This window comes from Gopherus evgoodei, chromosome 1, assembly GCF_007399415.2.
Source record: "Gopherus evgoodei ecotype Sinaloan lineage chromosome 1, rGopEvg1_v1.p, whole genome shotgun sequence".
NCBI lineage: Eukaryota > Metazoa > Chordata > Testudines > Testudinidae > Gopherus > Gopherus evgoodei.
In genome coordinates, this window is record NC_044322.1 from 94,438,902 (window position 1) to 94,583,080 (window position 144,179).

The 144,179-nt window shown below is 41.8% G+C and overlaps 2 protein-coding genes and 1 non-coding gene across 8 annotated transcripts; 1 reads left to right on the top strand and 2 right to left on the bottom strand.

Moving 5' to 3' along the window:
- Nucleotides 1-28,271: 28,271 nt before the first annotated feature.
- Nucleotides 28,272-28,344, bottom strand: TRNAF-GAA. Its single transcript has one exon. It is a non-coding gene; the product is annotated as a tRNA-Phe (tRNA).
- Nucleotides 28,345-41,796: 13,452 nt separating this feature from the next.
- TGDS (TDP-glucose 4,6-dehydratase) lies at nucleotides 41,797-73,512 on the bottom strand. 3 transcript variants are annotated; one of them, XM_030567398.1, is made up of 12 exons: nucleotides 73,379-73,512; nucleotides 67,774-67,840; nucleotides 66,135-66,203; nucleotides 63,149-63,239; nucleotides 57,434-57,576; nucleotides 54,375-54,473; nucleotides 50,594-50,653; nucleotides 48,635-48,678; nucleotides 48,102-48,267; nucleotides 47,010-47,068; nucleotides 43,533-43,630; nucleotides 41,797-43,060 (listed from the first exon to the last, which is right to left on the bottom strand). In XM_030567398.1, the coding sequence occupies exons 1-12, from the start codon at nucleotides 73,462-73,464 to the stop codon at nucleotides 42,960-42,962; spliced, it is 1,083 nt and encodes a 360-aa protein (XP_030423258.1). In that variant the 5' UTR covers nucleotides 73,465-73,512; the 3' UTR covers nucleotides 41,797-42,959. The 3 variants fall into 3 exon arrangements, with proteins under 3 accessions (XP_030423258.1, XP_030423276.1, XP_030423267.1); XM_030567416.1 differs by lacking the exons at nucleotides 66,135-66,203; nucleotides 67,774-67,840; nucleotides 73,379-73,512 and adding an exon at nucleotides 61,852-61,990 and having other exon boundaries at nucleotides 63,153-63,241; XM_030567407.1 differs by lacking the exons at nucleotides 66,135-66,203; nucleotides 67,774-67,840; nucleotides 73,379-73,512 and adding an exon at nucleotides 61,852-61,990 and having other exon boundaries at nucleotides 63,149-63,237.
- A 498-nt stretch (nucleotides 73,513-74,010) lies between these two features.
- Nucleotides 74,011-105,356, top strand: GPR180 (G protein-coupled receptor 180). 4 transcript variants are annotated; one of them, XM_030567429.1, is made up of 9 exons: nucleotides 74,011-74,181; nucleotides 78,445-78,603; nucleotides 84,273-84,473; nucleotides 91,317-91,497; nucleotides 94,074-94,123; nucleotides 99,236-99,393; nucleotides 100,679-100,870; nucleotides 101,189-101,266; nucleotides 103,799-105,356. In XM_030567429.1, the coding sequence occupies exons 1-9, from the start codon at nucleotides 74,040-74,042 to the stop codon at nucleotides 103,955-103,957; spliced, it is 1,320 nt and encodes a 439-aa protein (XP_030423289.1). In that variant the 5' UTR covers nucleotides 74,011-74,039; the 3' UTR covers nucleotides 103,958-105,356. The 4 variants fall into 4 exon arrangements, with proteins under 4 accessions (XP_030423289.1, XP_030423298.1, XP_030423307.1 ...); XM_030567438.1 differs by having other exon boundaries at nucleotides 91,350-91,497; XM_030567447.1 differs by lacking the exon at nucleotides 84,273-84,473.
- The last annotated feature ends 38,823 nt before the right edge of the window (nucleotides 105,357-144,179 follow it).

The following is a 144,179-nucleotide window of genomic DNA, read 5'->3' on the forward strand; positions in this document are numbered from 1 at the left end:
CCATATACCCTCTGCCCATATCCCAAATTAACCCACTATATCAAGCTTTTCACCTTGCCCCTTCCTCAACTGTCAGCAAATAAACACATCAGTAAGTGCGGATGCCCACCCATGCATGGAAACTAACTGGCATGTATCATGTTCATCAGCTGTGGCATTTGAGTGCCTGTGCTTTTCTGGTATGTTTTGGTCCATTTTTGCAAACTGGTTGGACAGTGACAGTCAGGGTTTGGGGACAGAATCTCCCATAAGGATGAAATGAACTTGCGAGGGTATCAGTTGAGACAAACTCCTTTCATAGCAGTGTCACAACATGCCTGCTAATACTGAATCTAGGTCACAGAGATGAAATGTGATTTATTTTTTTTAATCACTACACCATGTAGCTCAGTTTTATATCTGCTGCCACATTACAGACCCAGAACTAACTGAAAGGCTGTCTCTCTAAATGTGGGAACTACAGTGTTTGTGAAGTTGTCTCATTGATTAGTTGTCTGTTTCCAGTTCTGCCAGTACCACATCCATTTCAAATGGAAAGGCTTGGACACACAGTCTTTCATAGGACCTTTAACAATAAAAAAAATACTTGTGATGACATTTTTAGCAGAAAAAACCCAAAAAGAACAGTGCTGATATTGTGCCAGTGCCGGTGTAACCACTAGGCAAACTCGGCTGCCACCTAGGACACCAAGATTTGGGGGTGCCAAAAAGCAGTGCCCCAAATTTTTTTTACACTACAGTGGAGTCACATCTTAGGTGGGGGTTAGGTTCTAAGGTCACCGCGTAAGAGTAAAATTGCATATAGTGAAAATTATCATAAAGTACGGTACACACAGTATACACAAGAACAGGGTTCCTCAACTGAAGGTCCTCAACCTCACCCAAAGGTGGCACTCAAGCTGGGTTTTGTTTTGTTTTGTAATGGCAGACTGCGGGTCCTGGCTGCCGTTGAGCCCGCTGCTGGCCTAGGGTTCCATTCACTCAGCCGGCAGGATGCTTAACAGAGCCAGCAGCTGGGACCCCGGCTGGCAGCAGGCTGGCAGCCCCGCTCAGCCCACTGCCGGCCCAGCTCAGCCCGCTGCCAGCTGAGTGAATAGAACCCCAGGCCAGCAGCGGCAGCTGGGACCCGCAGCCTGCCATTAAAAAAAAAAAATCACATTGCATGCCATCTTTGGCATTCATGCCGTAGTTAAGGATCCCTGTTGTAGTGTATACTGTGTGTACTGTACTATATGATAATTTTCACTATATGCGATTTTACTCTTACACGCTGACCTTAGAACCTAATCCCTGCCTAAGATGTGACTCCACTGTATTCGTTTTTGAAAGTTTATAATAAGCAATGCTCCAAGGGGAGGGAAAGGAGAAGGGGGGACGCAAGGTGGAAGTTTTGCCTAGGGAGCAAAATATCCTTGTACCGGCCCTGTATTTGCTAGGGATGGAAGGAGGGGGCCTTTCATCCTCACAGTGAGGAAAACACCAGTATAAAAAATAGAATAAGTTAAACACACTGGATTAAATACCATTTTAGCAAGGTGAGGAAGGATACAGAATTCTTGGCAGGGGCAGGCAAAGTATCAGTGATCAGGATTCACAGGGGAACCATAGAATTCCTGCATCTGAAATCCTCCTGAAGGTATGTTGAGAAGCAAGAAGACAGCAAGGTCAAGAGGAGTTTTTCAAAGGCAATATCATTTTATATATTCCCACTACGATACTCAAGGACAGATAAATACTAAGCTGGAAAAGTGGTTCATATGGGATGTATTTAGGTTTTTGGACAAGTGGAATATACAGACAGGATATTCCAGGCATACATTTAAATGGAAATCAACATATAAATAGAAGACAAGACCAGGTGATGGGGCAGAATTTAAAGCAATAATTATGGATGAAAATAAAAGAAGAAAGATGCTCCCACATGCAAAAGAAGAGGGGAGTGCAGGGAGAATAGAGGTTAAAATTCAAGGAAACAGACAAGCAGAGACAACTGTGTGCACTAGAGACAAAAGATAAAGGTTTTGAAAACACCAAGAGAAAACAAGGCAAGAGGAGTTAATATTATGGGAAATAAACTCGCTCACTACAATCAGGGCAGAGGCGTCTCAAATTGGGCACACAGAAATGATGGATCCTTCTGGAAATTTGAGCCATTGTTTAAAATGAAAATTGAGCCTGCTTCTCCATTCTGTTACAACTGTTTTCAACCCTAGGTATCCAGTGGCTTAAGTGTCATCACATCAGGGTCGGAGAGAATGGAGAATCTAGCCATGTGTAGTAATATTTTAAGACTGGCCAGACAGGATCTTATCCATTAATAACAAACTCAAATTTATTCTAATTTGGTGCATTTTTCATTATCACTCTGTTTATTATAATAAAAATATTATACTGTACCCCTTCCAAATACATAACAAGAAATTAGAATTATGCAGAATGAGTCAAATGAAAGAGAACCAGTGCAAACTTTCATCCACAATTCACACAGAACCCAAATTTTTACTGAGGTTCAAAATGACTGGTAAACTATTTTCATGCACTTCTGAGCTTCCTGGTTTCATCTAGGTCAGAGAGTGGAAAGACCCTGAGGATAGCTTTTTCCATATTTCCAACCCGTCTGAAAGCAAGAACTACTAGAATTCTCCTGAAAAAGCCTGCTCTTGAGAGATGTTCAGAACAAAATGAGTCATATATTATATATTTAGACAAGTGTGAAGTCAGTGGGGTTCAACAGAGTGTAATATTGTTGGGGGTTTAGCCATTTTGTTTTGTCACTGTCTTTGCTCCTCCATTTTGGTGCACTGTCTTTATGTTTGGTCTGGCGTTCTTTTTGTGGTGTCTAATTTTTTGATTGATTAATGTTTATGTAATCCTGCCCAGCAACTGAGCAAAGGCAGGAATCTCAAACAAAAGAGTGGGAAAGGGTCACATGATCCTAAGTAATCTGCTTGGTAACAAGACGTGATATAAGGCAGGGGTTCTCAAACTGGGGATCGGGACCCCTAAGGGGTCGGGAGCTTATTACATGGAGGGTTGTGAGCTGTTAGCCTCCACCCCAAACCCTGCTTTGCCTCCAGCATTTATAATGGTGTTAAATATATAAACAAGTGTTTTTAATATACGAGGGGGGGGGTCGCACTCAGAGGCTTGCTATGTGAAAGGGGTCACCAGTACAAAAGTTTGAGAATTACTAATATAAGAGACTGATGCAGCCTGACAAATTGCTGTCCACCCAAGAGGCCACCTGTGTTCCTGCGTTCAGGTCAAGTGGTTCTTCGAAAGAACATCAGCCACCTACCTGCAATCCATATGGTGATGTTACCTGCTCCAGATATCTGCGGTTCCTGATCCCTGGTGTCATGGTCCTTGGAATTCCCTGGTCCTAGTTCCCTTTGCCTGCAAGAGAGACAGAAGTGAGCTGAGTCCATCCAGCTTATGGTCATCTAACTATAATGTTAAGATCATTTGTTTGTTAGCCCATTTATTCTAGTTGGGTCTGGGCTTCCTGCTCATTGTGTTTCGTAAAACTACCAAGCTGTTTTATATCTGTTTACCTTAATACCCTTTCTTGGTGTATCCTTTAAAGGTGCTTAAGTTTTCCTTTACTGCAACTAATAGGTGATAGACCCTAATTTAGGGAAATCTAGCTTGATTTGGAAATAGAGGTCTTTAAACATCTCCCTTTAGTTTCTTCTGGTACCAGTTGTGGCGACCGCAGCAGGAGTCCGAGTGGTTGCAGTATTCTTTCCTGCTTTGATTGTATTATCTGCTCCGTTTAAGGTTTGTTGAAAGGTCCACTGACCTTGTGGGTGGGAAACACTGATAGTGTTTGTTGTCAGACACCACCGATGTGGTGCTCTGCTCTATCCAATGTTGATAACAGTCGGCTGCATGCGTGTGTTCCCTCTGCGTGCTTCCCCAGCTCTTCAGATCGCCGACAAAGTAGACCCCAAGAGAACCCCCAATGACCACAGACTCCAATAAGAAACCAAGGCACCTGGCCATGTTTATTGCCAAATGAAACACAGTCTTTAGCTCCCCAGATCAGAGATCTACAGTTCTGCCAGTACATATGTGCTTCCTGACAATGGACACAGCTCAGTCAATGGCGGGACACTCCACTACCCCCTAGGCTGGACAAAGACAACTTCTCAGGTGTGCATTCTTATACACAGGTACAAACAAATTACACATCACTCTTGACGTATTGAGATACAACACCTCTATGTAGCAAAGCACAACCCCTCTGCATGTTGGGGTGCTGCCTCTCTCCTGATACATGTTGGTTTGAACAAACAAGTCTATCCATCGTATTATCCTTTTGACCTTAACTTTTAAGATGGGTCAGCCTGTTCCTCATTGTCTCTGTGGAATGTGTTCATACCAGACTGTTCTGGTGCCATCCTGGTCCATGTTTATCATATTAGCACTTGATACCCTTTAGATATGTTTATACATCCAATTAGCAGCCTTCTTCTTGTCAATTTTTGTGAGCAGGGCCTGTCTCTTGCTCACAACTTAACTTTGCTTTATGTTAGCAAAGTCTTGACCGTTACTTTAGTTCAGGCCTCAGGCCTCATACCAGGTCTCTGTGACCAAGGGTTTATGTTTCAGGACCTCATCTTACTACCGTGTTCAGTTGATTTCTCTACTGAGACCCAAGCTAGATCAGTGGCAGACACCAAAGAGATGTGCTACTTGAGCTGTGGAGAAGTGTCTCTGTGTTCTGGCTCCGGCTGAAAGGCACAGTGGGCACAGAAAACACTGGCTTAACAGACCCAGTGAGCATCGGCAAGCTCTGGGCCTGCAGATCCAGTAAGTGTTGTCAATTCCAGTCTCTAGGAAAGCCCAGTGGATACAGCAGGCCAGCACTAACACTGAGCACTGCTGTATTAGCACTCCAGCTGTGACTGTCTGGTGAGTGCAAGTAGGCTCCGGCTTTAAAGGCATTGGGGTGCTGCCTGAGATTAAGGGAACTTTAAATAGCTCTGTGGCAGGCCGGCACACCTTGTTGAGTACTGTCAGTCCCGACTTTTTTTAAAAAAAAAAGGTCTGGTGGGCACTGCTGCAAGTACTGCAAAGCGGTTGTGTGTCTATGTGGGCCAGGCACCTACAACTTAAGGAAAAGATGGCTGTTAGGACATTTGGAATCAATGGATAGGATGAGCAGATCAATAAAAATTCATTGGAACACATATGAATTTATTTGGTAAAGGCAAAAATCCATGGGCCTATGATGGAGTATACCAGGCCCTCTGAGGCCTCCCACTGGAGGCCTCATGGCCCTGTGACACCCCACCCCCAAAAAGGACAGTGGAGAGGGTCCTCCAAGCTGCCTAGAGTGGCTGTGTGGGACACACCCAATCAGGGCCCAGCAGCCTAGTATAAAAAGAGCTGCAAGGCCAGAGGGAGTTCACTTCCTTGCTGGAGCTGTAGTAGTGTGGATGGTGTGTGGCTGGCTGATGGAGCTACAGAACTCTGGACAGGGCAGCCATGCCAGACGCCAGGGGGAGCAAGAAGGAGCCCTGAGCCATTTGCTGGGACTCCATTAGGACAAGGCCTTCAGGTAAGGGTGAAGTTGGCATGGGGAAGTGGCACAGAGAATTAAGAGAAGCTGTGTGACATAGTTAAAGTGACACAGCAGGTGGCTGCAATCTACAGGGTCCCTGGGCTGGGACCAGGAGTAATGGGTGGGTCTGGGTCACTCCCAGTCCCCCATTAGCCACTGGGGGGAAGTGGCCTGGATGTTGAGGCACCCCAGAAGGGAAACTGAACTACAGTGGCCCGGCTGGAGAGCTGAAGCCAGAAAGCCCAAGAGGGAAAAGACATTGTCTCCGAGGGGGAAGCCCTGGGGCACAGCCCTATCCCGGAGCAGGAATAAACTGAGAAAGAGACTACAGGCACACACACTTGGCCAAGGGCATGCTCACAAGATGTGAGTGTTCCCCATTATGGGACTGATTATTTGTTTTAGGGACAAAATGCTTTGGAAAAACTGAGCAGTAGTTGGAAAAACTTTGACAGCTAAGCCTACCCCAAATAAAAGATGAGAAAGCAAGCTCTCCTCTAAGGCCTAGTAATGGTTTCTAGGGAACTCAATGAAAATGTAAAATGAAAACAGAAAACCATTTCCCAAGTAAAAGAGTGGGTAGGTAGCAGAGAGGCTGAAACGGAGAAATTATCAGCCCATGTATTAAACCAGTCCCTACAGATAAATCAATTAGAGCAGCAAATTAAAGAATTGAATATGGATTTAACAAAGAGATAAATAAAACTTTATTTTGGTAAAGAAAATGGAAGATTCCCAGATTGCTGTTAGGGAACTGGTCAAAGAGGTTAAAAATACAAATGAAGAGTCTGGGAATCACTCTTCTGTTAATTATAAAATCAATTTCTACAAGAAAAGCTACAAAAAGTCCAAGGGATAGTTAGTGGCCTGAACATGGACCCCTTAAGGATGTATGAATCTAAAGGTTCTGATTCTGAAGGAGAAGAATTAGATGATGGTTTGAATCTATGAGAAGACACAATGCTAAAGACTCAACGTTCTGTTCCTCCAGCGTTAGTGGGCTCTGATGTAAGGAAGGAGAGGATACAGCAACACATCCCAGTGGCACCAATTACCACAACTGTGGTGAACTTCGGCCCTAATAGGCCGACAGAGACACAGTACAAGACCAGACCATGTGGGCCTGACCAGGCCAGGACAATAAGGAAAAATCTGGCACCCCTCAATAAAGAGACGGCCTTGGATTGGCTAGCCAAGATCAGGAGCATGGCTGCAGTTAGTAAGGGAGACGCTGGCTCTCCTAAGAGTGTATGAATGGGAAGACTTTGGGGGTCTGCTGGGTGAGTAGCCAATATGGGAGAGATGACAGAGATATATGGTACAATATTTAAGATTTACTTCCCACTTGAAAATATTTGGGAAAAATTCTATTCCAAAAGACAGAGGTCAGGAGAAAGGCCTGACAGGTTCTTAGCTAGAAAGAGACTATATACTGTATGTCCCCAAGTCCCTGACCATCCATGGGATGGCAACCTGCAAGACACAGGAATTTAAAGAACCTTTTGTGCAAGGACTATCACCCACTTTGAAAATCACCTTCCGTCCAGTCAGACCTAAAACTGTCACACTTCAGGAGCTGGAGGACAGGATCCGAGATGCATTTGAGCTGCAGTGTGAGGCTTTCCCAAGCCGCTGGAACAAGAAGAAAATTGCTACTGCGAAGTATGCAAACTGTGTGAAGCCAGTGAGCTGAAGGGAAAAGGAAGCTGCTTTGAAAACAAAAAAATCAAGCAGCAGCAGCTGAAAGGAGCCTTCCTCGCCAGCAAGGAATCGGGAGTACAATGGTACTGCAGTTGAACTGAGGGGATTTCAATCAGTATTATGGAAAAGACTGCTCAAATACAAGAAAAGAGATCAGATTGATCATCTTCCTACAGAGGAACTGTTTAGAATGCTGGCTAGGTACAAAGGTGGACATGGCAGTTCTTCAGCTGCAGCTTCATCGAGACAGCCAGAGCTGCAAGAGCAACGAGAGAGCCTGTTCTGAGGATGCCAAGCTCTCCCATCTCCCTCCTTTGTGGCACCCATTGAGAACGCGGCCAGTACGGGGGAGGCCAGCAACTGAAACCATCCTAAGGGGAGTGTTGTGTATTTGGTTGTCATGGTTTTTGTTCCTATGGCAACTGAGTTAGATTATTAGGGGATAGCCCAGCCAGCTTCAGCTGGTTAGGCAAGCTCTGTGTCCATAAATAAATGGTAGCTTTGTTAGCTATCTGCTCTCTGGCCTGAAGTGATTTCTTCCTAAACCAGATGCCCCCAAGGATATAACAAGTGGCGACGAGGATGGGATCCCAGTGCTGCCCCAGCAACGGAAGGAAATAGAAGTCAAGGTAAAGAACAAATAAACAAACAAAAACTGCTTGTTTGCACTGACTGTGAAAGTGAAACTAAAAATCATGACTACTCTGACCGGGCCACTGGAACCTTTTGATGAGAATATAGTGCAATGGCATGTGCCTACTGAGCGTTTTGAGCTTTTTGTTATTGCAAATGACATTACAGAAGGAAGAAGGTGCCAATATTCTTCAGTGTTGTAGGGGGTAAAACCTACTCCCTGCTACGCAGCTTACTACACCCTGTCAAGCCTGAGACTAAATCTTACAGTAACATTGTGGAAATCCTGGGGTCCCATTTTTCCCCAAAACCACTGGTAATTGCTGAAAGATATAGGTTCCACAAAAGAGACCAAAAAGAAGATGAAACAGTTGTACAATTTGTAGCAATTTTAAAAAAGCTAGCAGAACAGTGTGAATTGAAAGAGGTGTTAAATGATGCCCTGCATGACAGGTTAGTGTGTGGCCTGTATAGTGAAGCTATACGGAAGTGCCTACTGACAGAGGCTCAGCTTACCTTACAGAAGGCTGTTGATATTGCTGTCTCCATGGAACTGGGTACAAGGGAGGCACAATACAACGGTGCATCCCCTAGGGTGCAAAAAGTGTCACAAGAACCTACCCACAAAACTGTGCAGAGTCAGGAATGTTACCGCTGTGGTAAGCCAGGTCACCAGGCATCAGAATGCTAGTGTAAGGACCTGGTGTGTTGACACTGTGGCAAAAAGGGTTTTGTTGTTTTTTGAGTGTGCCTGTAAACAAAAGAAAAAAAGGCCTGTGGTCTGGCTGACAAAAAGAGGAACCCTGCATACCCTAGAGCAGACCCAGGATGATCAAGGTGACATCCCATCGCAAGAGGAAGTGCCACTGCATGTTTTGTCTTTGGCAGTGGGCTCACATGAATACTGGGTAACCCCGTTGTTGGGTGGCAAACCTATACGCATGGAACTGGACACTGGTGCAGCCATCTCACTGGTCTCCGAGACTGTGTATAAAGAAAAGCTACAGCATCTTCCACTTAAGGTAACAAACTGTTCTGAAGATGTATATGGGAGAAGCTGTGCCCATGTTGGGAACTATTGATGTTAAGGTGGAGCTCAATGGACAGGCTACTAAATTGCCACTGTTTGTGGTGAGAGGTAATTACCCAGCCTGAATGGGTAGGTCTTGGCTTGAGAAGATTCAGCTGAACTGGGCATAAGTGCACCAGATAACTAAAGAAGAAACCAGTCTAACCCCTATACTAAGGAAACATGCTGCTGTTTTTGGAAAGGATCTAGGAATTATGAAGGGAATCACTATGACATTGAACATTAAACCTGACAGTCCACCAAAATATCTGAAAGTCCGAACTGTGCCATATGCCATCAGGCCAAAAGTTGAAGCAGACCTGGAGCACCTGGTCACCAATGGAGTCCTAATACCAGTTACCCATAGCCAATGGGCCACTCCTATCATTCCAATAGTGAAGAAAGATGGCTCTCTCCGGATTTGCGGTGATTTTAAAGTCACTGTCAACCCAGTGTTGTGTGCAGAGCAATACCCACTTCCCTGCATCGATGACCTCTTCACAGGCCTGGCTGGGGGACAAAAGTTCAGTAAGATCTGAGTCAAGCATATTTACAGATGCACATCGATGAAAAGTCCCAAGAGATGTTGACTATTGTGACCATAAGGGACTCGATACTGTCGCCTACCCTTCAGATAACGTCTGCTCCCGCCCTGTTCCAGAGGGCTATGGACCGGATCTTGTGTGGCTTGTCAGGAGTTCAGTGCTATCTGGATGATATCCTGGTCACTGGAAGGAATGAAGAGGATCACTTAAAGAATTTAGAGGTTATCCTACAAAGACTGGAAGAGATATGGCCTATGAGTTCGCAAAGACAAGTGTGAATTCTTCCAGCCCTCTGTTGAATATCTGAGACATATCATTGATGCTGTAGCTCTTCATAAGGCTCCTGCAAAAGTTAAGGCTATTATGGAGGTTCCCCCACCTTGAAATGTAAGCCAGCTGCTCTCGTTTCTAGGACTACTGAACTATTATGGAAAGTTCATCTCACAGTTAGCCACACTGCTAAAACCACTTCACGAGCTCCTGGGGCAGAACAAGGTCTGGAAGTGGACTGAAGTCTGTGATGTTGCATTTAACAAAGCTAAGGATGCATTGCTAAATTCTGAAGTTCTAACGCACTTTGATCCATTCTTACCCCTATAATTGGCCTGCGATGCCTCCCCTTATTGAGTGGGAGCAGTCGTGGCACACATTATGCCTTCGGGAGAAGAGAGACCTATTGCTTTTGCTTCACGCTCTCTAAGCAAAGCAGAAACTAACTACATCCAAATTGAAAGTGAGGCATTAGGAATTGTTTTTGGAATTCGGAAGTTTCATCAGTACCTGTTTGGGCGGAAGTTTCCTCTTCTCACAGACCATCGACCTCTGACATCAATTTTTGGACTCTACACAGGCATTCCCCCATTAGCTGCTAGTCGTATGCAACGTTGGGCATTGTTACTTTCAGCACACACATGAAATCAAATATCAGAAATCCACTCTGCACGGCAATGCAGATGGCCTCTCAAGGTTGCCTTTGCCGGTCAAACATCAAGATAGTGCCCAAAAGGAAATCTTCTACTATGAACAGGTAGAGAATACACCCATCACTGCTACTCAGAAAAGAAGGCAACTCGCGTTGACCCAGTATTGTCCCATATTATGGACCTGGTGATGCATGGAAAATCTCGACAAACCTCTCCAGTCTCACCCGACCTTGTTACCTACATGTCCAGGAGGACGGAGTTATCGGTCCAATCTGGTTGTTTGTTGTGGGGGAGACGTGTCATTATTCTATTCTACCACCACTGAGATCACAGATGTTAGAATAGCTACATTCTGGTCACTGTGGAATAGTGTGCATGAAGGAAATTGCACAAAGCTATTTTTGGTGGCCTGGATTGGACAGTGCTATTAAAGAGAAGGCAAAAGCTTGTATGTCATGTCAGGGTGTGAGGAATGCACCCCAGTGGGCACCCTTACACCCATGGGACTGGCCTGAAAACCCGTGGCAACGTATTCACGTTGACTTTGCTGGCCCCCTTGAAGGAAGCATGTTCTTGGTGGCAGTAGATGCCCATTCTAAATGGCCAGAAGTCTCTATAATGCAGTCCACTACTGCAGAGAGTACTATCCAAAAACTACAGAGACTCTTTAGTAGTTTCGGTCTGCCAGAACAACTTGTGAGCGACAACAGACCGCAGTTCATCTCTCAGGAGTTTCAAAATTTTATGAAGGCAAATGGGATACACCACATCACTTCAGCGCCATATCATCTATCCACCAATGGATTAGCTGAAAGATTTGTGCAGACAATGAAACACGCTTTGAAATCAGCAAGGGGACAACAAACTGATATGCCTTGCAACCCCAGTGACTCAGTGCTTTAGAGAGAGACAGTATGAACACCCACACAAAGCATGGAAAATGGCTCCTGAATTACTTTCAAAAGTACCTTTTCTGAGTGTTTCCTGGGGCTCCCCCTTTCTGCCTATCTGCATCCACTTATTGATTGTAAGTTCCTGGGTCAGGGACCATCTTTAAGTTCTATTTTTGTACAGTGCTTAGCACAATGAGGCCTTGGTCCATGATTAAGTTGTGTTAGGCTCTACTGCAGGCCTGCACAACATGCGGGCTGCATGCGGCCCGCGGAGGCTCACTGTGCGGCTCACGGGGGGATTCTAAATCCCGAGCACACGGCGCTCTGCAGGCAGCACAGAGCCCTTTGAATCCCAGCCGCGGCTCCAGCGGATGGGCTGGGATTTAAAGGACTCGGGCTCCCCTCAGCAGCAGGAGCTCTGGGCCCTTTAAATCCCTGTCCCAGCTGCAGGAGCCCCGGGGCCTTTAATTTGCCCCTGAGGGCTCCCAGCCACCTCTTCAGCTGGGAGCCCTGTCATAACATTTCTTCCCAGATCTGGACCTTAGCGTCCAAAATATGGGTGTTAGCATGAAACCCTTCAAGCTTAGTTACCAGCTTGGACCTGGTAAAGCTGCCACCAGCCAGGAATTATACAGTGCCTAGCTCACTGTGGTCTCCCCAAAATCTTCCCTGGGGGACCCCCAGACTCAGATTCCTTGAGTCCTACAACAAAGGGAAATAACCCCCTCCCCTTGTTTCCTGGTTACTTCCTCCCAGGCTCCCCTCCCTGGACGACCCTAGGAGATTCCCTGCTTCCAGTCCTGGAAACACAAGTACCAAGAGAGCTAATCTCTCTTCCCCCTTACCCAGAGGGTATGCAAAGTCAGGCTTAGTGAATCTAACACAAAGATTTTCCCCCTGACTTCTTCCTCCCACCAATTCCCTGGTGAGCTGCAGACTCACTTCCCTGGAGTCCCCACTAAAGAAAAACTCCAACAGGTCTTAAAAAGAAAGCTTTATATAAAAAAGAAAGAAAAAGACATTAAAATAATCTCTGTACAATGGTGAAAATATACAGGGTCAATTGCTTAAAGGGAAAAAATGACTAAACAGCCTTATCCAAAAAGAATACAATTCAAAACACTCCAGCAACTACACACATGTAAATACAAAAAAATATATAGACCTATTGTCTTACTATCTTTGTACTTACAACTTGGAAACAGAAGATTAGAAAGCCTGGAGGTAGGAAAATCACTCTCAGAGCCGAGAGGGCACAGACACAAGACAAAGAACAAAGAACTCGCACCCAAAACTTCCCTCCACCCAGATTTGAAAAAGTCTTGTTTCCTGATTGGTCCTCTGGTCAGGTGTTTCAGGTTCCCTGTGTAAACCCTTTACAGGTAAAAGAACATTAACCCTTAGCTATCTGTTTATGACAAGCCCCTAGCTGATTTAAAATCAAGTATCACCTCCCCACCCCCAACCTTCCTTTTTGGCCCACAGCTGTTTTGGTGGGGCGGCACTGGGGAAGGAGGGTTTGTTTCTCCAGGGCTGGGTGATGCTGGGGCAGGGTGTTTCCACGGTGCCAAGAGGTGCTGGAAGGGAGTGTTTCCATGGGGCCGGGGAGGTTTTGGCCCTCAGCTGTTTTGTTTGGAGTAATGTGGCCCTCGCCTCTTTACGAGTTGTGCAGGTCTGCTCTACTGCAATATAAATAATAAAACATTTTATAGCAGTAAGGAAGTCTAAGCCTTCGCGGCCTGGAGTTTATTACAACTCCAGCAACTTAAATTGTCCTCAAGAGCTTGTGATGCTGTCAGGATGCATACAGCAACATTTCAAATATACCATATGGATCACATCCTAGAAATGTAAATATGGTCAAGACTTTAATTCAGGAAACCGCTTTTCTTTAAGCAGCTAAAAAAAGGAAAAGACATTTATTCCCCCCTCACAGTTCAACATCCCAGAACAACATCTTGACCAAAAAACCACAAACCCTTCTCTAATATGTAGGTCTTAATTAACTGCTTCCAGTTCACAATATATCAAGAATTAAAATGCTGATGCCTGGCTGTCTTGAGAACTGGCATATAATTTACTTTTTTTTTTTTTTTCCCCTGATCAAAGAAGGAAAGTGAGACAGGGTAATGACAAAATTAATCCATTCCCATGGCAATGACTACAATGAAGTTTGAGAAACTATATGAGGCTAAGGAGGAGAACAGTCCTAAGTTTCATGAAAACAAAGATTTGTTTTGTCTAGGTCTAATAATTAAGCCTTATTATTTGGATAAATGTCAAATAACTTACTAGGGCAAATCAGCCTGCTTTCCTCCCATCATGCATTATTTTAATACAATAGTACATGAGAGCAGAGTGGTTTGTTTATGCTGTATTCATAGTGTCCTGCCCTAAAGGTGGTTTGAAGATGAGATCAAGTTTTATTTTCTCTGGTTTTGGCACTAAATAGATTATATTTGAATGAGACAACTCATAATTCTGCAAAATACATCACGAAGTTATGATCAGCAACGCTTACAAGGTCCAGTTAGGACAGGGATGGACAAACTACACCTGTGGGCCGGATCCGGCCCCTCAGGGCTTTGGATCCGGCCCACAGGATTGCCCCCTATGGGGGCCCATGCCCAGGGGCGACTCTAGACATTCTGCCGCCCCAAGCACGGAGGGTCCACTGGTCCCGTGGCTTCGGCAGACCTCCCGCAGGCGTGCCGCCGAAGGCACCCTGCCTGCCACCCTAGCGGTGACCGGCAGAGCGCCCCCCGCGGCTTGCCGCCCCAGGCACATGCTTGGAGCGCTGGTGCCTGGAGCTGCCCCTGCCCGTGCCACTCTCAGAAGCAGCCGGCACCACATCCCTGTGGCCCCTGGGCAGAGGGGAAGAGGGCTCTAGGCATTGCCCTTGTCTCCAGGCCCTGCCGCCCGCAGCTTCCATTTGCCGGGAATGGGGAACTGCGGCCAGTGGAAGCTTCCGGGGAGGTACCTGGAGGCGTGGCAAGGGCAGCGCACACGGAGCCCTCCGCCCCCCACTCCGAGGGGCCACAGTGCTTCTTGGAGTGGCATGGGGCTGGGAACAGGGCAGGCATGCAGGGAGCCTGCCTTGGCCCTGGTGCGCGCTGCTGCCATCCCAGAACCACTTTAAGTAAGCGGCAATGGGCTGGAGCCCGAACCCCTCCTGCACCCCATCCCCCAACTCCCTTCCCTAAGTCCCCTGCCTGCACCTCACACCCCTCCTGCACCCCAACCGCCTGCCCTGGGCCCCCTCCCATAGTCCACACCCCTACCCTGAGCCTCCTCCTGCACTCTGCACCTCTTCTGCACCCCAACCCCCTTCCCTGAGCTGCCTCATGCACCCCTCCTCTGCCTCAATCCCTTTCCCTGAGCCCCTTCCTGCACTCCACACTCCCTCCTGCATCCCAACCCCCTGCCCTGGACTTGCATACAGTTTCCTAACCCAGATGTGGTCCTTGGCCCAAAAAGTTTGCCACCCCTGGGTTAGGAGAACACAGTAGAGGGCCACTGAGTGGAAATTACTGTTCCTCTCAACCAACACACCCTGTATTGTAAAGTGTTCTGATTTTTCATTTTGTAGTTTAGGAGGGAATGGCAAGGGAGGAGAGAAGAAGAGAGAACATGGCTGGTAGTGTTGAGGGAGGGAGGAGTGTTTTTACCCCATGCCCCACTGATAAAGACATTCCAAACACACTCCTTCTCCATGCAATAATTTTCCTTTTTAAAATGTGATCACAGTAAGCATCTAAACTTTGAGGGGGAAGGAGAGAAGAGCAATGGTTGATCCTAACTCAGGGGTGGGCAAACCTTTTGGCCTGAGGGCCACATCTGGGTGGGGAAACTGCATGCAGGGCTATGAATGTAGGGCTGAGGCAGGGGGTTGGGATGCAGGGTGTGCGAGGGGGTGCAGTATGCAGGAAGGGGTTCCAGGCAAGGGACTGGGGCAGAGGAGGGGTGCAGGGTATACAAGGGGGCTCAGGGAAGGGGATTGAGGTGCATGAGGGGTGTGGGATGGGGCTCAGGGCAGGGAATTGGGGTTCAGGAGGGTTGTGGGGTGCAGCAGGGGGCTCAGGGCAGGCGGTTGGGGTGTGGGGTGTGGCAGGGGGTTGGAGAGCAGGCAGGGTGTGTCAGAGGGCTCGGGGAGGGGGCACAGGAAGGCGTTGGGGTGTGGCCTTCAGCCTGGCACCACTTACCTGGCTCAACTCCAGGGTGGCAGCGGCATGCAGCGGGGCCAGGGCAGGCTCCCTGCCTGCCTGTCCTGGCCCTGCACCACTCCTGGAAGCTGGCACCATGTCCTGGTGGCCCCTGGTGAAGAGAGGCAGAGGGCTCTGTGTGCTGCCCTCGCCTGTGGATACCTCCCCCAAAACTCCCATTGGCCAGGAACTGGGAACTGCGGCCAATGAGAGCTGTGGGGGGCAATGCCTGCAGGCAGGGGCAGTGCATGGAGCCCTCTGCTCCCCCTTCCATCTCCAGGGGCCGCAGGGACATGGTGCCAGCCACTTCTGAGAGTGGTGCAGGGCCCTCAGCACCACGGAGGTGGCAATCTTATGGGCCGATTCAAAGCCCTGATAGGCCAGATCTTGCCCACAGGTCATAGTTTGCCCACCCCTGCTCTATTTATTAAGGATTAGGATGAGACTTTTATGGGGCTCAGATTACTTCATATCTGCTTCCTGTGGAGTTTCTTATACCTTCCTTTTATGCAGCTGGTGTGAGTCATTTGGAGACAAACAACTGGACTAGATGGCTCTGACCCAGTGTGGCTGTTCCTATGTTTCTACTTTCATCCTGCAGTGACTTTAATAACTTGTAGCTGAACTAGAACATGTCTTTCAGGAAAACATCCAATCTTCATTGAAATATTCCAAGTGATGAGAAATATCTCAAATTGCTTGGTAAACTGTTAAATTACTATAATTGTTTTAAAAGTGTATTTTATTTCCAGTTTGAATTTTTCCAGTTTCAGTTTTCAGTCATTTAAATCTTATTCTGTATTTGCCTGCTAGATTAAAGAGCCCTTTAGTATCTTCTCCCTGTGCTTGTAGACCATGATCAAGTTGCCTCTTATGCCCCTTTTGACCAAAATTTTGTCAAGGGTTGAGGCCCAGTGAATGTTCCAGTTGGCAGTAGAAATTGGTGTCAGCCAGGTATTTCTTTGATGCAGTTTTGCTTATTTACAAAGAATGCACAGTCCTATATCTCTGAATGCAGAAGTACTCAAATAGCAGGAAACAGCTTCTTTAGCTCCCAGCACCAGCATGCCAAGCACGTGCCTGGGGCAGCAAGCCATGGGGGGCGCTCTGCCGGTCGCTGCAAGGGTGGCAGGCAGGTTGCCTTCGGCGGCATGCATGCGGAGGGTCCGCTGGTCCCGCAACTTCGGTGGACCGCCCACAGGCATGCCGCCGAATCCATGGGACCGGGGACCTCCCTCAGGCAAGCTGCCAAAGGCAGCCTGCCTGCCATGCTTGGGGCAGCAAAATACCTAGAGCCGCCCCTGGCATCAAGAACACCCTTTCAAGCCTGCACCCCAATCCATAAACCTCTCTAGGTTTCTTCCAGGGTCAGTCACTGTGCTTTCATCTGCTCCTTTTGGGTGTCTCTCACTCAGTCCTTCTTGTCTGTTTGCCACGCCACCCAAAATACTCACCTGTGGGGCATATTCACAAACTCCTTTTATCTTTAACGGAGCTTATGCTTACAGGTATGTTCATTGACCCTTGGCTAAGGTATACATGAGTTACACCCTTTCCAGGTATTAAAGTCCAAAAATAAGAATTACTATGAACTCAAAACTAGGGTCATCTAAAAGAAGTCTTCAGTAGGATCCCATGCACCTACTTAGGACTTGTCTTCATGTAGCTCATCCAGGCATCAAGCTGTCTCACACCATTGTCTGACAACAGGCTTCCTTCACCAAGGAAGAACCAGAGCTCTGATCTGCTGCCTGGTCAGCCCCAAACTCAACTGGGCCTCTTCCTTTCACCTCCTGTCGCCACACCTGACATTTGCTACAGGTGTGGCAGGGCAGAGCCAATTGAGTCCACAGGCTCTCATTAACCCCCTCCCTGCCAGTATGAGCCCTGTATGTCCCATCACAAACAGCATTATTTATTATTAACATAACCCTATTGGTATGTATGATTGATACTGGCAGACCATTAGGCTTCAGCTGACCACTGACAAATTCATTGCTGGAAATAAATGTTTCACCTGCGTGTTAGTATGGTTAAGATGGGTACTGGACTTATAACAATGAGTGTAGTGTTTAGATTTTATGAAATGCTTGTAAATTGCTGCATTCATTAATCTCACTTAGAATTTCTTTATCAGCTGCTATAAGGTAATATTTAATTTTTGCTTTGTAACTGGAAAAAATTGCTCTGAAACTGTGCACCCTGTCAGAAGGATCTGCCTATCAAGAAGGCCTGCCAAAACTAATTGGGCCATTGTGGGACATCACAATACAATAGTTTTTTAATTGCCCCCTTGCAGCCATGAAGAGCCTAGCGCAAAAGGGCTCATCCCATCAGCTTGCATTCTGAAAGAAGGAAATAAAAAATAGCCAACAAGAAAATTTTTCATTTTTTTGCTGTTTGGGCTCACACAAAACAGAAGACAAGATCCCCAGGGTCTGCCTGGATTGGCCGTAAAAGACATTCAGAGCTGACAGATTACTACAGTTCTGTCACCTTTTAAAATCATAGGCTGTAACTCATTTGTGTGTATATATGCTTCCCTGCTTTAACCTTGTAATAACTTTTCTTAGTTAATAAATCCTTACATAGTTTACTATAGAATTGACTACAAACATTGTCTTTGGTGTGATATCTAACATACAAGTTGACCTGGGGTAAGTGACTGGTCCTTTGGGGCTGGGAGTATCCTGAATATCTGGTGATCTTTGGTGTATAGCAACCATCTATCACTGGGTGGCAAGATAGACTGGAATGCCCCAGGGGACTGAAATCTAATTATAGTTTTGGGGTGTCATAAATATAGAGAAGGGTGGCATAAAATCCCTCCTTGGCAGCTGTATTAAATGTACTAAATTGCCTTACCTGTAAGGTGTTAAGTAGTTCAAATAACCTAGTTGGCATCTGACCAGAAGGACCAATGAGGAAAGAAGATACTTTCAAATCTTGGAGGGGGGGATTTTATTTGTGCGCTCTCTTTTTTGTTCCCTCTCCGGACAGAGGGAGAAACAAAGCAGGTACAACATCTCCTGAAAATATACCTGGAATAATCCATCTAAAGCCACAGAAATTGTAAGGAGGGCAAGGAAATGCATTAGGTTACCTTTTGTTTTGGCTTGTGAATTTTTCTATGCTACAGAGGCAGTTTTATTCTTGTTTTTATACTATGAAGCTGAGCCCAGAGGGGAATCCTCTGTGTTTTAAATCTTTTTATTACCCTGTAAAGTTGCCTTCCGTCCTGATTTTTCCTTCCCCCTCCCCACCACTGCAAGCAAAAGAATGCTCAGAAGACTGAAGACTCCAACAGAAGAGACTCACCCAAGTTTCAAGGGTGAAAGCTGTGTATTATGAACTGCAATATCCACTGGGGTGAGAACTGCTTAATCTAGTTGTTGCCCAGTCTAATAGAGTGAGTGTTTAGCCTGTGTGCTTATGTTTTATTTTCTTTTGATAACTAACACAGGCAAAAAGTCAATCACTTAAAATCTATATTTTTGTAATCAATGAACTTATTTTAATGTTTATCTTTACCAGTGAGTATGACTGAAGTGATTGGTAAATCTGCTTCGGTTACAAAGGCTGGTGCATATCCATTTTCCATTGATTAAGTGGTGAACTAATTAATAAACTTTCATTGCTCAAGAAATGGTCTTGAACAATTCAAGATGGTGTATTCCTAGAGTACAAGGCTGGGAGCTGGGGGGAATTTGGCTGGTGCCTTTCTCTGTGTGATTCATGAGTCGCTCTGGAAGCATTCCAGCAATCTAGCTGCGTGTGGGGCACCACATGCAGTTGAACTGAGTGGAAATAGCACCTGGAGGGGTTTGTTGCTTCCCACCAATCAGGCAGTGTGAGAGACAACCCAGGATAGTGAGAAAAGGGGCACAGTGGGTCCCCAGTCCCAGGTTTTACCTGGGGGATCCCGTCACAACAGCTATATAGTGATATTACTTAATGCACGCCTGGAAGGTGCTCAGATACTATGGTGATGAATGCTGTATAAGAAACTATATAGAATAGAATATGTCCACAAATGCTTTTCTGTTATAAACTACTCAAGTACACATGGCATATGGTTGTTAAATGCAAAATTATATGTGGGTCAGCTTTCTTATAAACTATGTCCTTTAAAGGAGCATTGCTAGCAGGCAAAGTTGTACTACTACCAAAAATATGATTCTTTTCATGGTCACACTTCTATACGTGAAACTGATGACATTTATAATCTTTTATTTCTGAAACAGATTTCTGTATAAACATGACTGTTAGTGTTCTAGGTTCTTTAGCTAAAGTTACAGCTTCCTCAGCAGACTGTCATATGATAATAGAGAAGAACCCAAATAAATCTTATTTATTCCCCCTGAAACTGTTGGGACCTTCTGTTTATTTCACTGTGAGGTAACAACTCTATATTCTCCAGTGACCATGTACTACATGGAAGGTAAAATTTTCAAAGTGCCCAAGTGACTTTGGAGGACTAGGTCACATTTCCAACAGTTATGTAGGCTCCACAAAGCCTAAATTTCATTGAAAACATTTTTTTAAAGTGTAATGTGGACATTCTGAGCTCAGGGAGGACCCAGTGCAGCACCATCCTTAGCTGTGGCCATGTCTGATTATATCAGCTGAGTGCAGGAACTATCAGGAGGGAAAGATCCTGAATTTCCTGGAAATTAAGAGTTATACATAATTACTGAATCAGTGTGGCCTTAATCACCTTACCCAAACTAATACGTGGGGGGGGGCTGTCTGCATACTGTAAATATTGCCTATGGCAGATAACTTCCAGGTGCTCCGAAATACTCAGTAAAGGAGGCCTTTCCAGGGCAGATATTAGTAAATGTTGTCTTCATTTAGTATCTTTCCTAAAACTAACATCTGTGGCATTGGATTCCTGCATTCAAGACATGGGCATTTGCCTACCTCACAGGGGTATGTCATAAACAGATAGCTAAGGGTTAATGTCTCTTACACCTGGAAAAAAGTACCTGAAACACCTGACCAGAGGACCAATCAGGAAACAAGACTTTTTCAAATCTGGGTGGAGGGAACTTTGTGTGTGAGTCCTTTGTTCTGGGGTCTTCTGCCTGTACTCTCTCGGCTATGAGGAGTAATTCCCTGCTTTCTAATCTTCTGTTTCCAAGTTGTGAGTACAAAGATGGTTTGTTGTTTTGTATTTACATGTCTATAGATGCTGGAGTGCTTTGAATTGTATTCTTTTTGAATAAGGCTGTTTATTCATATTTCTTTTAAGCAATTGACCCTGTATTTGTCACCTTAATACAGAGAGACCATTTTTATGTATTTTTCTTTCTTTTTTATATAAAGCTTTCTTTTAAGACCTGTTGGAGTTTTTCTTTAGTGGGGAACTCCAGGGAATTGAGTCTGCAGCTCACCAGGGAACTGGTGGGAGGAAGAAGTCAGGGGGAAATCTGTGTGTGTTAGATTTACTAGCCTGACTTTGCATTCCCTCTGGGTGAAGAGGGAAGTGCTTGTGTTTCCAGGACTGGAAATAGAGAGGGTGGACTCCCTCTGTTTAGATTCATGGAGTTTGCTTCTGTGTATCTCTCCAGGAACACCTGGAAGGGGGAAGGGAAAAGGTTTATTTCCCTTTGTTGTGAGACTCAAGGGATTTGGGTCTTGGGGTCCCCAGGGAAGGTTTTTTGGGGGGACCAGAGTGCCCCAAAACACTCTAATTTTTTGGGTGGTGGCAGCTTTACCAGGTCCAAGCTGGTAACTAAGCTTGGAGGTTTTCATGCTAACCCCCATATTTTGGATGCTAAGGTCCAAATCTGGGACTAGGTTTATGATAGGGTATTATGAAGACTACTTACATTACATACTAAGCACTTTGTGTTAAGTATTATTGATTATAGCAGTGACCGGCAAAGAAGGCAGGGTGGGGGAACTTGCAAGTACAAGGAAGCTCCAAATAAACTCAAGAAACATTTTCTACAGAGCATTCAGACAGAGTTAGTGCTGGAAAAGGCAAAGTATGTTGCTTTGTAGAGCTTTACCAAACTTCTAGATGACTGTGAGTAAAGTGCATAATGTTTAAAGTTCCCCAAATGTTATACTGCTATACTTTAAAATAAATACAACAGCTTTCCTTTTATCGCGTCTGGACTGAATGGGTCTGTTCTGTTGGAGAAAATACTGATTGTTGCCCTCTTGAAGAGTGAGAACTTTCTTTCTTCTAATTCTACAAGAAGGTAAAAGAGAAAACTATTGTGTTGACTGTCTGACAAAGAAGGGGAACTCAGATTTAGAGTATGTGTTGGCTGGAGAGTTAACACAAGCTCTTACTTGGGTGTTGCCACTAATCCGTCTCCTGGCCACACACAAAAACTCTCACCTGAGTTAAGGATGCTTTCAGCATGGTCTAGCTGGGGTGGGGGCATTTAGAACCCAGGTTCTGCTTTCACTTAGGCTGATATACCACACCCACTTTGCAACGGGGACACAGGCTCACTCAAGTGCTAATCTCATTCCACAATTCCCCCATATGCCCAGAAGAGCAGATAAATTCTCCCACATTTCAGCAGGGAAGAATCAGGGGGTAGCTCAGCACAAAGACCCGTGGCATGTGACTCCAGAAGTTCTAGTGACACACAGATGGGTGCAGCATCAGTGGAGACCCAATAACTTGGGGAGAGTTTTTGTAGTGTAGCTGCTCAGACCCAGGTTTTGATAACCCAGGTTAACTCTGTAGCAAAGATAGACCCTTAGAGGCCCACCCTTACTGGAATTGGCACTGTTTATAAGTAGGCTAGTCCCTGAAAGAGAAACAGACTGGGGGGGAATTTTTGTGCACAAACAAATTTGCACTAGATATAAACATAATGTTTCCCTTTTTGATTTAAGGGGTTATTTAGGGTCTTGCTGGCTGTTTCTCTTAGGAAGAGAAATGAATGATGGAGTCAGTAATTTGGAGCAATCAAATTTGTTTACGAAGAAATACACCAAGTCCTGTTTCCCTGAACACAGTAGGGCTCAAACAACAGGAGACAGTTTAGTTAACCAATCCTCCAAGCCTCTTTCTACAGCCAGCATTCTGTCCAAAAAACTCTCTCATTTAGCCTTCTCTCAGGGTGAAATTGCAAGTGCATCTCTGGCTGTCCTGGGCTTTCTGTCTGTGGTGCTTCTCACTGTGTCCACACAAACACACACACACTCCACTCTGCCAAAACAATACTCAGTCCCCTGCGTATGCATTCAGACCTCAGTGAAAGCACTTTGTCCACAAAGCTCAGCTACTGATAGGCTTTGCATGTGGGCTGTGTTTTGGGTGGTGGCTTCTATTGTCTCAGCTATGTTATTCCATAAAAAAGCTTAATTGCTTTTTACATGTTTCCTGAATAAAGGGCTGTTAGCATGCTCACCATCTTCAACATAGTCTCACCCAACCCCAGCAAAACAATACCATACTGTTTTTGGATCAGATATAGCACATTAGATTTTTATAAAAATCAAATATCCATTTCTAACAAAGATGAGCACATACCACATATGAATTTTTAACATAACAAAGTTTGAAAATGTTTAGATCTAGAATTTTGGTTTGGCTCATTATAGAGATTGGATCCAACTGCAAAATTCTGGGTTTGGCGCCATACCACTCACCCACAAAATTTCAGGTTGTTAAGATGAAGAATTCCGCTCAAAGCAGCTCTAAGCTTTCAAAATAAATGCTATTTTAAGACTTTGCCTAACTTTTGAATGTTCTTCCATGCTTCTAAAACTAAAATAAGCTTTTAAACAGAAATTTACAAGATATTAATCCATAATGATTAATATTTTGTAGGTTTTAAAATCATACGGTCCAGGTTATTAAAGTAGGAAAATGATCTGCTTGTACGTATGCTGTATAATACTCTTATTTGTTTAATATGCATCTTAATTTCAGAACAGCTTCTATATATGGATTTATATGAGAAATCATAATGGCTTCCAAACAGCCTCTTTGTGCCATACCATGTCAAATACTCATTTGAAGGCATCTCTGTACCACCAAACACAATTTTTTAAATGCTGTCAGAAACTTTTAGTAAAAAATTAACTCTGGCCTAATGCTAGCACTTCTAGAGACAATGCCAGGAGACATTATTTATTCATGCTACTACAATAAGTGCTAACCTGTGAAAAGCTGTGTCTCTTATATTCATTTAGATGGAGGATGTCAACATAATTCAGCCCAGGGGTTCTCAGAACCAATTATTTGGTGACCTCAGAGTACAGCTACCAACTCTTTCTGGTGGCCACTCTGACAATTTTTTTGTAAAATACTTAATTAACTTTGGGGAAAACAAATAAATATGCACCTACACATGTTCAAAGCATTGTAATTTGTTTATTGGTAGCTAGTAAATCTGCTGTGAAAAGTGATACTTGTATGTCTGTTAATATCACTTTTCACAGCAGACTTACTCAGCCCTGGCAAGTTTTGGGAAAATTAAGCCCTGGATGGAGGGTCAGGGGAGGTAGTAGGAGCCAGGGAGGCAATGGGGAGCTAGAGCCTGAAGCCACACAGCCAGAACCTGGGGCCTGCAGCCAGAGCCCAGGGCTAGAGCCTGAAGTCCCACAGTCAGAGCCTGCTGCCCCACAGCCAAAGCCTGGCACCCTGGTGCCTCGCCACCCCAGGACTGAAGCCCAAAGCCTGAGTCCCACTGCCCTTGGGAAGGCAGGGAACTCACCAGCTGCTCCTCTAGTGCTGTGCCCCAGGTGTCTCCAGAGGGGGCAGGACCCAACCCCTGCTGGCGGCCCAAGAAACCAACACTAAGGTGGTGTATCCAGGAGCACTAGAGAGGGGGAGTAGCCACTGCTTTCCCCTGCAGTCTTTTTTCTCCCTCAATCACAGCCCAGGAGGCTGTGGCCACAAGAAAAGCCCCTGGTGGCCACATGAGGCCACGGTGGCCACATTTGAGAAACACTGACCCAGTTGCTGTCCAACATTAAAGAAAGTTAAACAAGTCCAGGGCTTGGTTATAGAAAGGTCTCGGCCTGCTTAGACCCATTGCAAACACACCATTAAAAATCCTTTGAACCTTTTATTAAAGACACAGAAAAGAAGGCAAAACAGTGATAACCTTTGAAATGTAAAGTATTAAGTAAACCTCTCATTTTAACAATCTCCCTTACTCTTTAGCTGGAGAGAGTTTTTAGAAGGAAAAAGACCCCTTGTTTGACAGCCAGCTGGTACTGTTTCTATTGTATTATCATGTTGCACATCAATAGGTATTTGTTCTCTTGTCTGTGCAATATACACCTCTACCCCAATATAACGCTGTCCTCGGGAGCCAATGGCGCTGCTGTTGTCGCTACTGTTGTTAAAGTCTGATCCCATTTCATCTCAAATGGTGTTTGGGATTCAGCTGGAACTGATAGGGTTGGTGATGTCAGCTGGATCCCTCTCTCTGGTCCGATCTAGTCAGCATATCCCACAGGATTGGGACAAAGAAGGTTTGGGGTCCCAGAAGACAGCAGGCGTGCCAGCCATGATGGTGAAGCTCGCTCCAGTAGCCTCCCTCTGTTCTTCTATATACTTCCCCCTCTCCCACAGCGTCTTTTCTTTTAAGGACCCAAAAAGGGAGTGGTGGACGGAACAGTCCATCCCTCATTATTTTGTCCACCAAGTTGGCCTAATAGCTAACACACTAATTGTGGTTCATTAATTTCTGGTTCCACATCCTCTACTTTTAACCAAGCACTATTTCAGCATAGTCCTTGAATTATATCAACATGGCATTTTTCTGTTTGTTTGGGCTAATTTAAGCTCTTTGTCTGGTTCTCATCCATTATTGAAAATATCTTGACTTATTTTCCATCAGCATTTATTATTGGTTACTGTAATATCTTATAAACATTTACATACTTTTTGACAGTTAAGCTCAGCCCAATTATGTTCACGAGCAAATAGAAGGGGAAATAAAGAGGGATGAATAACAAAAAGCACCTTAGGCCAAAATGATGAATAGTTCATTTAGTGTAAGAAAGCAGCGTATGAATGGATATATGGAAATTAACGAGCATGCCCAGAAAAACAAACTCAGGCTGTTTCCTCTCAGAATCATCGATTAATAAAGATAACATTGATAAACAAATGGAGAGTGAAGTCTAAAGTTTCATAAATGGGCTGTTCCAAATCACACAACACACAAAAATAGGGTACATTGAAAACTACGTTTTCAAACAAAAAAAATTCAGTCATTATTTGAACTGTTTGAAAATACACTCTCAGTTTCTTAGGTGTGCCTGTGTGCTCTTCCCCCTCCAGCATCTTCAGTGTTGCAAGCTCTAGTGATACCCACTGTTTGCAAAGAATTATAGATTCCAAGGCCAGAAGGGACCAGTGTGAGATCATCTAGTCTGACCTCCTAGTCTAACACAGGCCATAGGACTTCCCTAGAGCATATTTTAGAAAAACATCCAGTCTTGATTTAAAAATGGTCAGTGATGGAGAACCCATCATAATTCTTGGTACGTTATTCCAATGGTTAATTACTCTCACCATTAAAAATTTTACACCTTATTTCCAGTCTGAATTTGTCTAGCTTCAGCTTCCAGTCACTGGATCCTGTTATATCTTTCCCTGCTAGATTGAAGCCCATTATTAAATATTGTTCCCCAGGCAGCTACTTATAGGCTGTAAGCAAATCACCCCTTAAACTTGTCTTTGTTAAGATAAATAGAATGAATGCTTTAAGTCTCTTGTTATACAGCATGTTTCTAATCTTTTAGTCATTTTTGTGGCTCTTCTCTGAACCCTCTTCAATTTATCAACATCTTTCTTGAATTGTAGGCACCAGAACTAGACACAGTATTCCAGTGCTGAATCGAAGTAAAATAACCTCTCTACACAGGTATCGATAAGAAAAAAATACAACCACGCTCACATAGACCAAGCTGGTCAGGGGTGCACCCCATGCTCTGGTTGTCCCTGGCAACTTGAGCCTGACTGCCAGAAGCTAAGAGTGGATGACAGGAAATGGCTCACTCAATGATTGCCTGTTCTGTTCATTCCCTCTGAAGCACCTGGCACTAACCACAGTTGGAAAACAGGGTACTGGGCTAGATGGATTACTAGTCTGCCCCAGTATGGACGTTCTTATGTTCATCATCAAAGGAGTTCCTCAGGTACAGAGAAAAAAACCTTTATGATTCTAAAAGTAGAAACTTCAGCTAGAGAAGATGTTCTGAATTTACTTCTTAGTAGATGATCCATCTTGAAAAAAGAAAAAGCAAACCAATTCATTTGGAGAAAAATAATGGAAATAGAGGTGGTTATTGGGAAAGAGAAACCTGGAAAATGGTAATTAGCATGAGTTTGAATGTGGTATGACACAAAGTAATAAGCAGAACAGTTAGGGTTTCTCTACACTGGAACAAAATTCCCAAATGGGCAAAATTAACCCAAGTACCCCACTTGGACTCCTGAGTCTTGGGTTGCAGGGCTAAAAATTGCAGTGTGAACGTTAAGGCTCAGGATTGAGGCAAAATAACAGCTGAGAAAGGTAATCCTCACTTGATCTTCATTGGAGGATGAAAGGCAACTGAAGAAAGAGTAAACTTGTGGTATAGGGGCGGGGATTAAAACTTTAGAAATAAATTAGTAAATTACAAACTTACTGTGACAACGCAAATGCTATACTACAACACAAAGATGTGATTGCTTAAGCTACCACAGTGCTCCCCAGACTTTTTACCTTGCTTCCCCCTGAGCCAGGGCCAGGATCAAGGCCATGGCTCTAAGAAGGGAGATGAGGCCAGGCATAAGAGGGCTAAGGGTGGAACCACGGACAAGGCCAGGAGCCGAGCAGGGTGAAGCTCTCTCCCTGCCCCTGTGAGGGCTGGAACAGGCATGCCCCCCTAAATGGTCCTCTGTGCCCCTTTGGGGGGGTGCACCCCAAAGTTTGGGGACCTCTGAGCTGCTATCATCAATTAGTATTTTCAGTGCTTGCTTGCTATTAAAAATGTAAATTAAATCGCACAATGACAACAACCTGCACAAAGCAGGGTAAATGTTAGCATGCACAGAACAATAAGGGAAGTTGGTTTTTTTTAATGGTAAGGGAAGAAAGTCCAATTAGGGCGAATTATAGCAGAAAAGGCAGGCCGAGGGCGGCAACGAGAAGACAAATGTGTGCAATGCTATGCGGGTCTCCCCTTGCCCCGCTGGAGACTGACAAACACAGCTCTGCGGCACTAACACCCAGGCTGTGTGCGACTGGGAGCGTCAAATACTCTTTGCTGCTTCAAATACTTCACTGGCTGGAGTCTCCTAGAGCCGCTCCCCTGCCTCAGACGTCTGGGGTTGCAATCTTGGGTCCATTGATCGCAATGGGCGTTAGGAGCCGAAATACCTTAGAGGATTAAAGGCCTTTAACCCCACAGCCCTGGGGAGGGGGCGCTAGCATGGCCCAGCCAGCGGGGAACACCCGCCCCGCGCCCACCCACAGGTGGCCCCGGTGCCAGCAACTTTCCTCCTCTCGGCCCCGGGACACGCGGAGCTCGGCGCTGCCGCTGGCTGCTGCCTCTGACACTGCAGCGCCCGCCGGGGGCCTGCCGCCACCCCCTTCTACCCCGACTCCAGCCCAGAAATGCCCTTTCCCCGGGCTAGGGGGAGTACCGCTCCCCAGCCTCTCTGCGCCTATAGCCGGGGCTAGTCCCCACCTCGGTTTCAGCTGCTGGGGGAGGGGAGAACAGTGAAGAGTCACTTCGCACAAAAGCAAAATTCATCTGCCGAAACCCGGGATCGAACCAGGGACCTTTAGATCTTCAGTCTAACGCTCTCCCAACTGAGCTATTTCGGCTCATGCTCAATTGATTTCTGGGACTCTGTGAAAAGTCATTTCACCGTGGTCAACATCTCCTTATAGCTGTTTTATATGTGTTAACAAAGAACAATTTATAAGTATTAAATACTCAGTGTGGGGAAAATACAAGGAACTATACAGTCTCTGCCCTTCAGCAGCTACTAAACTAGTTAGTGTTTCCCATGTATTAAATTACATAATGAAGTGTTTGTGTAGGCACCCCCCTCTCCACCATCAGCGTGACACACACGCAAGAAAGCCCCAGGAAAGACTTTTTTTTGCACATTCTCATTGTTTTTGAGATAGACACACTTTATGTAAATAAAACAGATCAGTGCTTGAAATAAAAAAGCCAGTTGCTGCTAAACACATCTATTACCTATCACATAGACTATAGCAAAGACAATATTCACCAAGAGATCCCTGCAAATACATTTTGCCTTACTATATATAGAAAATTATGATTAATAGCAATATAAAAATCCTTTCATTATACTCCTCTATATCCAGATGCATATAATTTGCTGGAGGAAAAAAAGGTCTTTAGCAATAAAATTTCTTGTATTGCTCCTGAGTCCCAAAATACTTGCTTTGATTTTTGGTGTTGTTTAAAGGCTGATCAGGTCTGTACGGCCATTTTGGGAGTTATCAAAACATGAATGAAGTGTGAAGTTTTTTCATAGCACAACGCTTTTAATGCCTTTATTTTTTTCCCTGATAACTCAAACAGTACCAGGTGCATGAGAAGTGGGGAGAGAGTTGGCCAGCTTGACAGTGCCCAGCCCCTGACCCTCTGGTCTTAGGAACATGTAGAGTACTTTTTCCTTCAATATCTCAAAGGGCTTGATTTATTACCTAATGCTCCAGCTACATGTATGTTTTGTATGTAGAGCTCTGCACCAGTTCCTAGGTTTATTTACAAGTCTAACTCCACATATTTGCAAAAACACAGCTTATTCTCAGTGTATACATTTATTTCAATATATATGATCATTCCAATAATATAAAGCTACAGGGCTTTATGCACGTGCATGTGGGAGTAGGTAGAGCTGGGGCAACTCATATCTGGATCTCACATCCCTGTGCATTTATTTGTGTCAGTGAAAAACATAGTCCTCACTCTCTGGCTGGGTCTAGCAATTGCATGGAGGGAGAGAGTGCACTAAAGACACAGGGTTTCCCCCACATGGGCAAGTCTCTCTAGAGGTAAACAATTACAGCAAGCATTTATACCTTTTGTTACATACAATAATGAGCAACAGCTGCATTTTGTTTATACATAGGTCATCCTGATATCTTATTTTTCTCACTTCTATTTAGACTATAGTCTTCACTCCACACTTTAACACAAGGTCGCAACAACTTCTCGCATAGTTTTTTCCCCACTCGCCTTGCACAATCCTCCCTTCTACAAGTCTCACGTTATTAGGGTTACAGCTAGCCTGACTCTTGCTCACAGAAGGGACTGTTTGCATTGAAATCCCCTTCCAATCCTGTCAGTTCTTGCTCTACTTCCACATTTGCAACTCACAGCATTCCAGAAGGATCAGACTGGGAGAGGTTGCACTGTTTATATTTCAGTTGGGTAAATCCCATCACTTTACTCAACCTTCTGTTTGGCTGCTTAGGTTGTTGATTAGCAGGGCCGGCACTCTGTCTGGTATCTGGGCGGCACGTCCGGGTCCTCGGCAGTAATTCGGTCCCTCATTCCCTCTCTTTCTCTTTGAGCTGCCGCCAAATTGCAGCCGATGAGGAAGGGAGGGAGGACCCACCACCAAACTGCCGCAGAGGAAGCGGCGTGACTGAGCTGCCGCCGAAGTGCTGCTTTTTTTTTTTCCACTTGGGGTGGCAGAAAAGCTGGAGCCGGCCCTGTTGATGAGCCCATCACTTTCTTCTTTCCAGGGATGGGTGGCGCGAAAGAGACCACTCCCAGACATGTCATCTCTGATAGAGATTGTCCAATGCGGGCACCATGCACGGTGACAAAGGTGGATGCTATCACAGGAAACCCACATAATGGACGAATGTAAGTACCAAGCAAGAAGAACCTGCATTGAAGATGGGATACTTCAGGGATGCAGGGTTGTTCCATCTTTCCGAGAACTAGGCAGCTCTAAGCATCCAAATAATTTTATTGAGGGTTGCCCTGTTCTCTTCCTCCACATTGCCCTGTTACTCCCCTCATTGCATCTGCAGTTAGCCTGTAAGTGCCTTAGGGGATGGGCGCGTGGCTTTGATTTGTACTAGAAGACAGCATGCTAGGCTTGGTTACAGATAACTTAAGTCAGTGGTCCCCAACCTTTTTCGTCTGGCAGGCGCCAGACAACGAGCCGTGGAGGACTGTGGAGGTGGATAAGCATCCGCCAAAATGCTACCGACAAACGGCATCATCCAGAGGCGTCGCCGCTGAAATACTGCCGAATTTTGGTGGAAGCTCATCTGCCAGCCAGTACGTGGGCGCACTTAGATGCCCCGGGGGGCACCATGGCACCCATGGGCACCACATTGGGGACCCCTGACTTAAGCTCTAGTCATGTCTTTGCCATTAGTCTGCTGGGTGACTTTGGGCAAGACATGTCATTTCTATGCCTCGGTTTCCCTCTTCATAAAAGAGATAATGATATTGACCTCCTCTGTAAAGTGCTTTGGGACCCACGGCTGAAAAGCAGTATGAAGCATAAGGTATTAATATTATTATTACTGCAATGGACCAAGCACATTGTTGAAGCATCAATGAAATAATTAAAAAGAATTGATATTTGTCTTACCAAGGGGGAAGGAATGTGTGCTTTTAGGGATGGCTCTTGCACTGAGTATAATTGTGCCTCAGAAATTGTGCCCATTGGTGAGTAGTTGTTTACTGAGGTTTGAGCAGAACTTGGTGAAGGTGCCTGAGAGATTTCTCTCTTTCTGAGAGTGAGTCCTCAAAAGCCTTACCGTCCTGATCCTGCTGTCGGCTGCGGGATAGAGGAAGCAATGCACCACAGCCTCCACCCAGGCAGCCTCTAGAGAAGAACATGGAGGCATATGTCATCTCATGTATATCTTTCTTTTAAGCTTTAGCCCAAGCATCAGCTTTCTCAAGCTATCCCACTACCCCTTGAGAGCTCTTTTGCTATCCACTGCTTTCCCTAGCATTCTGCATATAGCAGCGCTAGATGTGATATACACTTTCAGAACTAGAAATGCTGAGGACGTGATCAGTGGTTGCTCAAGACGACATCTCAAGAACAAAACAAAAGAAAAACAGGTGGAAGATTTCAATTGTGGAGAGGGAAAAAGACTCTCACTTTGCTTAGTAGAAAGGTGCTCTAAAGCAGCAATTGCTTATGACAAAATACAAATCTTGACATCTCATATTCTTTTCATAATTTTCCATTGCCCTGGTTATGACTGGCTTGTTCAAAACCAGCTGGCATAATCTTGTAATCTTTAGAATCTTTTTAAACTCTAAAGCATATGTGACCGTACTCATAAAATTTGAAACACTATTTACGTGAGAGTTTTCACACCCATTACATTCAGAGCAAAAAAGGCCGATTGACTGGCTCTGACCTTTCTAAAATGTTTGTATTTGTTACAGTCAATAGCAGGTATATCAGCATTCTCTCTGCAGCCAACATCAGCAGTGTGGAAGCGCAGGTCATGAAACACCAACTCCGTACATATGCCTGGCACTCGCCTCCCAAAGCAAGTACTCTTCTCTCAGTGAAGTCAGGGAAGAAGGGCTTGTGAAGGGCAGAAAAAGCACTTCGAAGACATACTGAAAGTACACCTTAAAAGGGAGGCATCAACCCAACAAACTGGGAGGACCTGTCATGGAACAGAACACAGTGGCGCCACACCATACACTGACCCACAGCTCACTTTGAGAACAGACGTGCTCATGAGACAGAGAAGCAACAAAGGAGGAAAGTGCACAACAGTCCAGCCAACAACTATGTCTCCTCCAAGATTACAGCTGTGGGAAAATCTGCAGGGCACAAATAGGGCTCCTCAGCCACCTAAAAGCTCAGCAATGAACCCCCTTGGCAGACTTCACCCTTGTATCAAGGGATAGCCGAAGAAGGGGGAAGCTGACTTTGGGTAGTGTGTATGCAAAACTCACTTGAAAAGGTAAGCTCAGTTGATAGTATAATAGTGATGGGTACCCAGGACTCTGAGTACCTTCTTAACCCCAGCCTCAGTGAGAGGGAGTCTTACTTGTGCTAAACTGGGTATAAGTTCCCTGCCACCACCAGCCTGTTATAGCTAGCCAAGCACTCTCCTCTGGGCTATACCAGCCCTTACTTTCCCTTGCAGATTAACAATTAGTGCACCTGAGTCCCTCTGAAGCCATCTCCTGTAGTCTCTTATCCCTTATCCACTGGACACTCACAGAAATACCAGGTCTGTCGTGCACACACCATGCTTGTAAGATTCAGCTCAGGACCAGCAATTTGTTTAACAATACAGCACTGAGATAAACTTATTCCTGTTTTCACTACAAATATACCATTAAAAACTAGAGATTCAGACGATAATGATGAAGACTATTGGAAACAAATGGTTACATATAAAACATAGAATTGTAACTTGCTTTCTAAACTAAACAAACAGGTTAAGCGTCTTTAGACAGGAGGTTATCTAATCCCAAGTCCTTTGCAGTGTTTTCAACCAAGCTTGGCTGAAATCCCATGTTCATGAATGTAATTGCACTGCCCATTTTTTGTTTAGGTGCAGGATGAGGGAGTCTCTTCTTTCTTTCCTAAATATACACCCAATGTTCATTGTCTGTATTCAGAGAGACAGGATAACCATCCATGGCTTGTTTTTCCTGTGTGCTGCTTTCCTATTGACTTCATGTGTAAATAGGCATCTAGTGTATTAAGTGTTACAGCCTGACAGAGAGGTATACATTTTCTTATCTCCTGTCTGATGGAAAAACTGTCTTTCACCTTTGCTTGTGACTGATACCTTGATACAGACTTTAAAAACATATTTTCAGTATAAGTAAACATAACTTCTTACATAGTATCTGTACATACATTTCACAACAATATTAATGACTTAGCGTGACCTTGGCTTTCATTTAAGACCTCACAGACATTCTTAGGGGAACCAGAATGTAACACCAAAATCAGTTGGCATTAAAATTCCAACTGGTTGGCATTAAACCAATGCCAGTTGGCATTAAAATTTTCTTGGGTTACAATAATATATTTTACAGTTTATAGTGCAGGGTAATTAAGGTGGGCAAAGCCATTCCTGCTACTGTTATTTGCATTGTGATACCATGCAGAGGCACCAGCCAAGAATGGGGTCCCCTCATACTAGGTGTTGTACGAACAGAGAGAATCCCTATTCCCAAAGTGCATACAATCTAAATAAACAAGACAGACAAAGCATGGGAGAAAGGAAGAGTTATTATCCTCATTTTAAAGATGGGAAACAGAGGCAGAGAGAGACCTGGCAATGGAACCAACTCCCTCAAATCACACTCCATTTCTTTAATCACAAGACCAACCTTTTACTGCAAGGAGCATAATTCTGAACTGCTGTGCATAATTCCCTTGCTGTGTTCAGTATTCATTGCTATGATTTCAACTTGTCATGTAATATGTTACACTTCTCTACACCAGCAGGACACTAGAGGACCATTTATTCTCCTCCTTCCCTAGTAGAAGCAGGTGTGCTAAAGGTGAAACAAAATATTCTGAGGACATTTCCCTGACATGGCAACCTGACCTGCTGAATCTAACAAGCAGGTGACAGGGGAAGAGAAATGGGGAAACTGATGCTTGAGAACATTGAGACAAGGAGAGCAGGAAGTGGTTGAAAGGTGGGATTTTTAAAAGCACAACTTGGGTTAGGATTTTCAGAAGTGCCTAACTGACTTAGACTCACTGACCTTCAATAGAACTTTTGCTCATAAGTCACTTAGGCACTTTTGAAAATCCTATCCAACCTCATTTCAGTAATATTACTCACATGACAATTATACCACTTGGCTAAGTCGGTGGTTCTCAACCTTTCTAGATGACTATAACCCTTTCAGGTGTCTGATTTGTCTTGCATACTCCAAGTTTCACCTTGCTTAAAAAAGTTTCACTTGCTTACAAAATCAGACCTAAAAAACACAAAAGTCTCACAGCACACTATTACTGAATTGCTTACTTTCTCATTTTTACAAAATAGTTATCAAATAAATTGATTGGAATATAAATATTGTATGTATATTTGTGTGTTACTTGAGCCTGTCTTTCCATTTGTGAGCCTTGTCTGAAGCAGGGCTGAAACATGTAACTTAACTTCACGGGGCACCCTATAGCATGGAACACCAGACAATTACCCTGCTTGTCATTTCCTAATGCCAGCCCTGGATTTGCTACCCGCCCCAAACCCATCTCTCAACCTCCCTGGGGCTGCAATCCCCATGTTAAGAAATACTATCTAGATGAGTGGAGTACTCCCTGGAAGACCTCTGAGTACCCCCTGGGGTACACGTACCACTGGGCTAAGCTAACAGTTCAAGTTCAGATCTCTTTGTTTAGGACACCTTTCAACAGTGATAGAGATGAGTGGGATTTCTCCAACACATCCTTCCACCTCTAGCCATTTTTGATTTGGTGGCTGCTTCAGGAGTCACTTTTCTTGCAAAGTAAATTTTTAAACACATGATGGTTCCTGTCTCCCAAGGCTGACCGGATCCTTCTGCTACACCGAGGTGCAGTAACTGTAAATGTTTCCCATCTCAACTTATGGAGCTGCTGCAGTGAGAACAAATGAAGAAATACAATTTTGTAGGGCAGTTTACAAAAGCAGCCATTTGAAATATCTAAACTGCCTAAAATATATGGCTCCTGAAGATGATGAAGTAATTCTTCCTGAACATTTTTAAAAAATCCTTTTTTAAAGGATGAGATTTAACATGATTGTTTAGTGCTATTTTTAGTCTAATGTATTTAGCCCCATACACCTGCAAGAACTTTGTTAATGAGGTGTTAGGTTACTGGCACTGAATCCTGTGCTTCTTGTGTCCTTCTAGACTATGAGCTTAATTCCCAAAACACAAACATGGAAAAGTCATGAAATGCAGAGTTAAAGTGATACTTCCCACACAGCACAGCCATGCAACTTTAAATCTGCCTCCTTGGATTCCTACCCTATGGAGTCTTTTTTTTGTGGGGAGGGGGAGGCGGGGGGGGGAGAAGTTCTGTATATTTGATTGCCAGTTATTTCAAGTTAGCTAACATGCTAGCCTGGACACTTCACAAACACTTGTGCTTCATCCTAGGCTGAGTCACAATCATGTATCCTGGAACAAATGTTTGTGATGTGACCTGAATAGCATGCACAAATATGTTAGCTTACTCAGATTAACTGGTATTACCCCAAGGGGAGTAACGTAACCGAGATGGCTCCAGGCACCAGCGCAGCAAGCGCGTGCCTGGGGCAGCAAGCTGCGGGGGGAAGCGTGCCGGTTGCAGGGAGGGAGGTAGTAAGGCAGGCTTCAGCAGCATGCCTGCGGGAGGTCCTCCGGTCCCGTGGCTTTGGCAATGGGTATGCCAAAGGCACGGGACCAGTAGATCAACCGCAGAAATGCTGCCAAATCCACGCATGCTGCTGAAGGCCACCTGTCTGCCATGCTTGGGGTGGCAAAAAACATAGAGCTGCCCCTGAAGGTAATGCTTCAGAGAGAAAATACTAGAAAAATGGTAGGGGGAAATATAGAAAAGGAAAACCCCTTTTCTCAGAAGAGCAGTGTCATAAACAGATAGTAGGAGTTAATAGAACAGAAGTACTTTATATCTCTTTTGCCTGTGAAGGGTTAACAAGTTCTGTAAGCCTGGCTGTCACCTGACCAGAGAACCAGTCAGGGGACAGGAATACTGTCAAATCTTGAGGGACGGAAGTTTTTGCGTGTGCTGTTAGATTTTGGTTGTTGTTCACTCTGGGGGCTCAGAGGGACCAGATGTGCAACCAGGTTTCTCTCCAATCTCTCCGATACAGGCTCTTTAAGTTCAGAATAGTGAGTACTAGGTAGATAAAGCGAGTTAGGCTTATGGTTGTTTTCTTTATTTGCAAATGTGTATTTGGCTGGAAGGAGTTCAAATTGGTATTTTGCTGAAAAGATTTTAATTTGTACTTGTATACTTAAGCTGGGAGGGTATTCCCAGTGTCTATAGCTGAAAGACCCTGTACCTATTCCATTTTTTAAATTTACAAAGAATTTTTACTGTTTTTTTCTCTCTTTAATTAAAAGCTTTTCTTGTTTAAGAATCTGATTGTTTTTTATTCTGGTGAGACCCCAAGGGACTGGGTCTGGAGCCACCAGGGAATTGGTGGGGAGAAAGGAGGGAAGGGAGAGAGAAAGGTTAAATTTCTCTGTGTTAGGATTACTTTCTCTCTCAGGGAGAGGGAGAGAGAAGGAGGGGGGAAGGTGGATTTTCCTTTCTGTTTTAAGATTCAAGGAGTTTGAATCAGAGTGATCTTCCAGGGTAACCCAGGCAGGGGAAGCCTGGGAGAGGCAATGGTGAGGGAAAGGGTTTACTTCCCTTGTGTTAAGATCCAGAAGGACTGGGTCTTGGGGGTCCCTGGGCAAGGTTTTGGGGGGGACCAGAGTGTACCAGGCACTGGAATTCCTGGTTGGTGGCAGCGCTACAAGTACTAAGCTGGTAATTGAGCTTAGAGGAATTCATGCTGGTACCCCATCTTTTGGACGCTAAGGATCAGAGTGGGGAATTATACCATGACAAGCAGATTCGGCTCCCTTTCGTGTCTGTCACCAGTGTCTGTCTCCCTCCCCATATAAGCACTGCCCATGCCTTAGGAGGTTCTAATAGAGGGGTGGGATTGTAGTACTCTTCCTTGTCTATGTTCAAAGATATAATCTACAAGTGTTATGTCAAGCACAACACAGGCTGACAGGTCTGCAGCCTCCCCAAATATCTCCCATAAGTCTCCTCCTGAACTCCCACTCCTTGAAGTACCTTAACTTTAGAAGGTTCCTCAACCCCAAAAATCCAGCAAAACTGGATCCTAAACAGAGTAAGAACTGGGTAATTATAAGTGGTCATCGACCAAGGGGCTCTAGTAGGGTCCCATAGGGACCAATTCTTGGCCCTATGCTATTATCATTTTTATCATTTTACATTTTTATAAATGACCTGGAAACAAAAATAACTGATGAAGTTTGCACATGACAAAGACTGGAGGAGTGGTAAATAACGAGGACAGGTCATTGATACTGAGAAATCTAGATTACATGGTAAGTCTAGTGCAAGCAAACTGTGTGTGTTTTAATATGTGAAGTGTAAAGCTATATAACTAGGAAGAAGGTCTGTCATACTTACAGGATGGAGGATTCTATCCTAAAATGCAGTAATGCTGAAAAAGACTTGGAAGTCATAGTGGAAAAATCAACCACAAATGAGTTGTCATTGTCACACTGTGGTCAAAAGGACCAATGTGATCCTTGGATGTATAAACAGGGGAACCTCGAGTAGGAGTTGGGAGGCTGTATTACATCTGTATTTGGCACTGAGGCGACCGCTACTGGAATACCACATCCAGTACTGGTGTTCACAACTCAAGAAGGATGTTGATGAATTGAACAGAGCTCAGCTAAGAGCCATATCAATGATTAAAGGACTGGAAAACCCACCTTACGGTGATTGAGCTCCTTGAATCCATCTACTTAGCTTATGAAAGGGATGCTTAGAGGGTGACTTGATAACAGTTTATAAGTAACTGTGAGGAACAAAAATTTGAAGTTAGATAAATTCAGATAAAAAATAAGGCATCATTTTTAACAGAGAGGGTAATTAACCACAAACAATTTACTAAGGGAGGTGGTGGATTTTCCATCACTAGCATTTTTTCAATCAAGATTGGATGTTTTTCTAAAAGATATGCTCTAGTTCAAAGAGGAATTAACTGAAGGAAGTCCTTTGGCCCATGTTATACAGGTCAGACTAGACAAGCAAATTTTTGAGGTCAGAACCCATTTGTAAATCTTGTGGCCTGTTGTGACTCTGAGGCCTCCAAAAATCCAATGCCCCCCTCACCTTCAGGGGTCTAGCAGGGGGTTATAGGGTTCAAAGTTAAGATTCCAGATGCAACTGGTGGAGGGGCAAAGAGCCAAGACTACCCTTCCCCCAAATATACACATCCCACGAAGGGCAAAGGGAAAGGGAGGGTTTGGAGCCTGGAGGTAAAGTGGAGAGAGTAGGGGTCTGAGGGTGCACTAAGGAAGGAGCTGGGGATTCTGGGGAAGGATATGGAGGCTGGTAACCAAATAGCACCCCAGAAAACAGCCCCTACATGGGGATAAAATGGGGGGAAGATCTGGGAGGCTGGAGTCCAGGATGGGTAGCGTGATAGAGGGAGAGTTGCCCAGCTGCAGAGGAGGGCTACTTTTGAGGGGCCCAGACTGGGAAGACAGATAGGGGTTCAGAACACAGGGTGTCACCCAGCTGCAAGGTGGTACAACAGGGGGCCAGGACTGGAGAATAGGATAACAACTGCTTCCTCCCGGCTACTGTCCCAGAGGGGTGGCTGGACGTGGTTCCCCACTCTGGGCATTACAGCAAGCTAGGTTACATTGCTACTCAGGTTTGGCCTGGCTTCCTTCACAGGAGGCTGGCCAAGCTCAATTTGTGAGAATGGTGTTGCAATCTGGTACGTGGGGTTTTCGTTCCAGTAACTTGAATTTGGCCCAGTCAGCCCCGTCATCATGAGGGAGGGGTGACTGGACCAACCTTGAGTGACTTAACCTTGTGCAGCAGGTGGCAAGTCCCGGAGTGGAGGGCTGAGCCCAGCTTGTCCTGCAACCCTTTAACACATTCTGGTGATCCAGTTTTGAGTCCTGACCCAAAGGTAGAGAAACTCTGACCTACATGTTCACAGTGGTCACTTCTAGCCTTAAAAAAATTATGTCAGCTACCTATGCCTTAAGAGAAAGGAGATTTAATCCACTCCTGTTCCCAAGACTGAACTGCTTTCTAAGGACAAAATCATTTTAGAAACTCCCTACAGGAAAGACATGGGAGTTACCTGCCACAATCCCACAGAGAAAGACCAGAAACCAGCTACATCAAGCTTGTAAGGTTCAACATGTACCAGGCAATTTAACTGCCAAGGAAGTGTACCACAGAAAAAACAGTGACAGCAATAACAAGGGGAAGGAGACCAGACAAGCCCCTTCTCCTTGATGTTCTGCCCTTCAGATAGGTGGGATGTCTGCAATAACTATGAAAAACAAGATACCACCACCACCTCCTCAAAATCAAGTTAGAAGCACTAGGAAACCTCGTTTAGTAAAAGGGAGAAGCCTCCAATGATACAAATTTATCTGCGGGGTGAATCTCTATTTGTTCACACAAGCCCAACTGTGTGACTGGAGAAGCAGATCAACATCCAGCTGAAAATGAGAATTATAAATACCAAGCAGAATTCAATCAAGCCACAAGATCTCTACTCTTGCAAAAGTAATAGTTCTTTCACACAAAAAGTGGCCATGTACTCAATAACATCTCCTCTGCATTGCAGTACCCAGTCCTGCAGCATTATGACGTCAATACTGAACCAGTGCCCCGGCAGAAGGATGAATATCACCTACTTAATCAACATTAGGACTTCTCCTGGAGGCCTCTAGTCCAAAATCTGACCCAGGTAGATGATGCTGAGCTTGTGAGACATCACAGAACCATAGCACCAACTGGTAGCCTATTTGCCAAGGCAAACCATTTTGAATTGCATCTTGAAGTGATTAAAGAGGCAGTGAAACTGTTTGAGTACAAGTTGATGTGATCATAAGTCTGGGTGCAGACAAGTAAGTGCAGAATAGCAGCACGTGACAGAGGTGAGGGATCCAGAATTTATGGAGACTACAGATTAGGGAGCTGCAGTTTCCAAGATCAAGGATAACGAACTGACATTACTATTAAAAACTAGTTTGCAGTGTTGGTGCCTTGATATGAGAGAGACAAGGTAGGTGAGTTAATATCTTTTATTGGACAAGCTGCTGGTGGTGGAAGGGACAAGTTTTTGAGCTTCACAGAGCATTTCTTCAGGTCTGGGGAAGGTAACCAGAGTGTCCAAGCTAAATGCAAACTGGGACAGACTATTAAGCATAAGGGGTTCATACATGTTGTAGTGACCATTTAAAATGAAGTGGACAATTAATACCTCTGCAGTTTTTGCCTTCGCCAAACACAGACACTCCACCCAAGAAGTAGACTGCAGCATGGAATGAGCCACCCAAATATCCCAGGAGAGACTGCTTCAGTACAGAGGGGAAAAAAACACTTCCTGCACATCCCTAATTGTCACCTCCCAACCTCACAACAGAACCTATTTGGGGCAGCAAATAAGTACAACCCATATTTGATGGGGATCACATCCTGAAAGAAATCTTTCCCAAATCCCCTCTTCTGGCCTTCAAACAACCCAACCTCATCACCAGAAGCAAGGTCCTCACTGACCAGGACACATCAACTCAAAGCAGCACAAGACCCTGCCAGAACAGATGCAAAACCTGCAGTCATAGCTCCACTGCCATGATAACCAATAATCCCTGTCCCTCCCCCCAAAAAACACACACACTTTTTAAAATCCATAGGTCCTACATACACCTATCACAAAATGGGGTATACCTCACCCAATATATCAAATGCCCCAATGACTATGTGGAGGAAATCAGACAATCACTGTGCTCTCTAATGAACTCAAGCAGCACAATCAGACAAGACAAAAATATTGTATCACCCGTGGGTGAACACTTCACAATGCAATCACTCCATATCCAGCCTCCGAGTCCTCATCCTCAAAGGAAACCTCAAAAGATGAGTCTGAGACCTTAAATTCGTAACTCTGCAAGACACTACAAACCATGAACTTAACAAAGACACTGATTATAGTACTCATTACAATAATTTGTAACACACTCTGCTGCTTAACATTCCATCGTCCTACGACTGCAGAGCTATTCATTGCCGACTTAAAATTAAGTCATCTCCTACAACATGTGCAAACCTTATGCTTAACAATATGTCTCTCCTTGCATTTAGATCTGACACTGTGGTTACCCTCTACAGACCAGAGGAACAGCGCTGTGAAGCTCAAAAGCTTGTCCCTTCCACCAAACAGCAGTTGGTCCAATAAAATATATTATCTCACTATCTTGTTCTCTACAAAAACCTTGGCTTTTTCCATTCCTTATGTGTTTAGTGTTACAAGCAAGAGCCTGTATTAAAATAGTTTATGAAACAATTTCCCTGTTGACCATGTAATGCTCTCTCTACTTATTCACATCCTTGTTATCTCCAAGAGTCGGTAATGTCTTGCTCTTGACTTAGGGCTACTCTTCAAGGTCCCTGGAAGATTCAGTTAATATATAATGTCATCATTTAACTTTTTACCAAGAGAGGCACAAATTGAACCACCTCATGAATAACAGAAAAATAATTGAGTTAGACAAGCACTTTATATTCAAATGTTGACATTGAAAAATCCATATTAGCAGCTTTTCCATAATTACAGTTTTCTACTGAATTTTATGTGAAAATACAGGATATTTCTCCCTTCTATAAAAAAAAGGTAATTTACAAGGAAGTTTTACTTACAAGCAATGTTTCATTGATAAGATAATCTAAACTCTGATAATGCAAACCATCCCACAACTCAGTGAAACAAAACTATTTAGCTTTTATCCCTATGGCCAAAAATATTCTTCATATTATGGAACATTATAACATTTTAAATACTGTAACAAACTTAGTATTCAAGTTTTTCCAAACATTCCAATTGTAAACATTAAGGAGAAAGAAATTATTTGGGGTAATACAAGAGGTAATAACTGGATAATGATCACAGTGACAAAATCCTTTGAAAATAATGTAGACAGATAATGGAATGAACTTAAATACAAGCTTCATGAAAGATCTATTAGGTTGATGATAATTTCCCAAGACAGGTGATACATGCTATTTAAGACATTTAAAATTAGACTAGACAATGTTCTAAAATAGTTATCTATGGAGAACAAATACTGCAATGGTAGGGAAATAGACTAACCATTTAGATCTCATCTCTACCTTTTGGTGATTCTGTACACCTTTGGTAGAGCAAGAACATTTGGCTCCTTAATGATTAAACATCTGAACACAAAATATAATTTTGTAGCTAACGTGATGGAACAAGTATAAGAAGTGATGACCTGTCTTGTACATCTGATGCATTTCTGAACTTAAACACACCAACAACATATTTTCATCAAAAATACCAAGAGTTGTATTCAAAAATGTTTCTTAGTCAAAGTGAACAAAACAGGTTTAAAATCAAGTGTATCAATGTATAGTGTTATAAAAATCCTTCATACAGTTATTTAAAATAAATTTCTATAAAAAATTTAAGGATATTGCACTGAAAACTGATCTACAAAATCAAGTATTAAAAAGCTCTGAAAATCTTTCCCATTTTGTTCCTTATTTACAGCTGTGAATTCATAATTGTCCATGCATCTTGAAATATGAGAAGACTTTGTCTTGGTCACTTGACTGCAAGTTTCTGTACAGAAGACATGGTCACGAGGAGAGAGGATGAATTTCCTTTATGTTCTCTCTTCCTCCCTACGGCACATCAAGCTGTGCAAATAGTTCTGTCACAGGAAAGGGTTCCAAAGCTTTCTCCGCATTCTTCCAGTTGCGAAAATTGTCTCTGTACCATTCAACTAGCATAAACGAGAAGGTTGAATTTAAGACATAGATCAAATTAAACAGAGAAACTGATAGATAGGAATATTTGTACCCTTTTCCAGATACCACAAGGAAGCTAACACAGCAGTAGTATAGTTGTACATAAATTGCATTCTGTGACATATATAGCTAATAATATTTGGAATCTTCAGTGAAGTCCTTAACCAAGATACTATTGTATCATATCAAAATGTCTACTTTATTTTTGCCCCTGCTTTTAAATTAAGGTGACTTAATGGGTTTCTTTAAAAAAAAAAATACTAATAGGCACATAAGCTACTTAAAGAGGAATCAGTTCTACTGGCTAGTTTGAAAAAGTAAGCTCAGCAGCATTCTAATTTTAGCTGCTCATAAGGTAACACTAAATTTCAAAACCAAAATATTCTCTACTTCTTTACTCCCAAATCACCACCCTCAAGTGAGTTACAGATATTAAATGTAGCATACTTGTTTTCTTTATTCCTTCCTTCCAAGGAACTTTAGGTCTCCATCCTAAATTGTGCATTTTTTCTGAATTCATTGGATATCTTAGGTCATTGGTAGGTCTTAAAAATAAATACAAAAATACAAGTTTAAAGAAAAGTACAGTTCAAGCATGTACAACATTTTTGAAAACAATTCAGTGTACACCACTTTGCACAGTGCCCTCAAGCACTCGTATTAGGCGTTTTTTAATTAAAAATGATTTTCCCACTCAAACAGATCTGCTTTGTCACATTTTCAAAACATTTTTACCATGCATGTGATCTGCACAAAACTCATCATGTGCAGATGCTCAGGGAAAAAAATGAGTTCGGCCCTCACGGTAACTTAAACCCCACTGTGCTAGTGTGTTTATATTACTCCACTCCACCCATCCACCCACTCTGGAGGGCTTTAGAACCCAGATGGTGCTTCCCACCAATCTATGTGGCCTTTGGAGAAAACTGCAGAGAGAAGCTACCAGAGACTCCAGTTGATAGTGGCAGAAGCAGCCAAAGCTGAGACCTTTGGTCCTCCGGACATTCAGAGAACCTTATACAGTTTTAATTGGACTTTCTCTGCCCTGTGCTGGTTTGCTGTTTGATCCTCTCCTCCCCTCCCCCAAAGTCTTTTCACCTCAGTTTCACTCCACATCCGTCCCTCTTACCCTTTTCTCCCCTACCTTTTCTTTCTCCCTTCACCTCGTTTCCTGCAAGACCCTACTTGATATGTCTTCAGAGTTTGACAGCAAACCACTGATAAATATTCTTGAGTAGTTTTTCAACAAGTTATGCACCCACCTCAGAGTAATTTCATCTAAACTACATTTCCCCAGTTTGCTTACGAGAATATCATGTAGGATTATGTAAAAAGTCCAGATATATCATGTCTATTGCTTCCCCTCCAACCACTAGACCAGTTACCTTGTCAAAGAAAGCAATTAGATTTGACACAATTTTTCTTGAGAAATCCATATTAGCTATTAATTATCACCTTATTTTTCTATAGGTTTGAGCAAACTGATTATTTAAAAAATTTGTTTCAGTATCTCTACAGGTATCAGGCTGAGTGGTCTATAATTCCCCAGGTCCTGTTTTTTCCTCTTTTTGAAGTGAGGTACTACGTTTATCTTTTTATAGTCATCTGGGATGTCATTCATCCTCCATGAATTCTTGAAGACAAGAGTTAATAATTCACAGATTGCTTCAACTAATTCCTCAAATACACTAGGGTGAATTTCGTCATTGTCTGCTGTCATCACACCGTTCATTCTGTTTAAGTGTTATACCCTTCCAGAACTCTGTGTCTGTTTTATCTATTTAGATTTTAAGCTCTCTGGGACTGGGACCATATGCTACTCTTTGTACAATGCGTAGCACCATGGGGGTCCATTCTGAGTTGGCTCTTTGGTACAACCACACTAAACATTATTAGTAATAAATATTAATAATACACTGTTAGGAAGCATCAAATATTCACCTTGTTTGATGCTCTGAAGACTTGGCAATACTCTAGAAATCTACAACAGCAACGTCACCGTTAGTGAGAGCTCAGTGCTGCTCAATACATGGAACCTAAAAGTACCAATATCCACTGATGGAAAGTGAGTGAGGAGAATCCTACTTATGTATTTCACCTCTTATCTAAAGTGCTGCTTACTTGAGGAGAAAAGCTGCTGCATCACTACATCTGGGAGCTCAGGCACCTAGAGAGTAAGCCATAGCAACATTCCAGGAGCTGACAAAAGATGTAGATGCTGCTGAACTGTTTGGGTGCCAGTGGAAATATGGATAAACTATTTTCAACATTGTCCGAGTAACTGTAGTGATTAATGTCGCATAGACAAGACTTTTGTGTCTGTCAGTCTCCTCAACCAAATACCTTCCAGATATTGTACAACTGTTATTTAAATAAAATAGAATATAAAGTGTCTTGCGCTACATTTTAAGATGTTATACTATTGTCACCATAATTCTTTGCCAAGATGCAGCCTGCAGTTAGTCTTTCCAATTTCCTTTCTTTATGTTTGTTCACAGAAAGTGAGGCAGGGTTCATATTTTATAGAAAACTTAGTTTTCAGAGGACAATGTCCTATTTTTCAACAACACTTCAGGGCTAATCTGTTCCCATCTCTAAAGTTCATAACTCTCGATCTTATCAAGAGTACAATAAGAGCTTGTGTATTTTATGCTCTAGGAATTATTCTGGCAAAGTTCTATGGCTTGTGTTATACAGGTCACACTAGATGATCATAATGGTCCCCTCTGGCCTTGGACAAATCAATCAGTCTAAAATACAGCCAAAGGGCTGCATTTGGCCCATCTGACGTATTTATGCAGCCCGCATAATTACATTCAGATTGTCCAGAATCTAAGCTTTAATCTTTTTAAGTTAATAAATTTAAAGCCCTCCTGGTTGCCAAGATAACCTTCCAAATAGGAACATAATAACGGATAGTTAAGGGTAAGATTCTATCATGGAGGTCACAGATTCCACGACTTTCCGGGACCTCTCTGACTTCTGGGGTAGGACCAAACCAGGGGCTGGCCCCTGGCCTGTCAAAGCAGCTGCTGGTCCTCTGGAGCTGGAGCAGCAGTGGTCAACAGGGCTGGAGCAGCTGCAAGCCCCAACAGCACTCTGACAATGTCGTCCTCCCCACCTCCCAAGGTATTTTAATTAAAATCAGGGAAAGGACATGAGCAATTAACAAAAATTCACAGAAGCCCATGACCTGTCCCTGATTTTTATTAAAAATATCCATGACAGAATCTTAACCTGATAATCTTTCTAAGCCTGCAGATCACCTGAAACAATGGCTCAGGTGTGACCCCTCCTGCTCCGTACTAATCTCACTGGAGTATCAATTCTAAAGCCTGTTGATGCCATCTTAATGGCGATATTAACTATTCCATTACTGATCATTTCAGAATAGAGAATGGGGGTGCAAGTGAAGCTTACTGAAGGTGGGAAATTGGAAGTTGCTTCAGGGAAGGAAATGCAAACGGAGAACAGAGACAACACACAAAAACAGAAAGTTAAACAAATGACAGAAGTAAGAGTGGTTGTAAATGTCAGAGTTTCTTCCATCCTGCATGATGATGAATGTAACAAGAACTGAACAAACAAATTAAGAGAGTTTAGTTACTACATAAATGCCATACTTCTACACTTTATCTTTTTGCAAATCTCCTGACAATAGGCATTCCTCTGTGGATTAAGGGGAGGAAATACCACTGTACACACACAGCCTGGCCTATGACTAAAAATGGAATATGCCCTTCAGGTGAGTCTGACATCACTGATCTATGCAGGAACAGAAGATTGTCACAAAAGGGCATAATGAGAACTTTTTTTTTTTTTTTTTTTGCAGTGGTACAAAGAAAGTACAAAACAAAAACAAAAAAAAGATAAAACACATCTTTAAGATAAAATTCCCCAATAGACTCTTAACCAATTCCTCACCTGTCTTTTACATAATCCACCCAATGTTCCATTTCAGATTCTGAATTGGTCTTTTTTATCTGTCAACCAGAAAAGAATAAATTATTTTCTATATTACAAACCAGGTTACAATGCATAGAATTAAATCAATATTAAGGTTTGAATTTAACACTGGACTAAGAACCACCATTTCTGTATGTTTTTTGGTTTAAATTTTATGAGCTGTGGCTGGTAAAATTATTGCAAGGTAATTAGTTTTGACCATTTATAATGATTCCAAAGGCCACTCTTCTCCAGATACCTTCCAATACTTGGGGATTGGTCCTGCTTTGAGCAGGGGGTTGGACTAGATGACCTCCTGAGGTCCCTTCCAACCCTGACAGTCTATGATTCTATGATTAATAACTGGATTTTTGTATAATTCTAAATAATAATAAGTTTTTACTTTTGTCAATTCCACATTCCCTGACCAAAATGAAACAGAGTATCAAGAAGCAGTCGTCAATTGATGACTGGTCATTAGCCTGCGTGAAAAACAGGCGGAGAGCTCTCAATGCTGCCCCCTTTTTTAAAGAAGCACTTGTATCAGTGAGAAACAATAATACCACCACCACCTATTTTTTATTTTCATCAGTAGATCTCAAAATACTTCCAAGTCTTTCAATGTATTTATCCTCACACCATCCCATTTTACAGATGAGGAACTGAAGCACTTAGAGACTAAATTACAGGCCCAATGTCACCCAGGAAGTTTATGGAAGAGCAGGAAATTGAGCCCAGGTCTGATTGTATTAGTATGGAGACTGAGCTACCTTCAGAGTTATAGATCATTTCTTCCAGGTCAGGATCCCAGGAGGACTCAAAAAATACTGTAGCGGGGGGGGGTAGCTTGCATGGCTGTTTTGTGCATTATACCTGTGCTACCAGTTCTGTGTATCTATGGCACTTCTGTCTCCCTAGGGGATTGCCAAACCTCATCTTTCCCACCCTTTGAACATTAAACTCACATAAGCCCAAAGTAATTCAAATCCTCTGAAGTTTAATTGCAGATGTACCATTATTAAGAAGAAAAGAAACCACAAATACTCTGAACTATCTACATTGTTTACTTACTAGATGGATTAATTCTTTAGCAAGCTGTACAATGGACATTTCAAAACTGGTTCCAATGTTATAAATTTCACCTGGCTTCCCCTTCTTTAGAACAGTAAGGAATGCTTCTACTACATCAGTGGTGTAAAGAAAATTCCTTCTCTGAAGCCCAGAACCATGAATGCAGCTGAACAGGAAAAAGAAAGATACAGTGTTGTGTAACTTTAAAAACAGAAGTATCCAGTTATTCTATCAACTTTTAGATGTGTATTTTTAAATGGATACAACTATTAAAAATCAGACAAAGATGCTTTTTGGTTGAAAGAAGATTCTGTTTGAGTTAATTTTAAAATAGCTTTTTTTGGTTCCTGATTGCAGTGTACCTAAAATGCAAGTAAGTTATGGACATACTCAGATTACTAATGGGACTAATTTAAAAAACATTAAATTTATGAAGAATACTGCATTGATTACAATTATAACCAAGGCTTTTCCACCACATACTCCCTGCCACAAACCCAAAAAACACACTGTAGAAAATTCAAGTTACATACCATTTCCTGTTCTGATGCAACAAAGATATAAACTTTGGAATAACCTAAACAGCAATAAATAAATAAAGTCGGTTCATTTTGGAAAGCTGAAGCTCTACAAGGACTTACAAGGTAAAATTGTGGTCTCACCGAAGTAAATGGGCCCAGGATTTCACCCATAAAGAATATCAATTTAAAAATAAAGCAAAACACAATTGAAATTTAGATGGAAGAACTGAAATAATATATTCATTTGAATTTTAAAAGCTGTTTAATAGAAAAAAAGAAGTTTATAATTTTTTTTAAAGGAGCATTTGTGGGAATGCACGCCTTCCAACATTCATCCTAACAACCAAGCTAAAAGCTCCCTGGGCGTGGAAGTTACATGCATATTTATTATGTTGTTCAAAGTGAACATTTACATACATTTCAGAAGTCTGTTCAAAGGATTTTACTCAAGATAGGAAATATCATCACTATGATTCTGTGAAACAAACCAGTGTAATAGTAGAAAAGCAGAAGAAGAAATGGAATCCATGATCTCTTGCTCTAAAAATCACTGGAGATCACAGGATTAGTAGTTTTAAATCTTACCTTCTTTAGGGAGCCAGGGAGGCCCTGATCCTACAAACACAACATATGCTTAACTTTATGCATATGAGGAGTCCCACAGATATCAATGGGGCTGCTCAAATGCATAAAGTTACGCACACGTGAAAGCATTTGCAGGATCAAGGCAAATGGGGCTAAACACTTGAGCAAGCATGATCTTACCTTGCAAAGACAAGTCACAGCCAAATATCCCCACGTAGGCAAAAAATTACTCAAACATCTGTGAGCATGAGTTAAAATCCAGTGGTCTGGTACCTACCTATAACAAATCCATAGCTACAAACAATAGTTACTGCAGTTGCCAGCTAAAGAGCACAAATGTGCCACAAAAGTTAGAAAGATCTTGAGGTACTAATTTTTGAGTAAGAGTCCCAGGCTACCTGCGAGTACTTACACTAGCAATTGTGATATCCAGCTGTGGCCAAGGATTCATCAAAAACATATTGCATCCTACAGTTATTTTTGTCTAACTATAAAAGGCTATACATTTTAGAGCATTTTGACTCTTCAGTCAGTCCGTTAAGTCCCTAAATATTTTTTCTTTATTCTTCTATGAGTTACCACCAATCCGTCTAAATTTTTCCAGGATGGTCAGAACTAAAAGCAGTGCAGAGAGGCACAACCTCAAAAAAAATAGCACAAACATGCCTTTGCAAAATGCGGCATTTCTTTATCAAAATTTGCGGTAACTTTCATTGTCATTTATTCACTATCACCCCATATCTGGACAGTAGCAATACAAAACACAACTCCCTCCTATTTAATATCTATTTTGAATGATTCCTCTCCACAAGATAAGCCTAGACAAATGCATTCCACTTCAATTTCATTTTATTTGTGACCAGATTTCTCACTTTTTTAAGTTTCTTTTTATCTTTATTGATGCAACTCCACCTTCTTTCATATCTGAAGGATTTTCAAAAAAAAAACAAAAACCTTACTGTTTACCTCGCTTTCATATCATTGATGGAATTATTAATTAAGACCGGAATTAACACCAATCCTTGCGGCATGCTGATATCCTCTGAAAATCTAGAAGCACTGTAAAAATTTCTGACAACGCTTAAACAGATATTTGAGACATTCTAGCAAATGCTTTATTGGAGAAATGTAGTTCCCGCTTTCCCCTGCATCCACCAACATGAGTCACTTAGGTGGTTAGTCTGGTAGGTTATTAATATCAGACTAAGACAGATGGTGCTAATTGAGCTTGACCTACTTTGCCTGTGACACAAATTATTTTCTTTGGAAAACATTGTAAGTATATTCTGACACACACACAACACACAAAAAAACAGCAGTAAAACATCTAAATCACCTTTTTACAATGGTTTAGAGAGTTAAGATAGAAACAAACATCTTACTTACTTTTTCTGGATACTGATGTGGTCCATAAACATTGCTGCTTCGTGTGATAACAACTGGAAACTTTAAAATATTAAACATGCGAGTATTATCTGTCAAGGACTGTAGGCCCAAACTGCCTTCGCTTCTTCACTGAACAATTAATAATAGCAATTCGCAATTTTGTAGTGCCTATCCAAATATCGGGAAGCACTTCATGAATAAATGATGCCACAAGACGCACCCGCCAGTAGACAAATACCTCCAATTTAGAGATGGAAACATGCAGTCAGCAACAGAAGTTCCTGATCCCCATTCTCATTTGCATTCCTGTCTAGAGGACACTACAAACATGTATATGGTAGACAATATAAAGAGCCTTTATGTGACATTTCTTATTCAAAAGAAATGTTTCACTGTCACTAACAGAAATCTATCCATAAGTTTTCCCCATCCCAAAGACAGCACACTTATGAAGAGCCTTCAAAGGCCTGAAAAAAATAAGATGAAGAATGAAGCATACAGTTTACAATTGAAATGTTTAAACAAACAAGGATCTACATAGCAATTTAAAGCTTCAAATAAAAATAAATAAGGAAAGATGGAAGGCTGCTTTCCCCATGGGAGTAGACAACGCAATTTGGTTACCTTAACTTTGCACACCCCTACTTTGGAATATACGATTTCTTTTACGTTTAGCTGTAATTTAGAAACTAGGGAATTTAGTTAGTTTTGATAGACTGGTAGAAGAAAGATGAAAATTCAGAAGTTTACAATTGTGATGAAAAAATATCTGTTTGTTTTGAATGCCTTTAATAATAGGATAGGCAAGTGTCTTTTTGATCCAATTTAAACAGAACTGTGAATCAGATGGTACTGTGTCAGAAATAATTTCCCTAAACAGCTTATTAAGGTTTACCATGACTCAGTTTCCACATAAGCATTCTTTTATTGGTCTAAAAGCCACTTGCTGTTAATTACATTCGAAATATTACTCCTGGGGGGATTCTGCACTACTACATGCATGCATAATTAATGAGCCATGTGTATTTTTAATTTTTGAGCAGAAAAAAGCTTCTGCCTAAATGTTGCTGCAGTTCTGCCTTTTTCCCCACCAGAGGGCACTGTGATGCAAAAACAGTAGCAGCTCCCAGCAACCTAAGGAAGAGAAAGAGCCTGCCTTCTTCGCAGTGCATGCCAGGCCAGGTCAGGAGAGGGGAGCTATGGAGAGACAGACAGCGTGGGGTGCTGGCAGGGGTGGGGAGGTCAAATAGGAGCTCATAAGAGCTAGTGGAGAAAGACAGACTGGGCAGGGGCTGAACAGGGACACATAGGGACAGGGGTAATGGCTGCATGGGGGCACAGACACATGGGGAGGGGGTACAGGGACACACAGGGACATGGGAGTGGCTAGGTGAGGCACAGACATATAGGGACAGGGGAATGGCTGAGTGGGGGCACAGAAACACATGGAGATAGGGTACAGAGCCACATACGGACAGGGGAAGGGAGTGCAGGACCACATGGTGATGGGGAGAGTGGGTGTCTGAGTGGGAGTGGAGGGACACATGCACAGGGGATGAAAGGACACATGGGGGTGCAGGAACACATGGGGGACAGGGGCAAATGTGCCTGACTGAATGGGAGAGGCTAGGGGTCAGATAGGGTCTGCATGGGGGAAGCTCCCTAACAATCCTATCTATAAGGTAAGTAGAAAGCTGGCTAGATTGTCAGGCTAAGCGGGTAGTGATCAACGGCTTGATGTCTAGTTGGCAGCTGGTATCAGGCGGAGTGCCCCAGGGGTCGGTCCTGGAGCCGATTTTGTTCAACATCTTTATTAATGATCTGGACAATGGGATGAATTACACCCTCAGCAAATTCGCAGATGACACTAAGATGGGGGGACAGGTAGATACACTGGAGGTAGGGATAGCATCCAGAGTGACCTAGACAAATCGGAGGATTGGGCCAAAAGAAATCTGATGAGCTTCAACAAGGACAAGTGCAGAGTCCTGCATTTAGGAAGGAAGAATCCCATACCACGCTACAGGTTGGGGACCGACTGGCTAAGCAGCAGTTCTGCAGAAAAGGACCTCAGGATTACAGTGGACGAGAAGCTGGATATGAGTCATCAGTGTGCCTTTGTTTCAAAGAAGGCTAAGAGCATATTTGGCTGTATTAGTAGGAGAATAGCCAGCAGATCAAGGGAAGTGATTATTCCCCTCTATTCGGCGCTGGTAAGGCCACACCTGGAGTGTTGTGTCCAGTTTTGGTCCCCCCACTACAGAAGGGATGTGGACAAATTGGAAAGAATCCAGTGGAGGGCAACGAAAATGATCAGGGGTCTGGGGCACATGACTTACAAGGAGAGGCTGAGGGAACTGGGGTTATTTAGTCTGCAGAAGAAAAGAGTGACAGGGGATTTGATAACAGCCTTCAACTACCTGAACGGAGGTTCCAAAGAGGATGGAACTAGCCTGTTCTCAGTGGTGGCAGATGACAAAACAAGAAGCAACGGTCTCAAGTTGCAGAGGGGGAGGTCTAGGTTGGATATTAGGAAACACTATTTCATTTGGAGGGTAGTGAAGCACTGGAATGGGTTACCTCGGGGGGTGTGGAATCTCCATCCTTAGAGGTTTTTAAGGCCCAGCTTTAATAAAGCCCTGGCTGGGATTATTTAGCAGGTGCTGGTCCTGCTTTGGACTAGATGACCTCCTGAGGTCTCTTCCAACCTAATGTTCTATGATTCTATGAATCCCCTTCCACCCCACAAAAAACCCCTGTTCCATATTTTTCCTACCCATACCCAATAACTCTCCAAGTTCACACCCAGGCTCCTTCCCAGCAATTTACTTCCATCTCCCTCAGCTCCTCCGTTACCCCTGACTCTCCCAAGTCTTTGCACTGCTTCTGAGGGATGCCGAAAATATGGTTCTATATTGTAGTTTAAATGAATTATTACTCAGAGTTCTGTACTAATATGCCCAATAAGGAATCTATTTGTCAAAAAACATTTCCTGATACTTTTTGGTTGTCTGTATTGTTACAGACATACTTGCTGACAGGCATTTTGAAATAAATGACCAAAGATAATTGAAACTGGTATGATTATATTGTGTTCTTTTGACAAATAAAGTATGCAGAATTTTAAATTATGATGCATGGAACTTTTTTTGGCGTGGAATTCCCCCAGGAGTACATCATCAATGTACACACAATAGCCAAAATGTAACAGGTTCAGGCCCAGAAGGTACCTTTCTATCATGGCATGATTCCAAAAGAGTCAGTGCTTTTCTGTACCAAGAACTCCTAAAAAAATGTTGCTTTTTATATACTATAATAAACATACAATGTCATTACTGGTTATTGGACCTTACTGAAAGTTACCTGTAGCAGTTTAGGGCTGCACTTTGCTCTCTTCTTGGTTTTCTTATCTTATTTTGCTGTATTTTCCCCTAGCTACTGAACTCCACATGTCTTTCTAAACAAAGTTACATAATTAATCATTTACTGCGTCTAGCATCCAATCTATCATGTTTTCCTTATTTCTAATATTCAGCCCAAATCTTAAATATTTCCAGGGTTGCTAGAAGTTTAACATAAACAATCCCTCTTTCTCATAATCTCATTATTTTTGGTCATGTGCTTCATGCCTATTACTTATGTCAAAATCCAAACTCAGTTTAAAACTATAATTCACTCAAATCTAATGTGGGCTTATATTGTGGTAGATTTTACTTTGACACATATGGAAGGGATGCTATTGCAATAAACCTTATAGTTTCTGAAACCTGAATAAGCTTACCTGATACCTTTCCCAGTAAGACTGAACAAAGCATTCTGCAGCTGCTTTAGATGAGGCATAAGGATTCGTTGGTCGTTTGGGTGAAGCTTCATCAAATTCCTGAAATAAAAAGAATGATAACTTGCATTCTATAATAGCTTTCATCATAAAGAATCCTAGAATGTTTTTAAAGCTTCATCCTGAAGCTATTGTCAAAACATTTCTACTACAACTGGGGTAAAATACAGCAGTTGCTTGACAGTACTGGAAGTGAAGAATACATCATTCAGCTGAAAACAAAGGAGAAATTTAAGGCAGAGTATAAATGCCTATATGAAAACAAAAATACACCCCAGATGGACAAAAGCTTTACCGGCGAAAAGTGTTGGCCTGGATAACTCTTTTCTGGCAGAAGACTCTCTCCAGCCTACAAAGCTACCGCCCCTAGCTGGGGGTGGTTTTATTTTGTTGGCAGGAGAGCTCTCTCCTGCCAACAAAGAGGGGCTACACTGCCTAACTTACAGTGGAACTGCTGTAGTGGCATAGCTGTGCCCCTGTAAAGTGTGCATTGTAAACATAGCCTGGAACTGACTGAGGTTCTGTCTGACATGCTGATGAAGTCATACCACTTATCTTCGGGGAAACTTTAAAATCCACATGATCAATGGCACAAAACCTCCTAGCCAATCTCTCTACTTTCTTGAAGGTAACCTCCAGACTCTCACATAGCTATACCCTGGACTGGATGAGTTCTTTAGAGCAACATACCCCTGCCGTCCCAGTGGTGTCTGCCACAATTTCAGCAACTGGTACAGATAAAGACTTTCTTATCACTAATTTGCTATGATGCGTAACCTAACAAAGTGGTAGATCTGAGATGAGAAACTCTTAGTTAAATGGATATAGATGCAAAGTAGGCCATATAAAAATTCCTTAGTGGAAGAACATAAGAGCGGCCATACTGGGTCAGACCAAAGGTCCATCTAGCCCAGTATCATATCTTCCGATATTGACCAATGTCAGGTGCCCAGAGGGAACGAACAGAACAGGTAATCATCAAGTGATCCATCCTCTGTCACCCATTCCCAGCTTCTGACAAACAGAGGCTAGGGACACCATCCCTGCTCATCCTGGCTAATAGCCATTGATGGACCTATCGTTCATGAACTTATCTAGTTCTTTTTTGAACCCTGCTATAGTCTTGGACTTCACAACATCCTCTGGCAAAGAGTTCCACAGATTGACTGTGTGTTATGCGGAAAAAAATACTTCCTTTTGTTGTAAACCTGCAGCCTATTAATTTCATTTGGTGACCCCTAGTTCTTGCATTATGAAGAGTAAATAACACTTCCTTATTTACCTTCTCCATACCACACATGATTGTATGTACTTCAATCATATCCCCACTTAGTCATCTCTTTTCCAAGCTGAAAAGTTCCAGTTTTATTAATCTCGTCTCATACGGATGCCATTTCATACCCCTAATCATTTCTGTTGTCCTCTTCTGTACCTTTTGCAATTCCAATATATCTTTTTTGAGATGGGGCAACCACATCTGCACGCAGTATTCAAGATCTGGGCGTACCATGGATTTATATAGACGCAATATGATATTTTTTTGTCTTATTATCTATCTCTTTCTTCATGATCCCAACATTCTGTTTGCTTTTTTGACTGCCGCTGCACATTGAGAGGATGTTTTCAGAGAACTATCCACAATGACCCCAAGATCTCTTTCTTGAGTGGTAACAGCTAATTTATACTCCCTCATTTTATATGTATAGTTGGGATTATGTTTTCCAATGTGCATTACTTTGCATTTATCAACACTGAATTTCATCTGCCATTCTGTTGTCCAGTGACCCAGTGTTGCGAGATCCTTTTGTAGCTCTTTGCAGTCTGCCTATCCCTTTTTCCAGATCATTTATGAGAGGAACTTCCCTCTTATCCCATGACAGTTTACTTTGCTTAAGAGCCTTTGATAAGGGACCTTGTTAAAGGCTTTTTGAAAATCTAAGTACACTATATCCACTGGATCCCCCTTGTCCACATGCTTGTTGACCCCCTCAAAGAGTTCTAGTAGATGGGTGAGGCATAATTTCCCCTTACCAAAACCATGATGACCCTTCCCCAACGAATTATATCCATCTATGTGTCTGACAATTTTGGGATTCATCTATGAGAAATAGTATTCCTTTTCTCTTTCTTTTAATCAAAGTGGGCTTAAGTTGTACAATCCTCCCTGCTGATTAAAAAAGAAGTTGTGAATGGGTAGTAATCAGTAAGGTTTCTCCTCAATGCTGAGAAATAGTTACCACCATTACTTTTTGCACTGATGAAAGAATCACTGCCACAAAGTATCAAACAAGGCTATGTCTTTCCTTATTTACAAAATGCCCAAAAGTGTGTTAGGTATTTTAGGGCTTTTCTACATGGCAAGTTATTGTGCTGCAACCCAGGGTGTGAATCTACAGTGCGCTTGCTGCACAATAATATCCTCTGTCGTCACTGCTACAGCTCAGCGAATGTCCAGGAGCGTAGCTTGACATACTACGACTTGAAAGCGTAGCTCGCCAAACTATGCAGGTTCACACCAGGGCTTGCCACACAGTAACTTACCATGTACACAAGCCCTTAAATATATAGCAAAACAAGTTCCCTGTCACAAAGCTTACAATCTAAGTAGACAACACACAAAGAAGGGCAGAAAGAACAAAGTGTTCTTTAAATAAAGATAGGCTTAAAAGCACCCTGGGCAGAATTTGTGACAGGACATTCTTTCCATACCACATAAATTTTATTTCTTCAACTGTCTACCCATTGTTCTAGGCATTCTGTATTAAATGTACTACACAAATGATAAAAGATGATGAACAAGATACTGTTACTAACTAGTAACAATCAGTATTTGTTTATAAGTTTCATCATCTTCAGGAACAGCACATACAGTATATGATAGTTCATTCACAGAAGTCATGGGAAGTTATTAAAATCTTACTTTGTTCTGTTTAAAATCTTTAAAAATATGCATAAAACAAGCAGAGGTACAAAAAAAAGTACAGCTGTGTTTTCAAGCTCACCTCATCAATGCTACCTCCATAGACTTCATCTGTGCTGACATAAATGAACTTCTCCACACTGGCTTCATATGCAGCAGTGACCAGAACATGAGTGCCATAAACATTCACATAAGTGAATTCCAAGGTATGCCAAAATGAAAGATCTATAACAGAATGAGTTTGTCTTAAAATTTCATTTCACTAGAGTAGAGAACGAAAAAGAGTTTTCCTTTCAGGCCACTGAAGACTTTAAAAAGATGACTTGGCATGAAAAGATTAACAGGGAACCATATCATGAGGCACTGTAGAGATGAGAGTTTTCGGTAGTGTTTTAACTTGAGTTACTTGATTGCCAATTAACATGATTATGAAGACATATATAGACATTCCCAATATTTACTCCAAGACAAACATTTGTACCTGGTAACAAACCATGACCAATGCCAGGGTGAACTACAACCAGGAATAAAATGTTTGCAGAGGACCTATATTTGCCTTTACAGCAGTGATAGTTAACTAAGTTAAATGGCAGTCAATTCACTTGAGTTTACAAGAAACCAAACCCCTCTATGTAACAAAAGGCCTAACTCAAGTGTGGTTTAAGTATAGGTTGCAATACAATATCCAATCATTAATTTGTTATTACTGAAACATTAGTTTTAACAATTCTCATTAGATAAGACACTGAAACTAACTGAAAGGAGTTAAAGCCTTAATATATGCAAGTTTTACTTCCCAACATTGCAAAGTACGTAACTGTATTTTCTGGAGAGTTCTTAAGGAAAATTTGTTATTAATGCAATGTGTACACACCCCTAAAAAAAAACAACCCAGTAGTAAAATAGAAAAATTCAGAATTTAAGGAACAAACAAATAAACAAAAAAAGTGAGGTTGAATGCTGAACCTTAACTGCATCCTCTCTTCAATTTGCCTTATGCTGTATTCATATTTGGTAGTCTGGTAAATATAAGCTGGAAATCTCTTAAAAGCCCTGTGTGTGTGTGCGCTCTCTCTCTCTCTCTATATATATATATACACACACACATACCCACACCCATATGATCTACAGTGTTAAAGACTACTTCAAAACTGACATAACATCAGAACTTTCTATAATTGCACTGCTCCATCATTTCCACTTTGATACAATAATGTGTAATAGATAAATGGTCCCATTTTGGGGTGCAGGGTCCCAGAATGGTGGTTCCCTATAGTAGAGGAGGAAATGAGAAAGGAGTATTCATCAAGTTGCTTCCTCAAGAAAGAAACTATCAAAAGTTGGGATTTCATATAGGAGTCCTGAACCAACACTTTTCACATCTGACCTGAAAGCAAAAAGGGCATCACCCAGTCCAAAGTCTCACAAATGATTTACACTAAACCTGCTATTTGTAGATCGTGAAATACAATCCAAATGTCTTGGTTTGTGAAAAGGAGTTCAGAATGCAGAAAGCCAGGCTTTACTAATACAAGTACTACAGATGTTCAAGGTATTGTGCATGGGTGATGGGGCAAGGGAGAGGGGGGCACTGAAGTAACCTTTTAAGGCCCAGTCTCACTAACTGACAGCGCAAGAAACAAATCTGAAGGAAATTTCCTGTCTAATGGTCCCATTTTAGTCAGGATGGTCCTGTGATACTCAACCTTAAACCTATCCCTGGACCAGAAATGAACAGTGCCCTGCACCTAATACCAGTATAATTTCTGGGAGGAGAGGGAGAATGGTGTGGAAAGGAGTAAGAGAAAAAAAGAGTAAAGGAATATTTTCTCTAGCTGGTAGCTTTAAAGAAAATAATAGCTATCTGAAACTGCTCACAGTCTGGAATGTTAGTAGTATCATAGAATATCAGGGTTGGAAGGGACCTCAGGAGGTCATCTAGTCCAACTCTCTGCTCAAAGCAGGACCAATCCCCAACTAAATCATCCCAGCCAGGGCTTTGTCAAGCCTGGCCTTAAAAACATCTAAGAAAAGGAGATTCCACCACCTCCGTAGGTAAACCATTCCAGTGCTTCATCATCCTTCCTAGTGAAAAGGTTTTTCCTAATATCCAATCTAAACCTACTCCACTGCAACTTGAGACCATTACTGTCATCTGGTACCACTGAGAACAATTTAGATCCATCCTCTTTGGAAGCCCCTTTCAGGTAGTTGAAAGCAGCTATTAAATCCCCCCCTCCCCGCCCCCATTCTTCTCTTCTGCAGACTAAATAATCCCAGTTCCCTCAGCCTCTCCTCATAAATCATGTGTTCCAATTCCCTAATCATTTTTGTTGCCCTCTGCTGGACCCTTTCCAATTTTTCCACATCCTTCTTGTAGTATGGGGTCCAAAACTGGACACAGTACTCCAGATGAAGCCTCACCAACACCAAATAGAGGTGAATGATCATGTCCCTCGATCTGCAGGCAATGCTCCTACTTATACAGCCCAAAATACCGTTAGCCTTCTTGGCAACAAGGACACACTGTTTACTCATATCCAGCTTCTCGTCTACTATAACCCCTAGGTCTTTTCTGCAGAACTCCTGCCTAGCCACTCGGTCCTTAGTTTGCAGCAGTGCATGGGATGCTTCCGTACTAAGTGCAGGACTCCGCACTTGTCCTTACTGAACCTCATCAGCTTTATTTTGGCCCAATCCTCTAATTTGTCTAGGTCCCTCTGTATCCTATCCCTACCCTCCAGCATATCTACCACTCCTCCAAGTTTAATGTCATCTGCAAACTTGCTGAGGGTGCAGTCCATGCCATCCTCCAGATCATTAATGAAGATATTGAACAAAACCAGCCCCAGGACCAACCCTTGGGACACTCCGCTTGATATCGGCTGCCAACTAGACATGGAGCCATTGATCACTACCCATTGAGCCTGATGATCTAGACAGCTTTCTATCCACCTTACAGTCCATTCATCCAGCCTATATTTCTTTAACTTGCTTGCAAGAATACTGGGGAGACTGTATCAAAAGCTCTGCTAAAGTCAAGGAATAACATGTCCACTGCTTTCCTCTCATCCACAGAGCCACTTAGCTGGTCATAGAAGGCAATTAGGTTAGTCAGGCATGAATTGCCCTTGGTAAATCCATGCTGACTGTTCCTGATCATTTTCCTCTCCTCTAAGTGCTTCAAAATTGATTCCTTGAGGACCTGCGCCATGATTTTTCCAGGGACTGAGGTGAGGCTGACTGGCCTGTAGTTCCCCAGATCCTCCTTCTTCCCTTTTTAAAAGAAGGGCACATTAGCCTTTTTCCAGTCATCCGGGACCTCCCCCGATCACCATGAGTTTTCAGATATAACGGCCAATGGCTCTGCAATCACATTCGCCAACTCCTTTAGCATCCTTGGATGCAGTGCATCCGGCCCCATGGGATTGTGCTCGTCCAGCTTTTCTAAATAGTCCTGAACCACTTTTTTCTCCACAGAGGGCTGTTGACCTCGTCCCCATACTGTGCTGCCCAGTGCAGTAGTCTGGGAGCTGACTTTGTTCGTGAAGACAGAGACAAAAAAAGCATTGAGTACATTAGCAGTACCGTTGGAGATGAATTACTGTGCGGAGTGAAGGTAATGGCTGTCAAAAGGCATATGGAATTTACTATATTGATACCTTCTGTTGAATGTTAGTTCATAGTTGGGCACTTAAGTGTAGGGTTTTTTTAAATCCTTTGAGTCCTGCACTTTCCTGGATGTTTACATGACTCATCGATTTCAACGGCGATTGCACATATGTTTGTAAGAGAACAATTTGAACCTAAAAAGAAAAGAAGTGTAATGGCATACTACTCATCCAGCAGAGGGATGCAAAATCAATGATTGCCACCAGATGTTAGTAAGCTATATTTTGCACTCCTTTAGCTTAAGGATCAAACTTGTTTTTGAGACTTTGCAACATCTAGTTTCTGCTTGGAGCTTTTTTTTTTGGTTGCAAAGCTGTAAACCCCTGAAAATAGGTTTATAATGAAAATGCTGACAGACAGGGCTGGATAATGACATTTTGAGGCCCTAAGCTATGTCAAATGTAAGAGACCACCTACCATAAATTATTATATATATATATAAAAAAAATTTTCACAGGACACTGAATATATGAACATGAAAGCTTTATATATGCATATATACAAAGGCGAAGTTGTAAAATAGAATAATAATCTAACGAAAACATATGTCTTGCAATATGCCTGTTTGCATTATGAAATAGTTTCAAATTAACATATTTTCATTTATGATTTCTTAATTAGTAGATACGAAAACTTTATATCTACAGCAACACAAAAGCAGTTACACAGACCAGCTTACTTAATGGAAGCAGTACAACCTGCTGTATGTCTGTTTGCACATCACATTAATTTTAACACTTAAATTTAAAACGTTTTCCTTTGTGATTTTTGGAGAGCAAAGTCACTGATGATGTCCTCAAGTTACAGAGTTTGTCACTTTTGACGTACCATAATGCTTGGAGCAGATAGATGTCTGCCTAGAAAATGCTGCAAGAAAAGCTCTCTTCGTGTTCGCTTCTCTATCCGCTGTCTCCCCCAGGACCATTAATTAATCTTGAGTAAACACCTCGGACTCAGTGACAACAAGCTATATGCGTGAAAGAGAAAGAATTTACCAGAAAAGAGACTGGTAATCTCTAGACAGGCATTGAGAAAGTGAGAAAAATTAGCCTATATTCCAGCAAATATAATGAATATCATAGGCTATTAAAGCCTATAAATCAAATATGCACATAGTTTGAAATAACTTCCTCACCAAGTACTCAGAATATTTTGATAGGAAGTGAAGGAAGTATATATATATATACACACACACACACACACCTTCCTTCACTTCTCCCAAAACCCTCTATTTATCCTTTTGTCACCACTCTTGATATTTACTGCGAAGGTTCCTGAAACTGACAGAGGGAAGCCAACACAAATTTATCCTCAAGATCCATGCAATTCAAGTGCATAAAATGATCACCTGCAAATTCAATCATGTGAAGTATGGATAGTGCATAAAGCAGAAAGCGCCGTGCGCACTAACATACACAACAGTACGTATGTATAGATCAAAAGAAAAAGGAACACACTAACTCTTAAGAAAACTTAGAAAAACAGGAATGAAGCCACTACATGAAGGAGCGTCCTGGACATAAACAAAAGATGGCAGCCTTCCAGCTATTACCAGCCAAGGGGGATGCTAAACTAGAAGCAGCTGGCCAATGAAATGCTTCCTTAGGAGACGGAGACCAGACTTACTTGTAGAAAGAATAATTTTACAAGTGCAATTATCATTTTTTTTCCCCTCAGCCTGGCCTCTCACCTGTCAATAATGAACAATTAGTGAAGGGTAACAGGTAATAGAATAAGGGTATTTGTGTAGCCAGATGTGTATATTTTTGTCATATTTGAACTAAAGTGTCTATATTTAGAGAGACTCTTCTTTTTCCCATATCTCCTTTGTTTATCAACCGATTTTGATAAAATTTAAAATGGAGTTAGTTTTTTCTTTTTTAGAGGCCCCTCATATTGTGAGGCCCTAAACTGTAGCTTAGTTATCTTATGCCTTAATCCGGCCTTGCTGACAGACCCTGAGTCTTAACAGAGCTACTTGGTGTTGCTATAATAAATAGACAATTATGGTCCTTTAGTTTAATATGAAAGCGACAGGAATGAAAACAGCAACAACATGAATAGGTTAGTTGTTTCAAACAAAACACCTAGTAGATTTATTACAACGACATGCAACAATGCTCACCTACGTGGGTTTGTGCTGCAAAATGTAGTACTATATCAATTTTCTCAGTTTCAAAAAGGAGTTTTATAAAATGGGGTTCACAGATGTCACCCTAAGAGAGAAAAACAATTAGATTAAAAACAAAGATAGCAATCCAAGTCAGTTTTTAACAATGGGGTCTTGACTCTTAACTGTACCAAGTTTTATCTATAGTGTATAAACAGCAAGTAGTCTGTTTTGTTAATTTTATCCATGACTTTATGCAGGACTGCTTTCTACTGATTACTTGTATACTATCATGTCAGTCCAAATTTATTGAACAGCTTATTTTAAAAAACACAGTATACAAGAATCAAAAAGGGCTAAGCACTTACATACAAGTGGGACTACCTCAATGAGTAAATGCGGGGGAAGTACTCTTGTTGATACTTACAATAAACTATTACATAAAGTAAATTCCCAAATCATGTCCAAAAGTCATTCAGTTCCCTTAACACATTTTACAGCTAAAGAAATAAAATTCTGTGTAACCCTCATACTTGCAGTCAAACTAGCCATACTCTTAAAATAGCAGAAATGTTACTTTAAACATAAAAGGACCAGTTACTTTAACCTATTTATATAAATACTCATTAACTGAATAAAGTTCATATTAAAAAGTCACAATCACATGGAGGGTGGGGGGGTTCAAACTAACCACCACTCTGTCAGAATCTGTTAGTGATGATAGAGGAAGGATATTTTTAAATTCTAGAACTAGGTGCTGTCAATATTAAAATAGTTTTTAAATTACACAGAATAGTGAATTAGCAATGGCAAGAGCCACTGTAAGTTTATTAGAGAAAATTACATCTTTGAAATTATCTAATTAGTTTACTTTAGCACTTACACTCTGAAGTTAATATGCATTTTCACGAATTGAAACATGAACTATCACAGAAAGAGCAAGTGAAAAATACCCTCTGTCCTAAAACAATCTTCATGAAGCCAGAATTTTTAGGCTAAGCCACAGAGTCAAAAGTTCTGTTATTTGAAAGAATAAGAAAATCAGTTCATAGAAAATAAAGACTGCCCATAGGAAAAAGCAAGTAAAGTGTTCAAAGAGCAAGCAAAAGCACTGCTAACAACAAAAAAAAAGAATCACATATCCAATTTTTTAAAGTGATTCAAAAACTGCTTTCCTGTAGTTTATGCATTAATAGAAAACAAACTACAGTTACCTCTAAATATAAGGAAATAGAAATGTACTTCATGCTTTTCAAGCAAGACTCTCCAATGTATTCAGACTCATATTATTGATGTACATTACCCATTAAATATGGAGCTAAATTACCACCACTAGAAATTTAGGAAACATCTCCAATACTAGTACTCAAGCTACTTACGAGTTTTAGCTATACTGTACATCAGGGATCGGCAACCTCTGGCACACGGCTCACCAAGGTAAGTACCCTGGTGGGCCAGGTCAGTTTGTTTATCTGCCGCATCTGCAGGTTTGGCTGATTGCAGCTCCCACTGGCCACAGTTCACTGCTCCAGGCCAATGTGGGCTGCAGGGAGCAGCTGCCAACATATCCTTCGGCCCACACAGCTTCCTGCAGCCCCAATTGGCCTGTAGCGGCGACCCGCGGCCAGTGGAGCCGCAATCGACCGAATCTGCGGACCCAGCTTTTAAACAAATCAGCTCAGCCTGCCAGGATGCTTACCCTGGAGGGTCGTGGGCCAAAGGTTGCCGATCCCTGCTATACCTAAACCATAAAGATGTTATGAATAATTGTTGAATGAACAGCGACACCTAGTGGCTTTAAAAAAAATGGAAGATGAACTGAAGATCATTCTAGGATCTACTTCAGAGTTTTCAGAAGCAAGGCAACTAACTGGCTGGCAATAGTTCCAAATATATAACTATTTGGTTTAACTACACAGGCAAAAAAGTGTTAGTTTACCTTCGCTCAAAATGCTACACACCAAAAAACACACTAGGAAAATATTAGGTTGACATTTTCCCATTCCTTCACCTCAGAGATAAAACACACTAGTAAATGTTCTTTAAACACCATCAGCATTACTCAGTCTTTGCTACAGAAACCAACGTGTTTGCAAAAAGTCAATGAAGGATTTAAAATAATGTGTTTCTTACTGTACCTCTAGAGAAATACACCCTTCAGAGAGTCATCAACATTCCAGTAATTTTCAGTGGGGAATGCTGAACAATGCTAATACTCTTATAATTATACACAATTAGAACCTGCAGGCTTTTAGTTTTGGCCCTTGCAATGCATAGCACATAGTACTTGGTACAGCTATATACTTTGTAGTATGCTCTCATAATCTTAAAATATATAACCAGTCCATTTTTACATTAACATTCTGCACTTATACTAGGCTTCCCAGTTTCAGAAGCACCTTACAAACATCAACTAATTAAACCATGCAGCACCCTTGTGAGGTGTGTAATGAAGTATTATCTCCATTTTACAAACGAGGAAGCTGAGGCACGTAAGATTTAAATAGAACAATCCACCTCATCTGTCAGTGAAATGAAACTCTTTACCACACCAGTTTTTAAAAGAAGAGAGGACACCATCTAATCTAATTTTATCTAGAGCAGCATAACCCTAATGGTAGGGTCTCTCTATATATAGGAAAGTTAGGTATAAATTGGGAACCGCGGTTGGCCGAACCTGCCAATGCGGCAGGTAAACAAACTGGCCCAGCCCGCCAGGGGGCTTACTCTGGTGAGCCGCGTGCCAGAGGTTGCCGACCCCTGTTATAGACACTGTATCAGAAGTATGCAGTAATAAGCCATGTCGATACCTATAAATACATGGTCAAAAGTGGAAGTTATACAGTGTAACCAAAAGCAGAAGCTATAGTTCCATGAGAAGAAAAAGATGGAGATTCCCAAACCAGGTCTTAGTTCTGCAGAAGCCAAGATACAAAAGCCTGTCCAACCTCAGATTTTACAACCATAACTTGCTAGCTCGATACTAAAAAATCTGCCATACCTGGATAAACTTGTAGTTTTGCTTCTCAGAAATGGTTTCAAGATTCTTCAAGCTTGCGCAATAGTCCAGCTTAAGAAAAAAAAAACAGAATATTACTAAGACGATGAGTTTTCTTTAAGATTCTCTACTAGATCCTGCTTATTTACTAACTGAGCAAGTCTCTAATTAACAAGCTTGAGGAGAAGGTGCTAAAACTATTGTTTAAAATAGATCTGCAGGAAGGTCAACTTCTCTGTTTAAAAGGTGTATTATGTGCCATTACATGGTGATTGAAAAATCTAGCAATAATCAATTAAATAGAATCTTAGAATTCCTAGTCCCCTAGAATTGATCCATCTGCCCACACTTTGTTGACAACACAATTCTCTGATATCATTTGGCAGCCAAAACAGATGATTGTGAGATGGGAAAATAAAAATGAGAAACAGTTGAAGTCTTCCAAAACAGAGCCATTTTCATATGAAAGCTCTCTAATAAAGAGAGCGGAAGGAATGTATGAAAGTAAAATATTAAATTTTGGCAGAGGAAACATTTGAAAGTGATCCTCTTTTTAAAATTCCCAGACTCATTAACATTGTAGACCTTGATTCTAAAAATACACATATGATTAAGCATTTACTTCAGTGATATTACTCACATGAGTAAAGTTAAGTTTCTGTAGCAGTATTTTCAGGACTGGGCCAGACTTTGCTATGACACATGCTATTGTGGTTGGTTATATTATGGAAGTGCAGAAGAGTTTGTTGTGAAGGTGAAGCGTCTTTGAAAGCTTTGCCCTGAAAATTACCTTACCTGGAGGTTTTCAGTGATTGTGTTTAATGGGATCTGCAGTTGAGCAATCTTTACTCTAATCCAATAGCTTGCAACTTCCCATCCAATAGCTTGCAACTTCCCAGAATACTGTTTCCCTTTCAGGAGTCTGATCTGTCTTGCATACCCCCAATTTACACCTCACTTAAAAACAACTTGCTTACAAAATCAGACATAAAAATACAAGTGTCATAGCACACTATTACTGAAAAATTGCTTACTTTCTCATTGTTACCATAAATTTATAAAATAAATCAATTTCTACATAATGCCTAATTGAGAACCTCTGTCTAATGAAATAAGTCACCTGGGGTAGAAGTTTCAAACCCACTGTAGAAAGCATGACATGGCTGAGAAGCAGATTTGAAACTCATGGCTACTCCAAATAAAAATACTTCATTTGATCAGAGTTAAGGTACAGTATGTGAAACAAACATGTTAGCAGAATTGAGGGGGGCTCTGAGAACTGGGCTTTAGATCAGGCCCTAAATTAGCACATAAAACATGCCAACTCTGAATTTTAAGTAATTCAAGGTCTAATGTAAAACTTTCCACCTCAAGCAAACTTTCATCATATTGTATATTAACGGATTCATATTACACTTTTACCCCATTATAACACCACCCGATATAACACGAATTTGCATATAACGCGGTAAAGCAGCGCTCCAGGTGGGCTGGGCTGCGCGCTCCAGCAGATCAAATCAAGTTCGATATAATGTGATTTTAGCTATAACACAGTAAGATTTTTTGGCTCCCCAGGGCAGCGTTATATCGAGGTAGAGGTGTATTTCACATTTCTTTAGAGAGAAAAAACACAAAAACTTACCTTATCTAGATTGATAATCAGATAGTTTGGATAGTTTTCTACAAGAGACACAACCACATGTGATGCACTGCAGGTTTAAAAAAAGAATAATCCTGTTTTAAATGATGATTACATAGATAACTTTAGGATACCAGATCCCTAGAGACAAAACCCTAATTGACACAAAAACACACTGATTTTTAAAAATTTGCTAATGTTGCTTTTTGTTACCCTTTTAATAAGCATGTAATGCTAGTGAATAAAAGCTAGAGAAATAATTTTATTGTATAATTAAAGTTTTGTTGTTCTAGCCACTCCCCCCCAAAAATCAGTAAGATCTCATTTGTTCAAATGTCATAGTTTCTAATAAACTGTATAACCTACATATCAGCATATCTTTGGCCTCAATTCTTCATATACTTACACATGGCTTTAAAATTTATAGGTGTGTAGTTCCACTGCATAGAGTTAAGCACATGACTGTTTGTAAGATTAGCATCTGTGTAACCTTAAACATTTTTTTAAGAGCTGCAATACCAATAGTCTCAATGATCTGTGCTTCAATACTGAGCCGTGGGGTCTGCTCATATATCAACGTGGTTCTGTCCATACATTACATTAGTTTCTACACCTAAGCACATTCCAGAATTTATTTTTGTCAATTTCTATCTGCACCTTAATTGACCAATTAAGGTAGAGAGAGAAAAGTATAACACATGGAGCCCATGCATTTGGTTAGCAAACCTAGGAGCTGCAGACACTTCTGGGAAAAGGGGAAAATGGAGGGAGGGGGGCCACAAAGAGCACCGACATGGGGAGAAGAGGGAAATGGGCACCTTGCATACCATTTCTCCCCCCAAGCTCGCTGTGGACCATCCTCACATCCCCTCTATTTCAGGGACTCTTGCCAACTCTGCTCACCCACCCCTCATCAAGGGGCTTTGTATGCTACTCCCATATCCCCCTCCACCATACTATTGTCCTCCATTCTCTCTCCAAGCCAGGGGCCCGTGTGCCCCTCCTTGCCCTATGTGCTCACATTACAGTACTCCATTCTCCACCCAATCCCCTTTACCAGGAGGTCCATGTGCCTCCCATTCTTTCCATACAGGGGTCCCTCGTTCTCTTTGCCATGCCCTTTCTTCCCCATGGCTCTCCACCATTCTTATTTCTTTTGTTTCTGTCCTAGAAATAAGTCACTGAGGTTGTCAACACTTTTAAACTATTAGGACGACGAGCAGAACTGAGATGAGGTATATTATGCTGGAAGGTGTTCGTGGCTTTGATTAACCAGTTCTTTGATCTCTGTTGTAACTAAAACTTCAGGAATGGAGTTGTTCATAACTCAAATGTTCATAACTGAACAAACACCATAGTGTTATTTCAAAAGTTTACAACTGAACCTTAATGACTTAATACAAATTTGAAACTTTACTATGCAAAATAAAAAAGCTGCTTTTATCCATCTTAATTTAAATGAAACAAGTACTGATGCAGTTTCCTTACCTTGTCCAATTTTTTTAAACTTTCCTTTTTTCAAATAATTTATGTTTAACATAGTACTGTACTGCATTTCCTTTTTTTCCTGTCTCTGCTGCTGCCTGATTGTATACTTCTGGTTCCAAATGAGCTGTGTGCTTGGCCAATCAGTTTTAACACTGAACTGTAAACACTGTATTGAAATTGACAATTTTGCTATCCAGACACAAGGAGTGCTTACGTGTCCTCCATTTCTCCCTTCCAATTTTCTGATTTTCACCAAAAAGCAAAGGATTCTGCCCATTGATACTTAAAAATTCCTTGAAATTTTGGAATTGATTGACTACAGCATTTTAAAGTATCACACATGTGACAGGCTGGAACTTACTACCTCCTAAGAGCCCTGTGTACCAATGTTCAAGACCCAGGGTCCCTGGCGCACAGTCCTTACTCACGTTTGCAGGGAAATGATGAGAAATAAACTCCACTTCCTCTCTTTTATGAGGCAAGATTAAAAAGACAGGGACTTTTAAGTTTGGAAGACATAAGTAAGGAGGGGATACAATAGAGGTCTATAAAATCATGACTGGTGCCAAGAAAGTGAATAAGGAAGCGTTATTTCCTCCTTCACATAAGGAATACGTTTAAAACAAACAAAATGAAGTTCTTCACATAACACATAGTCAACCTGTGGAACTTGTTGCCAGGAGATGTTGTGATTGCCAAAATTATAACTGAGTTCAAAACAGAATTAGATAAATTCATGGAGGATAGGTTCATCAATGGCTATTAGTCAAGACAGTCAGAGATACAACCCATGCCCGAGATGTCCCTAAGCCTCTGAATGCTAGAAGCTGGGAGTGGATGACAGCTAATGGATCATTTAGTAATTGCCCTGTTCTGTTCATTCTCTCTGAAACATCTAATATTGGCCACTACCAGAAGAAAATATACTGGGCTAGATGGACTATTGATTTGACCCAGTATGGCCACTCCTATACACAAAGAAACAGAGAAATGTCCCAGAATGTATCTTGCTCTGCTCGGCCAATCAGCTTAGCTTTACAGATGTAAAACACTGTGAGAATGCACATTCTCAAATTAATAAAAACCTGTTCTTACATTGCTTCAGCTGAAGTCAGTCAGGAAAAGGTTTAAGCTCAATCAGTATAAACTAGTCTTTTGCCCTGCTTTAACCAATCAATTTTCAAACCAATTTAAGTTTTCCTGATGCAAATGCTGTATTTAAGACAATGTTTTTTTTGTTTCTTTCTTTCTTTTTAAAAAAAGGAATAAAGAAAAAAATCCTAGATATTTCCCTTGTCTATACTAGGCTTTGCCAGTACATCTCTACCGGCAAACCCTTCTAGTGTACACTCCACCTTCCCCAACAACATTTTTGCCAGTATAACTGCATCTACATTAGGGTCTTTGAATTGTTATGTAGTTTTGAGGAGTGATACCCCTCCTCCCAGTTGAGACTGACATAGCTATGCCAGCAAAACTTTTTAAGCGTAGACCACATATCAGTCTTCCACAGACAGCTAACTTGACGTATCTCCGATGTTCATTATATGCTAACTTGCATGCGAGTGAGAAATATTTAATTTATAAGATTATTAGTATAAACCGGGGTCGGCAACCTCTGGTATGCGGCTCACCGGGTAAGCACCCTGGCGGGCCAGGTCAGTTTGTTTACCTGCCGCGTCAACAGGTTCAGTAGACCGCGGCTCCCACCAGCTGTGGTTCACTGTCCCAGGCCAATGGGCGCTGCGGGAAGCGCCAAGGGATGTGCTGGCCGTGGCGTCCTGCCTCGGCCTGGGATAGCGAACCACGGCTAGTGAGAGCTGCTGTACGCCAAACCTGCCGATGCGGCAGATAAACAAACTGGCCTGGCCCGCCAGGGTGCTAACCCCTGATATAAACTGTTGTCCCTTCAACCTGGTAAAGAAAGCAAAATTCAGCTTTTGCCATAAAGGGCCACTGAACTGAACAGATAACTACTTCTGTCTGAAATTGTTTGCTTACTGCTGATAATTAAAGCTAAGATTATGTCACGCAAGATCACAGAAGTCATGGATTCCATGACTTCCAGAGACCTCTGTGATATTTTCCACTTCAGCCCTGGGTGCGACAACCCCGAAACTCCAAGCCGCAGCAAGGGGCAATCCCAGAGCTATGAGCCACCATGGGCAGCAGGTGCTAGACAATCCTCCCTGCCCCCACAGCAGGGTTTAGGCAAGCATCGTTAGCCCCGTTGTGTCATAGTTATTTTTAGTAAAAGTCAGGGACAGATCACAGGACTCTGTGAATTTTTGTTTATTACCTGTGACCTGTCCCTGATTTTTACTAAACAGTGACAAAATCTTAGCCTTACGGATAACATCCAGGAGCACTATAATAAAAAGGTGGTGGAAGTTTCCCACCTACCATTTACTTACTGCATTTGACATGCTATTTCTCTATATCCCCTGTATTGCCACTGCAGCCCATTTCTGCACAGCTATCTGCCAGGGCAGAGCTGCCAGTTTCCAGGGTCAGGGTTATCACCAACTCTGCCTCTTTGCAAAAGTCTTTCAAACAGCAACCAGCAAAAGAAAGACAACTCTGGGCATGGGAACATGCGGAAGCTGGCGCGGTGACTCAGCGGCACACACAGTCTCTGAAGCAGTGCTGTAACAAGGGTGAGGTGAGTGAGGCACTTGCCTTGGGCGCACAAAGTTGAGGGGCACAGAAAAATATGACATGAGCGTGTTTTTCTGCAGACACAACAACCGTCATTTGAGTAATCAAGTTCTAATATTCCCAGTGAGCACACCCTTATTATATATTAGGACTTCTCGAATTTGCTTAAGACCCACCAAACGGTGAGCACCTTTGTTTATCATTCCTTATGCAGATCACATATTGGGAATCTGTGATCTCTATAATATATTAATTTTGTTTACTGCCTCAGAAATGTCATCAGAGATTCAGAGTTTTAAACATCAGGCGTTAGCATTGTTTCCAAACGTTTCATGTACAACTACTTTGGACCTTTTCCAGTTAATTCATGAATATAATTTGGCCAAATCTTATCCACATTTAGAAATTGCATTAAGAATATTTCTCTGCTTGTAACTGTGGATTCTTGTGAAAGAAGCTTCGGTAAGTTCAAATTAATTAAAAACTACCTTCCAGCAACCATGGGTCAGGAGAGATTAACAAATAAGTCCATCTTGTCAATATAACATGAAGTAACAAACAACATTAATTTTGATGCAATTATCAATGAATTTGCCTCATTAAAAGCGTGAAGAGTACAATTTTGAAAAATTGTTAATCATATCTGATATGGTTCTACAGCTAAATTTTACTTGTGACTATTTAAATAGTATGTTACGTGCACTATGATGCATTTCTTATATGTATTAGTTGATTTTCTATGCGGAACTTATGATTAAAATAAATAAACGTTCTATTATCATTATTCTTCTTGCTTACGGTATTTTTCTTTTCCTTTTGTTTTTTGTTTTTTTACAAAGTAACTACTATGAAATTATATGGAGGAGGGAGGGCGCAATTTTATATTCTTGCCTCCGCACAAAAATAACTACCTATGGTTCTGCTCTGAAGCGGCTTTTAGCGTTGTGCTGGTGCTAACCGCCCCAGTGTGCGGTTACCTGCCCCCCGTCAATATGGGACTCCGGCTCTCCGGGCAGGAGCAGGCAAGGGAAGAACCCTCACCCCCCACTGTCCCGGGGGGGCAGGGGCTGCGCTCGCATCGCACCCGCCCCCCTGCTCCAGCCAAGCGGGCCTCCAGACAGCCGCACACACACCGAGGGGGCCCCCAGCCGCTGCAAGGGGATCAGGGTCGGCAGCCGGGTGCCACCTTGGCCCAGCCCCGGGAGGCGGAGTCAGGAGTGCGGATGGCAGCGGCGGGACAGCGGGAGGGAGACTCACCCCGCCCCCCTCCCAAATAGAGTGACCACATGAGAAGAACAAAATATCAGGACACGTGGGGGGGGGGGAGACACTGACGGAGCAAAAAACAAACCATCAGGGAGAAGCGCGAAACGCCGGGACAAACTGCGCCGCCCGCACATCGGTCGGGACGCGGCACAAGCGCCTGGATCTCGGGACCCTTCCCCCAAGCGCCGCTACTCACATGAACCCGGCGCCGCCCGTCACCAGGAGCCGCTTGGCAAAGCCCGAAGCCGCCACAGCAGCCCCAGGACCCCCAGCGCCCGACATCACCCGCGCTTTACGTCACTACAGCTGCTCGCCGCCTGCCGTCACTTCCCGGCGTTGTGCCTCATCGCCCCCCCCCGTTTTCCGCCAGTGCGCATGGGCGAAGCGGTGCCTCCGTCCTCGCGCGTGCACAGCGACACCCCCTGCTACTGCCCTCGTCCGCGTTCACGCCGGGAGCGCGGGGCTGAGCGGGGTGCGCTGGCGGCGGCGCGGGTCCCTGGATTGGGCAGGGGCAGGGCCGCAGCAGAGGGCGGGCGGGCGGACGCTGTAGAGGGTCCCCTGAAACGTGCCCACCCTCACCCGCTCCCTCCATGGCAGCCGTAAAATACGGTTTCACGACATTTGGCTGCTGTATAGCCAAGCTAAGCACCGGACACGTAGCGGCCTGGCAGCGAGCCAAGCCTCGAGCTTTCGCTGCAGGAGGGCGGGGAATAACACTGGGGAGGCGGGGCAGGCGTTGGCTCCGCCCCGTAGCTCGTTCTCTGTTCCTATTGGTTCTCCCTCCGCCGGTTCCAGCTGTGCACGGGGGGGCTGTCACGTGATACTGAGCGGGCCGGGGGCCCGTGCCGCTGCCGGGGATGGGGCGACTGCTGTGGCTGCTCTGCGTGGCCGTGGGCAGCAGCCGCTGGTGGCTGCGGGGCGCCCAGGGGAAGACGCTGCGGGGCCGCTTCCCTAGCGCGGGGGGCGGAGCGCGGCCGGCGGCGCGGTTCCAGTTCCACGGTAGGTGCCCACCGCGGGCGGCCCCCACGTCGCTCCGGGCGCGGGTGGGAGCCGGCGACTCCAGCCCGTGGGGGCCTCGGGACCCGTTTGCAGCGTGAGACCCCGCCCCGTCACTGCAGCTAGGCTGGGTGGCGCGCCGAGCCCAGGGCTGCCCGCGGGTGGAGCCGGGCGCACACGCGTGCCCGGAGCCTGCCGACAGCCGGAGGGGCCCTGCACCGGGTTTGGAAGGGAGACTGGGGCATGTCCGCGCTATAGTGGCTGCAGCCCGAGGGGTGGGCGCTCCCCACAGCCGGGGAAGGTGGGTTCCATCGGTGTAGTTAATCCCCAGCCCCCTCCCTTGAGAGGCAGCAGGTGGATCAAAGGAAATATTCTTCCATTGACCAGCCTGTGTTGACAGTGTGGGTTAAGTCGCGGTAACTATGTAGCACAGGGCATGACATTTTTAATAGCCCTGAGCATTGTAGCTAGAGATCAACCTAAGTTTTAGGTAAAGACTCAGACCTGTCTACACTGTAAATAAAAACTTGCTGACTCGAGCTTGCTGGATTTGGGCTAAGGAACTGTTTAATTGCAGTATAGATGTTTGGGCTTGGGGGTTGGCTACACTCACACTTTACAGCGCTGCAACTGGGGTGTGAAAAAACACCCCCCTGAGCGCTGCAAGATACAGCGCTGTAAAGCGTCAGTGTAATCAGGACAGCAGCTCCCAGCGCTGCACGCTACACCCGTAAGGAATGTGGTTTACATGCAGCGCTGGGAGAGCTCTCTCCCAGCGCTGCCGCTCTGACTACACTCACACTTCAAAGTGCTGCCGCTGCAGCCATTTGAAATTCCAAATGTAGCCATTGGACTGCAGCCGGAACTCTGGGATCCTCCCACCTTGCAGGTCCTAGAGCCTGAGCCCAAATGTCTACACCACAGTTAAACAGCCCTTTAGTCTGTAAACCTGGTGAGTTGGCAAGAGTTTTTGATGTCAGTGTACCCATTCCTGAAGAGGCCTTTCAGCAATCCCAAACCATCTAGTTTGCCTCTACCGGTGCCCAAATATCCTAATAGATTATATAGTGATGAAAGTACATTAAGAACTAGATACTGTTATCGGTCTGTCTCAGTGACTTTGCACAGGAGATCACTATCAAGATCCATTTTACAGATGGGGAAAGTGGGATGCACAGAGGGGTAGCAACTTGTCCAAAGCCACATAGCAAGCCAGTGGCAGAGCCAAGAGCTTTATGAGGTTGGCTATAAAAGAGTTGCCATGTAATAATACTTTAAAAAAATAAAAAGTAGTAGTATCTTGAGGGGATTTTGCATTATGTTTGCTTAATTTTAATAATAACTCAGATTATATGTTAAATCGCTAAATAGTAACTAGAATGATGCTCAGTACTCTGCGTTCCTCAATCAGAAAGTTTCAAGGAACCTTGTAGCTTTCTCCACTTCCTATAAGTACATGCCCTTAACATGTCAGGATGTTTGCAGAAGATGCATTTTCTGGGAAACACCTCTATACAGGTTGTCAGTTAATAATAATAATAATGTTATAAAACAATTTGTATGTCTTTTATTCAGACACATGTTTATGAAAGGTCTAATTATGCAGATGAAGAAGTATTAGCCTGTACCATAGACATGCATAGTGCTTTTCGGACATCTAAGACATTGTCTCTGTCACCAAGTTCATACCATCTGAGACCTCTGTCCTGCAACTGATTCTATATGGTGAACCCCTGCTCCTATGTGGAGCCCCATTGAATTCAATGGGAGTCCACTTGCTCAGAGCCGGTTGCTGGATTAGTGCCTTAATTAGATACGAGTGTGAGAGATAATAAATATACAAAAGGTGGAGAAGAGGTGGGAGTCTTTAGAGTTTAAAAGCAAAACAATGCTGACATAATTTATATCTTCGCCTATTGTATTGACTTACTCTGACTAGAATTCTCAATTCTATGAATTTTTTCTTTTAAGAATAGTGTATGTGTATTGTATTTAATGTAAAGACCATATGCTGGTGCGGAATAAATGGATTTATTGGCATGAGTTGGGGATTTCTGATTTATTCACAAGTGATGAATTATTGAGTGATGCAAGTTATCCTCAAATAAAACTTTTTCACTAGGTCATATATTTGCCAGGTATGTCTACACACACCCCATGTTACTGACTAACTTCTAGAAGTTCTTAAAAAAAAAAAATTGGTGCTGTCTTGTATTCCTCCATCTTATATTTAAGTATCTTAGTTCTCATCAGTTCTACTTTACAGCAGATGATAAAGTAATTGTGATTTTAAAGGTTAGTATGTCAAGCCCTTCCAGTTTTAGAATCAAGTGCTACATTCCATAGGGAAGACTGGAATCTGTTCTTTCTAGCCCAAAGGATCTTTAACCAGTCACTGGTGCAAATCTGAATAGAACAATTCCTGGACCTTGGACAGATGTAAATTGAGAGGAAAGGGGGAGACAACTATCTGGAAGGCTTTTTTTTTTTTTTTTTAGTTGTTTAAAGTACAGTTATAACATAAATGTATGTTTATGTTAGGCCAAAATTAGGATTTTGTGCAAGTTGAGATCATAAGAATGGTGTTCAATGGAGAGTAGTTGGTTGGGCTTGCAAAGGTTTTGTATTCAATTAGGCAGCCAGTCTCTCTGTCTAATGTAATAACTTTCAAACACCACATGCAATCAGTTCCAAAATTTCAGGGAATGTTCTAGGCATCAATGGCCATTACTCCCTCCAATTTCCCTGCCAGCTCTTTAGCACAGCCACCACCTCAGACACCTCTGCGGTTGGCAGTAGAACAAACAAGTTGATGGCACCCTTTAACACCTTCCAGCATAACAGTACTCCATTTTGTCTCTGCCAATCCTCCCAGGAGAGTGCAACATGTTGACACCCTGGATAACTTAGCACTCAGAAAGAAGAGTTGGAGGGAGGGGCCAGAGATGCATGCACACAGCCTCTGGTGTGGGAAGGGGAATGGGGGGTTACAGAGAGTCTCTTCCTGTGAGGGGTATGGAGGGCATGGGGAAGTGGAACTTGCGGTGCACTCAGAGCTGCTGAGTGTGGGGTATGGGATAGGAAAATGGGGATCCATCCTGGTATGGGAGGAGGTGAGACTGGAGGCCACATTGAGACCCAGTCAGGAGGGAGTTGCAGGGTGCCCCTGAAACAAAGGGGAATGGGAGGATAGCACACAGGGAGCATGTGGAGGGGTGGAATATAGGGATGCATGCATTCCACTCCTGGTGTGTGCAGTAAGCTTGATTTACAGATGGTACAAAGTGTGCAGCTTCCTAGTTAATCTCAATGACTGTATGACTAGTCAGTAGGTATGCTAAGAAGGTTGGCTGGAGCTAGAGGAAATCACTTTCTCCAGCTTGTCTGTAAGGGGCTGAAATTTGAAGGAGCTTGACAAATGGAAAATTACCAACAGCAGAACAAAGCAGCCAGGTGTTGTGCTAGGACAGACAAACTTGAGGGATTATCAGAGCCACTCAAGAACTTTGAGTAGGAGAGAAAGGAAGAGATGTGTATATATTCATAGCATGGGGTGGTTGAGTTAGCTGCAGGACCAACCAAGGTCAGAGCAAGACGACCAAGAAGGAGGCTTGGTAATTGAGAAGGCAAGGCGGCAAGCTGTGTCTTGCAGCAGAGGAACCCTGGACAGCACCAGAGGACTCTGATCCCAGCCCAAGGAAAGATCTGAGGTGGTCAGAAAAACAAGGCAGGGAAATGCATGCAGGGTTTATTATTTTTATATAGATGTGCATATTTCTTGTGCAGTTGAATAAAGAGCAATGGTGGTTTAGACTCTTGTGCAAAGTCAGTCTGTGTGTTCCGTGGTATACCCATTGTATGCACTTGAAGAATTAACCTGTGGACCCCAGAAGTGCTGGAGTTCTGAGAGAGAAGCTGCAAGGGAGACTGAGGGGTCAGTACTGGTCCTTGGGCCTGGATAGTTGGACTGTGAGGTCTCAGCTCTCTGGAGAGGGTGTGATATAGGAACTGCCCGTCAAGAGTATGACTAGGGATTCCAGACCAGGGAGAGTGACTGGACCATGCTTATGCTTTGGTGACCTAAAGCACACATGGCTCAATGAAATGAGCCCCCTTACAGTAATCTGGAGAGTGACCAAGAGTGGTCCATCTGGATCTGCGGCATGCATTAGAAAGGTACTGTTATAGCTGTCTAGGTACTATGCCACTTTTATTTGTGTGATCCACATAAGTCATGTAGCTGATTTTATTTTTTTAAATATCAAGGTGACCATGCTGTTCTGTATATCAGAATCAACAATGTAGCAGCAGCTGTTGAAAAAGAGGCCAGACTTCACCTTTTTCAAGCACAAGAATGGCTAAAGCTGCAGGACAGCACCCAGGATCACAGCTGTGGAGAGAAACTGTCCAAAGCTCAGCTGACAAGTGAGTTTATTCTTTTTTAAATCTTGAAGTCAGCGTTCTTTTAACTGTATGTATTTTGGATAAATTCATGGTTGTAGATTGCCACGTACTTTTAGGGGCGAAAGAAAAATGCAGAGCTGTTATTTACCAGGCTGCACGTGGCAATAGACTGTATAGGTAAGGGATGCAAGGAGGGTCTGGGTCACGATGCAAACTGCAGGCACGCACACAACTAAAATTAATTAATTAAAAGTTTTATTGGGGATAGTTACAAGGGGTAGGGAAGCAGCATATGATTAGCTAATAGGGTTAATGGCACTTAAAACATACAATGGCTAAAGTATTTACTATTAAACAATATTTATAAACAAAGATGCAGTAAACAATATTTATAAACAGGGATGCAGCATTTAGTAATAACCAATACTTATGAATACAAATCAACTCATAACAACCGGCAAACGTAGAAACTCTGCTTAAAACACATGAGCTGAGAGAGGCTTCGAGGTGATCAGGCTCGGTTACGGGTGTGTACAAGGTACACAGGATTCGTTTTTCTTTCTCCTCTTCTGCCTGCACATGGCAAACCAGCCTAAAATACCCACTATGACATCATAGAAGTGTCATAGGGGACGGGGCCCAAAAACTGTGTGTGTTCGTTTCTGATTGATACAAGCAAAGTTTACACCAAGTAGGGGAGCAGGTGCCTGAAAGTCTGGCTTCGCCCTCCAAAGGTGAGGAAATGCATATAGTTCAGAATGCCTTTAACACTAAATGACAAAGGAAGAGGCCAGGGCAATACCGGTATGGGCAAGTCTTTTAGGATGCAGACAGGAACTTATCTTAACAATGGTCTCGTTGAAATCAGTAAGATTTTTGTTATCAACTTACATGAAACCAGAATGGTCCCATCAGTATTTTTTTGTTTAATCACAAAGAGATGTAGTTGGTTTGCTTATCTTTTTTGGAGGATTTTTTATTTTACAAATGATGTCTCCTTAAACAGCTGGGATATTAATATTCCTTGACAAACCAAGTAGTGAAACATTTTAAGATAGGTAATTTTATATCAAGTCTCATTCTAACCCATTTCACCATACTGTAAGATTGTTATTGAGTGTGCAGAAAATCTTAACAGAAGACCTTAACAAAGTGCACTCTCCAAGCCAGTTTGCAGAATAAAATCACTATGATGTATAAATGTTTGGGAGCCTGGAGGGTAAGGGCAGGAATCAGTTCTTCAAATGCACAGTTGTGCGTGAGGGGGTGGTGTTCTCTTTGTTGGAACAGGAGAAAACAGGTTTTATAAACAAATAATTGCAATAGATTTCACTAATTATAAATACATTTAAGAAATGTTAAGAAGATTCAGTCATAGTAAGAAGTGCTTGTTTGTAAGATGAGTATAATGTGGTGTTAGAGAGTAAGGCATCCATAAGGGTAGGATTTTATCTGAACCTCCCCCCTCCATGTTTTCTTTCACACCACCTCCTACAATAATTTTACCATTTCCCATGTCCTTTTGTAAGTTTCATCTCTCTAAAATTAATTCAAGGCGGAATTGTGCTGTCTTAGGGTGACCAGATGTCCCGATAAAATCAGGACCGTCCCGATATTTAGGTCTTTGTCTCAGGTCCCGACCGATCTTTGGTCGGGACTCAATTTGTCCCGATATTTCGTTCCGCCAGCAGCACTCGGCACCCCTCTCACCCCCCCCCCCCGTGTCCCAATATTTTCTCCCTCCCATCTGCTCACCCTGTGCTGTCTCATTTCACAAAGTTTGTTTAATATTAATTTCCTTTTACCATTTAATTCTGCTATTCATCATTGAATCTCTAATTCAAGTGTTGTTAATATTTAAATTGATAATTGTACCAGCATAGAATATGCATGCTGTGTTGTATTTTGTTTCTAGAAGAATAATTCAGTTTTGTTAGGTTCTTTTCCCCCTTCCTGTAGAAAATAGCATTGTTCAAAGACAAGAAAACAAAATTAAAAGGCCAGTTGCCACTTCTATGGAAGCATGAATCTGGCAGCTTTTGATATACAAAACATTGAAGACCCTCATAAAATTCAGTTTCAAAGAAGTGTTAATCAAGATAATGCTTTAATTGTGTACTGATCTAAGTAAAAAAAAAAAAAAAAGTGCAAATCGTAGAAAAGCCAAACAATAAAGCGTTCAATAGCTCTGATAATTATTTAATTGAAAGATACAGATACTAAAAGCATTATTTTGTACCATTTATTGAGTGTAATATTAGGCATTCTAATTGAAGCAAGTATAAATTTTCCTTTTCAAATAAAGCAGATATTAAAGACTTCATTCATCAGTATCTTACGTGAATGGAGCTCTATTTTCATATGTTTCCCTTAGCCAACCAAGAGACCACAATCTATAGAGTAAATTAGTGACCTCTTGGCATGTTGTCGGAATAGAACCTTAACACAATCTGACTGTGGTGCTGCTTCTAAGGCTACCATGTTCTGAAAACAATTGCCTTTGTATCAGCTGTTGCCATTACCTATGCTTGGTTGATGGAACAAGGATAACACTAGAATAATACATGCTTAAAGAGGTACGCGACACAAATTGCATTTATTACATGTGTTGGTGTTAGTTCAGTATATGGTCCCCCATGGTACTCAATGCTGGTTGCCAATGGAACCTGGAATGTGTTTCTTCCTGAATCCAACTGTTGATCAATTTAAGCCTTGAAGGATAAGGGAAAGTAGGCCTTTAAACTATATCCCAGGTACAGTAATTTAATTATAGCTATTCATAATAGGTTTCATAAAGGGAGTTAGACTCTCTAAGTTGTATCCTGGGGCAGTGTGTACTACAGGGTTTTTTTAATGTAATTTAAGATTTACTTATTTTTAATTTGCAAGTTTGCTTGTCTTCCAACTTAGACTGTTCTCTTTGTATTTTGTGAAAGGGTAGCAAGGTACTCAAGTGTCCTCTATACTCTTAATTAGTTTATAAATTTGTCATTTCTTTCATTTTTCCTTTTCCATCTAGTCATTGTCTTTTTTAATCCATAATAGGGATTTCACCCCACATTGCTAGTTGCTTAGTCATTTTTTCATTGCTAGTTTGTCTCCAAAATAGCATCAGACAACAAATACTAATTGCTTTGTAACACTGAACGCTTGAAGAGAGATCCCACAAAAATAATTCAAGTGTAGAACAATAACCTTGTATTTCAACAATAATCTGTATTTCTTTCAGACCAGTAAAACTCTCAACACAAGTGATTTTTTTTCTCCCCCTTTGTACCCAGTCACAATATTCTTGTCAAGAAAAGAAATAGATGGAATAAAAACAATTGCATGTACAACACAAAGAGGCTGTTTAGGAGCAGTTAATGAAAATATTGCTTCAGTGTGGCTACAATTATTAACTGAAATGTTAGCTACATAAGGTAAGTCCCTTTTAGGGGACAGAGTCAGCTTAGGCACCTGACTTTTCATTCATGACTTACACAGGTAACTCAGTACTGCTCTAGGTGCCCCTATTTCTGTTTTTCTCTGTTCCCTTTTAATCTTGCTTCCCCACCCCAAACTCAAGCCCATCTACAAGTTGCATTCAACAGAATCTGCGGAAACCCACAAAGTTGAATACCAGGTACATATAACTTTTTCACAAGAGGCATATTGTAGAGTTCTTCTAAATAACTTAATACCAGAAAACTGCCAAGAAGTTGCTCAGTGGTATCACAACATCTTTGCATTACAGTACAGTAATCTAAAGACTTGTGACTCAGAAGGTTCTAGTGGTCATTGACACTGCTGCCACTGTTCTTTTCAGGTGTAATGGTTCAGGGCCAAACTGAGCTTCTTAATCTCTTTTGTATCTTTTTGTTAAGTGTAGTGCAATTGGAAAGCAGCTACATTTTTAGAGAAAATGGTTTCATTCCTCAGATGCAGTTCCACCTGCTGAGTGAAACCCACTCCTCCCTTAGCATAGGAGAAAAGGAAGGAGGTGCCAAAGTAGACAGTACTGCACTAGGTCTTCAGAATTTACAGCCACTGGCTGTGGATAGAGTGCTGTCAAGGGCTTTTTTCATCTTCCAGCCAGCCCAAGATTAGAGAGGCTAAAAGATGGATGAGAGTGTGTGCTCCAAACACTTCCTAAATTGCATCAAGTTTAAACTCAGCAAAAATGAAGATTTAGCCCAGAGTCTTTCTTCATACAGTTTTATAGTATGCTTCAAAGTAGAGACCGTTCATTTTTGGAGTTCAGTTATAGTGTAAAGAAATGTAATTGATGCTTTAGAATTAAATAGGTACATGACCCGGGAACTCCATAGTGCCAAATGGCGAAGGGCACAAGTGCTTAGGGTTGTACAGGGATCCACTGCGTAGTAGTTCCCCGATGGTTGGCATGTAACGTGTATACTGAGAGCCAATTCCCCACTGGTTGTCATCATAACTGCAAAATGTATGTACAGATAATATTTAAAAAGCTATGTATACTGAAATTTATGTCCTTAAGGTCTTGGAGTTAAGGCAGTTCACCAGAAGATGACACATCTTGGAAATGTTCTCTTCAGACAGGAGATAACAAATGCTTATCTCCCTGTCTGGCTGTTTGAATATTTGCATACTAAGCCAGGTGCAAATTAAGAGATTGTGAAATCTGAGGTGGGGCGGGAGGGAGGGGGAGAGAGAAAATAAAAAGAAACTATAGAGGAAGAAACAAACAGCAGGGGAGTGTCCTCTTCATGAGTAAAGACAAAGGGTTGGTCTGATATATCTGGGAATGCAAAGAGACTCACCGAATCCTTCAGGCAGGAGGCAAACTGACTGTGTCCATCTCATGAAATAAGAGTAACAGCAAGTCTGGCTGAAAAGCACTGCAAGGTTTTTAGTTGAGTAATACAATGCAGGATATGAGAGTATCTTCTTAATTAAATCTAGGCTCTAGAATGCATGTTTGATTTTATTTTCTATATAAATTTGTCTCCAATAATAATTATTGTTACTACTTGAATTTCCAGGGTTTGTTAAATAAAAGTTTATACTTACTTTCATGCAAATATAACTTAGTGCTGTGTGTTAAGCAAAGCAGTGATCTGAGGTGGAACTGGTAAGCTGGGATGTATTGTTTCTCTGGAAATAGTAAATCTCTGAACACTGTGAGCATCCAGCAGACTAGAGGCTGGACACTCCATGGAGATGCTTATATCAGCGGTTCTCAAATTTTTGTAATGGTGACCCCTTTCTCATAGCAAGCCTCTGTGTGCGACCTCCCCCCCTTAAATATATAAAAAAGTATTTTTAATTTATAACACTATTCTAAATGCTGGAGGTTTGGGGTGGAGGCTGACAGCTCATGATCCCCCCTCATGTAAAAATCTTGTGACCCTCTGAGGGGTCCTGACCCCCACTTTGAGAACCCCTTGCTTAGACGGTTCAAGGGTTGGGATGTGCAAATTGCTAACCACATCAGGGCCTGCAAAACCTTCAGGGCGGGGTGCCTATGTTGCCACTGTCGATGGAGTTGGGGAGCTGACCTTTGGCAGACACAGAGAAAGCTTCCTCATGCAAAGTGCAGGTAGTAGTGAGGTGCCTGTCAACCCTGGGTTCCCCTGGGAAGCATCACAGTGTATTATATCTCAGAAGATTTAATAGTTTACAGAAGAGTTAGTACATTAAATGCTTACTTCATTCGTTGTTTCTTTTTAAAGTGCCTATGAACCTCACAGAGCAAAATCTGACAATGACCCAGATTCCATATCCAGAAACGTGGTATGTGTTTTATGTAGACAAGTTTACCTGCGAGGAGAATTATGAAAATTCTGAATCCGAGGATATTCCATTTGAAATGGTGTTACTAAACCCAGATGCAGAAGGGAATCCATTAGATCACTTTAGCGCAGGGGAATCGGGTAAGATTTTTTTCTTGAAATTAGATCAATAAGATAAGGATCTGATCATCAAATAAATCAGTGTTCTCTGTGTTTTAAAAAGTGTGTATTTGGAGAAATGGATGGCTGAGCCTTTTACTTTTAGTACAATACTTCCTCAGAGAGTAGGTAGTCTGGATGAATTTTTCTAACACTAGCCTTTCTAGATCTTTAACCTAGTTATTAAACTCTGGTCTAATCAGAGAAATAGATTAATTTAAAAGGGTAACATCAAACAGTCAGCTTGTCCAGTGTTTATCTTGAAACAACTGGGATCTGCTACGGCATATTGAAGTTCCATGTTGCTGCAGTACAAAGTAGTTGTATTGTAATCCAATGTGAGTCTTTTAAAAGTGGTAAAAAAAAAAAATAATAAAAAAAAATTATTTAATGTTTATCTTCAAAGTGCTTTTATACATGAATTCTCAGCTCTCCAAAATGGGATTGGCCTTGGTTAGTTATATACCTTTAAGAGAATACTTCATTTGTTACATTCTTGTTTGTTGCATATTTAACAGTCCTGATAATCTAATTCACCATATACTTTATTCATTTTACAAGGTTAGTTCTTTAGGTGCATTTATGGGTTTTATCTCTTAGTGTTAAGGATAGAACTGTCCTAGAATTAAGAGGTTCACAATAAAGATTAAAGCTTTTTGCAAATTTTGAGGAGCTTTATTGCTTTTTTGGTTTTGAACTTTTCACTAACAATGTAGACTGCAGGAACAAGTGAAACATCAGGCTAGCACTAAAATCAGTAAAATGTTGCATTACGTTCTATAATGGGTATCTTTGGGCTTGGACTCAGAATCATTCTATTTAGATTTCTTTCATTGTAGTCTATTAATATTTTCATAATACTAATATGGTATGGAATTTAGTGTAATAAATTTGTTGTATTGTTTCAGTCGATAGTTTGGCTGCCTTGTGACAAATCATCATGGTTGGCCTATTGTCAGCTTAAACTCGATTTCATTTCTCCCCACACGCACACCCGTCATGCAGGCTCAAAACCTCATTGTCATCTTTGACTCCTCTTTTTCCCCTTGATACTTCGTCCTCATATCCAGGCTGTCACCAGATCATGTCAGTTCTTCCTGTACATCACTTCACTTCACTTCACTTCAAAAATCTATACTCTCTCTCTTCCTCTAGAATGCACTTGTCCAAACCTTGGTCCTCTTCTCCCCGCTTCTTGTTTTAGTCACCTTCAATCTGTCCAAAGCGCTGCTGCTAAAATCTGTACTTCACAGATCTCTCTGTGGCATTCGGCTCTTCATATCCATTTATAGGCTTATTCTTGCCTTTCACATTAAGGCTTGTAGTGTTGAAGGAGCCTAAGTGGGAATTGAGCATGGATTTCCCTTGGGCTTCTTCTGCATCTGCACACTTATATCTCCTAAAGTGTTCCTATTACCATTCGCACTCTGTGTGTGCCTGTAAAGCCTCATTCTTGCCTCCTATTTTTGTATCCTTCATCCACTTTGTCTTCATGCCTTATTCCAGGCCTTCCATCCTTTTATACTTGGAATTTGCTCCTTCCTCCTTGTGCATTGTACACCTGGTCTACATGCAGTTTCTGTATTGATATAACATCTGGGTGTAAAAAAAAAAAATCACACTCTTAATCAAGAGACAAATCAGTACAACCCTCCCCCACCCTTGAGTGGATTCAGTTATGTTGGTACAAAGAAGCTATATTGGCTAAGGTGCCATTAGTGTCTTAAGTATCCACACTGTGGAGGTTGTACCACTGAACTAGACCAATATAGTTACAGCAGCACAACTTATATTTAGACAAGTCCATGCTATCTGCACTAAATCCCTCCTTAGAAGCATTGCGACTGCTTCCAAGAATTAGACATGAGTGTGTATAGAAACTATACATATGCAAAATACCTGCACTACAGGCTGAAACTTCAGCCCTCATTGTGTATGTTTGAACTGGATTGTCTGAGTACTTGAGACTGTAACTCACTGGAGGAGGAACAATGTCTTCATCTGTTTGTACAGCAGTCAACTTGCTGTTGCTGCCCAGTAAGAAATCTGCCCTAAGAGAACTGTTTGATCAAATCTGACACCTTTGCCAATAAAATAGCCTAGGTGTAGACTAATTCCCTTAGTCATTTATTTAGTCCTAGTCTTCTTCTCTTCTTTGGCTGTCCCTCAATGCAAGGATGATTTCTGCCACGGGGATTCATTGGTGGGTTTTTAGGTGGCTGAGGAGCCCAATTCATGCCCTGCAGATTTTCCCAGAGCAGTGACAGGTGTGATGTTGGAGGAGACAGTTGTTGGCAGTATTGTTGTGTCCTTTCCTTCCTCCTTTGTCTCATGAGCACGTCTGTTCTCAAAGTGAGCTGTGAGTCAGTGTATGGTGTGGCGCCACTGTGTTCTGTTCCATGACAGGTCCTCCCAGTTTGTTGGGTTGATGCCTCCCTTTTAAGGTGTACTTTCAGTATGTCTTCGAAGTGCTTTTTCCGCCCTCCGCAAGCCCTTCTTCCCTGACTTAACTGAGAGAAGAGTACTTGCTTCGGGAGGCGAGCGTCAGGCATACTTACGGGGTTGGTGTTTCATGACCTGCGCTTCTACACTGCTGATGTTGGCTGCAGAGAGAATGCTGATGTTACTGTGTTGGGTCTTCCCAGCTGATCCTGATAATCCATCTGAGGCAGCGCTGCTGGAACCACTCCAGCCATTTGAGATGTTCTCTGTAGGTTACCCAGGTCTCATACCCTTAGAAAAGGGTGGGGATGACAACTTCCTTGTAAACCAAGATCTTGGTGCCTGTTTGCAGATGCCTATCATTGAAAACTCATTTGAGTAGTCTTCCAAAGGATATGCTGGCACAGCAAATCCTTTATTCAATTTCTGTGTCAATGTTGGCTGTTTGGGAGAGGTGGCTGCCTAGGTATGGGAAATAGTCCACATTTTCCAGAGGTTCTCCACCGATGGTGAACATAAGAACGGCTATATTGGGTCAGACTAAAGGTCCATCTAGCCCAGTATCCTGTCTTCCGACCCTGACCAGTGCCAGGTTCCCCAGAGAGAATGAACAGAACAGGTAATCATCAAGTGATTCATCCCCTGTTGCCCATTCCCAGCTTCTGGCAAACAGAGGCTAAGGACACCATCCCTACACATCCTGGCTAATAGCCTTTGATGGATGTATCCTCCATGAACTTATTTAGTCTCAACCTTCACAACATTCTCTGGCAAGGAGTTCCACAGGTTGTGTGAAAAAATACTCTTTTGTTTCCTTTAAACCTGCTGCCTATTTGTGGAGTACGAAGAGTAGTTTCTGCAGGTGAGGGCTGGTAGAGTGCCTTGGTTTTCTTGATATTGAGAGACACCCAGGCTGTGATTGGCATCTGCAAAAAGATTTAGGTGCTTTGCAGATTGGCCTCAGTGTGTGAAAGAGTGACACAGTGATCTGCATACTGAAGGTCAGTGATGCTAATTCTCATGATCTTAAATTTTGTTTGGAGATGTTGGAGATGGCCATCTATATGATACTCAATCCTGATCCCATCAGGAAGGGGGTCGCAGATGAGAATCAAGATCACGGCAAGGTAAATGGAGAAGAGTGTTGGAGCAATGACACAGCCCTGCTTGACACCAATGTGAATGACGAAAGGTTTAGTCTTTGAGCCATTGCACAGAATGGTGGCAGTCATCAGACTACTCCATGATGGGATGATGAAAATGAATTTCTGTGGCCAGCCAAACCTACATAGCACCTTCCATAGGTATCACAATTGATAGAGCCAAAGGCCTTGGTTAGGTGGATGAATGTCATAAACATTCCGGGTGTTGCTCTTTGCACTTCTCCTGAATCTGTCATGCCACAAAGATCATGTCAGTTGTGCCTAAGAATGGCCTGAAGCCACACTGTGATTCGGGGAGGAGTTCCTTGGCAAGGGGGAGGAGGCAGTTTAGTAGGATCTGGGTAAGGATCTTCCCTGCGATGCAGATGAGGGCAGTACCTCTGTAATTCTCGTACAATGATTTTTCCCCTTTTTTGAATATTGTAACAATGTTGACATTCTTAAAATCAGATGGAATTTCTTCTCAGGTCCAGGTTTTGTCGAGGATTTGGCAAAGTTTGTCCTGGAGCATTGTTCCACCAGCTTTAAAAATCTCAGCTGAGATGCTGTCTAGACCTGGTGCCTTGTGATTTTTTTTCTTGTGTCTGGGTGATGGCACACTGGACTTCATCAGAAGATGGAGGATCAGCAAGGTGTTGCATTGCTGAGCATTATGAATAAACTTGATGGTGTCTTCAGAAACTCTGGATTCGCAGTTTAGTAGGCTCTCCAAGTGCTTCTTCCAGCATTGTTTAATGGTTGCATTGTCCTTGAGGAGGGTGGAGCCATCCTGGGAATATAAAGGGGTTGGGCGTTTGGAGGTTGGCCCATATATAGCTTTTGTTGCTTTGAAAGAAAGCTTCTCATGTCATCCTGATCTACGAAACCCTGGATCTCAGAGGTCTTGTTTTTGATGTCATATAGCCTCCTTTGGTCTTTGGCTTTGAGCAAGTGATAGTCCTAGTAATTTTTTAAGAAATATACAAGATTTATGGTAGAAATCCAGAATGCACTGTGTGAACTTTCTATCAATGAAATTTCAGTTAAATATGTCTAAATCATCAAGGACAGAATAAAGCAAAGATTCCCCCTATAGCTAGGGCCCCAGCTTCTAAAGCCATACAATTATGGCAGTCCCATCTTTCATTAAAAAAATGCAAATATCCAGCCTTCAAGTTTACAAAGAAAAGCTTGAAAAAGTGACCCAAGCATAGCATATGCAGGGATATGAATTGTCTTAGATATCTCAGTGAAGGGTTAACTCCAGGGCCCACTGCCTTGGGAGGCCCCACCAACACAACCCTAACAGGTGAGTATGTTACAGAAAAAGAAGAGTGCGGTGAGCCTGGCATGCCTTCCCATGCCCTCCCACTCACTAATAGATTTAGCCCAGCAGCTGAGCTAAGTAGTGGTTGTCCTCTTGCTCCTCCCAGAGCGGGGGGACAGAGTGTTGGGAGTGGGGAAGGGGCCCTGTGCACCTGCCTCTGAGAGGAGGGGAACCCCCATGTCATGGTGTTTCTAGGGTTCCTGATTGCATTAATCCAACCTGTAAATCAGTTTGTATGAAATTTTCAATTTCAGTGGAGCTATTTATGCAGTAAGGAGTAGCTCAGTGCAAGTAAAAGTGGCAGAATCTGGTACAATATGCATATTTTCCCTATAAAATAAAGAACTATGAAGAAAGACGAGAAATGGATAATCTAGATGGGAGAAACGGAAGGGTCTATTTAAATAAGGCTCATAATGAATATCTCCTTATTAGCCTCTTAACAATTGAGGTTTAAGGAGACTATAGTTCCATCCACCCTGTGTGTGTCCATCATTGACCACCTTCAATCTTAATCTCTAGCAAATGTTCATACTTCATCCAACAAAGAGTCCCTTCTTTAGTTAATAGACATGGAACACTTATGCTTGTTCTAGATTTCCTATCCCATTTAACTAGCTGGTTGGAAATTCTGTGACGGAACGGTTTTCCATTAGAGAATACAGGTTGTTGAAATCAAAATGTTCTGTGGAGATGGTCCAGTTTCAACAGAAGTCTGATAGAAAGCAGGCTCTTTAGCAGCTTGGGATCCCAGAGTCTGTGGCTCCAGGGCAGCCATCCTGGCGAACTGCCCCTTAGCCAGGGACCCCAGGGCTTTCCTTTTCACTGAGAATTGTGAAACTTTTTTTTGGTTTTCATTCCAAATTGGAACAAAACCAGATTTCAGAATATCAAAAGCTTCCCCAGAATGGAATTACCTTTCTTCACACAGCTCTGCCTTTAACTTCTCTGTTGGACACAGGTGTTATCTGGGCTAACCATACTTCATTTTATGTGGTGTAAGATTGACACCCAGTGGTTAGACAGGCTTACCTCAAATGTGTATTGGATGTCTCTCCTCATCTCAGATCTTCTCTTTGAAAGTTTAAAATTTAACCTGTTTATTGTAGATGTTCCTGACTACACATTGAGCTAGGCTATTGTTTACTTTATAGGTAGGAGGGATTAAATTTTTATTGGTAAATATTGGTAAATCTCTACTTCACTGTAGACACACATGACAAAAAAAAATCCAGCGATGATGATAGAAATTTACAGATAGGCAAAGTAAGAAAAAATTGGCTGAGAATTCATTAGCATTTGATTTAAGGATATTTTACTTTGTATATTTTGACATGTGCTGCTGACAATGTGTTTTAATGGTTGTAAAGATTTAATTTTTTGAATCTCAACTGTCATTAAATAATTGTCTGGCCTCTCAATAATTTTGTGCAACTGTGAACATTTAAATTGGTAAACATAAAAAAAGGCTTAAAAGTTAACATCAATGTTATCTGTTAAAGTTATTTTAGAAAATCAAATTCTGCCAAGCCTATTTATGGGAAACTATTTACTATTGAAGATTTTTCCAGTAATTCTTACATATGTTTGGATTTTTTTAAAGGTAAATTGTTTACAGAATGCCTCTTTATATTCAAGATCGGTATTTTTGCTGGACAAAGACTTACAGGTCAAATAATGACCAGCCATCTTACTGAACTAAACTGACACATGAAGATTTTTTTCTTCTATTACTGTGTGGGAAGGATAAAAGAAAGTAGTTGAATGCTAATCCAGCTCTACTATCACTTTTGTGTTACTACGTAGTAACAACTACATAACTTACTCTTCCTGCAAGACAAGCAATATTATCTTAGGTAGTACTTTTTATGTGCCATAATTCACTTTATTAAACTGCATTTCTTCTCTTCCCAGGATTACATGAATTCTTTTTCCTCCTTGTCCTAGCATACTTTGTAGCTGCTTGCATATATACTCAATCACTATGGCAAACTCTTAAGAAAGGAGGACCTATGCATACTGTCTTAAAGGTGCTATCAACAGTATTATTGTTTCAGGCTGGCTCAGCATTTGCAAACTACCTGCATTTCTCAAGGTAACTTTACTTACTTGTCTTTCCATTTTCAAATTCCCTTAAATGAGGAAGGAGACAGCGGTAGAGATCAGTACAGCTAAAAGTAGTGATGGTCATGACCCTGTGTTCCCTCTTAACTGCGTGGTCGAGTGGTCGTCCAGGACTGATTCAAGTGCCACGCACTTGACTAGCAGAGCCATGCACATCCAGCAGCATGTGTTCAGGTGCTCCTCTCCCCCACTGCTTTGCTGACACATTGCTCCCTCAGCTGCTCCTGGGACCCTCCTGCTGGTTGTGGAGAGCGGGAGGGGGAAGGGGAGTGCTGATGTCAGGGTGTCCCTCTCACCCCAGCCCTGTACGCCATCTCCACAGAGCAAGAGAGAGGGGACAGCCTGGCTCAGGACTCTGAGCAGGAGAGAGCTGCTGTAGTCTGAGGTCTGAAGGAGCCTTCCAGGCAGTGAGTGAGTGCCTTAAAGAGACAGCGCATGGCATCTCTCAGAAACTTCCCGAGCAACCAACACACACGCTGTCTCTTTCAAAGTCACCTCCCAACATATACTTGCATTATTGTTGTTGTTACATCTTGGTACTTTCTGCAATGCACACATATTCTCTGTAATTTTATTCTTTCAAAATGTGTTATTTTAGTTTGACTGGTCTATGCATTTCATAATTTTTATTTCTCCTACACTTAAATTTAATTCTTTGAGTAGTGAGTTCTAAAATGCCTAACCTGTTGTGGCTGGAGTAATTATTCCTATGGTAACCTTTTGAAAAAATATATATCTAGGTTTTTCATTTCAGCTAGTGGCACACATCCGCATATACCTTGGTGCACATAACAATTTATTCTTTGCTTGGATTGAAAAAACTAGAGGGAACTTTGATCGTAACAAAACTTATAGGGTTGACTTGTTACAACTATATAGTTACTTAGTTGTATCTCTAAGAAGGAAGAGAGATCACTGCTCTACAGCCAAAATGCTTCTGAAATAAATGTAGTCCAACTTTACTAATTCTGGGTCACTGAGAACGAAAATGATGCTTAAAATTGTTGATTGGCTCTAGTTTTCAAGATATGCTATTGGGTCAGTATATACGACGCTTGACTTGGGAATGGCGGAGGATAAGTGAGTTATAAAGGGAAGGGATCTCAATTTAAACCAGAAATGACTAAAATACATCTTTGACTGGATCTATGAATAAATCTATGACTGGGTTTGGACAGTACTTGCTTTTGAGGCAAAACAATGAATGATGCAATCTGAAGCTGGTATTGTGTCATACGTGATATGAATTGCATCATGTTATTCCTAAAAGTCATGGATGATGCAATCATAACGAAGCTTACATCACTCTGCTGAACAAATTGCCCTATATCAGCTCTAGAAATCATACAGTGTCGTGTTTTCTTATTTGTCAGTGTTTGATTTTGCAAAGGGACACATTTCTGTTTAGCCAAAGTGAGCAGAGATGCCTCGTACTTGTGTGAACAGTGCAGATAACATCTGCTATGTTTGTGGTGAAGTGATTTTTGCATCCCAAAAGTGCACTATGGTTAAGATAGCCTATCACCTTTCTTTTGGCTGCCAAATTGGAGATCAGGACAAGAGGTGGGCCCCGCACATATGCTGCAACACTTATGCAACAAATCTTCGCCAGTGGTTGAACAGGAAAAGGAAATCTATGCCTTCTGCAGTGCCAATGATTTGGAGAGAGCCAACAGATCCTCCCAGCAATTGTTACTTCTGCATGGTGTCTCCAGTTGGGAAAGATGTATCAAAGAAGAAAAAGTGGACTGTGCATTATCCAAACATTCCATCAGCTATACGCCCAGTCTGGAAGGACTGCCGGTTCCTGATGCACCAGAATCATTCTCACTTGAGTCAGACAAGGAAGAAGATGAAACTTCTGGTCCTGAACCATCAATGTCACAGGACCCACATTTTCTCCCATCCTCCTCCTCTGAACCACACCTCATAACAGAAGGTGAACTGAATGACCTTGTCAGGGATTTGGAACTACCCAAGAGTAAGGCATAGCTGTTGGGCTCCAGACTACAGCAGTGGAATCTCCTGGCAGGCTATCAGGGCAAATGGAGCCCATCAATGCTTGCAGACTATTGCTGGACAGTGACAAGAGATGCTCCATTTAATGAATACAAGAGACAAGCCAAGAAGAGCCGAGTAGACACTGAATAGGACTAAACTATGTCCATAATAGTTTTTTGCCTTTTGTTTCATAATAAATTTTATTGATATAACCCTTTTGCTGATTTTTAAAGTGTTACATAAAGAGGACAGGTGAAATATTATCATGTAAAGCAACCATAAACACATGAAAAGACCTAGGTTTACAATTTATGATTAAAACTCTACTATCTACACAATATACATAGACATAAAATGTAAAAACTTAAATATCTTAGAAACAGTAGCCAATTAGTTGTTTTAATTGTCATATTTGAATTCAGCACATCAAAATACATAATAAATATCACATTTTATCTCTGAAGCAGACGACTTCTCGAAAATTGTAGACCAGTGTATTTAATACAAACTAATTTAGACCATTTATTATCTCCTGTTTTTTATTAGTTATGCTAAAGATGGAATAGGGGCACCTTTCATGGGAAGTCTGGCAGAATGTGAGTATGCTTAAGAAAACTTACTTTGTTCAACATATTTATGCAGAGTAATGTAGAGAAATAATCTGTTAAAGCATATTAACCAATGCTAACATTTAGAGCCAGATTCTGATCTCAGGTATATATATATATATATCACTACTTTATTTTAAATATATGAAATGCAACTTTTTCTTTGAAAATAGTGGCTTTTTTCTGGGTATTTTTAAGAGTTATGTAATTAAGGTGTGATTTAAGAATGCCCTAAAACCTAACCTTACTATCATTTAAGCATATAGCTTTTACTCACACAAATATTCCCATTTATGTCTAGGGGACTATCATATGAATAAGGTTATCCATATGCTGAAGCATTTTCCTGGATCAAATTGTTAGTACGTGTTTTCTTGAGTAGTAATGCGTTTTAAAAATTTATATCCATTTAATGGAAGCTGCACGTCTATATATAGAATTGATTTTAAATGGAAAATGATGTATTTTATGGCACAAGCATTTTAACATTTAGAGCTGTGCCAAAAAATTACCCTAAGACTCAGTATTAGCTCAAAGCAGCTTTCTTGGTTTCATCCAGCTTTGCTGAATGTCTAACTGGAACCAAAACACCCTAGAGCATCCTGTCCCAACATGTACTAGTTATGTATAATCTTGGCTGGCTTCTTCACAGGCTGCGGCTGCTGCTTTGGTTGTTCTGAAGTTCTGGTTAGAAATATAGAGGGTTTTTTTCCCAAGATAATACATTGCCTTTCTACTTGACTGAAACTTTCCAAGAAACTGGCACTCAGGTGTAACATGCAGTTTAAGAACCTAAATAGCAAAGTAGATCCTCACAAGCTGTCACAAATCCTGTCCTGCCGTTCTGGACTTCCACAGACCTCTGGCAGCTGAATTGGATGTCCTTTGGAATCCTTTTAGGAGCTCTAGTACAGCCCATGATCCAGCGCTCACTTTACTCAATGACACCTACTGGCTGGAGGAGTAAACCTACCTAACCACGGGTAGATACAACAGACAAGAGAGGAACTCCACCAGTGAGGCTCAGTGGCAAAAGCTAGATGAGAAGCCCTGACCTCCCATCTACCTCCCATTTGTTTAATATAAATCCAGCACCTTCCCCATTCTGCAGTGCAGTCTCTGGACCTTACTGAGGGGCTCCCTAACAGCTAGTAAGTGTCGGATATTTTTAAGTCAGTGAGACTGCTTGTGTTACTGACTGATCACCTGTGGGAGTAAGGATCATGATCTGGCCTTTAGGAAGGAAATAATATACACTTTATTTGTAAGTGATTATGTTTGCTGAAAACTGAATAAAGAATTTGAAATTGTGTAATGAAATGATGCAAATATAATTTTAGGCTCATGTCACCTTAGAATATTAACACTTACTAGTATACGCCTGGTAAAGTAGAACCCATAGTTTTGTCACCAGGGGTCTGTAATCAGATTATTTTATTTGGATATAAATGTGTTCAGGCTGAAGGGTTAGAACTTGTAAAGATTTCATACTGGATCCCACTTTCTGACCCATTCAGTGACCAGAAATCTGACAGCTGTTGATCAGGTTGTCATTATGTTATGGAAATTCCTGTAAATAAAGTTCCATTTCATTAAACAGCAGGAGATTCAATTTCTATGCAAAATAAAGGAGTCTTTGATTATTGCACTACTTTGGTAAGTGTGATTGTTTACAAATCAATGTGTATGAAAGTGTTTGTTTTTAGCTTTAAGGGTGACAGATATTTTCTTCTCTGCAACTATGACATGGCATATAATTTTGTACACTGTCTCTCATTAGCCAAGAGAAACAGTATCCAGAGTCCATAATACTTGCAGTTTGAATTAACAGCCTCTTGGTGGCAGCTGGCCCCACAGTAACTTACATTAATTCTCTGTTTTGGACAGTTGAACTAGTGAATCTGCACTGACTGTGCAGCAGCAATGTGATTAAATCCTTTCTTTGGCCTCCAGAGGTGAGGTTAGATGGAGTATATGAAACTACTCCAAACTTCTTTGCTAAGGCCACTGCTGTGCACTTTCCTGTATAAGTTGGTTTGCTATGTACTGTGGTTTTAGATTCTTTCCTTGGGGTAGTATTTACAGTGCAACCCCCATCAGATCTTCATATCCTTTTAATTCAAGGGGGTAGCTTGTTCTCCTTGCTTTAAGAATAGTTTAATTTAAAAGATGTTTTGGCTCTGAGACTTTTCCTCCCTATTCCTTTCTTTGTATGGTAATAGTTTCCAAAGGAAGCAGTAGGACCGAATGAAAGGATAGAAATATGGAAGATTTCTTCCTGATGCAACCACAGCTCTGAGGGATGGATAATACCAAGCGTAGGTTGCAGGAGTGCAACAATCTCTTCTAGCTGTTACTGCTCTCAAAGCAGACTTTTTATGTAAAGGGTGATATCAGTGGCAAAACTCACACTGACTTCAGTAGGGCCAGGATTTCACTCCAGATATCTGGTTCTGATGCTATCCCAATATCTTTCTACAACATCTCTTACAACCTAAGGGCCTGCTTCTACAACAGTTTAAGCATGCAACTTCACTCACATGAATAGTTCCATTGACTTCAAGCGCTGTGAGCAGTCAGCGGATCCTTTTAAGTTTAGGCAGCTTCTGAACAGGGCCGACGAGAGTTGGGGAAGCCAGTGCAAATTACCAGGGCCTGGCTTTTTGGAAGGGGGCCCGGGCCTGGCTTCATAGGCCCTGTTTAACCAGTCCGCCCTTGCTGGTGGGCCTGAAAAAAAATTTTCACCAGGGCCCGAACCCGCTCTCGGCAGCCCTGCTTCTGAATGTATGTGAGACTCAAACAGCGATTTTTCTGGATCTTGAGCAGCCTGATGAGAGAAATGGATGATGAAGAAAGCAGGTACATTTCATACCGGCTGAACCTGTGCATGGCTCTATACTGAACTTTGGTACCACTGTGGGATAGACGTTTTAAAAATCTCATCAAACAGTAAGATAACCTTATTGGTCTCAACAAGTTATCAAAGGGGACAAAAATAACATGATTTTATCCAAGAATCCACTTAATCTGTTTCTGTTTTTCCACAATTCAGTAAGACACACTGAGCTACCAGGAGAGTTTATTCATCTCTCAATCTGGTATTCCACACACACAGATGCCACAGAACATTTCACAATTTCTGCCTCTGAGCTGTGATTAAAAGAGAATCTGTTTGTCCATAGCTTGTTAGTAGGTTAGCTTTAAGAAGGATAGGATAGCTTGTTAGTAGGTTAGCTTTAAGAAGGACAGGATAGTCACTTTTTCTTATTCTTCTAGATTTTTCAGACTATTTTGTTTTCAGTTATCTCCCTGATTTTTATTTTTGTCTGCCATGACAGATGAATCCCATATCTACAGCCAAATACTGATGGCATAATGAAGTTGATAATGCCACTCTACAGAATAGCTGTCAGAGCTTGTTCCTGAAGCAGTTGACTAGTACGGTAGCCTTGATTTCAAATAACCAAAATCATTCATCCTGCCTCCTCACCTACAAGCCTGGGAAGATAATAGTATTTTGCTCAGATAAATGTGGTTTTATGTTTTTAAAGATAGAACTTAGTACATCTTTATTAAAATGGCCTGAAAATAATTTTTAAATAAGCAAAACGAGCACTCCAAATACCAGAATCGTTAAGGGTCAATAAACTACCTTTAATGCCATATAAATGTCAGGGGCAGTATCTTGGGTCTTAATTATTTAACATTCATGTTCTGCTAATATTGCTAAACATCAAGGAAATTATTCTGACCACCGTTTAACATAAATATAATCCCTTGAGTGGGTATATAGCCCATAATATTTTGAAGATTTCTTTTATGTGGGAAAATTACTTAAATTTGTTTGTGATACAGAAATAATGCCTAAAAACATGGTGAAGTTCAAAGTTTGTTCGTCTCGGAGTCTTCCATGGCAAGTTTACTCAGTTCATTAAAACTACAGAGCTAATTGATCTAGCAAAGCTACACCAGCACTATCAGAAACTCAATCCAAGAGCTGCAAGTCAAGCAGTGTTCTTTCTGGGTGGTTCATTTGGTGCTGGTGGTAATAAATGTGTGACTGGAGTATAGTTAGTAATCCTTCTTCCTCTCCCCTAGCAGTAGCACCCTGGAAGGCTAATAGGAGTTAAAGGTTGTAAAAGGAAAAAAAAGATCCCTTCGCTGGTGTAAGCAGATATGACAGCACACAAATGCACGCAAGGATCAGAGTTGCTGATTAAGAAGGTGCTTGTACACACAGCCATCAGATGGGGCCACGCAGAGGCAAAAATATGGGCAACCTCCCACAGTGAAAGTAGTAAAAAGAAAGTTTATTTAAATTCCAAAGTTAAACCAGTTAATCAAGGACTAACACTCCAAATTAAGTGTTGGTCAGGGTTAGTCACAAGCAAAGTTAAGAAACCCCAGTCAGTCTTTGTTTATTCTGTAAACAACTCAGAAACAAAAACCGCTCAAGTTTTTCCTCGGGTTTTCTCTTACCGCGCTGAAGCCTGGACACACACCAGCTGGTCAAGCCACTTGTAAAATGAGCCATTTCACCAGCCAGTAGAACAGAGTTTCTCAGACAGGGGTCGCCACTTCTGTAGGGAAAGCCCCTGGCGGGCCGGACCAGTGTGTTTACCGGCCCCGTCCACAGGTCCGGCCAATCATGGCTCCCACTGGCTGCGGATATACTTGGTAATTGATATATAGACTTCAGTTTTAGTTTCCTGACCTTACAAACAGATTCATGAAGGTGGATGCTTGAGCCCGGGCTTAGTCTCTTGTCTTCAGTGGGATTCTGCATGTATATAATCATCTGCCTGCTTGGAGCTAATTGCAGGATTCGGACCTTAGTAAGGGAATGTTGATAATGATGTAATTCACAATTGATTAAAGAAAATTTCACATAGAGAATTATCCAGAGCATGAAAAATATATATTCAAACAGTTTCAACGTCTATAGTGTTTAATTAAGAGTGAATATTATATTGAGACATGTCCATTTTACAGTAGCTGATTTACCATACAGTTGCCACTTTACTCTGGTTTTTTTCTGCTAGAGAAAGGAATTGCCATTATGTTGTTGTGACTACATTAACTTTCTTTGATTCCCACTAGTGTGTGACATAGTCTGTCAGATACAAATGCTGTACCTATTGCTGAGTTTGTGTATGGGTTGGATGATAGGCAGAATGAAGAAATCTCAAAGCAGACCCCTTCAGTGGGATTCCACTCCAGCATCCACTGGCATTGCTGTAGTAGTTGTTGTAACCCAGGTTTGTATTTGTGTTGACTTTTCTTGCTGTACTGTGCAGAAACTGTGTTACTGTTACCTGAGCAGCTGCTACTACTAACTTTGGAAGAAGTGTATTGATAAGTATGACAGAACTGGGAACATCCCATGTCAATATTTTATGATTTTGGTGAATGAACATCAAGACCTTCAATCCTTTTTAAACATGTGAGAAGATAAAATAACAAAAAAGCAAGAGTATGTAACAGATGATAACACATCCACTATCATTTACTACTTAGCATCCTCAGTTCAGGATCCTGAGATATCTAGTAGTCTTTCAGATCCATCTAGGAGAATTCTTGAGCTTGTTGGATGCAGAATTGGTCCTGCAAATATAAAAATGGTCTGGGACGAGCTGAATTAATGTAATTAAATAAAGTCAATTTAGAGTAGCAAATAAATCATTAACATTATAGTAAATTTTATCTTATTGGACTGCCTAAAAAAGTAATTTAAAAATAGAGAAGAAAGAACAGAGAAGTGGAGGAGCAGAGAGAAACTAGAGACAGTAATGAAGGAAATTAATGTTGCCGGCATATGGCTGCTGATATTGGAAGGGAGCCAGAAGTGGACTGGCACAAGATTTTTGGTCATCTTTGTAACTAGTACTAGTTCCAAACAGAAATTAAATGGAGCCTTGGAACTCTTTTAATAGTAGTTGATGTTCCTGCTAAGTATGAGCCTGAACCAAAGTCCACAGAAATCAATTGGGAGTCTTCCCATTGGTTTCAATGGACTGTGGCTCAGGCACTAAGTCACAGAAGAAGGTGTTGGAGAGAGCATACTAATTCAGGTAGGAGGGGGTATCAGTTTTTGAGAGCTAGTGCCTATGGACCTAATTCTGCTCCTATTGAAGTCAATTGGCAAAACTCCCTCTTTAGTGGAAGCAGGATTGTGGTTCTCTCATCAGGTTCCTCTCAAAGGAGAAAATGGAATTTAGCTACAGTCTTGCTGTTCTAGGTTACTACATTATTTGACATTTTTAAATGCGTGAATTTTTCAAAAAATGGGGGAAGTCAGGAATCGGATTCCTTCCCTGCTAACAGACACGTCAGTTGTACTTAATGTGTTCATTGTTGGTGCCAAAGGAACAGTTCCAGCTCTGTTGCTTTTGGTAGCATGGCAGTTTCAGGCAAGAAGACAGAACAACGGCTCTTGTGCTGATAGCTGGTATCATGGTCCTATCATAAATAAAGTTAGTTATGTGAAAGAATGTAACATAGATACCGTATTTACTCTAAATGTACTTTGTTATTGTTTTGCAGGGTATTTTACTAATTTGGGAGCAGTTTGAAGATACTAATCACCACAGCTACCATTCACACCACAGTTTAGCAAGTGGACTTCTTATTGGTCTAAGAGTTTTCCTATCTCTGTCATTGGCCTGTGGTCTCTACCAGATCATCAGAGTGGAGAGAAGTACACTCAAAAGGGAGTTCTATATCACCTTTGCCAAAGTACACTTATTTTCTTTGTAAATATTCTTCCAGTATGCTATTGACTGGACTATGCTTTACCTCCATAGGAGAGTTAATGATTAAGTATTTGATTTGATTAAATAAATTGTATTCTTTCAGTATACACTGAGTAGTTAAATTTGATGTGATAAGCATAAAGTGTGACCTAAAGCATAAAGTGTGGTTTTCATTCTGTTGATTTGATTGCAGAACAATGGCTATTCAAGATGGAAACTTGGAAACATGTAAACGTAATCCCTCTAATTGTCATATCACTTCTGTACCGACACATCATAATATGCCACTATTCTCTTTCAGGGCTGCATCCTGTGGTTTTTGTGCCACCCAGGTCTTGCAACCATTTCTATGCTATTTAGAGACTATCAAAGAGAGAAGGTATGTATGGATAAGATAAAAAGAATGTGGGATTTGATTAGAAATTCTGCATAAGCTGCAGAGGAGCTGTTCCTTCTGTTGGGTTTTCTTTTATTAGAAAACGCATGTTCCAAGGCCTCGAACCTTTACATTCCCAAAGTAACCCATGGAGTTTTAGCCATACCACTCTCACTGACACAAATGAGAATCATGTGGCTGAAACTCTGCATGCCTTATAAAATGTAAAGGTAATAGTTTGTAGGAGGAAGCGGGAGATAGTTGCTAAGGTAAAGCAAAAAAATGATTCTAGTAAAAACCAACTTTTGTGTTTTTGCCAACTTTGTTGTAAAAAAAGTCTCTGGGGAGGCTTTTAGGCTAATTCTTAAAAAAAAAAAAAAAAAATCTTTAAGTGGCTAAGGAGATCAGGAAAACCACAGCTGAACTGTATTCGTTGGATAAAAAGATGTTCTCCAAATGTGTAATTCAGTTTGTAAAGTCTTAATAATGAAAAACAAAGATGGATTTTTTTTGGCTTTCTTGTTGCTTTAATATGCTGGGAGCTAGTGTGTGGAGCCTTCCACTGTCAGATAAAGTGCACCCTCATTCGCAGGTGGGTGAGTACATCATTCCAGAGCAGAGTTTTCTCATTCCTTGCGGTTAATGCAGTGAATATATGAGTGTGCAAATATTTTCTGAGACTGGATTATTATGTATGTAGAAAATATGCTACTAAAAAAATAGAAGAAATGTAGCCCATAATTTACTTTTAGGGTTTTTATTCCTTTAGCTGCATTAGTCAGGACATTAGTTTTCTTTTGCTGGCTGAAAACCTTGATGCCGAGGGAGTTTTGGCTCTCTTGAGATAGGATTCAGTGCAGTGCTTTGTGATATGTAGAGACCTGATAGGACACTGTAGGAGGACACTGCTCTTGGGTACTGGAGAAGTTTGATCACTGTGCTTGGACAACTACAGTTCTGAAACTATGAAGATTTAACATTGTTTACTTAACATTGTTTACCTTTTAATTCAAAATACAGAAAAATATTGTCACATTTAGCTGAGAAAAACAAGTATTTAAAAAAGATGTCCTGTACATTTATATAGAACTTCCTCAAAGTGCCTACACACGCAAGTAAACTTTCACACTATCGTTGTGAGCTGGGTAACTATTAACATGCACATCATTTACAGATGGAGAAACTGAGATTAAAAGGCCTTGCCTATACTAGAAAATTAGACCAATAAATCACCACCATTGCAGCTCCACGGATGGAGGCTGTTTGTAGACAAGGCTCATTTTATTGCTGTGTCATCTAAGGGCTGAATTCACAAAGGGGACTTAGATGTGGCAATGCTCAGTGTTGATCTGTAGTTATTTACACACTCCCTCTCTAGCCCAATGACTCTGTAAGTATTTCACACAAAGTGGAACAGCTTCAGATGAAGAGATTGAGAGATGCACCTCAGAAAACCCTCCTATAACAAAGTAATTAGGGCATTCATTTGGGAGGTGGCAGAGCTAGGTTCTGAATCGGGCAGAGGAAGGATTTGAATCCAGGCTTCCCACATCTTGGGTGAGTGCTCTAAACACTGGACTACAGAGTATAAGGGGATGTGGCCATAGCAATAGTGGCATCTCCTCCAACCATCATTGCATGTTAGGCATGCTAAGAGCATGTTGACCAGACTTGGCCCTGCTGGAGTGTTGGCCCTGCCTCTTGAGAATCCCACCAAGGTTTTTATGAGAGTCAGGCTCCAACTGGTTCAGCAGTGTCAGGACTTAAGTGGCTTTGTGCATGACCACTGGCAGAATTTTAGGTGCCTCATGGACTTTTATCGGTGGAAATGTAGGCACCTATGGAATTAGGCAGCAACTGAGCAGTGGTTTTGTGAATGCCAATGGTACCTAAATGTCAGATTTAGGCACCCAAGTCCCTTTTGTGAATCTAGCCCAGGGGTAGACAACCTATGGCATGTGTGCAGAAGGTGGCACACGAGCTGATTTTCAGTGGCACTCACACTGCCCGGGTCCTGGCCACCAGTCCGAGAGGCTCTGCATTTTAATTTAATTTTAAATGAAGCTTCTTAAACATTTTTAAAACCTTGTTTACTTTACATACAACAATAGTTTAATTATAGATTATAGACTTACAGAAAGAACCTTCTAAAAACATTAAAATGTATTACTGGCACATGAAACCTTAAATCAGAGTGAATAAATGAAAACTCGGCACACCGCTTCTGAAAGGTTGCCAACCCCTGATCTAGCCCTTAGTCGTGGTGAACTACAAGACTGAGTTTTCCAAGAGCAGACACAGGCAGAGAGGTTATGTGACTTGTCCAGGGCTACCTACTGAGCTAGTGTAGCTCCAGAATTACTAGTCAAGAGTTCCTGGATCCCAGACCCATGCTCAAACCCTTTGTAACTGTTGCAGGAGCAAAAGATTTGCAGTTAGCTTCATTGTGCTTATAAAAATAAAGTCAACTGATTTATTTTATTCTTTTTTCAAAGCATTAACTTTCTCTTCCCCCTTCCTTTTTTTTGTCTTTAGGTTATTACCATAGGTGTTATCCTCTGCCAGTCTGTCTCCATGGTTATCCTCTACAGACTTTTTCTGTCTCATAGTCTATATTGGGAAGTGTCTTCTCTGTCATCAGTGACATTGCCACTGACCATGGCATCTGGACATAAAAGTCGACATTACTTCTGAGATATATTTAGGAAAGAATACAATGCAATAATGACCCAAATATAGCTATTTTCATCAGGTCAGTGTGCTACATCAGTTTCCCTGCAAAAACTGAATCATAAAACCAGAGCACGTCACTGATCCTGGATCTGAACAAGTCCCCAAACTAGGTACATTGATTGATTTTAAAAATAAAACTGGTAGTATGAAAATATATTTAAAATCTGAACGTTTGAATAGAGACTCTGTTTGTGATGCATGTGGTGCTGTGAGGTATGACGACAAAGCAGGACAAACCTAACCTGTCCCATTCATAGCCACAGTGTTTTCACTCTAAGAACTCCATGACTTTGTATCAATATTAAGTTTGAAGGCCTAAAAGAATCCAGTCCTTTAAGTGGCTATGAGCTCAAACATGTCTGAAATAAGCCAGTTATGAAATCAGTGTAATACACAGAATAAAAGTTTGCTTTTCTTTTTATTCTGTAAAGAAAATGCTTAAAAGAAAATGTAGTGCTTAAATTTAAAGGACCGAAAAACAAAATTGCTCTAGAAACCATTGTAACATATTTACAGCTAGCTATGCAGTAAGCTTTCTTTTCATTATTTGTGCAAAAGGAAAAGCACTTTTTTTCCCACTAGTGTTCTAGGTATTAGTTCAAATTTTAACTTGAGCAGCAATGGGGTTTTATTCATTACACTTTTGAGATGAATGTTACTAAAAACATAAGTGTGATTGGCAGAATTCTGTTTGAGGCTTTAAAGAGGTGGCAACACTAGTAATAAAAACAGCAGGCTTGCCTTTTTTAGGAAAGAATGTGTAATGTGGTACTAGAATTTTAATCCTGATATAATTCATTTCTCTTACATTGAGGATTCAATCATAATTAAGCCATATACACAGATTAAATTAACAGAAGCATTTCAAATAAATGTTGGTTTCAGTCATCAACTACTCATGTATTCCTGCCCAAGGATACTTAATCAGGATTAAATTTTCTATGAATAATTGAAAAACAAAATACTCACTGGATTTGTTATAATCCATGTTGGCACTGGGTTCTAAGTAGTTGCCATTTTCCATCTATTGTAATAAAGCCATACATCTTTGTGATGCCCTAGCATTCAGAATGCCAGTGTAAATATGTACTTTATTGAAGTGCCTATTTATTTAGCGTGATTTAAATCATTTTATTAATTTTTTCTTCTGTATCATGTGGACATTCCTATTAAGTCATTGTTTGAAATTCTTCTTGTTTGTACTTGATTTGGTATTTGTCAAATTGTCTAGACCTATTATTGTCACATTTTGTTTCTTCACAGCATTTATTTTATTTAATAGTAAGCATATTGAATTTTTATAAAGAAATGAACATTCATATCTGTAATAGATTATAGCTTAAATATATAGATTTTGTTCATGTTTGCTTCAGTTGTACACTTGTTTGAAACTAACAGTATTTCCCTTTTAGCCCTGGTGTACGTGGAGAGGGATTAATCTAAGTCAGGGGCCGGCAACGTCTGGCACGCGGCTCATCAGGGTAAGTACCCTGGCGGGCCGGGCCAGTTTGTTTACTTGCCATGTCGGTAGTTCCTTGACATCACATTACAAACACAGTGAATACAAAATCCTAACTCAGAATTCATAGTTCATCTGCATATAAATATGTAGTATGACATTCAGTCTTTTCATATTCATGAATACATTCATTGGTCATCAGGTAACCTCATCCTGCTAGTTTGCATCATACCCAATTATTTGAAAACATCAATTTAATCTGTCTTTTAGTGTAACCATAGCAGTTAAGTGTCACTCTGCTGGTAGTAAAATGGGCCACATCAGGAAGCTTTTCTCCTGTCATCTAGCATCTGACAACCTTGTGTATCAATTCATTAATTAATTTTTATATAAATGCCCGTTTTCTAGATTATTTCATAACTGCAGAGGCTTATAGCTTTGGGAAATGATCCTTCCGCACACTTTGGTTAATGCATTATGACTTGAAAACTGAGCCAGTTTATCTCCCGCACTAAGATCAACTTGGAACAGGAAGGGGCAACGGTGCAGGTTCCTCCACTCCGATTCTCAGTCTACAGCTGCTCTGACCCCTTCACTGTCATAAATTACAGCAGCCTATGAGCTACCCTGATTTACCCTAATGGACCATATGCAGGCTGAGACTATGCAGATAGCAGTTGTACCTTGTTCCTTCCCCAACATTCCCCTGACACACCTAGTACCCCGGTATAATGGTTGGCACAGGAGTCAGGAAAGGAATTCTGAAAGTCAGCATCTCCCAGAACTCTGATATGTCTGCCCTTGGAGGAAACAGTTCAAAAGCTGTAGACAGCCCATGCTAACCACATCCCCTTATCCAGTAGCAGTCCAAGGGCAGGTCACTTTGTTCCCCTTTCTTTGTTGGCTTCATTTTATCTGTGTTTTTTGGGCAGTAGCGAGCAGCCTTTCTTCTTCGTCTCCTGGATCAGGCATTTAGTGGGGTGTTTTCAGCCATCCAGCACCAGCACTGCAGCGCCTTCCTGCCAACTTCTCAGCCCCCTCTCAGACATGGCAGAGCTGTAGCGGGAACAGTGAGTTGATACCAAACACTGTTCTATTTGTGAGGCAGCTTTCCAGGCTCTTCAGAAGGTGAATTGTACCCTGCTTGTTCTCAATCAGCCCAACTTTTCACTAGGGCGTGGGGCACTGAGTCAGACAGACATGTTGTGTTCCCTCCCCCCTACGTTTGCCCTGAGAAGCCAGGGCTCCACTAGAGAAAACCCTGATCTGGAGATGCAGAGCAGGAAGAAACTCCATGCACAAGGAGGACTTCATTCTGCCAGCCCTGGTGGTGAGTCCTGGGGCACAACAGATCTGGAAAGCAAAAACTCTTGAGGGGCTCCCAGTACCACTGCCCAAGTCCCAAAATAGGTCTTAAGTTCTTTGAGGATTGAAGCAGGGCTCATACTCAGCAGCCGTTCTCCCAGCTCAAACCCCCATCCCCTGGGCAGGGGGACCATGAAGGGGAGGAAACCGAGGGTACAGTCTACACTGCACACACCTTATGATTCCACAATACATGTACTACACACCATCCTATCACAGGTATAAATAGTGTGACTGGTGAAGCGCTTAGGCAAGTAAAAACACACCTGAACCCTGTGAGCGTGTTTCCTATCTGGCTTTCTACGTGGCTAAGCAATGCTTTCCCTGTCTACCTTGCTATTTTTAGCAGGGTAGCGTCCTACTGCTCGAATCTTTCCCTGTTGTCTGCTCCTGCCCAAGCCTTTCACTGACACATGTTGTTACATACCACAGCATGGATGCAGCCTGCTTTTCACTGTGATGTGTAGCTGCACATACCCTATGTACTGATGATGCGCAGTGTCTACATAGTCTGAGGGAGACTTATGCAGAGGAGTCAAGGAGTTGCATAAAGTAAGCTGCTACAAATGACCATGCCTTGGTCACAGCCAGGTGGCAACACCTGCAAAGCATGCCAAAACGGCTAAAAAATTCAAAAAGTAAAAAGGAATAGAAAGGTATTTAAAACCCTGAGAGGTATTTGTCCTCTGATTCAGACACCTTTATCCTCTGTGGAGGAAGGGGAGCTCTCAAATTCAGGCTCTGAGCAACAGAAGCCACCCACACCTCTGAAATATGCAAAAAGGTTACAACCACAATCCAGATCCAATGTGAGCAGGTGCTAGAGGACAAACCTAAAGGCAAATACCTATCTTCTAAATCCTTGCCTGAAACAGTGATCACACTGATCCTATCCTTTGAGGATGTGATCAGAGAGGAATGGGGACCACCTGATAAGGGTAAATGCATAACCAGGCAGACACTTTTTTATATTACAGGGATGCAAGAGCCAAAAAAAACCCAACCCCCCCAACCCATTACAGATATACCAAAGGTCAATGCGGCAGTAGCATCTCTAGTGAGACACAGTAATTCTGTCTGAAGACGATGTCGGTCCCCAGGATCCTACTAATAGAAAGGTGATAGCGACCCTCAGGAGGTACTTTGTCAGTCTCCTTTGGAGCATCTATAAGGGCCACAGTGTTGTGCCTGGATGAACTTAAGGCCATAAAGGACAGACTATACCAAGTTCTGAGCGTAAGAAAAGTTCCTTAGCAACAGCCTCTTTGGCAAAATCCTCAATGGATGCAATGAGCTTTTCAGCCACATCTGGCTTTGCCTCCGGAAGACTGAGGCTCACTCAAACAAATTCTGTGTGCATGTAAATTCATAGGCTCTCTCCTCTGGTGGAAAAACTAGACAAAATAATGGCAGAAAGTGCTACCAAACCTAAACCCTCCCTTCCTCCCTTTCCCTCCCAACTCAATGCTCTAAGGTGGGACTATAAACCTAGCAACAGACAACAGTGTTCCTTTCGTCCATCCTCCTCACAAAGCTATCAGACAAAAGACAACAGGTATATCAGGGAAAATCCTAGAATTGAGGATTGGGTGGAAAATCCAGAGGGGAATCTACCATCTCTAAGAGCACTCTGTGGCAACAGACAAATGTGCCTCTGTCCAGACCTGAATCTAGAAGGTAGAATTTCCTCCTCAGAAGAATGGTCTCAACTGAATACAGAGAAGTGGTTGAGAGGTAGTGAGTCATGGACACTCCCTGAAGCTCCTCACCTTCATCCAATCCCCCATCTCAAGAGATGCCATCAAATCTGAGCTGGTATTATACAAAATCTCATATCTCCTGGAGACTGGAGCAATAGAAAAGGTTCCCTCTGAAGAAAGTTTCTTACAACTCTATTTTCTTCATTGTCCAGAAGCATACTGGTGGGTCAGAGCAGTCCTGAAGTTCAAGCGGCTCAGCAAATGATAAAGAAAACATGGTGGCCCTAGCTTCACCAAGAGCATCCTTGCCTCAGATGGACTTCCGCGCTTCCATGGACCTAACAGATGCATAACTCTATGCTCCTATATGACTGTACTGCCACAGATTGCTGAGATTTGCATATGGCATAGCCCTCTGCCTGCATTGAATGCTTCCATTCAGCATCTTGTTGGCCCCTGGGTCTTTACAAAGATATTCGTGGTGATACTAGTTAGCCTCAGGCTCTTTGGGGTGCTCACCTGTAACCTTCCATCCCTAGATGACATCTTGATCAGTGATCCAACTAAAGCAGCAAAACACAGTGCCAAAGTCCAGATGCTGGATCTCCTTCAAGCATATGTATTTGTGATAAACACAAGAAGAGCTCCTTAACTCCCTCCACAAAAATAGTTAACCGGGGAATGGAAACAGACACTATGACAAAGAGTCCTTTCTCCTGAAAGTATGAAACCATTTATCAGAATGCATTCAACACCAGATACTGTTCTGAATCTGGTTCTCAACTCTCTCAAATGGTGGACAATCCCTCAGAACATCTGCAAGGGTATTCTCATGTAAGTCGACCTGTTCGCTAATCAAGAGCACAAAGTGACCAAAGTACTTCACCAGGAAAGCAGACCCCAAATCCCTAGAGACAGATGTTCTTTTGCACAGATGGACACATGGCCTGCTATATGCATTTCCACCCTTTCCACTTCTAGGAAAGTGATCCAGAAGGTAGGGCAAGAAAAAAGAAAGATGGTGGTGTTAGCTCAGCACTGGCTAAGGAGAACAGAGTTCTCCAGTCTGATAGAACTGAAATCAGAACCACCATTGCCACTGCCAGTGAGATCTGAACATAACAAAAGCACATAATTAGGAATCCTTGGGATTTTTCTTATCCTGGACTTTCTTCAAGAAGGTGTATACAAGGGACTTCAGTGGAGCACCGTAGTGTGCCAGGTGTCAGCTAGTGTCCTATTTATAGGATCCTCTGGTTCCTTGACAGAGAACCATCAGGTATCCAGGTTGCTCAGAGCAGTCAGCTTGGTCTAACTGCAGGTTTAGCCAATCTTTCCTAAGTGATACCCACTGCTGGTTAAAAGCCATAACCATACACCCTTTTGAACCACTGACATCAATATTTCCATTCTACCTATCCATGAACACTGTTCTCTTGTCGCCATCACATCTTCTAGACAAGTTTCTGAACTTGGCAGCTGTATCTATGCAGGATCCCCACTGGGTGTTCCATGATGACAAGATCATGCTAAGAATCCCAACATCATTCTTGCCTAGGCAAATTCATCTTTCTATGCCTCACAGGAGAGTGTCCTCCCTTCATTCACCCCAAAGCCGCAGCAACCAACTGAAAACTGTGGCTCACATTAGAGGTTCAAAGAGCACTGAATCAGCAAGAACACTGGGCTTCTTGTCTGTCTTCTTTCATCTGAAGTGCAAAGGACTCAGGGTATCCAGGCCATCACTAGCTAGATGGATCAAGCTATGCACAGTAGAGGCATAGAAGGTGTCAGGTGCTCCTATTCCAGACAGCATCAAGGCACACTCCACAAGATCTGTGGTGACTTTGTGGGTGAATAGAGCTCGTGCTTCCACTTCAGTGATCTGCAAGGCAGCAGCGTGGTCATTGGTTAACACCAGGGCCATCCTTAGGCATAGGCAACATAGGCAGCTGCGTAGGGCACCTGAAAATTTGGGGCACCACTGGGTCTTAGTGTCCACCCACTTGTTTTCCTATCTCTGTTCTGACCCTTCCTGCAGGCTCCCACAGATGGCTGCTCTAGCCTGGTGAGTCTTCCTTGGGAGGGAATCTAGTAGTTAAAAGTGAAAAAACCTCCAGCCTGCCAGACCTATTAGCACAACATTGAAACTGTTAAAGAGACATTCAAGGGGTAATAAAGCCATTTAACAGGCATTTGCCAACCCCAAGGTATATACTGACAGGTTTCAGAGTGGTAGTTCTGTTAGTCTGTATCAGCAAAAACAAGGACGAGTCCTTGTGTCACCTCAAAGACTAACAAATTATTTGGGCATAAGCTTTTGTGGACTAGAACCCATTTCATCCGATGTCCATGAAAGCTTATGCCCAAATAAATTTTTATACTATCAGTTTCTGACTTTACTGACAAAAACAGTTGTGCATTAATGTAATATTTACACAGAACATGTCAGTCTACAGGACCTTAGTTTAAAATTTGCTTTAAAAATATTTCATTAGTGAGCTGGTGAAGATTATAAAATCACATTTCTAAAAAATGCTTGCATAGAGTTTTAGATGCACAATCATATTTAGCCTTAAATGCATGGATCTTCAGACATACAGTTTTTTAAATAAATCCTTCAAAAGACCTCCCTTATCTAAAATACACATTTTAATTACTATAGTTAAAAAAAAAAAGTGCTTCCAAGTCTTCCTGTCCTTTCTGTCCATCCCTTCACCACCTCTCCCCCCACTCCCCACTGAAGAGAGCCCTTAAAGGGACAACAGTTCTTCCCTTCCAGATAGCTGGACAAAGAGTTTCCCTTTCTTTACTTCTGACTATCCGACAAACTAGTTTTAAAAGAACCCTCCAGCAAAATCAGTACCTTAGTAAGACAAAATCCTTGTTATACCTAAAATCTTTGGAAACATATTTTTTTAAAGTTGTTGAAATTTCATAACCATGTCTCTTGTTATGGAGATCACACAAAGTAAATTACTGTTCCCTTTTTCTAAAAGCAATGAACATTGTTATGAACACACTAAACCTCTCTGATTAATTTAAAAGAATGTCTTTGTTTCAGTGAGTTGAATATGTAGTAATCTGGAATGCTGGCTTAAGATTTGAGTACATTTAAAATATAAATTCAACTTAGAAATACTGAATAAGAAAACGTAAAACAGAGAAGAGCTGCATCATGTATTCCATTATATGTAATGTTGTATTCAGCAGGACAGCTGACTCACCCTTACTATGAAGTTTTTGCAAATAAATCTCTGACAAACTTCAGGGCATATCAAAAAACCTGTGACTGACATTTTTTATTCCCAAATTTTAGTGCTTTTAATTAGGTACTTTCTTCATGTCCATTCTGCATGAGGGAGAGGGCATGGAAGTCTCTGCGGGGAACTGTGACTCTGGCCTGGTCCACGCTACGCAGTTAAATCGATTTAAACAGCGTTAAATCGATTTAACGCTGTACCCGTCCACACTACAACACACTTTAAATCGATTTTAAGGGCTCTTAAAATCGATTTCTGTACTCCTCCCCAACGAGAAGAGTAACGCTAAAATCGATATTACTATATCGATTTAGGGTTAGTGTGGACGGAAATTGAAGTTATTGGCCTCATCATTTTACAGTAGCTACCCACAGTGCACCGCTCCAGAAGTCGAGCTAGCCTCGGACCATGGACGCACACCACCGAATTAATGTGCCCTAGTGTGGATGCATACAATTGATTTTATATCGGTTTTATAAAACCGGTTTTAGTTATTTCGATTTTATGCTGTAGTGTAGACGTAGCCTCTCCGCCACCGTGAGGCAGGCCGGGCATCTCATTATCCTTTGCTGTCAAGTCCCTCCTCCCCCTCCCCCACCAAGCTGTGAGCTTGGGCTGCCATCCGGCACAGGGGCACCAGTTTAATAATACTGCGTAGGGCCCCATAAATCCTAAGGACGGCCTTGGTTAACACCTTTTATTAGGCACTATAAAGTGGACTTTCAGTTCTCTGCAGAGGCCTTCTTTGGGCAGGTGCTGCAGGCGGGGCTGTTTTAAGCAATTAACTCAGGAGAGTGATGTCTTCCCTCTCATCTTCTTTTCTTATCCCTCCCTACTTCTGTTCACTGTTTGCTACTTCCCAGATGTGTCAGAATTGTGGGAGATGCTGGGCTGCAGAATGGAAAATTTCTTACCAGATAATTTCCTTTTTGCTAACATCATCTCCCACAATTCTATTCTCCCTGTCTTCCTCGGTTAGCTTCCTAGCCCAGGGACAGTGTTTAATTTTGATAGTTATGCTAGTAGGCTATAGCCCTACTACATAGTTGATTGGTTGGAATTTAAATTGTTGTTACTAATCATATTATGAGTTTTTACACAGCTTTGGAATGAATCATCTGGCATCAGACAGGAGAAGGGGGTGTGGTTAGCACAGGCTGTGCTACAGCTTTGAACCACCTCTGAAAACTGCCTACAGGAGGGGGCTAGCCCATACATAGTAGAACTGTGGGAGACACTGATATCAAAAAGGTAAATTTCTTACCTGATAAAATCCTTTCTCAACTGGGTATCTGTGGCCAGACTGTAGTCTCTTTCCGCCACTGCAGCCATGTAAAGGAACCAGAAGAAATGTATGCAAGGTCCATGTGCATTGATACTGCCAGCCGACAGTAGGCTGGAGGTGAATGATGCCATCTTACTCATTAGTTTTCATGCGTTGACTTACTGAATATAGACTTTTGTGTTATCTACAGGATGCAGTTATGTACTCTCCCAGATTACTGTAGGTGAATAGCAATGTTCATGAAAGGTGCTGAATATTGACAAGGCTGCAAACTAAAGTTCCCTGGATTCTGAGGGAACCCACTTCTAGGTGTTGTAGGGTATTTCATAGCCATGCCCAATTCTTGCCTTCTCCACTGGCATATCTGCCAGCTGTTCCAATTATGGCGAGTTTTCTGTTAATTAGGAATTAGACTGAGGTCACCAACTCACTTCACAAAGACCCCTAACAGCCTTCACATGGAAATAATTTTCCATTTCTACCAACTTGGGCTGAATTTGAACCGTGGGTCTAGAGGGGAACAGTTCTGTAGCCATTACCGAACCCCTAAGCCATTTGTTCCTGTACCATACAAAAATATGTTTATTGTACTTTTAAAAGTGTTCAACAATGGGGAACTATGCTGACAATTACATACAATTTTATATATTAATAGACTGGAAAGAAAATCAAAATTCCATCTAATAGACATTAGTACATTCCCCTTCCCACCCACACAAACCAAATTTTTAGAGCCACTTCTAATGAACACTCTTTCTGGTTTCTGTGCCAATGGAAGGCCATTCACCTCTTTATTTTTGTTGTCTGGATCTTAGTCCTGTTCACTAAGACAGGTCAGACAGCATTTCTATTTGATTTGGCCCTGTTTATTAACTATGCTATGTTATTCAGCTAATTGATATTACTTAGGTGTTATTGTAAATAACATAGATTGGGCTGCTCAAAACTGACAACATGCAGTAGATCTTTAACTCTTTGTTTTATACATGGGCAACTACGTGTTAAGCATGCATGGTACAATGTACAAAAGACAAATGAGCCCTAATACACTTTGGTTTTGTTTTTTTTTTTAAAAAATGTCTGTTCTGCAAATTTAAAATGTTAAATGAAAAAAGTAGATGTAATTTTTATTTATGCATAGACCACCCGCTAATGCCAATACAATTAAACATGGCATGCTAACTGAACAAGTTAAATATTGTGGCAAAAAATGTAATTTCAGAATTGCAACCATCTTTACTGGATCTCTGTCTCCCATCTTCCAGGAGCCCATTACAAACACAATCTTCTTCAGAGTTCAAGGCACCATTTCTTTTCATCTCTCTCAGAACTTGTTCCCACAAGCACTGTCAGCATCCACAATCAGGCTCTTACTTTCTATCTATTATGAGCTTTCCCTTTTCCCCCCATTCTTTTTGTTTCTCTCCCAGCTTCTTGTTTACTTTGCCTACCAAGTCTTCAGTCTCCTCACCACTCCGACCCATGTCTTCACCTGACTTCAGCATGATCCTGCTTTACCAGGTGCTCTGCTGCTATTTCTTATTCATGGTATTTCTATTGCATGTAAAATCCTATGGCTGCTCTGCCGTCCCCTTGTGTAGTCATTTATGTTTCTGCAAAGTGGGTTGGCAATGCTACCATTCTGACTGGTTAGCATTTCACACCCATTTTGTATTCACCCTGAACAAGTGTCAATGATCGCACAGGGGCCAAGCAGTGCAGAATCAAACTCCATATATCTTAACTTTCTTTTTGATTTTCATAGGTTGCCTTAGGTGTTCTCAGTGAAAAGAGGAAAGCTACTTTGCTATTGCCATGGGGCTAAATTGTGTATGCAGTTATGCCTTGGAACAAGGTGGTGTGCCAACTGCAGGGGAAAAGAGACAGCCCATCTGTATGCAGAATCTGCCAAGGGAAGAGTGTGTGTGTGTGTATTAGTGTGTGTGTGTGTATGTATGTATGTATACAGAGAGATTTTAAACCATTGCCCCATGAGTTGGAATAGTTTCCAGCAGTGAGCTCACTTAAGGGCATTTTTACACACATCAGCAACATCAAACAAAATGGTGGATGGCTTCATAAGTTTGCAAGTTTGAATAGTATTTTCTCACTTTGGGTAAAGCACTCTGAAGAGTTTGTTTAGGTTGGCTAATGAATATTTTATTCTGCAGTAAAACAGCTCACTGGAAAAGCTGTGTAAACACGCAGTTTCGTGAAAGCATGCACCGTTTTGTTTGAGGTGGTAACTAGATCTGAAAGGATGTATGTGTGCATAGCAATAATAGTAAATAGTTTTTCAAACAATTGTTGATCATGTGGCCCTCTTTAAGACTATGGAATTATTAATTTCAATCCAAGGATTTAAAATGAAAGAGTTAAGGGTGGATCAATATGTACATAAAACCTCTATTAACCATGAAAATTACCTTCAAGCTGAAACTTGCTATTCAAAGTTTAGAGCATACAAGAGCAAACAGCTTTAAAATGTTTTTCCAATTTATATGAGTATTTAAAAAGAAAAAAATCATTTGGAAGTGTACCAATTTAATTTGCATTTTGGCTCTTGTGTAGCACAAAATAGATTAGATTAAAAAACAAAATTTGGCAAGTGATTAATCAATTACTTGATTTTACTGCTTTTGGTATTCTGAAAATAAAAATGAACAGATAGGTTCTACTTTGAAAAATGGCTGACGCATATGTGCTATAACCACTTTTCAGTAACACCCATGGAAGGCTTTCTACAGTATATATAACACATACACTAACGTCACGCACGAAGCTCAAATATGTATTTATGCAATAGACTGCAGTAGCTAACAAAGGCCCATTCAGATAAAACTGCATTAAAGTAATACAGAGGGACTGAATCTAATTTATAAAATGTAGGAAATTCAGTCACAGCTGAAAGTCAGGGCACAGTTGTCCCTAAATAGAGTATTTCCATAGAGACAATAGGAAACTGCAAGTCTGAACTAATGGAGTTTAGGCTGGAATGTCTTTGTTTGGGAAGGTAGATTTGTCCCACCACGGAGTTAGTAAGAAGTTAGGCTCCCAAACACACGTATTCCCCAATATACCAAAATGATAAGTGCTTAGAAATATCTAAGATAGCGTTCCTCCATAAGCCAGGGCCATCCACATTGCACTCCTGCGCTTCTTCACAGCCATCATGGCTCCAGTGCCTCCCTGTTGACTGCTACTTCTAACCTCCTGAAGAAAAGAGTGTGCTGGATAGATGTTCGAAATGACTAAATGTCTGTGTTCGGAATTAGTAAAACACCAGGTAACTTCTTGACCAGACTTCCCCGTAGAAGAATGTTCTTTAGGATTAACACTTAAGACTGTGGAGTTTCAGCGGAATAATGATTACACTTCAGATAATGCTACTCAGATGGAATTAAATTCACCCTTTTGCATCATGTAAATCCCACTTAAGCCCTCCAAATAGAGTTTAAGAAGGACTTAGATGGTGCATAAGCTTTGTGCTAGAACTCTGCACAGGGGAGAATTTCACTCTTGGTATTTATTACAGGTAACTATGTTATCTCATATCAGATGGACAGCACATCAATGTTTCTGTGAAAGAAATGCGGTACAAGGAAACATAAAGGCCAGTATGAACCACATTATGCGTAAAGATCATTCTCTTCAGAAGTGCCTGTCTTAATCCCCTTTTTCTTTGCTCTTTGCCCCCTTGGAAACAAAAAGCACAGGCTCCAAGTCTCCCCTTTGTCGTGACTTTCTCTAGAAAGTCATCAAGGAGTGGGGGAAGGTGCTCTTCTCTCACAGGGAGTAAATGTCCCAACTTCACTGTGTTCCCAGTTCCTACCCACCTGCGGAACAAGGGATGAGCCAGGGACCTGATCCCTGACGCTCTCTGTTGCAGTTTGTTACGTTACTACTAGATGAATGACATGGTCACTCAATCTATCTGGAATCTATGTTCATGTTTCTGGGACACTGTTTTTTTCATCCAACAGCAGAGAAGACACTAAATACATACAGATGATGATAGTTTTACATAAATGAGGGAATTTTCAATGTAATTAACATGTTAGGTGGTAATTTGTTTGAGATGCAAGGGATTTTCTGTCACTAAGCTTCTCTTATATATTGAACATTTGTTTCAATTTCTCATAGCCAAGCACTGTTCTGAGCTCAAAATATCAGTCCAAACAATATTTATTTTCAATTCACATGTTGTATTGTGAAAAAGTTAGGAATAATGGAAAGTATGAATTTCAGATGTGAAGGTGAACCCGTTCATCAGTTCCATGGACACCAAATCCACCAGGGAATGCTGCAATTCTACATGTCATCTGAGTACGAAATGTTGCATCTGGATCTCTAATTTTGCTTGATGCCAGTGATTAAAAACAGAGGCAGATATTTTCCTATTGGCTATGGATCTGGGAAGGCTTCAATGCTTAAATTATTTCATGAAATATCAGTTGTAATTTAAATTCCAAAATTGGATCTAAATCCTCAAGGAAAAACATATGAAGGATGAGTAATTCTGGTCCTCTTTGGCTAAGGCCCAATCCACAAACAAAAACACAGACAACAGGGAAGGCCACCATTCTCATTTCCTACCTGCATCAAATCCATGTCAATAGAAGCCGAGCTGACACAGCAAGAGCAGTATATGGACTTATACTTGCACCAAAGGAAAACCAGTCAATGCAGTGCACTTTTTGGGTACCTGCTATGTAAAAGAACTCACTATTGGAAGAGTACTGCAATATCTAATCATAACTTGGGTTCAAGATGAGGAGATTCCTCCTCAGCTTGATGGACAATGTGCTACAGAAGTATTATCCATATGATTTTGGGATGGATGTGGGGGGGGGGAAACTGTGAGGTCATGGGGAACTTCAATTTGAGTGACATATTCTAGAGGTCTCAGGCTGCCAGTCCTAAATATCATTGGAATTTTAAATATAGATGACAGTTTCCTTCCTCAAAGTGTTGCAGTCACTATGGGGGAATTATTTATTAGACTTTGTCCTACCAGATAAAGAGGAACTGATCATAGAACTAAAAATTAATGGTAGCTGAGGTATAAGAGATCATGACTTGATCACATTTGTAATAATGATAAGCAGAACAAAGTCGAGAAGTAGTATATGTACTTGGTGCCTTAATAGGGCCAACTTCACAAAGCTGGAAACAATTATGAGCCAAATCAGCTGGGAGGAAGAATTTAATCAGAAAAAATGTGACTTATAACTGAGAATCATTTAACACCACCTTACTAGATACCCAAAAAGCCACAATCCCACAGTTGAGGGAATAGGCCTTGGTGATTTAAAAACTGACCTGGTTTAGAGAGAAAGTGAAGGCACATATACAAAATAAAAAAATATTTAACAAATGGAAGAAAGGGGAATTTGATAGTAATAAATATAAATCAGTAGTTAGGAATTGTATAAAATTGATAAGGGAACAAAGGGACACAATGAGAAATCCATGGCCAGCAGAGGACTTCAGTACCTCAGCCAGAGGTTATGGGCCTACTACAGGAATGGGTGAGTGAGGTTCTGTGGCCCGAAAAAATGCAGGAGGCTAGACCTGATGATCATGATGGTCCCTTCTGGCCTTAGCGTCTGTAAATTAAGGACAATAAATAGGAGTTTTTAAAAATACATTAGGACCAAAAAGAATCCTGACAATGCTATTGGTCCATTACTAGATGCAAATGGTAGAATTATCAATAATAATGTAGAAATGTTCAAAAATAATTCTGTTCAGTATTTGGAGCAAAAACATGATATAGTCTCATCATATGGTGATAACTCTTTCCAACCCACTAACTTCTCTGGAGAATGTTAAACAGAAGCTACTTTAGACAGATACTTTTAAATCAGATAAATTGCATCCACACGTTTTAAAAGAGCTGGCTGAGAAGCTCACTAGATCATTAATGTTGATTTTCAATAAATCTTGGAGCAGTGGGGAAGTTCCTCAAAACTGGAAGAAAGCTAATGTTGTGCCAGACTTTAAAAACAGTAAATGGGATGATCCAGGTAATTGTAGGACTGTCAGCCAGACATCAATCCCAGGCTACGTAGTGGAGCAACTGATACGGTACTTGATTAATAAAGAATTAAAGGTGGTAATGCACTTAACGAAAATCAGCGTGATTTTATGGAAAACAGATCCTGTGGAACTAACTTGATGTCCCTCTTTTTTTTTATGAGATTACAAGATTGTAAATAAAAGTAACAGTGTTGATGTAATATACTTTGATTTCTGTATGGCATTTGACTTGGTACCATGACATTTAGATTAAAAAACTAGAATGATATCAAGTTAACCTGGCATGCATTTCATCGATCAGAAAACTGGCTAACTGATAGTCTCAAAATGTAACAATAAATGGAGAATTTTCATTGAGCGGGTATGTTTCCAGTGGGATCCTGCTGTTTAACATTTTTATCAATGACCTAGCAGAAAACATTAAACTGTCCTGCTAAAGATTGCTAAAGACACCAAAAATGGGAGAGTGGTAACTAATGAAGAGGACAAGACACATATTGAGAGTGATCTGGATTGCTTAGTAAACTGAAAGAAAGCAAACAGTATGTGTTTTAATATTAAATGTAAGTATATCCATCTAGGAACAAAGAATGTAGGCCACAGTTACAGAACGGAGGACTCTATTCTGAGAAGCAGTGACTCTGAAAAAGATTTAGGAATCGTGGTGAATAATATGGAAGTGAGGTCTCAATGTAAAGCTGTGGCTAAAGGAGCTAATGCATCTTGGGATGCATAAAGAGGCAGGATCTTAAGTAGAAGTAGAGTAGTTGTTTGACCTCTGTAGAGACACCGGTGAGCCCACTGCTGGACTACTGTGTCATGTTCTGATGTCCACAGTTCAAGAATGATAAAAAAATTGGAGAGGGTTCAGAGAATGATGAAAGGATTAGAAAACCTGCCTTATAGAAATAGACTCAAGATAGTAATAGACTCAAGAAGCTCAATCTCTTTAGTTTAACAAAGAAAAGGTTAAGAGAGGACTTGATTACAGTGTTTATGTACTAACACGGAGATCAAATATTTGATAATGGACTCCAGTCTAGCAGAGAAAGATAACAGGATCCAATGGCTGAAAGTTGAAGCTAGACAAATTCAAACTGGAAATAAAGTGTAACTTTTTGACAATGAGCATAATTAACCTTTGGAACAATTTACCAAAGGTCATGATGGATTCTCCATCACTGACCACTGGTAATCAAGATTTAATGTTTTTTTTTAAAAAGTTCTGCTCTGGGAATTATTTTGGGGAAGTTCTATGGCCTGTGTTATACAGGAGGGCAGACTGGGTGATCACAATGGTCCCTTTTGGCTTTATAATCTGTGAATTACATCTGTCAATGTAATCCTGGGTTTGTAATCTACTACTGTAATTTTATTCACAAGTGACAAAGGCATGGCCAACCAAGTTCATATAAAACTTTTTGTCATGGTATAATTCCCCACTCTGACCCTTAGCGTCCAAAAGATGGGGTACCAGCATGAATTCCTCTAAACTCAATTACCAGCTTAGTACTTGTAGCGCTGCCACCAACCAGGAATTCCAGTGCCTGGTACACTCTGGTCCCCCCAAAACCTTGCCCGGGGACCCCCAAGACCCAGACCCTCTGGATCTTAACACAAGGAAAGTAAACCCTTTCCCTTAGCGTTTCCTCTCCCAGGCTTCCCCTCCCTGGGTACCCTGGAAGATCACTGTGATTCAAACTCTTTGAATCTTAAAACAGAGAGGAAAATTCACCTTCCCCCTTCCTTTTCTCTCCCCCTCCCAGACTCTCCCTGAGAGAGAAAGTAATCCTAACCCAGAGAGAAATTAGCCTCTCTCTCCCGCTTCCCTCCTTTTTGCCCACCAGTTTCCTGGTGAATCCAGACCCAATCCCCTGGGGTCTCATACCAGAATAAAAAAAATCAGGTTTTTAAACAAGAAACTTTTAAAGAGAGAAAAACAGTAAAAATTATCTTTGTAAATTTAAGATGGAATATGTTACAGGGTCTTTCAGCTATAGACACTGGGAATACCCTCCCAGCCCAAGTATACAAGTACAAATTAAAATCCTTTCAGCAAAATACAAATTTGAACTCCTTCCAGCCAAATACACATTTGCAAATAAAGAAAACAAACATAAGCCTAACTCGCTTTATCTACCTAGTACTTACTATTCTGGACACATAAGAGACTGTATGAGAGAGATTGGAGAGAAACCTAGTTGCATGTCTGTTCACTTTCAGAACCCAGAGAGAACAACAACCAAAAACTAACAGCACACACAAAAACTTCCCTCCCTCAAGATTTGAAAGTATCCTGTGCCCTGATTGGTCCTCTGGTCAGGTGACAGCCAGGCTCACTGAACGTAACCCTTTACAGGCAAAAGAGACATGAAGTACTCCTGTTCTATTAACCCTTAACTATCTGTTTATGACACTTTTATATCCCTCCTCTCCACCATGTATTTTGTATGTGCCTCATACATTACAGAAATGCTATTTAGCAATGTTTAAGGGTTTTGGTTTATATAGAATAGTTTTTAGGTACCTTAGCTACAAGTATAGTTGTAGAAGGCTCAGAAAGAGCCATAAAAACGACCATAAATTACCTAAAATATCTGTTTTTTTGTACTCATGTCACCATTTAGAGTCCATTAAGTTAGGTGTCCATGACTAGATTATGTGCTCTGTCCATCTCAGTGGGACTCTGGGAATCTGTTATTTTTATGTAAGGAAAAGCTGTGGGCTTAGGACTGAGCTGTGTTTTGCTATTCCTCAGCTTTGAGCAGATGTAATTGGGGGGGAATGGAGTAGGGGGGAATGAAGAGGAAACATTTCTGAGGAGAGACTGATGGTGTCTGTCTGAAGTGGCTCAGGGGTCTGGAATGTTCAAATAAGTAGGGGGAAAGGAGATGAATGAATGGGCAGAGTGCAGATGAGGCTATCAAAAAGTGCATGATTAATTCATTTATTACATGGCTCTGAAAAATGTCCTACAGATGTCAGCCCCTCAAAGGGAGTATATACATGCATTTGAGTATATAGATTTGTGTGCGTGTGTAACTACATAGTCCCCACATATGTTTCTGTTTGCAATACTATACTTGCAACCAGAAATGTGTGTTCTTGAACAGTTTTAAAAATGCCACTAGGGGGGGATTGTTAAGCTATTTTGCACAAGGAAGGGGAAAAAAATGACAGCTCTTGAAAATTACTCCAAGTTTCATTATTTAAAATGGTCATTAGACAACTCTAAGCAGGAGCATCATGCTGGAACTCTAATTCAATCTTTGTAAGCAAACTCCTATCTCTCCCAAAAGCAATCCAATGCTTGTACACAGGCGTTTTAATTGCAGACGGATTAATGTAGCCTTTGAAGTAATAGCTGTTCCCCTGTACCTGCTGTCAGAGACAGTTGTTCTCACTATACCACTACAGGAGCAACCTAGAAGCATTGTCCTGATCTTAACATTTAGACTCCAGCACATGGGCAGAGTTCATTCTCCGCTCTTATTTAGTCAACTTTGAAATCTTCAACCACATCCTTAAAATAAATTGGGGGAGAGGAGAGATCTGATCAGTTTCTTTGCAAGGGTTATTATAGTGGGGAGGAGTTGCAGGAAGAGGCCAAAGCTGTGACATGTTATTGTTCTGACAGATGCAGTTTTAGGAGTATTTGGGTTTTTTTTAAAAGAAATAATATTACTTACTGCGCTGTTTGAATGAGCTGCTCCTAGGATGTAAAAGAATTCCTAAAACAATCCAAGTGTGTGACTTCCTACATCTTTCTCCAAACATTGGGCACTAGTGTCAGTGCAGCCTCAACACTTAACCAGGATAAATTCACTGTTTGCCATATCGACTGGCATTCTCCTTCTCCCCGTAGACACAAAATTGTTTTAATAAAATCTGAACCACTATTTCAGTGGCATTTAGGGAAATCCAGTGCCCACTTTATTTGGCATCCCAGCAAATGAAATGAATAAGGGGGTAGTTTTAGGAAGAGAAGTATAAAATAAAACGAGTCAAGAAAAATCCTAGATGACAGAATGTGTGTGGTGCGTTTTTTTCCTGCCAAAGCAGAATGTCATATACTGCCCCTTTTTATTTTTAAAGCATGCTAAAAGGAAAATTCTTCACAGAATCTTAAAGAACTTTTTGACACAACAGCTGCAAAATCTATTTTCTAAACAAAGATTTATACATATTTATATGAGCTTAATCCAGATTTTTTTTTTAATAAATCATTCTCAGAACTGCAGAGGTAAACTATATGTAAATACCTCAAGTAATAGGCTTGTAGTGCAAATCACATCATTTTATCTTCAATTTTGCATTCGTTTTTCTGGCTTAAAGGTGCATCAGAGATATGCATTTTAGCATATTCAGAACACGGGGCGTGAAATTAAATGTTTGACAGAGTGAGAAAAATATACAGACTTTGGAGATGCCTTAAAAATAGTAATTTATGCAGATCTAGAGGAGTGAAATCATTTGCAATGGAGTGACCCTCTCTCCAGGAATTTTTTGCGCAGTGTTCTTCTCTAATCTCCTGCTGTATCTTCATTTTTCATTGAACTAGCCAGTTTTCTGCGAAGCAGTCTTGTAGATAAGGGAAGTGCTAAAAGAAGAAGAAAGAAGAAGCTCAGTGGGTCCGTTTCCATTGCACTTTTACCCAAGGCAATGGGCAGAATTTAACGGATTCCTTCCAACATATGTTTTTGCCAGATAAGTAAACAGTGTGTGTCGGAAATGAAAAAGCATTTGCAATTTAATGACATTACAGCTCTCAGCTTAGGCTGGCGTGCTGCGAGGCGAAAAGCAGAAAGAGAGAGGAGAGTAGAAAGAGAAAAAGAACAAAGTTCATCTTCCCTTTTGTGCATTTTTATCAAGGAAAATATTACTTCTTTCCTCCTCTTGTTCTCTTTTCTTTTTCTCTTTGCTTTTTTGTCTCACTCATTTAATTTTTTTTTCTTTTCTCCCCTTTTCTCTCTTCTGTTCACTTTTACCTTTTTCTTATACTGCCACTGAATCAACCCTCCTCCCCCTCCCCATTGTGTTGACTTGTTCATCTATTTGGGTCATTCAGTTTTTACCTATAAGAAGCTGTTTATCCAACAATGTATCTTTTTTTCCCCCTGTGTTGTACTCCTAGTGCTGTAGCTCACAATCAACAGGATTGTTGGAGGGATTATAACGTTTCATTTCAAAGTACTACAAATCTGCTCTCCTTCATTCGGTCCCTGCTCCTGCTTCTTCTGATACTTGTCATTTCGTTTCAAATTCATTGCATTCTTTAGTTTTAGCCTCCCAAAAACCACGCGGCCTGGCACTTATACCCAGCTAACAGTTCTCCAGCTTTGCCTTAGGTTTGAATGGCTGGGAACTTCCTTTGGTAATTGAAAGGTACCAAGTGGGCTCCATTGATGGACCATCCACATTAAATTTTAGTTTGATCTCCAGTTTTCAAGGAGCCACTTGACATGGGACAACCCTTCCAGTGTGACAGCAACAGCTGCTGCTGCTTTGTCTCTTTGAAAGACTGTGCCTCTGTCTTTGTACGTTTGCATGCGTGTCTTCTAAGTCCTACCATTGCATTCCGATCCAAAATCCCATAAAAGATCTAGTCCTGTGCCTGTGTCAACATTGGAGGATGTTACAGCCCAAAACACTCGATGTGACCCTATTTCTGGTACACTTTTGTATCCCGCTTTCTATCCTGTAAAACTCATTTGCATATATGGAAAAGACAAAGGTCAAGGCGGGACAGGTTAACAAGGGCCATTCTAGGACCACAGGACACCATTTCCCTGAAGTGCACAGCACTGACTGGACACCTTGGATTGTCTCCTTGTCCATAGGCATGTCCAAAGATCAACAAATAGCTCAGAATACTCAAAGCACCAAGGTTACCTATGTTTCTTACATCCAGGTTCCCTTCTTAAAGGCTGTGCAGCTACAAATTTTAATGGGGAGCTATCAAAAAAAAACCCCTTTAATTTAATGCCAGAGATTTTAACACTAATTATATTTTAAGAATGCTACACAAAAGTCACTTGCTACACCGTAAGGTTAACCTGCAGGTTGGGTGTAATTGAAAGTATCTCTAGTCAGTTGCAAGTCCTATCATACAGACACATATTTGAAAAGCTGTTTAAAGAATATGTACTTGTCTAAAGACTTGTGTATGTTTTTTACCATGAAATTACATCTTCCACATCTTCCAGATCCAGTACCTGGTAAGTAAAAAAGGAAATCTGTTTGGACATAAGGAGGTAAAGTAGCTAGAGGTGGTAATTTAATCAACCAAGGATATATTTCAGTGTTTTTTTTGGTCTTCTAGGCATTAGCACTTTAAATTCATTATGTCTGTTTGACAGATATATGCAGCCTTAAGGATCTAAAAATGAAATCCAAGGATAGCCTGCTAGAGGACATATATTGAAGTTAAGAGATTAAAATGGTCTAACCATGGCAGACAGAATGGAACATCTCACATTTCTCATACCTTGTAAGCATGAGTATTTTGCAGATGTTAAATACAATCTGCTCTCATCATATATTTAAAAAAACTGCTCAAGAGCTGTGGCTTTCTAACTTTTATATTGATGAAGTGGATATTAGAAAGACAATATTAGCTGCCATGCAGTCTCAAGATGGGGAAGCTTTACATGGGGATTTTCTCTATCAATAATTTAAGGAGGGTGCAGCCAAAGCAGCCTTTCTACATGCTTTAAAGACTCAAGAATCATGCATGAATTTCCTATGAGGCAAATAACAAAAGAGCCAAATGAGAGAGCGAGTCTCTGTCTAACTGGGACATGGAGGACTCAGTGTCATTACAGTAATTTAGCAATGTTAATGATCTGTAATATTAATACATCATACTTGAGAATGGAGAAGAGTTGTCATAATTAAATGCATTAAGCTACAATTAAAAAGTCATCTAAGCAGTTGTAAAGATACCAGTGACGATAAGGATGTTCATTACATTCCAAACCTCTCTAACCATGTAACTTCCTCACTGGCAGGTTTGGTTTCAGGCAGTCCTCCTTATTCCAGCATCAGACATATCAAAATAGCAGCCACACACTAAGTCAGTGGGATATATTGTACAGCCTTATCAGCCCTTCCCATCGCCAGTTACACTTTAACACTTTCTGTAGGGAAGTCTATGCTAGGCAGTATTTTAGCATATCTTCTTTAAATCCTCAGAGGGGAAAAAAGGACAAGCTAGTGAAATACATGTGTCAGGACAGTCTTTCATGAGATTAGGGTCATTTTTTCAAATCACATTTCAAACCACATTGAAATATACCTTTTGATATTGTGTTTAAATGGAGATACTATAGCATTTAAGCATAAACCCAAGTTATCTACCATCTGATGTCTGATAATCTCTTAATTCTCTTCCTTGCCTGTTTGAATTCTCATCTTTAAATGCACAGGTCTGGAGTCAGAAACAGTGTCAGACCTGGAAGCGATAATACAGAATATGCAGTGATGTATCAGGACTGGGATGCAAGAGGAACAATGATTAAAAATCACTCTATTCTGTGCCATACATAGTATAAACTGAGAATAACAAGTTCTCCGCCCAAAAGGTTTTCCACTCTGAAATAATTGCAACCATTGTGTTTCTCCAGCTTTACACACAACAAGGAATCAAAGGCTCTCAAAAACAAATTAACAGTAGAAAAAAGGGCCTGATTCTCCACTGCCCTGCACATTGTACATACATTTACACCTATGTGAAGTGAGTCTAAAATGCTACCAAAGCAGTATTCCCAACTCACCATTTACAACTCTTCTTACCCAATTAGCATTCATTTTTTCAGAGGTAAAAGGGCTAGACACTACTCCCCTTTAAGTCAATCAGAATCTTTCCATGGACTTTAGTAGGAGTTGGACTGGGCCACAAGTAACTACAGTGCAATTTGGAGTCAGGGCCTGTGAAATTGACCTTTTCTCACATTGGATGTTCTTACTCGGATGCTAATATCTAAAGTGTATTGTTAAATTTATTCACCTAAATTTGGGTTATTGCTGATTATGCACTATATGTATTGTGATAGATCCAGGCCAGTTGGTACAGCAGAGTAGTCCTGTTGGTATCCAGGAAGTGGGTGGGCTCTGCCCGCCCGCTGCTAAAGGACCTCCCCACAGCCTAAGGGGAGGATCCACAGGTCCGGGATACCAAATAATTGTGGGGGACAACTAATGAGACAACAGGAACGAGAGTGAGGTCAAAGGGCTAAACGAAGGGAACCTGACGGGGACACCGAGCAGAGAACCCCGGACCACACCCACTGCTCCTTGAAAGCATCAAGGGAGCCAGCGGACGCCACCCAGAGGAACTCTGCCTGGATGCATGAACGGATGGAGGAGTGGAAATAGGTCGCACAGTCGCAAGAAACCCCGTCAGCCAACCTCCTCTCCCTGATTTTGTAGATGGTAACAGAGTAGTCAAAGGCAGATATACTGGCCACTGGATAAGCAGTTTTCTGTTCCCTGACTGACCAGCGTGGGGGCTGCTCCAGGCTAGGATGGACACATGACTCTAATTAGCCTGCAAAAAATCAGGTGAGGCCATTAGGCTAAGGTGAACACCTGACTCTAATTAACTTGCAGAGTCAGGTGAGGCCGTTAAGCTAGTGTGAACACCTGACTCTAATTAAGGCCCCTCTGATACTATAAAAGGGCTCACTTTGGTCTAGCTGGATAGAGGAAAAGGGAGTCAGAGGAGAGGAAGTGTGGCTGGGTAATGAAGATACCCTTAAGCCACTGGAAGAAGCCCCAAGGTAAGAGTGAAGAAGGTATTAAGAGAAAGAAGCGGGAGAGCTGTGGGGAAGTGGTCCAGGGAAGTGTAGCAGCTCTGTTAGTGAAAGGTCGGCTGCCAACAGCTACTGCCACTAGGGTCCCTGGGCCAGAACCTGGAGTAGAGGGTGGGCCTGGGTTCCCCCCAACCCGCCACTACAAAAACTCCTCCTGGGAGGCGAAGACAGGTCCCTGTCAGGACAGGAGGCTAAACTATTCTGAAATACATCTGTAGAGACAACAGAGACTGTGGGAGTTCTCTCACAAACTTCCTTGCTGGCCTATGATGAAAAGGGCTCAGTAGACTGTAACCCTGGCCCTAGAGAGAGAAGGGCTATAAGGAGGGTTGCAGTGAACCACTGAGGCTAGCATAAACTGTCTGGGAGCATGGGACCCGTGGAGGAAATGTTGGAGCTTTGCCACAGTATCCTATTACTTTTAAAACAAACTGTATTAGTGGATAATCTAAGCACTAAACCCAGATGTACAGACACTCTTTTTTTAACCTGTGTACTATATAATTTTTTAACATGAACTTTAATAAAAAATTTAAATCTGTTCTTTAACTTAAACAATATGCTTCATAGAATAGGAATTAAAAGGCAGGACAACCTCATGGTATAACCCCCACTCTGAACCTTAGCATCCAAAAGATGGGGTACCAGCATGAATCCCCCTAAGTTTACTTACCAGCTTAGATCTTGTAGTGCTGCCACCAACCAGGACTTGCAGAGCCTGGTACACTCTAGTCCCCCCAAAACCTTCTCAGAGGACCCCAAGACCCAGACCCCCTGGATCTTACACAAGGAAAGTAAACCCTTTCCCCCACCATTGCCTCTCTCAGGCTTTTCCTCCCTGGGTTACCCTGGAAGATCACTGTGATTCAAACTTCTTGAATCTTAAAACAGAGAGGAATGCACCTTCCCCCCTCCTCTTTTCCCCGCCCCAAGAGGTAATACAGATTCAAGCTCTGTGAATCTAAAAAAACAGAGGAATTTCACCTTCCTCCCTCCCTTCCCTCTCCCTGTCTCCCACCAATTCCCTGGTGAGTACAGACTCAATTTCCTTGAGCCTCAACAAGGGGAACAAATCAATCAGGTCTTAAAAAATAAAAGCTTTTAATAAAAGAAAGAAAAAAAGTAAAAGTTGTCTCTGTAATTAAGATGGTAAAGGTTACAGGGTCTTCCAGCTTATAGACACTAGAGAGAAGCCTCCCCCCCAGCACAAATACAAATTAAAATCCTTCCAGCAAAATACACATTTGCAAATAAAGAAAACAATCAAAAAGACTAAACCGCCTTTCTACTTGTATTTACTATTTGAACAGAAAATTAGAGAGCCTGTAGGTACGTCTGGTCTCTCGCAGAACCCAGAGAGAACAACAGACAAACAACACAACACAAAACAAAAACTTCCCTCCACCGAGATTTGAAAGTATCTTGTCTTCTGATTGGTCCTCTGGTCAGGTGGTCCAGGTTCACTGCTTGTAACCCTTTACAGGTAAAAGAGACATTAACCCTTAACTATCTGTTTATGACAAGAACATTTTCAAAAGTTCCTCAATTACTTAGAAGCCTAAGTCTCAATTTCAAGCAGGACTTTTAGGAAGCTAAGCTTATAGGTCAATGAAATGTAGATTCCTGAGTGCCTAAACTCTCTTTTGTAATGGCACTTACGAGATTTTTACCTGTATTATCCATGCCACTTCTTACTTCAGAGGCAGCAGGAATGTGGCTCACTACCTTTTAAAAAACACAGGAATGAATTAATGACTCTTCTATTTGCCTATTAAAGCAACCGTATATCTAGTCATCTTAACACCTAAAACAAACTCCAGCTATCAGTTCGTGATGCGGCATACTTTGATACGAGACCTCTTTAATAAGCTGAATTTTGGGGCGGTATATTGATGTAACCTCAATAAAATACATAAGCCAGATAAATAATTGATTTAAATTCCAAAAGCCCTTGACAAGCTCATCGGGCTTCCCTATAGCTAGGATGCTTGTTCACAAAATCTCTAGTGTGTTTGAGGGCCTTCTAAGACTCTGATGTTTCAGGGTTTTAAGGCCAGACTGTCTTCTGCAATTTGATTTCTCTTGTGCCACCAGAGTGACAGGCCCTGACTCTCTTTTATGGGAGAGTCCCCAAATGGTAGAGAGCCAGCATGACCACTTCCTATACTACCCAACTATAGAAGGAATAATTCAGACTTGATCTGAGAACTACTGTGATCCAGCTAGTCTCAGCTAGTGCACTAACCTGCAGGGGTTACAGCCAGCCACAGTATTTTAGATCAGCCCTTAGACTGCTCTAAAATATGCTGGGATCAGAGCACACCACCATGTCCCCTATTCCCCCTGTCATAGCATTCTTTCTCAAATCTGAACCTTAGAGTCCAGGAATGAGATACTAGCATGAATTTCCCTAAGCTTAATTACCATCTTAGATCTGATAGGCTGCCACCACCCAAAACTATAGTTTTTTGGGGCATTCTGACCTCTCCAACCTTCCCTGGGGACCCCAAGAACCCAGATCCCTTGGGTTCTTAAAACAAGGAGAAATAAGCCATTCCCCCACCTCTCCCCTTCCCAGAATTTCCCTCCCTGGGCTATTCTGAGAGATACTGATCCAACCTCTTAAATCACCATACAGAGAAGCATCTCCCTTCCCTCTCACAAAGAGGCAAACAGATTCAAGGAAAACAGAGAGAGATTCTATCTCTCCCTCCTCCCGTCTCCCCCACCAATCCTGGTGAGTTATCCCAATCCCCTGGGATAAAACAAGGGAAACAAGAAAAAAATCAATCAGGTTCTCTAAAAAGAAATCTTTTAATAAAAGAAAGAAAAAGTAAAGAATTATCTCTGTAACTTCAAGATGTAAATATACAGGGTCCTATAGCTTACAGATACCAGAGAGAGACTTTCCCCCAGTACCAATACAAATCAAAATATTCCCAGCAATTACACATATAAAAGTTAACCAGCCAGATCCACAATTGCAAATAGAGTAAAACAATTAAAAAGCCTAAACCGCCTGGTTTTTACCTTCTATTTGAAAAGAAACTTAGAGAGCCTGTAGTAATGTCTGGTCTCTCTCAGACCCACCGAGAGAAGAACAAAGAACTCACACCCAAACTTCCCTCTACCCGAATTTAAAAGTATCTTGTCTTCTGATTGGTCTTCTGGTCAGGTGTCCAGTTTCCTGCTTGTAACCCTTTACAGGTATAAGCGACATTAACCCTTAACACTCTGTTTATGACACCCCCAAAGTGTCCAGCTGAAAATGAGCACACCTAAAAAATCTAGCCTTTGATTTTACATCCACAGCTCAACCATTTGGAGTGCTTTATGCCCCAACAAAAAGGTGTTTTGAATATTTCACAAGTGTTATGCTGTCCTCTGACTACCAGTAGAATTGAACTGGATCTTAGGATGCCTTGTCAACATGTCCATTCTCATTGATTCTATTGGCATTGATGCAGTGCTAGTACAGCTGGAAAGCTCAAGCACTGTATTGACTCAATTAGTCCTTCCACCATAACCCTACAGTACTTCTGCTCTTTCTTTTAGGTAGCAACAGTTCAGATCAGTCATTCTGTCACCTGTCAAACATACCTTATGCACACGTCTATAAATTTGTTCCCGGCAAGCCTCAGACCAACCACCACCATCTCACACACTCACAAGTTCCATATAGGCCAGAGAACAGATGGCGTGGTGGATGGTCATTTTTCTCTCTCCTTGATTTCCCACTCCCCTCCCTAGGATCCACACAGGCCTCAGAGCAGCTGATGTACTTAGTCAGGGGTAGTGGGTATAACAGGCCAGGGAAGGCTAAGAGTTCCCTGGTGTAGCAGCCCTGACAGACACCTGGGCTGCAGTGGCCCCGCCCCTTCCCCGAGGCCCCCACCTACAGCCTGCTGCCACCTGCCTACCTGCACTCCACCTCCCCCTTCCATCCCAGATCCCCACTGCTCGCCGCGTCACTTCTCCTCAGGGTCAGGGGAGTAAGGAGGGAAGCTGCAAGCAAGCAGTGGGCGCAGGGTTATGGTAGGGGAAGGAGCAGCTCGGCCAGGAAGAAGCAGCTCAGCCCGGTGCTGGGGCTGGGCTGGGGTGGGCAAGCCGGGGCTCCTCTGGTCTTGGGGAGGGGGAGGGGTCACTCAGGGTTCCTCCTGTTATGGTGGGTTGGGTTTGGGAGCTCTAGACTGTGGGGGGCGGGGCCTCAGGTGGAAGGGGTGGGGTAAGAAACAAACCAGTAGGAGAAAAGTACAATAAACAAATAATATTATCAAGGTGATTCCCCAAATCTTAATAACACAATATTGTGATTATATATATATATATATATATATATAATTAATCATGACTTTTTTTAAATCACTTGACAGCCCATATATATAGATATATATATATATATAAAAATATGGGCTGTCAAGTGATTTTTTAAAAAATCATGATTAATTGCATGGATAAAAACATTAATTGCGATTAATCGTGATTAATGGTGTTAAACAATAATGGAATACCATTTATTTAAATTTTTTTACATTTTCAAATATATTGATTTAAATTACAACACAGAACACAAAGTATATAGTGCTTACTTTATATTTTTATTACAAATATTTGAACTATTCACCTAATACAAGTACTGTAGTGCAATCTCTATCATGAAAGTTGAACTTACAAATGTAGAATTATGTACAAAAAATAATGGCATTGTTTTATTTTTCAACGTAAAACTTTAGACCCTACAAGTCCACTCAGTCCTACTTCAGCCAGTCCCTCAGACAAACAAACTCAGTAACAATTTACAGGAGATAATGCTGCCCGCTTCTTGTTTACAATGTGTTAAAAGTGAGAACAGGCATTTGCGTGGCACTGTAGTTGGCATCACAAGGTATTTACATGCCAGATGCGCTAAAGATTCATATGTCCCTTCATGCTTCAACCACCATTCCAGTAGACATGCATCCATGCTGCTGAAGGGTTCTGCTCGATAACAATCCAAAGCAGTGTGGACCAATGCATGCTCATTTTCATCATCTTAGTCAGATGCCACCAGCAGAAGGTTGGTTTTCTTTTCTGGTGGTTCGGGTTCTATAGTTTCTGCATCGGAGTGTTGCTCTAAGACTTCTAAAAGCATACTCTCCATCTCGTCCCTCTCAGATTTTGGATCGCACTTCTGATTCGTAAAGCTTGGGTCGAATGCTGTAGCTATTTTTAGAAATCTCACATTGGTATCTTCTTTGCATTTTGTCAAATCTGCTGTGAAAGTGTTCTTAAAATGAACTTGTATAAGGTAATTTGAAAAATACTATTTCTTTTGTTTATCATTTTTACAGTGCATGTATTTGTAATAAAAATAATAATATAAAATGAGCACTGTGCACTTTGTATTCTGTGTTGTAATTGAAAACAATATTGAAAATGTAGAAAAACATCCAAAAATATTTAATAAATTTCAATTGGTATTCTAAAGTTATAAGTGTGATTAATGGTGATTAATTTTTTTGACAGGTTTCAGAGTAGCAGTCGTGTTATTCTGTATGCACAAAAAGGAGTACTTGTGGCACCTTAGAGATTAACTAGCTTATTTGAGCATAAGCTTTCGTGGGCTACAGCCAGCAATGCCCCTCTGCCATGTACATTGGCCAAACCGGACAGTCTCTACGTAAAAGAATAAATGGACACAAATCAGACATCAAGAATTATAACATTCAAAAACCAGTTGGAGAACACTTCAATCTCCCTGGCCACTCGATTACAGACCTAAAAGTCACAATATTACAACAAAAAACCTTCAAAAACAGACTCCAGCGAGAGACTGCTGAATTGGAATTAATTTGCAAAATGGACACCATTAAATTAGGCTTAAATAAAGACTGGGAGTGGATGGGTCATTCGCAAAGTAAAACTATTTCCCCATGTTTATTCCCCTCCCACACACACACACTGTTCCTCACAACTTCTTGTCAACTGCTGCAAATGGACCATTTTGATTACCACTACAAAAAAAATTTTCTCTCCAGCTGGTAATAGCTCACCTTAACTGATCAATGTCGTTAGAGTGTGTATGGTAACACTCACTGTTTCATGTTCTCTCTGTGTGCGTGTGTGTATACACACAATCTTCCTACTATATTTTCCACTGCATGCATCCAATGAAGTGGGCTGTAGCCCACAAAAGCTTTTGCTCAAATAAATTTTAGTCTCAGGGGTAGCTCTAGACATTTTGCCGCCCCAAGCACTGCAGGCAGGCTGCCTTCAGTGGCTTGCCTGCGGAGGGTCTCCTGGTCCCACGGCTTCAGCAGACCTCCCTCAGGTGTGCCTGTGGAAGGACCACCGAAGCCGCAAGACCAGCGTGTATATATATATATACACGGGACCTGTGTGTGTGTGTGTGTGTGTGTGTGTGTGTGTGTGTGTATACACACACACACACACACACACACACACACACACACACACACAGAGCAAAATAATAAATATATATTATAACGAAGGCTAAGATTTTTGTCATGGATATTTTTAGTAAAAGTCAGGAACGGTTCATGGGAAATAAACAAACAAAAATTCATGTCAGCTCGTGACCTGTCCCTGACTTTCACTAAAAATATCCCTAACAAAGAGTAGGTGGGATCAGCACCCACTGCTGCTGGGGCTCCCGAGTCCCCCACTGATGTGGTGCATGGGAGCTTCAAGATCCCCCTCCCCCTGGGACTGGGCTGCCGCAAGGTCCCCTCACCCCGGGCAGCTGACCACGGCTGTGAGGCTGGGCAGATGCAGGGAGTCCCCCCCCATCTGCCTTCCGGGGCTGGGCAGCTGCAGTTCCATCAGCCCCCCGCTGCGACTGGGCAGCTGCAGGGTGTCCCCACCAGCTTGGATGCTGGGAGCTGCAAGGGTGGGGATGGCTGGGAGCTCCAACCCCAGGGCATAAAATGTCATGGAGGTCAATGGAAGTCATGGATTCTATGACTTCCATGACCTCCATGACATAATTGTAGCTTTAATTGTAACAGTTGTGAAAAACATACATATATAGTATATGTGTGTATCTTGACTCCAGTGGGTATTGCCTGAGTGAGAGCTGAGTAACTGCTTCAGGATTGATGTCCAGCATTTATGTTTCGAAGTCTAGGATGTTTTTTCAGTATTTATTAGTTAGAAATTTGCTATTACAAAATGGGCATATCACTCAGAATAAACAAGATATGAGCAAACTGTGATCAGTGATGGAAAGCAAGTAAAATGGAAAGGTCAATGCAATACAATATTTGGTTTATACATGCCTGTCATACTTTCCATCTTGTTCAGTGCTTTTTTTTTTTAAATAAAAAAATGCATATTTTATGTTGAGGTTAAAGGCCTGATCAACACTACAAAATTAGGTGGATGAAAGCCTCCTTGTGCCGACTTTGCTGTGCATGTGTCTACACTTAAATTTGTCTCCCACTGATGTAAGTACCCCATTACGCCAAGATAGTAACACTACCTGACTGAGCTGTGTTGAACCATGGTCTCTGTGCAGTGGTGTTCAAGCACCATGAGTGCAAACACTACATTACCTATGTCGACCCTAACAGCTGTCCTACACTGCCCAACACTGACCCTTTTGATCACAATTGTTAACTCCACTGCCCAGGGGTCACACATACCGGCAGCCTCTCCTCCACCTTTTAAAACCCCCGTTAATTTTTGAAATGACTTTGACCTGTCCTCCAGCTTGGTGAGCATACCTTTATGTGCTCTCCATTGTGCTGTGCAACTGCCCAGCAGGCCCTGCTGGCTACACACTCCAGACATGCTCCTGCCTGGAGTAGACAGGAGCTATTGGATCTCCTGGGCCAGTAGGGAGAAGAGGCTGTGCAGGCACAGCTATGGATCAGCCACAGAAATGTTGACACCTACAAGCAGATTGCAGTAGAAGAGGACAGGAATTAACAGCACAGCTGTGGGAAAGGCAAGGAATTGTGGCCAACAATTGATCTGGTGTCAAGCCGTAGACCTGCTACTTTTACAAAGCGCAGTGAGACATACTTGGAAGAGACCCCCACCACAACTGCATAACACCATGGATATCACCACAGAGCCTGAGACTCAGGCCCCTGCCGTGAACAGTGAGGAGAAGAAGGTAGATGAGGAAGAGGAGGTGGAGTATGGGGAACAGAAAAGCAGGGATCCAGCTGTGCTGTAAGCCAAGACCTGTTTTTGACTCCACCAGAGTCCAGTCAGTCCCTGCAATCAAGCATGGATGAGTGTGATGCAGGAGAAGGAACCTTGGATAAGTGTGTAAATAAATTTCCTATTATAGTGATTCCCCCATCCCCAACTTGTAAGAACACAGCTGTCAACTTTTCATTAATTTATTTGAATAGAAGCGGTAATGACACAACAAAGAGAGATGAAGTTTCTATCTGCTCTTCATTCCTATCTAGAGTTAGGCAGGTGGGGCCAAATGGAGTATGTGTAGGCCATACAGTGTAGTGTAGACATGGCCTAAGGTACTGACAACTTGGAATGGTGACAAGCTGTCAGTCAGAATGATGTTGATTTATTTTGGGTATAGGTGTTTATTGACTAAGATATAGGAGCGCATTCATTTAACTCTCACTATTAGAAGATGCTTTGGCCTTTTGTAGGTGTTGATGGTACTGCTCTACAATACCAGGAGCAGAGATATTGGTATTATTTTAGCTACTGTTATTTGTAAATTCTGGAACTAAACACTCCCCTCTAGCTTGAGCTCTGTTTATATTCAGGACCTTCACACCAATGTAACTACACTGATATTGTTTACAATGGTGCCAAGCCTTAATATAGTCACACTGGAGCAGGTCACGGCAGCACTTACACTGGTGCATCTTAGGGCTTGTCCCAGGGTCAGCCTTATGCAGAACTGGTACAAGACCCTACATTGATAGTATCAAATGGTGTGATAAGGTGCCCTTAAGGTGGGCAAGTCTTTGGTGTTCTCCCAGCCATTCCAGGAAAGCAGGCCATTTTTTCAAAATTAAGCAGAATAAAAATCCTGCCATTTTCTTAACTTGTTTACACCATCAGTTTTGCAGTTAAGAGACAGAATTAAAACTGTGCACTTAGGTACAATAAGTGTATTTTTTTCTTTAAATGTTTGTTTTCAATACCAAAGGAGGCCTGGCATCCTGAGAGAGGGAAAAGGCCTGTCCATCAATGGAGGACCCCAACAGCTGCTCTGTGATGACCTTCCAAATGAGAAGGAAAGCACAGGGAGAGGCAGATAGAGGACATATGAGCTTAGGGAAGCACAAGTGGCTCAGGCGGGCATGGTGCTCCTTCAGGGAAGGGCTTTGAAGTTTCGAGGGGGCACTCCTTGGTGAGGTGGCTTTGTTTCTGAAAAAAGGGGGAGCTGCTCTTTGTGGGTGAGGCTTTGGTCTAAAAATGCAAGGCCTCCATTTTTTCATAAGAAGGCTTCTATTTTCTCATATTTGGGGTAGCTGCCATTTACGGGAGAGTATAGTGTCTCCTAGTCAGGGAGAGGGTTAGCGTGGGAGCTTTAACGCTGCATATTGGGAGAGCTCCCCTTTGCAATGGGAGCCCTGGTGGCACGAAGCAAGGCAGTTATTCTTTTTGGGTGAGACCTTCAAGCCACAAAGTGGAAACAGAAGATATCCCTTTTGACCTTAAAGTCTAGGAGTAAGATTTTGTGAGGGGCTTAAGGTTTCAAAACAGGGAAAGCACTCTTGCATTGGTGTCTCAAACGCCTACTTTTCCTGGGAGGGGGAGGGAGGCTCAGGGTCTCAAATTCTGAGGCAGCTGCTTTTCTTGGCAGTGGAGCAGGCCTCCTGAAGCCTTCACATATGCTCCATTATGTCGTCGTCATCATCATCATAATGCAGTAGTGTCAATCAGGGTTCAATGCCCCATTGTACTAGGAACTGGACACACATGAAATAAAAAAACATTTGCCATCCCAGAGAGTTTACAGTCCTAGTCTATGATGCAAGACAGTAGGAGGATACAGCGGACAAATATGATGAGGTAAGAGTAAAATCATCATGTTTATTATCATAAGGAGCAGTCAAGAGAAGCATCCGCCTAGCCACTGTTGAGTGTTTTGTAGGTATCATGGCAGAGGTGAGTTTTAAGGAGGGATTTGAAGGAGAACAATGTATTACTAGCATTACAAATGAACTACTGGCTTTAAAGAGATCTCCCGCCATGCATAAGTGATAGCACAGGAGAAAGCATGAGGGGCTTGAGGGAAAACTGGTCAATGGGCTCTGAAAGTGGTCATCACTGGCACAGCAAAGGCAGAAGTTAATGGATCAATAGCACATTAGAGTTGGCACATAGGATGGGGCTAAGATGTGAAGTGTCTTAAAAGCAAAGCCATGTATCTTGTGTTCGATGTGGTGGAGAAAAGGGAATCAGTGGTGGAATGCAAAGAAGAAGGTGACATAATAAGGGATGATCCAAGGAAGTGATTTTAGCAGCATTGGTATGACTGGACTGGAGGAGGGAAAGGTTACATTTGTCAAGTCCAGAAAGGACTTTGCAGTAATCAAAGCAATATGATAAGGGGCTGGAATACAATTTTGGTCAAGTGGCAAGAGAGGAAAGGCCAGATCTTAGAGATGCTGAGTAGGAAGAAGCAATGAGTTATAGACACAGGCTGGAAATGTAGGTGTAGAGAAGGGGATGATACTTAGATAGTGTTATCTCCAACGATAGTTAAAGCATGGAAAAGCTTTGCAAAAAGATTAAGAGTCCAGTTGTGGCCATGTTGATCTTAAATTGAGCTCTGGACATGCACAAGGCAATGTCAGAAAGCCAGGCCAAGGTTTTAGTCCAGACAAAAGGAGTCTGAAGCACAGAGATAGGGTCTGTGGGTTTCAGCATAGAGATGATAGGTGAAGCCATGTTTTTAAATATGATCACCTGGCAATTGGATGTAAAAAGAGAAAGGAGGGGGTCTCTGTTGGACTTTATTAAAAGGAGCAAGGGAACAGGGAGGACCCACTGAATGAGTAACTGCAAGGTAAATGGAAGAGAGCCTGGAAAGGACAGGATCACAAAAGCCAAGGGAGAACAAGAGTTCGAAAAGCACAGCTGATGGTATCAAAGGCAGCTGAGAGGATGAAGATGGGGATGAAGCCCAAACCCTGAGATCTGGCCAGGAATATGTCATTAAAAACTTTGATGATAGTACTTTCAGTGAAGTGTTGAGGGTGGAAGCCAGACTGAAAAAGAGTCTGGGATGGACAGAAAGAACAGAACTCCAGAAACCAGCGAGTGTGAGTGTGTGTGAGTGTGTGTAATGAATGAAGAGATCAACAGGAGTGAGAGATTAGTTGGAACAGATTTTGTAGTCAAGGGTGAGGGTTTTACTGTGGGGGAGACTAAAGCATACATCTGTATCATTTCTGCTTCCAATAGGAACTGCCAGCTACTTTGACAGGTGTCATAAACAGATAGCTAAGGGTGATAGCTAAGGGTTAATGTCTCTTTCACCTGAAGCACCTGACCAGAGGACCAATCAGGAAACCGGATTTTTTCAACTCTGGGTGGAGGGAAGTTTGTGTCTGAGTCTTTGTTGTCTGTCTGCCTGCTTTCTCTGAGCTTTGGAGAAGTAGTTTCTGCTTTCTAGTCTTCTGTTTCTAAGTGTAAGGACAAAGAGATCAGATAGTAAGTTATATGGTTTCTTTTCTTTGGTATTTGCATGAATATAAGTGCTGGAGTGCTTTGATTTGTATTCTTTTTGAATAAGGCTGTTTATTCAATATTCTTTCAAGCACTCGACCCTGTATTTTGTCACCTTAATACAGAGAGACCATTTGTATGTATTTTTTCTTTCTTTTTATATAAAGCTTTCTTTTAAGACCTGTTGGAGTTTTCTTTACTTCAGGGAAATTGAGTCTGTACTCACCAGGGAATTGGTGGGAGGAAGAAATCAGGGGGAGATCTGTGTGTGTGTTGGATTTGCTAGCCTGATTTTGCATTCCCTCTGGGGGAATAGGAAAGTGCTTTTGGTTTCCAGGACTGGGAACGGAGAGGGGGAGTCACTCTGTTTGGATTACACAGACACAAGCTCTGTGATCTCTCCAGGAGCACCTGGAGGGGGGAAGGGAAAAAGGATTATTTCCCTTTGTTGTGAGACTCAAGGGATTTGGGTCTTGGGGTCCCCAGGGAAGGTTTTTCAGGGGGACCAGAGTGCCCCAAAACACTCTAATTTTTTGGGTGGTGGCAGCAAGTACCAGGTCCAAGCTGGTAACTAAGCTTGGAGGTTTTCATGCTAACCCCCATATTTTGGAAGCTAAGGTCCAAATCTGGGACTAAGGTTATGATAACAGGTTCCCCCCAGATACTACTGAGCCCCCTGACCCACCAGTCTGGGCTCCATCTCACACTGTATTGCTATGACCGCTGAAAAGCCATCCAGCCTGTACTTTCACCAACCTTCATACAGGTAGGGCCACATCCAGCTGCAGTTACATGCAGGCCTCTGAACAGCCCCTGCATAGGAAAGTTAAAGTTAAGGCAACTCCCAGCTCCCCAGGCATGCACCCCCTCTAGAGTACAAACCCAAAATTATACCATCTTGCACTGCAAGGGGAATTGTACAGCGTAAGCTCATCAAATTTGCCCCCTCACTCAATATGGAGAGGAATATGCAACAGCCTTTGTAGTTATGGAAGTTATGGTTCTCGTACACATCACTCCAACTCACTGGTTTAGATAAAGCAAAAACAAGTTTATTAACTACAAAAGATAGATTTTAAGTGGTTATAAGGGATAGCAAACATCAAAGCAGATTACCTAGCAAATAAACAAACTCTCAGACTAAGTTTAATATACTAAATAGATTGGATGTGAATTAGCAGATTCTCACCCTAAGAGATGATGCAAGCAGGCTGAAGGTTCTTAAGAGACAAGCTGTACTTGCTTTACAGTTTGGAATCCCCAGGTATCTCATTCACAGACTAGAAATCCATTTAGCCTCAGTCCAGCACTTCCCCTAGTTCTGTCTTTTTCCTCAGGTGTTCCCAGGTGTCTTCTTGTGTGAGGAGTGAAGTACACCAGATGATGTCACTCCCTGCCTTATATAGTTTTTGCATATGGCAGGAACCCTTTGTTTCAAAGCTTGGGCCATGTCTACACGTGTCACTTGAAACAGAAAAAAATCCCCTTTTTGTGCAAAAACCATGGGAGCATCTACACTTGCCAATGACATTTTGTAAAAAGAGAACCACCTCCAGGAGAGGCATACAGCTCTTACCAGTGATGCTTTTGCGGTGATGTGCAAGTGAAGACACATTCGTCCTGCTTACACAGCTTTTAGCCTTGGGAGGATATCCCACATTGCCTTGGTGACCACTCTAGCCATTAGTTCTGCTGCTCTGTTGCCAACAGACATCCACCCCTGCCCATGTAAAGCCCCGGGCACTTTGTAACTCCTCTTCCTGTTTTCTTGGCAAGTGCTCACTTATCTGGCCAGGTGACAATGCCTCCTCCAGGGAGCAAACAATCCTCTGCCTGGTGCAATGCTGAGCTAATGGAGCTTATCAGTGTCTGGGGAGAGGAGGCTGTGAAGGGACCCAGGATGCCCCACAATCACTGTCCCCCCCGTTCTCACAAGATCTATCATCAAACTGGAAAGAGCTGCACTGTGGGATAGCTGCCCTAGAGCGCTGCGCTCATCTGCGATGGAAGTGCTGCTAATGGAAACACTCTCAGACGCCTGAGGAATTAAGTGAGTACACAAACCAGCGCTTTACTTTCACTGGTTCCCTATCACCGGTGAAACTTACAGAGCAAAAACTCTGCAAGTTAGACATACCCTTGGTCCCCAGACTGGTCTGTGGAAAAATACTGACATCCCAAGATGCAGTCTAGAGACATGTGGTCTCATCATATAACCATGTAGTGTCATAGCAGCCATTACTGGGAGGCTGTCTGTAGCGTTTACAGGAAGGCTTGTCACCAGGTGGACATAAGCTTCTCCTAAGGCCTATTGTTTTTTTCTAATGGCCCATTGCCCCTGAATAGGCACATCCCCCCTCACTACCTAGACTGAAAACATCTTGTCTAGTGGGCATTACCCAGCTGTAACTACATTTGAAATACAGATACATAGTCAATATTCATAACTCCAGATACAAAAATGATATATGCATACAAATAGGATAATCATATTTAGCAATTCATAACTTTTCCAATGACACCTCACCTCACCTAAAATACACCATAATTATGCCATACTCATATCACAATAATATCACTGTGGATAATATGGGGTGCAGTGTCACATAGGGTGGGGGTTTTATTGTGGAGGAGACGGAAGTATACATCTGTATAATTTCTGCTTCTAGTAGGAACCGCCAGCTACCATCAGTCCTCACAAATTTTCAGCGACTACAGAGCTTTATATGTATGCAGCGTCTCTGTATCTATGACATTTGTCAGTAGAATGGTATAGGTATATTCCTTTGCTAAGGCAGGACGATGTGACCTAATCTGTGTTTAGCACTTTGTAGTTGGTCATAAGTAAGTCATTTTTAATAGATAACTTTTTAAAAAAATAGACTGTAAGTCTACAGAAAGGCAGCCACCACCAGGAATTTTAAAAGCAATTTTTAAAAAACAGTGGCTTTGTTTTTCCTGCTGAGGACAAATTCATCCTCAGACAGGGATTTATTATTTGCATTGAGGCAGTGCCTAGGTGTCAGGGATCTAGACACCACTGTGCTAGTCACTAAGCAAACACATAATCAGAAGATGGTCCCTGCCCCCAAAAACTTGTAATGTAATACCTGGATACTTCAAAAGCAAAAGACCTGCACCAAGGGCTGATGCTGAAAGTGAAATACTTGTTTCTGCTCACTCAGGGGTCATTGAGCATATTTTATTCATTTTTCATAAAAATGATTTTTAAAATTTAAGATCAATAAAAAAAGAAAAATTAGGAAAAGGGTGAAAAACTTTAAATATGTTTTTAATCTTTGTGGTCATGAGTGTTTTAAGACTAACGTTTCCAATAAGCAAATCCATGGTCCCATCACTGCAGAGAGTACAGCCAAATTTAGCAGTCAGGCTCACTTTTTAAAAGCTTGTGTCGTACAAGTAAATACAAGTATTTTTGTACTTCCCCTTCGACAGTGTGAGAACACTACACTTTTTTTCACTTTTGTGATGGCTTATCCCTGAAGGTTGCTGTCAGAAACAAATAAGTAAGAGTTAATAGAACAGAAGTACTTCATATCTCTTTGGCCTGGAAAGGGTTAACAAGATCAGTGAGCCTGCTGTCACCTGACCAGAGGACCAATCAGGGGACAGGATACTTTCAAATCTTGAGGGAGGGAAGTTTTGTGTGTGCTGTTAGATTTTGGTTGTTGTTCTCTCTGGCTTCTGAGAGTGACCAGATGTGCAACCAGGTTTCTCTCCAATCTCCCTGATGCAGGTTCTTACAGATTCAAAATAGTAAGTACTAGGTGATAAGGCAAGTTAGGCTTATGGTTGTTTTCTTTATTTGCAAATGTGTATTTAGCTGGAAGGAATTCAAATTTGTATTTTGCTGAAAGGATTTTAATTTGTACTTGTATACTTAGGCTGGGAGGGTATTCCCAGTGTCTATAGCTGAAAGACCCTATACCTATTCCATTTTAAATTTACAAAGATAATTTTTTACTGTTTTTTCTTTCTTTAATTAAAAGCTTTTCTTGTTTAATAACCTGATTGTTTTTTTATTCTGGTGAGACCCCAGGGGACTGGGTCTGGATCCACCAGGGAATTGGTGGGCAGAAAGGAGGGAAGGGGGAGAGAGAGGTTAATTTTCTCTCTGTGTTAGGATTATTTTCTCTCTCAGGGAGTCTGGGAGGAGGCAACGGTGAAGGAAAGGGTTTAATTTCCTTGTGTTAAGATCCAGGGGGGCTGGGTCTTGGGGGTCCCCGGGCAAGGTTTTTGGGGGACCAGAGTGTACCAGGCACTGGAATTCCTGGTTGGTGGCAGAGCTACAAGTACTAAGCTGGTAATTGAGTTTAGAGGAATTCATGCTGGTACCCCATCTTTTGGACGCTAAGGTTCAGAGTGGGAAATTATACCATGACAGTTGCACTGGTTGACACAAAGTGTGTAGACTACTCAGTGTGTTATTTTTCTCTCATCTGAAAAAGCTAATTTATTAGGCCTAAATAAATACTAATTTTTGCATCATCAAACGCTCTTTTAACCTTTTAGTTCTGTAAACAATAGGGAGCTGAATGGTTACATTTGTTTTTAAATTTCTTTCACAT

Coding starts and splice junctions, on each gene's coding strand:
- GPR180 (XM_030567429.1), top strand. CDS start 74,040: ATGGGGCGACTGCTGTGGCTGCTCTGCGTGGCCGTGGGCAGCAGCCGC. Junction 78,604..84,272: donor GTCCAAAGCTCAGCTGACAA/GTGAGTTTATTC, acceptor TTCTTTTTAAAG/TGCCTATGAACCTCACAGAG. Junction 91,498..94,073: donor AACTACCTGCATTTCTCAAG/GTAACTTTACTT, acceptor GTTTTTTATTAG/TTATGCTAAAGATGGAATAG.
- TGDS (XM_030567398.1), bottom strand. CDS start 73,464: ATGTCGGGCGCTGGGGGTCCTGGGGCTGCTGTGGCGGCTTCGGGCTTT. Junction 50,654..54,374: donor CTTACTGGGAAAGGTATCAG/GTAAGCTTATTC, acceptor AATATTTTAAAG/TTTCCAGTTGTTATCACACG. Junction 43,631..47,009: donor GTGGATTATGTAAAAGACAG/GTGAGGAATTGG, acceptor TTTATTTTTAAG/ACCTACCAATGACCTAAGAT.